At 47.3% G+C, this 125,676-nt stretch overlaps 3 protein-coding genes across 7 annotated transcripts in view; 1 reads left to right on the top strand and 2 right to left on the bottom strand.

Annotated features, from left to right (window-relative positions):
* Positions 1-5,916: 5,916 nt before the first annotated feature.
* Positions 5,917-34,245, top strand: LOC308469486 (uncharacterized protein). Of its 3 annotated transcripts, none has more exons than XM_080992009.1 (11): positions 5,917-5,962; positions 12,729-14,158; positions 16,052-16,177; positions 17,444-17,542; positions 19,953-20,066; positions 21,342-21,479; positions 23,214-23,393; positions 24,978-25,154; positions 28,560-28,739; positions 31,207-31,291; positions 33,868-34,245. In XM_080992009.1, the coding sequence occupies exons 2-11, from the start codon at positions 13,232-13,234 to the stop codon at positions 33,921-33,923; spliced, it is 2,082 nt and encodes a 693-aa protein (XP_080848135.1). In that variant the 5' UTR covers positions 5,917-5,962; positions 12,729-13,231; the 3' UTR covers positions 33,924-34,245. The 3 variants fall into 3 exon arrangements, with proteins under 3 accessions (XP_080848135.1, XP_080848136.1, XP_080848134.1); XM_080992008.1 differs by lacking the exon at positions 5,917-5,962 and adding an exon at positions 6,949-7,012; XM_080992010.1 differs by lacking the exons at positions 5,917-5,962; positions 28,560-28,739 and adding an exon at positions 6,948-7,012.
* A 3,029-nt stretch (positions 34,246-37,274) lies between these two features.
* SLC44A4 (solute carrier family 44 member 4) lies at positions 37,275-96,557 on the bottom strand. Its single transcript, XM_080991983.1, has 21 exons — positions 96,391-96,557; positions 75,267-75,315; positions 72,749-72,822; positions 71,570-71,648; positions 68,598-68,697; positions 66,483-66,611; positions 64,640-64,700; positions 62,709-62,814; positions 60,666-60,749; positions 56,987-57,099; positions 55,029-55,151; positions 54,805-54,904; positions 52,512-52,604; positions 50,797-50,899; positions 48,229-48,485; positions 45,109-45,203; positions 43,170-43,273; positions 41,397-41,470; positions 41,134-41,299; positions 40,335-40,419; positions 37,275-39,341 (listed from the first exon to the last, which is right to left on the bottom strand). The coding sequence occupies exons 1-21, from the start codon at positions 96,416-96,418 to the stop codon at positions 39,235-39,237; spliced, it is 2,130 nt and encodes a 709-aa protein (XP_080848109.1). The 5' UTR covers positions 96,419-96,557; the 3' UTR covers positions 37,275-39,234.
* A 9,230-nt stretch (positions 96,558-105,787) lies between these two features.
* The window catches only part of EHMT2 (euchromatic histone lysine methyltransferase 2), a 39,555-nt gene continuing 19,666 nt past the window's right edge, over positions 105,788-125,676 (bottom strand). For 2 of the 3 annotated variants that reach the window (XM_080991571.1, XM_080991573.1), the window contains 16 exons: positions 123,603-123,832; positions 122,773-122,961; positions 121,867-121,949; positions 119,054-119,181; positions 117,063-117,185; positions 116,589-116,690; positions 115,718-115,822; positions 113,437-113,591; positions 113,167-113,334; positions 112,421-112,565; positions 111,638-111,715; positions 109,877-109,992; positions 109,654-109,740; positions 109,341-109,419; positions 108,240-108,415; positions 105,788-107,296 (listed from right to left, as the gene is read on the bottom strand). In XM_080991571.1, the coding sequence (XP_080847697.1) occupies positions 107,116-107,296; positions 108,240-108,415; positions 109,341-109,419; positions 109,654-109,740; positions 109,877-109,992; positions 111,638-111,715; positions 112,421-112,565; positions 113,167-113,334; positions 113,437-113,591; positions 115,718-115,822; positions 116,589-116,690; positions 117,063-117,185; positions 119,054-119,181; positions 121,867-121,949; positions 122,773-122,961; positions 123,603-123,832 (2,145 nt within the window). In that variant the 3' untranslated portion in view covers positions 105,788-107,115. The remainder of the gene's footprint in view (positions 107,297-108,239; positions 108,416-109,340; positions 109,420-109,653; positions 109,741-109,876; positions 109,993-111,637; positions 111,716-112,420; positions 112,566-113,166; positions 113,335-113,436; positions 113,592-115,717; positions 115,823-116,588; positions 116,691-117,062; positions 117,186-119,053; positions 119,182-121,866; positions 121,950-122,772; positions 122,962-123,602; positions 123,833-125,676) is intronic. The other variant, XM_080991572.1, reaches the window with a different exon arrangement.

Genomic DNA, 125,676 nt, shown 5'->3' with positions numbered 1-125,676 from the left:
TTTTGTCTCGGGACATTGAATTCCTCCCATTAAGTTCCTTGAGAGGATGAGCAGAGGAGACCATTTGCAGAACAGGTGATCCTGGCATTGCATCCTCGAGAGCAAGTGAGAAGAGTGCATGAAAATGATAAAAAAGTGAGTTTCCTCCCCCACAATGTAAAGCTATTGTTTCTCATTTTCCCGTGTTCTAATAGCACATATCTGTGAATAGCACATGATCTATGAGACTTAGAGGAACTATTACAGCCCGTGTGGTTTCTTTCTTTCTAAATCTTATTTGCATCCCTGAAAAGCTTTAATATAATCTGCGTTTCTCACACTGCCTTATGTGAGGTTCCCGCCCCCCTCTTCTGTTTAGGTCCTTTGTAGCTTGTGTCTTCAAACTTACGTACAGTTTAGAGCAGGCATAGGCAAACTCCAGCCCTCCAGATGTTTGGGACTACAATTCCCATCATCCCTAGCTAACAGGACCCAGTGGTCAGGGGTGATGGGAATTGTAGTCCCAAACATCTGGAGGGCCGGAGTTTGCCTATGCCTGGTTTAGAGTGAAGACAAAAGGAAACTTTTATTTTCTTTTTTAGAGAGGTGGGGTTGCTCCCTAAGTACACTTCGCTACATTTAGTAGAGACATTTCTTTTCCCCTGCAGGGCCAGACTCGAGAGGTGTGGGGGATACAACTGTTTCAGGCTTGAACTGGAAACTCGCACGTGGGAAGCGATTGGCAGGTTTCCCATCATGTCACCAAGGTCACAACATACACCTCACACCATTTTAACAACTTTAGGCTCTCCCAAAGAATTCCGGGGACCGTAGTTTGTCAAGGGGTGCTGGGAACTGTAGCTCTGTGAGGGGTAAACTATAGTTCCCAGGATTTTTGGGGGGGAAGCCATGACGGTTAAAGGCGATAAAAAAATGTGCTTTAGATGTACAGTGTGACAGGGATGTAAGAAATGGTTTTTCGTCAACTGCTCTCTGCAGAAAGAAAACATTAGGCGATAAAGGAACCCAAAAAAATCTATGAACATTCACGTAGCATTTCTGAAGAATTAAAAAGCAGTTCAAAGTGAGAGCTGCTATTCAATTCGTTGGCATGCCCCACCCTCATTTTAGCTGTGCTTTGGGCCTTATCTCACAACTGCCCTCTGTTTTTTTTTATGTTCTGCCTTTACCTTTTTACATGTCCCGTTGAACTTTTATGAGTATAAATTCCTCGACCTGGAGTTCCCTTACTGCCCACTGGGACTGTTTACATATTTATGGTTTAAAAGAACCTTATTTATTGCTGGTAAGTTCTAAGCATGGCTTGTCTGATTGGGGGAGCGGCCAGAGTTTGTCTCCTCCCAAAAAAACCCCAACCCTGTGAGAAATTCTTCCTCTGCCTTAGGGTCAGGCACAGTTTTGTCGATGGGGTTACACATGGCCTTCTTATGTGGCCAAAGGAGGCTGGTTGCCTTCCCTGGCATCTAAAGTCTCTCTGTATTTATATGAATAAAAGCAATTTGTTCCCAAGAAGAAAATGTGCATTTCTGTGTGTTGTGTTCTGAGGAGTCATTTGAAAAGGGGAAAGAGGTGGGTGGGGGGAACATAAAAGCTGCTGTTATGAGAGAAAAAATACTGCTCCTTTTCCCTTATGGGGTACCCAAGAGCCCATATAGAGTCCTTTTGTAGGTTCCCTATTGGTAGGAGAAAATAACAGAGGCCAACCAGAAAATAATGAGAAGCAAAGCAGCTAGTAAGCCTGATCTTTATTAAAGCTGTTGCAACAGGGTGCTCCCCCACACGCAGGAGAGAGGAGGAGGACCCAGAGCCATGCGTGCAAGCCCTTATATAGACATTTTAAATTGCCTGCTCTGGAGTTCAACCACCCCCAGAAACATCATACCTACATCACAGAAAAGGTGGTCTACAACAGAAATCTGAGTGCCTTGTTTATCTCCTGTCTGGCAAGTTACCTGATTGCATTATCTGGGTTTTGGCCACTCTTTTGTTATTTTAACTACTCGATTCCTGAATCTAGGTCACAGGTCACAGGCTCACACCCTGTTCATATCTTGAATGTGCCCTTAAGACAGGATTTGTGAGGACAGGAGACAATGGGAAGGTTTCCCGCTTTGACCTTGCAGAGAAAGATTTGAGGTCAATTTGTTCAGGACCTTTTCTGTGGGGTTTCAGACATCTGGTTTATATATACAGTTATGAACATTTATATATATGACCTTAAAATTCTTATAACACTGCCTTTTTACCAAGTCGGATCGCTCCATCTAGATTAGTATTGTCTACACTGACTGGCAGCTGCAGCTCTCCAGGGGTTCAGAAAGAAACCTCCCCCCGCCCTCCGTGGAAATGCTGGGAATTGAAGGTTCGTGCAAAGCGATGGAATTTGCTTGGGCTTAAGCTATGGCCCAGGGACGCAGGTGGTGCTGTGGGTTAAACCACAGAGCCTAGGACTTGCTGATCAGAAGGTCAGCGGTTTGAATCCCCTCAACGGGGTGAGCTCCTGTTGTTCAGTCCCTGCTCCTGCCAACCTAGCAGTTCGAAAGCACATCAAAGGGCAAGTAGATAAATAGGAGCCGCTCCGGCGGGAAGGTAAACGCTGTTTCCATGCGCTGCTCTGGTTCGCCAGAAGCGGCTTAGTCATGCTGGCCACATGACCCGGAAGCTGTACGCCGGCCCCTCGGCCAGTAAAGCGAGATGAGCTCCGCAACCCCAGAAACGGTCACGACTGGACCTAATGGTCAGGGGTCCCTTTACTTTAAGCTATGGCCCACCTGTGGCCCTCCAGCGGACGCAGGGCTACAACTCCCATCATCCTTCACAGCTGTTGCCAACCCGTTGCTCTCCAAATGCTTCTTACTCTCTTAGAGTCCACCCTGGTCCACAGTGTCCCATCACCTGCACCTGAAGGGCCTGGCTGCGGATTTTGTGCAGATGTTGCTGAACTACAATTCCCATCATCCCTGGTTCTTGACCCTTCCAGCTGGGGCTGATGGGACTTGGAGTCCACCAACACTCAAAGAGTCTCCCCCCTCTCCATTGCCTGCACGTGGGGTGGGGTGGGGAGGAGGGCATGTATACCATCTCCACATACCCCCTCCCGAGGCAGAAGGATGTTTGGGCCTGGCTCTGCTTCCCGATCAATAGTAAAGGTAAAGGGACCCCTGACCGTTAGGTCCAGTCGTGGCCGACTCTGGGGTTGAGGCGCTCATCTCACTTTATTGGCCGAGGGAGCCGGCGTACAGCTTCCGGGTCATGTGGCCAGCATGACTAAGCCGCTTCTGGCGAACCAGAGCAGCTCACGGAAACGCCGTTTACTTTCCCGCCGGAGCGGTACCTATTTATCTACTTGCACTTTGACATGCTTTCAAACTGCTAGGTTGGCAGGAGCAGGGACCCAGCAACCGCCGACCTTCTGATCGGCAAGTCCTAGGCTTTGTGGTTTAACCCACAGCACCACCCACGTCCCTCCCGATCAATACCTGTGCTTTAAAGTAATTGGGAGTAAACGCCACATAGAATCATAGAGTTGGAAGGGAGGATCACCTGGAATATTCAGCTGCCCCATACGGGGATTGAACTTGCAACCTTGACATGAGCACCACGCTCTAACCCATGGGTAGGCAAACTAAGGCCTGGCGGCCGGATCTGGCTCAATAGCCTTCTCAATCCTGCCCGTGGACGGTCCGGGAATCGGCGTGTTTTTTACATGAGTAGAATGTGTGCTTTTATTTAAAATGCACCTCTGGGTTATTTGTGGGGCATAGGAATTAGTTCATCCCCCCCCATCTAGTCCGGCCCCCGACAAGGTCTGAGGGACAGTGGACCGGCCCCCTGCTGAAAAAGTTTGCTGACCCCTGCTCTAACCAACTGAGCTATCCAGGCTGGTGGGTGTCAGTAACTGCCCGGGTCCACTAGATGGTGGTCTAGGATCACCAACTGTCTTCACGTCTGTTGCACATTTTAAACTTCATTCTGGATTCCCACCTCTCCTAAAATCCCAAAAGGAAAAGAAGTGGGGTGGTTAAAAGCAACCCTTAGCTTAGGCTGGGAGTGTGGCTTCCCCTGCTTTCCTCAACCTGTTCTGGACGGCAACTCCCAATACGGCCGATCGGAGTTGTAGTCCAAAGCATCCAGAGAACAGCAGGTTGGCGAAGCTGGGCCAGTGAGCTTCGTCGCTGAGTGGAGATTTGAACCTGGCTCTCCCTGGCCATCTGGGACGCGGGTGGCGCTGTGGGAGCCTAGGACTCGCCGATCAGAAGGTCGGCGGTTCGAATCCCCGTGATGGGGTGAGCTTCCGTTGCTCGGTCCCTGCTCCTGCCAACCTAGCAGTTTGTAAAGCACGTCAAAGTGCAAGTAGATAAATAGGTACCACTCCAGCGGGAAGGTAAACAGCATTTCCGTGTGCTGCTCTGGTTCACCAGAAGCAGCTTAGTCATGTTGGCCACATGACCCAGAAGCTGTACGCCGGCTCCCTCTGCCAATAAAGCGAGATGAGCGCCGCAACCCCAGAGTCGGCCACAACTGGACCTAATGGTCAGGTGTCCCTTTACCTCCCTGGCCATAGCCCAGGACAGGGAGCCCTTTGGTCATCCTGATGTTGTTGAACTACAATTCCCATCAGCCCCAGCAAGCCTAACCCAATGGCTAGGGATGGTGGGAGTTGTAGTTCAGCAACATCCGGAGGACCAAAGATTGGGTACCTGCACGTGCTCTAACCACTCCATCATGCTGCCTATTATACAATCCACCCAGCTACAGTGCTGCCGCATTAATTGATGAAGAAAAGAAGAATTTAAATTGAGAGCAGGAAGGCAGTTCCCAAGCCACCGGCTCCAGTGCATGGATGTATTTTTTAACTGGGGAGGAAAGCAAAATGCTTTCACAGATACTGTACTTTATTGATGAATCACCTTCTGCACTTTTATAACTGCAATGAGAAAGAAAGTAATTAAACGAGGAAGCTTTCCGAGATGGTTCCCCCCCCCTTCACCTGAACAATGAGTTTGATCTAACCCCGTGACTAACTTTCCCCATTCCCTCCTCTCCCAGAGAACCCAGGCGTCCTGGCTCCCTGCCCTGCGGGAGTGGATTAGTTTTAGAAGCCAGTGGCCATTTTTTGCTTGTCACATTCCATAGTAGCAACCCATGCGTAAAAAGCAGGAAAGTCCAGCATGAACAGAATTTACACTGATCTCTAAATAGGCATGAGGGTGGTGGGTGGAGTGGAATCCGGGACTCCTGAGCTCTCTGGAGGCCAAGAGGGAAACTGGACATCTCTTCCAACATTTATTGCGCGCGGGCACCCGGCTCCCTTTGCTTTACGAATGAATGGCGCTTTCGCAGGGGACGTTGGGGCGTGAGAGAATTCAGGGCCGACGGCTTACGCGGCTGGAGCTAATGTCAACACGAGTGAAGGGTGCGACGTGGCACAAAGTCCCGGCCCCACGCCCTGGTCGATCCTGCCTCCAGGTCAAGTCACTAGTCCTCGGTGAGGATACCAAGCGGCGTCGAGGCACCGCCGCCCCCTAGTGACCGGGTATGGAAACGCGGAGTGTGTGTGTTAAACAGCACCCTTTCCCCGCTCCATGGAGAGGTTTCAGCTCTGAAGTTGTTGCTTTCGGAGCCTTCCGAAGGGAGAACCCAGGCGTCCTGCTACGGTTCCTGCTCCGCGGGGTTCCGGGAGGGGAGGGACGGAGAGAGGAAGGTAGGGTCAGGGAAAACAAGCAACCTTTCCAGCTGGGCAGCCAGACGGAGGAGTGGATTAGCCCGGGCAAATCCTTTTAGCGCGCCCCATCACATGGTCCGTTTAAGTGGCTTGTTGGCTGCAAACCTCTCCCGCAAGGCAATTAGCAGCGCGGGGGGGGGGGGGGAGAGGGAGGGGAGAGCGAGGGAGAAGATGCCCTTTAAAGGGGAAAAGGACGGGGACGAACTTTGTCCGGAGAAAAATAGCACAGAGAGCGAGGTAAGCCAAGCACAAAAAGAAAGAAAGAAAGAAAGAAAGAAAGAAAGAAAGAAAGAAAGAAAGAAAGAGGTTTTCCTATCCTCTCTCTGGGCCGATCTTTTCGCGGGACCCCCGAGTGCTCTGATTTGTAGCAACGCCCTGCGTAAAAAGGGGGAAATGGGTTACTTTTAATGGAAGTTGGAACACCGTGCATTTAAAGCGCGCGCGCTGTGCACACACAAGTATTGCGCTGTGTAGTTTGAGGGCGCTGGGAGCTGTAGCTCTGCGATGGGCAATCTACAATTCCCAGGAATATATATATATATATATTTAGGGGGTTCGGATGTGCTTTAGAAGACGCGTCCGATTTAGAACACACACTAAAGCTGGGGGGGGGGTGCGGATTTGGGAGCCAGGATTGCCCGGGTTCTTGGGAAAGTGGGGCACTTCGATTTTAGCGTCCTTTTTGCAGAGAGATGGGCTTCTGTGCTTGGTCAGGCAGACAGCAGTTGGCCGGGTGCAGCTTGCTCTCCTGGCGTGGAGATGCGACGAGGAAGGCTTCACCTGGTGGATTTCTGCCTGTTAGGGTGGGGGTGGGGGACAGATCCTGAAGCTGAGGCTCCAATTACTTTGGCCACCTCCTGAGAAGAGAAGACTCCCTGGAAAAGACCCTGATGTTGGGAAAGATGGAGGGCACAAGGAGAAGGGGACGACAGAGGACGAGATGGTTGGACAGTGTTCTCGAAGCTACCAGCATGAGTTTGACCAAACTGCGGGAGGCAGTGGAAGACAGGAGTGCCTGGCGTGCTCTGGTCCAGGGGGTCGGACACGAGGGAGAGGAGCTAGCCAGAGCTCTCAAGTTCTCCCTGCGCGTGGGGCGGGGAGGGGCTCCGGTAAGGAAGAACCGGTCCGGGATGCCTGAGTGTGGGCGTTCCTCCCTTGGAGGCGGGCTCAGGTGTCCGCCAGGTGTGCTGGCTGCCCTTTGCTCGGGGTGGAGCAGCGGCAGGTAAGGGAGAGATGATGTGTCACAGCTAATGGAGGGTGAACGGTGCAGCCAGCCTCCCCGCACAGGTAAGCACAGCAGCCTGGGGTCGAAAGGTGCGTGGTGGAGGGGAGGTGGCCCAGAGACGCCTGCAATGGCCGAGGGAGCAAATCAGTACAGAGCGAAACTGTAGAATGCGAAGTCCACGCTGGAGAAGCAATATGCCTCACCAGGACTCCTGGGTCCTCTTCTGCGGAGGAGGGAAGTTGGTGAGGAAGGCTCCCCAGGTAAGAAGGGACCTCAGCAGGACCAGATGGACTGCAGTAGCTTAGAGGAACATGCTTTTGCATGAAGAACAATCCAAGTTCAATCTACTGCATTCCCCTGGAGAACAACTGCCAGTCAGTGTAAAGGTAAAGGGACCCCTGACCATTAGGTCCAGTTGTGGCCGACTCTGGGGTTGCGGCACTCATCTTGCTTTATTGGCCGAGGGAGCTTCCGGGTCATGTGGCCAGTATGACTAAGCCACTTCTAGCGAACCAGAGCAGCGCACGGAAACGCCGTTTACCTTCCCACCGGAGTGGTACCTATTTATCTACTTGCACTTTGACGTGCTTTCAAACTGCTAGGTTGGCAGGAGCAGGGACCGAGCAACGGGAGCTCACCCCATCGTGGGGATTCGAACTGCCGACCTCCTGATCAGTAAGTCCTAGGCTCTGTGGGCTTGGGGGGGAAAGGCAAAATTCCAGCAAGGTGGTTGCTACTGGTTTCTTGGGGCAGAAATCCTGGACAAGCAAAGTGACAAGGGTCTGATACTTTTATGGGCTGCAACCTGATTAGTCAGATAGCACGTGGGTCCCTAGGCCTGCAAAACAATATTCCATGATTTAAAAAATGGACGGGTTTTTTGTTTTTAAAGGTGCCCCACAAATCCTGCTTGCTATCTCTGGTTGGCTTTGTAAGCTGAAGGGAGCTTGAGGGAAGTGATATGTCCTGTCCTTATATTCTTGCTTAGGGTAGCTGCTTCCAGGAGCAAGAAGATTGCTTCTCTTGTGTGTATGGATTTATTACTCTCCCTTCCTGCCTCTGAAAAAAATCAATCGCCATCTGTCCCTGTTTTTCCCCTGGTCCCCTTTTGGACGTCTTGATCCAGAGACTGAGGCTACATACATACCAGATGCTTAATGCACATAACTTTCCCCAGAGAAGGCTGGGAGCTGTAGTTCTGCACAGGACAAGCTACAGTTCCCAGGATTATTTGGGAGAAGCAAGATGCTTAAAAGGTACAGTGTGTGCACAGTCAGTTTAGAGCTGGATTTCCTGGCACCAGAGACGTCTGTCTTCTGCTTTCTTGATTCATAGCCACCAGCCCACCTGTCGTGCCTGGGGAAAGGGAGCTTTTCACCAGGAGACACTAGCTGATAAGAACCTAAGAAGAGCATTGCTGGATCAGGGCAAAGGAACATCTAGCCCAAACTTTTTCAGCAGGGGGCCAGTCCACTGTCCCTCAGACCTTGTGGGGGCCGGACTAATATTTTTTTTGGGGGGGGGGGAATGAACGAATTCCTATGCCCCACAAATAACCCAGAGATGCATTTTAAATAAAAGCACACACTCTACTCATGTAAAAACACCAGGCAGGCCCCACAAATACAGTGGTACCTCGGGTTAAGTACTTAATTCGTTCCAGAGGTCTGTACTTAACCTGAAATTATTCTTAACTTAAAGCACCACTTTAGCTAATGGGGCCTCCTGCTGCCGCCGCGCCGCTGAAGCATGATTTCTGTTCTCAACCTGAAGCAAAGTTCTTAACCTGAGATACTATTTCTGGGTTAGCAGAGTCTGTAACCTGAAGCGTATGTAACCTGAGGTACCACTGTAACCCAGAGATGCATTTTAAATAAATTCTACTCATGTAAAAACACACGGATTCCCGGACCGCCCATGGGCCGGATTTAGAAGGGGATTGGGCCGGATCTGGCCCCCGGGCCTTAGTTTGCCTACCCATGATCTAGTCCAACATCCTATTCTCACAGATATCTATGGGAAGCTCACAAACAAGACTCATGCTAGGCCAAAATCTAGTCCAGCAACCTATTCTCACAGTGGCCAACTGACTGCCTGTGTCGGAAGCCAGCAAGCAGGACCTGAGCGCAAGAGAACTCTCACAATCCTAGATAGCTCAGTTGGTTAGAGTGAGGTGCTGATAACGCCAGGGTTGCAGGTTCGGTCCCCGTAAGGGACAGCTGTGTATTCCTGCATTGCAGGGGGCTGGACTAAAGTATCCTCAGTGTTCCTTCCAGCTCCACAATTCTGATTCTTTGATTCCTCTCCTGTAGTTTCCAGCAACTGGTATTTAAAAGCATTATTGCCTCTGCTACTGGGGGGGAATGCAGAGAGTATTTTCCTCCCAAGAATTTGTCTAATCCCCTCCTAAAGCTGCCCAAGACAAAAGCTGTTAACAAAATAAAGTCATAAAACAATTAAATACACATACACACAAGCGCAGAACAATTACGGTAACTGAAGCAGCAGCAAGCTAAAATCAGTTTCAATAAGACCAAAAATAAAAGTTTCAGTGACTTTAATGATATAAAATGTAACCCAGCAGCAATTAAAAACGGGCTGAATAATCCAGGTTTTTAAGGCTCGTTTAAATATCGAGGCAATTCAAAACAGAAATTTATGGAAAAGTGGGATAGATATAAGATATATGTTCAAAAATACAGTAAAGGTTTGCTATCTATGCTAGCATTTGATTGACATTGGAGAGATACTGAGTTGAGAAATAAGAACAAGGGTACATATTGATATAGGGTTGGCGCCATCGCCGAATGGCGGACTCCCTCCGAGCTCCGGAGGGAGCCTGCTCGGCAGGGGCTGGGTCCTACCGCACCGGCGATGCGGGGACCCTTAAAAACCACGGCCACGAGGGCCGTGGACATGGAGACTCGGCTGGCACCGTCAGCGCCCTCCCGACTCGTGAAGGAGCCTTTTTAAAGGCTACGGATCGGGTGCCGGGGAGAAGCGTGGTGCTTTGAGTCCTCTGCTATCCCTGCCGAGCGCAGCCGCATGCCATCCGGCGGAGAGCGCTGACTTCTTCCATTGAAAATTCGGACTTTTTAACAACAACCCGTGAGTAATTTGGAAACTGGGTTTAAAAGGAGGGAAAAAAAAGAATTTCCTTTCGATTTGGACACGAGCGGGGGGGGATCCAAAAAGGAAGTCAGTCCCCCCCCCTATTGTAAACCTTCTAAGACAAGGACGGGGAAACCAAGGTCCAAAAAGATTTGTATTGCTGATAAAAACTAAGAATTCCACGATGGGAAATTATAAGAACTGTGCTGGAGGACGAATTGAGGGAGAAGAAACGTAACCCCCCCCCCCCTGGGAACCGGGGTGATTGAAGAGAGAGCCTGGTGAAAAGAGTCGGAGATTTTGACAGCTGTCAAAGTAGCTGTCAAAGTCGGAAAGCAGAGAGGATTTTATTATGAGAACTTTGCTGGCTAAATTTGTTACAATTTGCTACAACTTTTTAAAATTTGGATACAAAATGGCGAAAACATGGATAACAATCGGACTTTTGGACTAGAGAAAACAAAGTTACAACAATCCCCCTAGAGGAGTTTCGGGACATTACAAAGATGGTCGTAAGTGGAAAAATACCATTGGAATTTTATAGAACTGGTTATCTTCTGGGAAAGCTGCAAAACGGAAATAATATTTTGTCTACAGGGTGTACAGCTAAAGGAGACAATAGAATTTTCTATTGAAGAAAGGAAGGGACTGAACGCAAGTTTTTGTTCCTGAATAACAATAATCCCTGCAGACTTACTAAGCTTCTGAATTAGAACGTTTCAGCAGCGGAACAAGAGGAAACTGGACTACAATTTGGAAAGAACAATGGGGGGAGCTTTATTAAAGATCTGAAGCTAAGTGTTTTAAAAAATAATTATGAAAGGAAAAAAACAAAAAAAAAACCAGCAAGGAGTTGGGGGAAAATAGGCGATTTATGGATTGTAAGAATTCCAGGCGGATAACATGGTTTGGTGGTCAGGGGGAAATTAAACCGGGGACAGAGGGGGAGAACTAAAATCCAAAGGCTTGTCAATTTCTTTTTTTGAACTGGTTTTGTTTCATCTATTATATCTTTTATTTCTTATTTCTGATATTTCTATTATGTGGGGTGTCTTTATTATTAAAAAAAAAAGGGAAATTGTGGAATAAAAATGGGGTGGGCCCTGGGAAAGAAATTTTTGGCTTTTTATTAAGGGTATTGATGAGGAGTGTAGAAATTTTAAACTCGAACAATGGTCTAAACAAATTAAGTTTTTAATCAGAATTGAGAGCTTGTGGAGCCAACAATATGAAACAGGAATATGATAGGGGTGGGGGAAGGGGGGAGTCCCAGAAAGTGGATATATGAAAATAAGGTTCTGAATGTATTTTAACTTTTTACTTTCTGTATTTTTGAAAATTTTAATAAACATTATTTAAAAAAAAAAAAAAAAGATATAGGAATGTATTAGATAAAATGTAAAGAAATATACAATAATAAGAGTATATTCCTTTGTAAAAAAGGAATATACAACGGGATAGACAGGAAGTCCAAAGTGTTGGTACATATATGATTTTGGAATAGTTTTTTGTCCTTTTTTCCCTTTAGGTATATAAACTTTGTATATAAACTTCATATACATGCTGAAAATTATATTATAATAAGCCTTGTAATGTAATATGACAATGTTTACCGATGTAACATAAGAATGTTAATAAATAAATAAAACTCCATATATATATATATATATATATATGGCAGGACCAACCCATGAGGCTGCGTCTTCAAATAGGCATTCCCTCTGAGTAAGAGAAAAGGGGTGAATGTGTCTTTTAAAAAGCTGCTTGCCACCTGAACTTTTATGTATTAAAATAATTTATATTGAAATCTGCTGCCTGATTAATCGGGAGCAGGTTTTGAAATCTTTTTAACTGAATGAATTTACAGTACACTGCTTAACAAGCTTCACAGCCCTAATGATTTTTGCTGTTGGGTGTATCTGCTGTGGTAGCTCAGTCGGTAGAGCATGAGGCTCATAATCTCAGGGTTGTGGGTTCAAGCCCCACCTTGGGCAAATGATTCCTGCATTGCAGGGGGTTGGACTAGATGACCCTCGGGGTCCCTTCCAACTCCACAATTTTATACATCTATAATTCTATGGATCTCTTGGCTGTTGGATCATAGCTGTCCATCACGTTCCTTGGGAGTCACACTTTCAACTAAAGAGAAGCACTTTCCCAGTCTTTGAGAGGCTAGACAAGTAAGTTTTGGTTTCATACCTAGGATTTAAGTGGTGTTCATTTGGTTCACATGTGTACACCTCCCTTATGACAAAGCCTAGTTTCACAGCAAGAATAAAACAGGTTCCGCTGTCAGAATAAATGTATGGCAGTGATGATATTCTTCTTGAATTTGAACTATTTATTAACTTGCGTTGATTCCGGCCTTCAAGTTGTAATCTTTAAAGCAGTTTAAAAACCAGGACTAGAAACATGCTCTTTTTTTCCTCTCTCGGAAAAACATGAGAATACTTGGTGTGTTACTCTCTGTGTGAAAATATCGCGTTTGCGTGTTTTCACAGCTCTGGGTGGTGAGGAGAAAGAATGCACTCTCTTCCCCCACCCCCAGCCTTCCACCTTCCTGGGAAATTACAGACTGTTTTTTAGTTCATGAAGTTTCTGGTTGGTCTGGTTTTTTTTGTTTCTAATCCTGGGTGTGTATTTGTAAAATATATTCTTTGCCTGCAGGTGCTTCTGGCATGTTGCATTTGGATGAATTTGGCAAACAATGATCTTGATAAATGATACGAGCCATTGGGAGCAGGAACAGAGGAAGCCAAGCTGATCCATCAGTAGGTATTTCTGTTGTCGTCTTACTCAGAGTTGAAGCCAAGAAACTAGGACCTGGCTTTTGGATTTCCATTGGGGAGGCAGACTAGACCTTAAGAGGCCCAGATCAAGAAATCTTGAGTGCTCCAGAAACAAAAGCCCCAGGTACTATCTGGACTGAGACAGGATCGGAACACCGTAGTAAGGAAGCTACAATTAGAATTTTGGAGAGAATGAAATACAGGATTTGAGGATCCAGGAAAACCAATCCAGAAACATTCTTTGGCTTAGCCTGAGCAGGTTGCTGAATACAGAAAAGATATAGAAGTTCCAGCTCTTGCAGTGATTTACAGCTGCCAGGGACTACATGGAGGCTCAGAAGAGCGCAGGATTTCCTTCCGCTGCCCCTCGCCTCTGAACCCATGGAGAGCCTCAACAATTTCTGCCGCCTCTGCGGCGCGGTGCTTCGCGGCAACCACCGGCGATGGCTCTTCAGCCGCAGTGGGGGCGGCTCGCGCCCTGACCTACAAGTGGTGCTCTCCTACGTTCTCAGCCGGGAGCCTCCCCAGCGCGGCGATGGGCGGGGGGAGTTCTTGTGTGGGAAATGCGCCCAGGCCTTGGGCCGGGTGTACCGTTTTGACACCGTCATCGCCCGGGTGCAAGCCCTGTCCATCGACCGCCTCCAGCGCCTGCTGTCGGAGAAGGACCAGCTGGCTCGCACCCTCCGCCACATCCACGCGCAGCGGTTCCCGGAGGATGCCGGCGCCACGTTCTCCTACGTGGGCCAAGAGATCTCCGCCAGCATCGCGGATCTGCCCCACGTGCGTTACCAGCGCCTCCTGCAGGACGACATGGCCCTCTCTCAATATGAGTGCTGGGCCGGGGACGCCGACGGCAGCTGCCCGGGGACGCCCTGCCGGTCGCGGCAGTGCCGCAGCTGCCACGGGCTCCGGGTGGAGGATTCGGATTACGAGTGGGTGTGCCGGACCCCCAGGCGGCTGGGGGTGCTGTCTCCCGGCTTCCCCCTCTGCCGGGACAAGTCGCAGAGCATGCCCACAGTCCACCGCGCCGGATCCCGCGCCTCGCTCCGCTCGCAGAGCTTGGGAGACGCCGAGTCTTGCTCGATGCTGTCGTTGGACACTCTGCACACTCTGCCAGAGCCAGATGTGGCCTGGGAGGCTCTGAGGGCACTGAGGGGCATCGAGAGGAAACAGCTGCGGGTGCCGGCGGGCAGCAAGATCCCGGTGCTGGCCAGGAACAGGCATGTGTCCAGTCCTCGGAGGGAGAGCCCCTTGGGAGAGGAGGCCTTTGAAGAGATGGTGGATGAGTTCCTGCCGCTGGAGTCGAAGGTAAGAGGCAGAAAGAGAGGCAGGCAGGTGAGGTCTTCTCTGAGGATCTCTGCTTAAATCATTCCTGCTCAAGGATCCATGCAGCAAAACTGCTTTAATGGTGTAGCATATTTCTGAGCTAAGCTGTCAGGGAGCCAGGCCGCAATAAATCACACTGAGTACATGAAGTTAACTCTTTATTAGAAGAAAGAGGGCCTGCTCAGGACAGCCAGGCCTAATGAGCGCAGCAATTCGTCTTGGTAGATCTTGGCCCCATGAGGCCAAGATTAAATATTCCCGCCTTCCCACAGCTGCTTAAGTTTCCTTCTCTCCTGGGTCCTTCCCAAGCAATCTGAGACTATGCCGTCTTGCCTGTCTGTGCTCCTCTCTCTTCATACCTCTTCGGGTCCTGGGAGACTGTAGGGAGGAGACCTTGTCACAGCAGGAGCGGGGAGACCTCCTGGACTCTTCACCAGCCTGACTCATCTCTGCCTCTTGCCTCCTCTCCTGATTCCGCTTCTGCTTCCGGACTGCTCTCTGCCACAGCTTCTTCCTGCTCACTAAACCCTGTTGCCTTTTCAGCTTCCAACCCTCCTCTTCCTAGTCTGCTCCCTCTTCTTGCTCTGACCACTCATCATCATCCCACCATCTCTCCCTGGGCTCTAAGTCTTCTTCCCTCGGGGGTCCCCCAACTGGTGCCTCCCAGCATTCCTCTGCATCCAGCCAGACTATGGCATAAGCCATGGTTTGTTTAGCCCAAGTGCTGCGTGTGTGGATGTCAGACTTAACCATCGTTTGTTTGATGCCAGAAACCACAACGTGAAGCTTTGGTTGGTATTGGCGTATGAACCTCCTAAACATCCACCAGACTAAAGAAGTTGAACCAGCTGAGGGGAAAACAAAACAAACCTTGAGGAAATAAACCAGGGGTCAGCAAACTTTTCCAGCAGAGGGCCAGTCCACTGTCCCTTAGACCTTGTGATGGGGACCAGACTACAGTGGTACCTCGGGTTAAGTACTTAATTCGTTCCGGAGGTCCGTACTTAACCTGAAACTGTTCTTAACCTGAAGCACCACTTTAGCTAATGGGGCCTCCTGCTGCTGCCGCGCTGCCAGAGCACAATTTCTGTTCTCATCCTGAAGCAAAGTTCTTAACCTGAAGCAATATTTCTGGGTTAGCGGTGTCTGTAACCTGAAGCGTATGTAACCTGAAGCGTATGTAACCCGAGGTACCACTGTATATTTTTTTAAAAAATGAATTCCTATGCCCCACAAATAACCCAGAGATGCATTTTAAATAAAAGCACACATTCTACTCATCTAAAAACACCAGGCAGGCCTCACAAATAACACAGAGATGCATTTTAAATAAAAGGACACATTCTACTTATGTAAAAACACACTGACTTGCTGGCTGGATTTAGAAGGCGATTGGGCCGGATCCTGCCCCCGGGCCTTAGTTTGCCTACCCATGAAATAAACCATACTTTGTCTGCTCGTTTCTGAGATAACCCAGGAACTGTTGAAGCAAACCAGGGTGTATACTGGGTCCAAATTCCCACCCAGCCATGGCTGACCTTGGGCCAGATGCTTCCCCTCCGCCGAACATACCTTGCAGGGTTCTTCTGTGGGTAAAATGAAGACGGGAGGATCAATGCACGCTGCCTTCAGCTCCTTGGAGGAGCCTAGAAATTAAGAGGCGGTTTCTGGTGGGGAAATGCGGCGAGAGTATCCAACACAAAAGCAGCCTGTCTGCTTGATTCTGTCCCGAAACTTGCGGTTTTATTCCTCGCTTGCCCCACGGGACCCTAAGTAGGAGGCACACCGCTGGGTGAGGCCTGGCAAGCCCTCTCACCCGCATAGATCTTGCCACCCAGGAACCCTCCCGGTCTAACCCTGTTTCCTTTCCCTTAGTTCCAAGCTCAGCAAATGCTGCAACAGGATGTCCAAGGGGCGTATGAGAACCTGAAGCAGCGCCTTGAGGCTGCCGAAGAAGAACTCAGGAGCTTTCAGGAGAAGCTGGGAGAGGACGTGAAGCCGGTAGAGCCATTTTGTTTTGGGGCAGGGGAGGGAAAACTGTCCATGGCAGCCTTTGCTTCGCTCCCAAATTGCAAGCTGCGCATAGGGAGCTCTGGAGCCTTCTGTCGAGTCAGACCTTGGCATCATCTCGCTCAGGATTGTCTGCACTGGCCGGCAGCTGCTTTTGTTAGCTGTTGTTGTCCCTCTAGGACCGCCTAGAGGGGCTGGGAGCTGGGGGAAATGTTATACAGTGATTCCACTCCTTCCTCCTGTGCCATGTTAGTGGTGTTGGGGGATGAGTGTTCAGACCCCTGGGCTCTCACTTGTGGGGTGCCTCAGGGTTCTGTCCTCTCCCCCATGCTTTTCAACATCTACATGCAGCCGCTGGGAGAGATCATCAGGGGGTGTTTTACGAAGGCCCCAGTCCCTGGTGTTTCCAGGTCAGGCTGGGACATAGCTGTCAAGTGTCCCTTATTTGAAGGGACAGTCCCTTATTCCAGCGCCATGTCCCGCTGCTGTCCCTTATTGATGGATGTCCCTTAAATGTCCCTTAAATGATGTCCCTTAAATTTCAAAGGAAGCAGCTCCTTTCCCTCCCTCCCTGCCGGCCAGGAAGGAGGGAGGCTCCAACTGTGTTGCTTGGCTGTGTTGCTCACCCAATATGAAGTCTAAGAACAACTGGGGGGTGGAGCTTGCATGCCTTGTGTGTGGCTAGTTAATGCAAGCTGAGGGGGTTTTTGAATGCTGTACGCCATTTTGTTGCACGTGCTGCTGCAAACCTTGCAGTGCAAAGCCAGGCCAGGGAGCCATCTTAAGTTGAGGCTGCATAGGCCTTGTGGTGCACGTGATTCAGATTCTATTCAGTTGAACCTCTGGTTACAAAGTTGGTTGGACAGTGTTCTCAAAGCTACCAGCATACGTTTGACCAGACTGAAGGAGGACAGGAAGACTGGAGTGCCTGGAACAGGTGAGGCTGCAGGTCCCTTATTTTGGCTGCTGGTCCCTTATTTTCAAATCTGTAAGTTGACAGCTATGGGCTGGGCAAAGCTGCTGCCTGAAAAACTGGACAGCTGCTGCTGGTCAGAATTCACAGTACTGAGCTGAATAAACTCAGTGAAAAGCACTCAGTTCTGACTCAGTGAAAAGCAGGTTGCCACGTCTTGGTTTAGCACTGTCTCTTGGTGTTAGGACCTGGTCACTGTTTCCTTTTTGCTCCCTTCCCTGCCCTCTTGGGCCTACCTCAGAATTTGTTCAAAACTGTTGTTTTGTTTCATTCCCCAATATTAGGAGGCTGGGATTTCACCGGAGGTGAAGGCCGCCAGTAGCCAAGAGCGGCTGATTCAGCGGCTGGCAAGGTGTCTGCAGAGCAAGGAAAGGGCCTTACAGGTGAGGAGAGAGAGAAAAAAAACCTTGGCATCCCATGCTGTGATAGAGTGGCCCATCCGAATCTCTCAAATGGGTGAAAAGGATGAATCGGAGGTGCAGACTTCCCATGGAGGTATCCGGTCAGCCACAGTGAGAACAGGAAACTGGCTGGGCCTAATCCTGCAGGGCTCTTCTTACGCAGAATGGGGAACCTGACTGGGACTGCTGTTTTTTGTCACAACCCCTAATACCTTTTCCTGCATGGGTCTCCTCAGACCCTCTATTGGTGATAGCTTTCTCTGGGTGGCCCTGTGGTCTAAACCACTGAGCTTCTTGGGCTTGTCTATCGGAAGGTCGGCGGTTCGAATCCCTGCGACGGAGTGAGCTCCCGTTGCTCGGTCCCTGCTCCTGCCAACCTAGCAGTTTGAAAGCACACCAGTGCAAGTAGATAAATAGGTACCACTGCAGTGGGAAGGTAAACGGTGTTTCCTTGCACTCTGGCTTCCGTCACTTTGCCCCGTTGTGCCAGAAGTGATTTAGTCTTGCTGGCCACATGACCAGGAAAGCTGTCTGTGGACAAATGCCTGCTCCCTAGGCCTGAAAGCGAGATGAGCGCCACAACCCCATAGTTGCCTTTGACTGGACTTAACCGTCCAGGGGTCCTTTACCTTTTTTACTGATACCTTTCTTTGGGGGCCGCCCTCCAGAGACATTCAAAGGACAGCAGTGCAAGAACAGGGCTTTTGAGGGGATTAGTCCTGTATTTGTGGAACATTCCATTTTTATGGCAAAGACCTTTTTATTCTCTGAGGCATTTTGGCGCTGATGTGCTGTTTCAGTGGCCTACACACACACACACACACACACACACACACCAAAGTTGCTTCACCTTGTTCTTCTTGGGTTGTGGGAGAGAGGTGGGGGCTTTTTGGCATGAACTTTTGAAGTAGCAGTGAGGAACTTAAGTGGCCCTCCATTCTTCTCTAAGTGGCCCTCAGGACTCTCCTCAGACCAATGCTCCTCCCCAGCCCTGATTCGCATCTCCCTTGAGTGATTTTACCCCTTGCTGGAATGTCTCCTTGACCTTTTATAAGGACTCTTGCATGCCTAGATTGAGAATAGAGAAGGGCTGAGTCTTGGAACAGCTTCAAAGGTGGATTTCTGCCTGTTTTGAGGACCAAAGTTGCCCCGGTTCAAATTCTCCCCTGCCGTGACGCTTGCTGAGCTTGCTTGAGCCGGTGGTGTGCTCTCGGCCTAACCTACCTCACAGGGTGGTTGTGAGGATTAAAATGTGCATAATTTTGTGTGCTGCTTTGAGCTCCCTGGAATAAGGATGGGTTAAGATTTCAGAAAATATTTCCCCACCCAAAGGTAACTAAGGCATAGGCACCTCTTCCCTTCCAATACCTCAAATGGCAATGGGCAGGACATGGTGGTTTTTGTAGTAAGGTTAAAGCTTACTGGGAAATGATATATAATGAATTGAAAAAGATGTTTAAAATGACATTTGTAAAAAAACAACAACACAGAAGCCTTCCTTTTGGGAATTACAGTGGTACCTCGGGTTAAGTACTTAATTTGTTCTGGAGGTCTGTTCTTAACCTGAAACTGTTCTTAACCTGAAGCACCACTTTAGCTAATGGAGCCTCCTGCGCCACCAGAGCACAATTTCTGTTCTCATCCTGAAGCAAAGTTCTTAACCTGAGGTAATATTTCTGGGTTAGCGGAGTCTGTAACCTGAAGCGTATGTAACCTGAAGCGTATGTAACCCGAGGTACCACTGTATAGGGACACAACTACCCAGACTGTATAGAAATTTATTCATGTATGCGACTACAGCGGCAAGAATGTTACTTGCCCAAAAATGGAAAGAAGTCCAAGCAAAAGAAGAATAGATACGAAAACTTGTGGAATATGCAGAAATGGCAAAACTTACTGAAAAAATAAGAAATCAAGATAGCAAACTTTTTATAAAAGAATGGAAATGGTTTATTGAATATTTACAAACAAACTGTAAACAGATAAGAGCATCAGCAGGATTATTGTAATAACCTGCAGTTTTATAAGAGTATATATTTAAAGTAAATGAATAAATGAGCAAATTAAGTTAATTTGGATATGCAGAAAATATTAAAAATAATTTTAAGGAACCGCAGAAAGGGGGGGAAGGAAGTTAGGTTTGAAATATTAAAATGATTGTAAAATTAGAGAAATGTATGAACCTGAAAAGCATAAATAAAATATAAAGCAGCATAGAAGTTACAATGATTGCAAAGTTATTGAAATGTATGAAATTGAAGATTATAAATAAAATAATTTTTAAAAGGGAATGGGTAGGACGTAGGAAACAATTTCAGCTCCTCAGCATAAAGCTCTCTCTCTCTCTCTCTCTCTCTCTCTCTCTCTCTCTCTCTCTCTTTCTCTTCCCCAGGACTGTCTTATCCTCTTGCAGTCTCTTGGCCCTCCGGGAGTCAAGCCCTCCATGCTGGAAGCCCAGATAAAGCAAATAGCCCATCGCCTGAAGGAGAGAGACCAGGGCTTAGAGGTAACGGGAGTGCATGGAGCCAGAAATAGGACCCTGATCACTGAGCATCACGATCTACACATCCAATTTCCACTTTAACAGCCATGGAGAATCCTGGGAACGTTAGTTTTAAGGGTGCTTGGGATTGGAGGTCTGTGCAGTCAGCACCATTAACCAGCTACATCTCCCAGGACACTCTGGGGGAAAGAAGTGACTGTTAAAGTGGCATGAGAGTGTTTTAAATGCACATGCGACCCATGAAAACTTGTGCTGCAATAAATTTGTTAGGCCGCATCTCCACCATCTATTCAAAGCGCATGTAACGTACTTGGCTTCTCTCAAAGAATCTTGGGAACTGTAGTTCCCCCCTCAGAGAAACAATTCCCAGCGCCCTAAACAAACTACAGTTCATCCCAGCCTTGGTCCAGTATACCTGAAGAAGCATCACCACCCCCATTGTTCTGCCCGGACACTGAGGTCCAGCGCCGAGGGCCTTCTGGTGGTTCCCTCGCTGCGAGAAGCCAAGTTGCAGGGAACCAGGCAGAGGGCCTTCTCGGTGGTGGCACCTGGCCTGTGGAACGCCCTCCCATCAGATGTCAAAGAGAAAAACAACTACCAGTCTTTTAGAAGGCACTTGAAGGCAGCCCTGTTTAGGGAAGCTTTCAATGTTTAATAGACTATTGTATTTTAATATTCTGTTGGAAACCGCCCGGGGTGGCTGGGGAAACCCAGCCAGAAGGGTGAGGTATAAATAATAAATTGTTGTTGTTGTTTGGGGAGAAGTCATGTGCATTAAATTTCTGTTAATCTGCTTTAAACGTATGGATCAATCTGGCACGGTTTTTTGCTGCATCAGACTTTGGATCTTGGGAATCAAAACTCCCTGCTGATCTACTGCCAGTCCTCCAGGGATCTACCAATATTATTAATGAATTAATTATTGAGTTTATATGCCGCCCTATACCCGGAGATCTCTGGGCGGTTCACAGAAAAGATCACAACATATATAATCAGAATAAAAATAACAACGAAATAACACCCCCCCCCCCAGAAAAGAGCCACATTTTGAAAGAGTATAGGGCGTCAAACAGATCAGCCAAAGGCCTGGTTAAAAGGGAACGTTTTTGCCTGGCGCCTGAAGGTGTGTAATGAAGGCGCCAGGCGGACTTCCCTGGGGAGAGCATTCCACAGACGGGGAATCGATCCTGATCTGTCTTCTTCCCATCCCATATGTAAGGCAGAGTAAGGCAGCTCCTGGGGAGTCTTCATTTTGTCTCCTTCTCTTTGCCCTCACAGAAGACCTTGTCCGGTCACTTCCTGGAATTGGAGTCTGTGCACCGTGACGTGAGGCACCTTCAAGAGGCTCTGAAGGACAAAGACGCCGACCTGGCAAGACTTGGCACTGCCCTCCGTACAGGAGAGGAGACCTTGCATGTATGAACGGAGAGAGGGGTACTGTGATCGAGGGAGGAGGGCCCCAAAACTAAGGACAATATGGTGGGAAGTTATTTGTACTGCAACACAGTGGGAAAACTAATTTGAGTCCTTGCCTCTCCTGTGGGCAAGGCTGGTGATTTTAAATATACCTGTCCATGGAGGCAGAGGTTAATTCTGTATCCAGGGCAGCTGTCTACCAGCTCCATCTGGTACGCAGGCTAAGACCTTACCTGCCCGCGGACTGTCTCACCAGAGTGGTGCATGCTCTAGTTATCTCCCGCTTGGACTACTGCAATGCTCTCTATGTGGGGCTACCTTCGAAGGTGACCCGGAAACTGGAATTAATCCAGAATGTGGCAGCTAAACTGGTGACTGGGAGTGGCCGCCGGGACCACATAACACCGGTCCTGAGAGATCTGCATTGGCTCCCGGTACGTTTCCGAGCACAATTCAAACTGTTGGTGCTGACCTTTAAAGCCCTAAACAGCCTCTGCCCAGTATACCTGAAGGAGCATCTCCACCCCCATCATTCAGCCCAGACACTGAGATCCAGCACCGAGGGCCTTCTGGCGGTTCCCTCATTGCAAGAAGTGAGGTTACAGGGAACCAGACAGAGGGCCTTCTCGGTAGTGGCGCCTGCCCTGTGGAACGCCCTCCCTTCAGATGTGAAGGAAATAAGCAGCTATCTTATCTTTAAAAGACATCTGAAGGCAGCCCTGTTATGGGAAGTCTTTAATATTTAATGCTGTACTGTTTTTAACACTTGATTGGAAGCCGCCCAGAGTGGCTGGGGAGACTCAGCCAGATGGGCGGGGTATTATTATTATTATTATTAATAATAATAAGAATAATAATAATATCTATATGCATATATAGATACACACACACACACACAGACATATTTTTTAAAATTTTGGGCTATGTTTCTTTCCGAATGGAATTCTGGATAAACCCTGATAGCTTGGGACTTTTGGGTTTCAGCAAACGAACAACCAAGAACTAAGTTTCTAGTCCTCTTGGCTGCAAAGGCACATTGACCTGACATTTCAGATAAACGTAGGGTAGGCCTTTGCTTTGTGTTTTAAGAAGGATGTGGGGAGCAGCGCGGCATCATGGGAAACGCAGCCCATTTCACTAACTTGTGTTCTCACTTCGTCTCATTTGCTTTTCAAATCTTTCCATCTAGTATGTAATTTTTTTTTAGAAAATCACGTGACATTTGCAAACTTTTTTTAAAAAAATAGGCCATTGTTTGCTGGGGGTAATTAATTTGGATTCTTGCAGGGTTAGACAGACAATCCCGGATACAAAAAGTTTGCTGGGTTTTGTTAAGTTGTGGGTGAACATATCAGACGACACAGCGATTCTTCAAACAGCTCTTGTTTATTCAGAGGCCAGAACAGAACTGAACTGAAGGGCTCAGTCAGCCTGCTTATATAGAGCTCCCGTACAACGTAACTGTAACAACTTTCTAAAACTATCCAATCACTGAACGTCACTTTCAATCCTTCATTTGCATAACTATCTACAGTATCCCCCTGCTGGCCCAGGGTGAGAACTTCAGTACATAACAGGTTTAGCAGTCAGGATTCTATGGTTGCTAAGAGACAGCACCTCCGATGACACAGTTGTTTGTGCGAGGACAAAGGAGGATCCGTGAAAATAACATTGCTTTCTCCTGTTCTGGGGGTTTGTCTTGTCTACCCTTGGCAATTGCCCCTCTTCCCCCAGGCTTTGCGTGAGGTCCTGCACCAGAAGGATCGAGAGATCCAGCGGCTGGAATCTCTTTCCGCCTCGGCCCGCGGATCCTGGCAGCAGCGGGACCAAACTTTGCTCCTGGCCCTGAAGGAGAAGGAAGCCTTAATCAAAGCCCTCCAGGAAGCGCTCGCCAGCAGCACCAAGGATGTGGAGGTAGCTACTGCTAGGTTTTTAGTCCTCATGGTGTCTCCTCCTTGGCAATGCTAGAATGCCACAGGATTTTTGATATTTAACACGTGCGGCACAAATGTGCGATCTCTTTGATACCATCTTGAGCACCCAACCATCATGAACGCAATGGAACACAGGTCTGGAGGGGACCCAAGACCTTTCTCTCAATGTTCAACTCAAATTTACCCTCCCGTAATTGAGGTCCATGTGGGACGCGGGTGGCGCTGTGGGTTAAACCACAGAGCCTAGGACTTGCCGATCAGAAGGTCGGCGGTTCGAATCCCCGCGACGGGGTGAGCTCCTGTTGCTCGGTCCCTGCTCTTGCCAACCTAGCAGTTTGAAAGCACGTCAAAGTGCAAGTAGATAAATAGGTACCGCTCCGGCAGGAAGGTAAACGGCGTTTCCATGCGCTGCTCTGGTTCACCAGAAGCGGCTTAGTCATGCTGGCCACATGACCCGGAAGCTGTACGCCGGCTCCCTCGGCCAGTAAAGCGAGATGAGCGCCTCAACCCCAGAGTCGGTCATGACTGGACCTAATGGTCAGGTGTCCCTTTACCTTTAATTGAGGTCCATAATCTTTATGCCTGCAAACAGAAAACAAAAAAACATTTCCCCTCTTCTGTGTGGCAGCCCTTCCCATATCTGAGAGGTCCTCATATGGTACTTGTTTTCCATGCTATTTACTTACTTTTATTTTGATGATTAATTCTAGTTATATAATTAATATATCATTATCACTTAATTGCAAGAGTCTCTAAGTGGCGTCAGCCATCTTCATTGCATCAGGAACATTTGCAAAGGCATGGACATATAGACGATTGGGTGTGCAGGTTTATCTCTTGGGGAAAGCAGACAGAGAGATACATGGGGAGGCGCACCATTCATTTAAAGCACATGACTTCTCCCAAAGCATCCTGGCTATGGCAGCTTCCCCATCATAGAGCTACAATTCCCAGTACCCTTAACAAACCACAGTTTTCCCAGGATGCTTTGGGTGGGGGGTGTCATGTGATTAAAACACATTTTCGATGTGCTTTAATGCATGGTGTGGACCTGTCCCCTGTCACACCCTTTCCGACTCTCTCCTGCAAGACCTTACGTGTCCCCGTCGTACCTACGGGACCGCCTCTCCTGGTATGCCCCATAGAGGAACTTATGGTCTTCAAACAAAAACATCTTGGAGGTCCCAGGCCACAGAGAGGTTAGGCTGGCCTCAACTAGAGCCAGGGCTTTTTCGGCTGTGGCTCCGCTCTGGTGGAACGCTCTGTCACAAGACACTAGGGCCCTGCGGGACTTGACATCTTTCCGCAGGGCCTGCAAGACAGAGCTGTTCCACCAGGCCTTTGGCCAGGGCACAGCCTGACTCCCTCCTTTGGCAATCCTCACAGAACTCTAGCCCAGTGGTTGCCATTAATCTGATTTGAATTAATTTTATAATGAAATGATTTTAGAATGTTTTATCATTTTATTGTCGTTAGCCGCTCTGAGCCCGGCTTCGGCTGGGGAGAGCGGGATATAAATAAAACTTGATTTATTATTATTATTATTATTATTTCTCCACCCAAGGCGCTCGCCAATTCCCTCGGCAGCCCCGACTTCGCCCCAGGGCTGCTCCAGAGGATCCAGGAGAAGGAAGACTTGCTGGCCCGGTCTTTGGCTGAACAGGAGGAGATCAGAGCCCAGTGGCAGAGGCGCCTGGAAGCTGTGGAAAATGCAGCTTCTGCCACGGAACAGGAGCTGCAGGTAGGAATGAGAAGGAGCACACAGGGGCACTCTGTGGGATCTTAACTATCTCCAGAATATTTATTTTTTATTATTATTTACTTAACTTATTACTCACTTGAGGAACTTTTGTAAAACAATAAATGCAAAAGTACGTAATTCGCAACAAAAATAAATAACATACCAAGCCAGTAGAAAGCAAAACGGGGGGGGGGGGGATAATAATAATAATAATTTATTTTCTATACCCCAAGGTATGCCCCAAGGGTGGCGCTGTGGGTTAAACCACAGAGCCTAGGACTTGCCGATCAGAAGGTCGGTGGTTCGAATCCCCGCGACAGGGTGAGCTCCCCTTGTTCGGTCCCTGCTCCTGTCAACCTAGCAGTTGGAAAGCACGTCAAAGTGCAAGTAGATTGATAGGTACCGCTCTGGCGGGAAGGTAAAGGGCGTTTCCGTGCGCTGTTCTGGTTCGCCAGAAGCGGCTTAGTCATGCTGGCTACATGACCCGGAAGCTGTACGCCGGCTCCCTCGGCCAGTAAAGCGAGATGAGCGCCGCAACCCCAGAGTCGGTCACAACTGGACCTAATGGTCAACGGTCCCTTTACCTTTACCTTTACCCTACCTATCTGGCTAGGTTTCCCCAGCCACTCTGGGTGGCTCCCAGCAGAATATTAAAAACATGGTAAAACATCAAACATTAAAAACTTCTCTAAACAGGGCTGCCTTCAGGTGTCTTCTAAAAGTCAGATAGTTGTTTATTTCCTTGGCATCTAAAGGGAGGGCGTTCCACAGGCGGGCGCCACCACTGAGAAGGCCCTCTGCCTGGTTCCCTGTAACCTCACTTCCCTGTAACCTCACTGGGCCTCAGTATCCGGGCTGAACGATGGGGGAGGAGACGCTCCTTCATCTCTAAAACGCATTTGTATTTTTAAAGGAGGCCATAGATAGTAAAAATAGATAATAAACAGATAATAAAAGGCCTGGCACAAGAGAAATGCTTTGACCGGGGGGCCACTAGGGGCGCATTGGAAGATGGCTGACAATAACATCTTTCCGACCCACACGAGGTAATTAAGAGGCTGTGATGGGAGTAAACAGCCTCCCTGCCCCCCCCAAGCCTGTGGGAGGGACTGCCCTTGCCTGCTGTGCCCTACACCACCCCCGAATTTGAGGGGGTGGGGGCCCTAGGCAGAAAGCCCTTCTGTGGATCTCGGCGCTCCTGGACGCTGTCTCTGATCCGCGCCACTAGCTGCAGCAACTTCAAAAGAAACAATTAGGAGGAAGCGAATGCACATATTTCAAGGAAGAAGGGGGAGTAAAGACTGCTAACTGAAGAGATCTCTGATAAACAAGACGGGTCGGAGGAACAAGAATAAATCATGAGAAGACACACCAAGGCTCAGTATGTTCGGCAAGGACTGGATGGGGGAGGGGGAAAAACTTTCCTTTCTTTTCTCTATGTGATTAACCAAGAATCCCCCCCCCCACAAGTCACAAGTCAGAAATGTCGTTTAAATGAGTTAAGCTACGGATTTAAGACTGTGTGGAGATAATTTTCTAACCAAAGCATGTTTTAAGAAGATCGTGGAAAGTATAAGAGCTTTGGAATGACGCAGTAAAAAATACCGTCGCCATTTTGGCAAGTCCTGTCAGAAGACTTAAGCCTGGGAGGAGGAACAGAGTTGTTTTTATATTGTGGGTGAGCCTCCTCAGGGGGGCTTAAGAGCGACAGATTTGCGAGATTAATGATGGAAAGAGTGATGTTATTTATGAAAGCGATGATATATGGAAACCATCTTGATACGAGGATTGGACGAATGGAAAATTCACACAGGATTATAATTGGTGCTTACCTGCTTAAGGAGATTATCAGAAGAGATCATAAAGAAAAAAAAGAAAAATATACGAACAAGGTGAGATGTGGAAACAGCAAGATAAGACTGGATAGAATTATGAACATTATTTGGACAGATTTGTGGATATTAACGCAGCAGCAAGAAGATGATTGGAATCCCCCTTCGGAACTTGAAATATGGGTCCCCCCAACAAAAATTTAAAATTCGGCTTTGTAATTCGGAATTTATGTGATGTGATTTGATTTGATTTGATTTGATTGGTCGGTTAATAAAAATTATTTTTTTAAAAAAAGAGAAATGCTTTGACCAGGTGCCTAAAGATATCTAATGATGGTCCCTGAGGAGATCATCCACAAGCAGGGGAAAGGGCTGTTTTCGTGTTGCCACCCTCAGGCTCTGGAGAACATGGAGGAGCGAAGTCAAACTGCTGGAGAGTTACAGCGCCTGCTGTGGCTGTAGAGACTGATGAGGGAGAGACATGCTTTGTTGCAGCCGGGGCAGATGAAGGCGTCCAGTTGTGCTGCTGCAGATGCACCATGGCGTTTCTTCTCTTTGCGCTCCTCCCAGCGGTCATTCCTCCTCTGGTCACTGCAGGATGTGGATGCACAACCTGACTGTCTGTCTCCGGGCACTGTGGTCATCTGCAAGGGATTCCCAAATGGCACGGTTGATGTTGCCAGCTTTAATGTCATGTTTGCATACCTCTCTGAAACACAGCTGGTCTGCCAGTTGGCCAGGTGTTTAAATCCAGCTCCCCATAGAGCACATCCTTGGGGATTCTGCCGTACTTTTTGCATTGACTATCCCTCTCCTGCCTACTCTTTTGCACCTGACTCAGGTTCGTTAGTAGGCCTTAGGGTTGTAGCCAGGGCCTTGCAGATCCAGGCAGAGGCCCGGGCCAGGTAGATAATGTGACCCCCTTTTTTTTACCCTGGGGATAACTGAAGTCTTATAAATAAGTAAGTACAGTGGTACCTCGGGTTACATAAGCTTCAGGTTACAGACTCCGCTAACCCAGAAATAGTACCTCAGGTTAAGAACTTTGCTTCAGGATGAGAACAGAAATCGTGAGGCGGCAGCGCAGTGGCAGCAGGAGGCCCCATTAGCTAAAGTGGTGCTTCAGGTTAAGAACGGACCTCTGGAACAAATTAAGTACGTAACCAGAGGTACCACTGTATATAAATAATTTTCACAAAAGGTATGCTGACAAATAATTTTATTTCAAGGCTTGAACCGCATTTGCATATAAAGACAAAGTGGAAAATATAGATATACAATAGTGCTTTTAAAAAATACATAGGGAATCCGTCCACCACCGCCACCGCCTTTGCACCTCCGCGTCTGCCCCAGTGCATCCCCTGCGATTGTGAATATGCTGACCAAGGCCCCCCCTTGGAATCGGAGGCCCGGGCCAAGGGACCCATATGGCCACCCCCCCACCCCCCGTCTGGGCCTGCTTGTAGCAAGCCAACCAACAAAGCAGATCCCACAAGCCTGAAGTTTGTCCTACGTCAGCCAGGTGACAATAACGGAAAGGCCGGGATTCTCAATCTTCTCCATCTCATTGCAGGAGCAGCTGCGCCGGCATTTGCAGGATGCCCGAGAACGGGCGCAGGAAGCGGAGAAGCTGCGCAGGCGCCTGACGCAGGCAGAGGCAGAGCTCACCCAGGGAGCTGCAGCTCTGGAGGAGCATCGCGCAGAAGTTGCGCGGCTGCAGGGGATGGAGGCAGTGAAGGAGCAGGTCCTGGAGGTGAGCAGTTTTTGTTTAGTTTTCAAAAAAGGATTCTTGGGAGAAGAGGAGACTAGGGTGCTCCAGACTAGGGTGCTCTGGTTGCGAACGGGATCTGTTCCAGAGGCCCGTTCGCAACCTGAAAAGAATGCAACCCGCAGCGGCGCGTCTGCACGCGTGGGTTGTGATTCACTGCTTCTGCGCATGACGTCATTTTGCACGTCTGTGCATGTGCCAGCAGCGAAACCTGGACGTAACCCTTTCCAGTACTTCTGGGTTGCCGCGGGACGTAACCTGAAAGAATGTAACATGAAGCAAATGTAACATGAGGTATGACTGTATAGGAAATGTACGTGCAGCCCTCTGCCTGCTGTTCTGTATTATTACATTATTACATTATTATCTCGCTCTGCTTCTTTCTGTTGCATTTCCCCCACTAAATGGAGCTGGCAAGTGGAGCCTTCCTTCTCCGCCCCCCAACTTTAAAAATAGATCCAAATTAAATATTTCATTAGCAAGGTTTGTGAAAAGCTCTTCCCTGCAGGCTTGATCTCCCTTTGTTTACCAGCCTTTTAATTGTTATCTTTCCAGCTTCAGTGGCAGGAAGAAAAGATCAAGGCTTAAAAACAAACAAAAAAATCTGAATAAATACAACAATAAGAATCTCTTTCTTACTGCTCAGCTCATCCTAACATATACTGCCCGTCCTCAAAGCTGGCTTTCTTCTTCTGCTCTGATATCTAGCAAGCTGTTTTGCCACATGGAATTTGCTTGGTTTAATTCCTTGCTTAGTATCTAGTGGCTGACATAGGGATTACACTTTTTGACATCAGGAGGCAGGGGGCCTAAACCACTGAGCTTCTTGGGCTTGCCGATAGTAGGAAGGTTGGCGGTTCGAATCCCCACGAAGGGGTAAGCTCCTGTTGCTTGGACCCAGCTCCTGCCAACCTAGCAGTTTGAAAGCACACCAGTGCAAGTAGATAAATAGGCACCGCTGTAGCGGGAAGGTAAACGGCATTTCTGTGCACTCTGGCTTCCATCATGGTGTCCCGTTGCGCCAGAAGCGGTTTATTCATGCTGGCCACATGACCCGGAAAGCTGTCTGCGGAGAAACACTGGCTCCCTTGGCCTGAAAGCGAGATGAGCGCCCCAACCCCATAGTTGCCTTTGACTGGACTTAACCATCCAGGGGTCCTTTACCTTTACATTTTTTGATGGAGCAGGTTCAGCTACAGGGAGTGCCAGTGTGCCCATAATTATGTGTGTGTGGAATTATGGGAGCCCATAATTCCACACAGACACACCAACTCCTAGGGGCTGAGGTCCCTTTCCCCCCTCCCAATAAAATGTTTGAGGGGCGCAGCCCACCTGCCCGCCCTCCCCCCAATTCATGGGCATTGTCATTCAAATGTGCTGTGTCTTCTCATCTATTATGTGGAGCGGGGCATACTATCCCCCCCAAAATATTTTATTCAAGTTGGCACCCCTGCACACACACACACACACACACACACACAAACACACAGCCCCCTTGCAAACAAGGCAGTGAGGGAAGGTCACCTTCTTCCTCGAAAACTACACAGAGCCGAAGGAGGAAGTTGGAAGAGGTGACGCTCTTTCCCACTTCCTCTTTCCACTCTCTGTGCTTTTCAGAGCTTAGATTAATTCTTCTGGACCTGACATCTACCCAGATCCCTTGGCTCAGAGAAAAGTGTGGCTGTGGCTGTGGCTGTGGGTGTGTTCACACACACACTTTCTCTTGCCTAGAGGTGGGGGTTGCTGATCTGGAGATGGGAAAGAGACATGACCGGAGGGGGTGGCACCGATGGGCAGGGGCGTACGAAGTGGGGGGCGGAGGGGGCAGGCCGGGTGCCACTCTGGGGAGGGGTGTCAAGATGGCCCCTGCCTCCCCCCAGCTGTAGAGGGTGTCCATACGGGCTGCCGCTCTCGCGCACTGTCTGTACAGGCTGCCTCTCGCATGGCAACAGTATGGGCTGCCGCACATGCGCAGTCTGTACGGACGTTGTGCGTGTGTTACTGGGCAGTGCGTCCCTCCCTGGGTCCTGGAGAGGGTTCTCCGCCACTGCCCGTGGGATGCACTCCCCCAAACACGCCCATGACCTTGGTGATGATGCGTCTGACAGCTGCTTCTGACATCACGATCTCTTCTGACGGTTCCCTCGCTGCGAGAAGCAAAGCTACAGGGAACCAGGCAGAGGGCCTTCTCGGTGGTGGCATCCGCCCTGTGGAACACCCTCCCACCAGATGTCAAAGAGATAAACAACTACCTGACATTTAGAAGACATCTGAAGGCAGCCCTGTTCAGGGAAGTTTTTAATGTGTGACATCTTAGTGTATTTTTGGTCTTTGTTGGAAGCCGCCCAGAGTGGCTGGGGAAACCCAGCCAGATGGGCGGGGTACAAATAATAAATTATTATTATTATTATTATTATTATTATTATTATTATTATTATTTCATCCCCGGCAGGAAGCTTTGCGAGAGGCAGAGGAGAAGGACCGGGTCCTACAGAGGTTGCAGGAGCTCTGGCTGAAGAAGGTGCCAGGGAGAGAAAGTATGTGGCTGGGAGGGGTACGGAGGGTCAGGGTGGGAAGGTGCTGCTCTTTTATAGCAGAGCTCGAGGCCAGCTCAAGATGTTTGGCTGCTTGACATGCACAAGCTGATCTCCACCCCAGCTCCCCAAAAGAGAAACCAGCTGAACCTGCACTTATTTGAACACTGGCAATCGCTTTGTACGAAGTCAGACCATTGGTCTATCTAGCCTGGTATTGTCTACGCTGCCGAATTCTCTCAAAGCCGTACTTGCAGATTCCACAGATTGAAGCTGGGACTTTCTGTGTGCAACATGGCTCCTCTAGTGTAGAGCTATGGCCCTTTCCCAAAACCAGAAGAGGTAACAGAGCGGTAGAGACAGGAGGGAGGGGAAAAAGCACCCAGCTGCAGCCCCAGTGGAGCAGGTTCAAAAGAAGCGAGAGGGGGCAGGCTCCCGTTGCTCGGTCCCTGCTCCTGCCCACCTAGCAGTTCGAAAGCACATCAAAGTGCAAGTAGATAAATAGGTGTCGCTCTGGTGGAAAGGTAAACGGCGTTTCCGTGCGCTGCTCTGGTTTGCCAGAAGCGGCTTAGTCATGCTGGCCACATGACCCGGAAGTTGTCTCAGCCAGTAAAGCAAGATGAGTGCCGCAACCCCAGAGTCGTCTGTGACTAGACCTAACAGTCAGGGGTCCCTTTACCTTTACCTTAGGGCACAGGGAGGCCACATAGCGCATACACAGCAGTCTCGGAAGAGAGGCCGCTTTAAGGAGCATAGGGAAGTACCTTGCATACTTAGTTAGACCAGATGGTCCATGTATCCCAGTACTGTTTGCACTGGCTGGCAGTGAGGCACCATTTTCTCAGATGGGGGAGCCTTTCCCAGCTCTACCTGGAGATGCTGAAGATTGGGCCTGGGCTCTTTAGTGTGCAAAGCAGACTCGCTTACCACTGAGCAATCGCCCTTCCCCAAACAGCATGTTTGTCCTCAAACACTGACCTGTTGTTCTACCTGACACCTGCCGGCTACCCGATCATAAGCGTCACATGAGCTGATTGGAGTGTGCACACCCATAATACCTGGTACAGAGTGCATGGACCGGGCTGCCTCTCTGCCTGTTTACTAACTTCGCACTGATTTTCAATGTCACCTTACTATGAGTAACTTAATTTGGATCCAGACTTCATTGGTGGTTTTTAAGCAGAGGTTGGATGTCCACCTGCTTTAGCTGAGATTCCTGCAATGCGGGGGGCTGGACTAGATGACTCTTGGGGTCCCTTCTAGTGCTACGATTCTATTCACAAGTAAGTCTCATTGAGGCGTGCTCCTAGATAAGCGGGTGCAGGATCGCAGCTTTCATCGTCATCTTTTTTTTAAAGGTGCGACAGAACTCTTACCTTCAGAGACTGGTAACAGACGGTGGCGATCACACAGGGTCCCCGGACGTTTAACGGTCTATTGATCCCTCTGCCACCACTGTGCTCGCCTCCCCGCTGCCAGATAATATTCAGATAATATTCCTGTCAGTGTCTTAACTTTAGTTTCTTTAATGGCCTATACCTTCCTAATGTATGGAAGTAAGAGCTGGACCATAAAGAAGGCTGATCGCCAAAGAATGGATGCTTTTGACTTCTGGTGCTGGAGGAGACTCTTGAGAGTCCCATGGACTGCAAGAAGATCAAACCTATCCATTCTTAAGGAAATCAGCCCTGAGTGCTCACTGGAAGGACAGATCGTGAAGCTGAGGCTCCAATACTTTGGCCACCTCATGAGAAGAGAAGACTCCCTGGAAAAGACCCTGATGTTGGGAAAGATGGAGGGCACAAGGAGAAGGGGACGACAGAGAATGAGATGGTTGGACAGTGTTCTCGAAGCTACCAGCATGAGTTTGACCAAGCTGCAGGAGGCAGTGGAAGACAGGAGTGCCTGGCGTGCTCTGGTCCATGGGGTCATGAAGAGTCGGACACGACTAAACAACAACAACACCTTCCTAATACGTTCTGACTGATTATCTCAACTGTTTCACTGACTCCTCTTAACAAATTCTCTCCCTCTCTCACACCAGACTAGCCCAACCCACAGACTTATCCTCTCTGTCTCTCCTAACTCCAGACTGTCTTCTCAACAACTCCAACTCTCTAAAAACCTCTGTGCTTAAATCTTATACACCGTTAACTCTGCCCGCTGGGTTCCCATTGGTTAGTCATTTTACAATTAGTTAACCCTTTCCCTGTGAACCCAGTATGATGTCACACACATAGGAGGGCAAACGCCACACAGACTTAAAATATTTCCAGAGGTTGTGGCTGTTGCTTTGGTTGTCACTGAATTAACAGCGACCTATCAAGATGCGCCTGCTTCTCAGAACACGAGAACTTGGGTACGTCCAGTAAGTTGGGGAATTCAGGCCAAAAGACAAAAGAAAGGACTTTTTCACACGGTGCATCGATAAACTGTGTTGTTCTCTGGTCACCAACTTGGGATGGCTTTAAAAGAGGCTCTGCCAGTAATGCTTCTGAACACTAGCGGCTGGGAATTTCAGGTGGGGAAAAGGTGCTCTTGTGCAGAAAAACAGCTCTGACAGTTTTGCTTCTTTTCAGTTCCAGGCCAGACTCTCCTGCCTCCTGCCTGCTCTCTGAGCCTTGCCCCTGACTGACCTCAAGTGCTCCAGAAATTGAAGAGATGCTGGACAAAATGAAATTATACTTGATCAGCGGAAGCACTGGACAGAGTGATATAAAACTGCGGGGGCTGGGGGAGTTCCCAGTTTTTTTTTAGAAAAGGTGTATTGCACGGTGAGCTTCTGTTTCATCCCTGGGGAAGAGGATCTAATGTAGGGAACACTGATTGCATTTGCGTTTTTAATCTGGGTGTGAGGTTATTGGAAATAGTAGGGGATGCTGGAGTGCAAGCTTCATGCAACAGGAGCTGTTTCTTAGGAATGCACTGCCTGAAATAATAATACACAACTGATCTAACACAGTGTGAAGTCTTTTTGTTCTGATTCTGGCAGGGGTGAGGGCTTCTGAATACCAGTTGCAGGAACCTGCAGGAGGGGAGAGCAGAGCTAGGCTCTAATCCTGCTCGCATGCTTCCCAAAACAGGAGGCTGGTTTGTAGGCTTGTCCACATTTGAGCATTATTTACCGTATTTTTCGTTTTATAGGGCGCACATGACCATAGGGCGCACCTAGTTTTCAGAGGGGGAAATCAAGGGAAAAAATATGATCCCCCTCCCCCTCCCAGCTCTGGGAGCAGCGGACAGGCTGCTCGGAGGCTTCGCGTTGCTATCGCTGAAGCCAGGGAGCCTGCATTCGCTCCATAGGACGCACACACATTTCCCCTTCATTTTTGGAGGGGGAAAAGTGCATCCTATAGAGCGAAAAATACGGTAGCTGTTTATACACCTTCCAGCCCATTCATATTAAACTGGAGTTCTCCACACCAGCACATATTTGAATTTCTGTATGGGGAAGAGTGTTAATAATTAATATAATAAATTTATTATTAATAATAATAATTCCCCAGCCACTCTGGGCAGCTCCCAACAGAATATTAAAACCACAATAAAACACCAAACATTAAAAACTTCCCTAAACAGGGTTCAGATGTCTTCTAAAAGTCAGATAGTTGTTTATTTCCTGGTTACAGGGAACCAGACAGAGGGCCTTCTCGGTAGTGGCGCCTGCCCTGTGGAACGCCCTCCCATCAGATGTCAAGGAAATAAGCAGCTATCCTATTTTTTATTTTATTTATTTAAAGACATCTGAAGGCAGCCCTGTTTAGGGAAGTTTTTAATATTTAATGCTGTATTGTTTTTAACACTCGATTGGGAGCCGCCCAGAGTGGCTGGGGAAACGCAGCCAGATGGACGGGGTATAAATAATAAATTTATTTTTATTATTATTCCTTGACATCTGATAGAAGGGCATTCCACAGGGTGGGTGCCACTACCAAGAAGGCCCTCTGCCTGGTTCTCTGTAACCTCACTTCTCGCAGTGAGGGAACCGCCAGAAGGCCCTCAGAGCTGGACCTCAGTGTCCGGGCAGAACGTTGGGGGTGGAGATGCTCCTTCAGGTATACTGGACCAAAGCCATTTAGGGCTTTAAAGGTCAGCACCAACACTTTGATGTACTGGGAGCCAATGTAGGTCTTTAGTCTTTCCTGCTCATCCTGGTAGGCTTTCCCTTTTGCATTTGTCCCCACCTTCTAATTTGTTGATTCTATGGTTGAGGAACGGCAGGACATGCGTGCCAACTGCTATGTGAACACCTTGTTTTTCCACACACACAAAATCCCTGCTCAAGAAGTGTGCAAAAACATACTGTCAGGCAAGTGTCGATTTGCTTGTGTGGTTTCCTGGTTTTGAGCAAATCTGAAGGAATGAAAGAAGAAGAAACGTTCTCCATTCAGGAGCACACTAGAAATAGTTACACGCACAGCCGGAAAAGAACAGTGCATTTGAGCTCATGCGCATGGAAAGGAAAGCAGCAGAAAGCGACAATTGATTCACCCACCTCAGAACAGTATTGCCATGCCAAATGGCCTAGCTTCCCCCAGCGTATTGGATTATCACTGTATCAGGTAAGCCAGACTTTACAGGGGGGATTTGAAGGGCTAACGTTATGTGGACTATGCAAATTAAATGGGGAAACAAGCAGCCAACTCTGGTGCTGCCAAGCCCTCAGTGGACCACTGGCCTGATGCAACAGGTTCATCTTAGATGGGCAGGGATTTCTTCTTGCAGTAAGGGGAGTGGTAAGAGAAAGCAGCTAGAACAGATAAGGGAAATGATCTAACACCAGCAAAGGGGGCTGTTTCTGCACCTGCTGAAATTCCAGGCACACATGCATCTGATGCAGAAACTGACACCTGCCCCACAGTTTCTACGTTATATTTTCTGAGAATCCTCCGGAAAAACAATCTCTCAAAGGACCTGTTGATGGCAGTTTACCATTGCACTGTGGAGAGCGAATTAACTTATGGTCTGTCTGTGTGGTTTGGGAGCTGCACAGCCAGGGAAAAAACCATGCTGTCCAGGGTTGTAAAGACCGCAGGGTGTACTCTTCCCACCTTAGATCATATCTATGCTGCCAGGTGCCATAAGAAAGCGGCAGAGATAGCGCAGGATAGTACGCACCCGGGAAATGATCTCTTTCAGCTTCTGCCTTCTGGAAGAAGGTATAGGGTTATAAAGGCCAGGACTAGCCGCCTGAGAAACAGTTTCTATGCAAATGCATTTCTGGTTCTAAACGCAGTATAAGGGGTCTCTATAGTATAGTGTATTTTATAGTATAGTATAGTGTATTTTAAAATGGGGTTTCAGAGTTTTTAGGGTTTTTTGAATGTTTTATGTAGTTTTTCAATTTCATTGTTCTGTATGGGACAATGACAATAAAGATATCGTATATCATATCGTATACATGCATGAAAACCTCAGATTTGTTTCAGAGGCTGCATCTACAGCTATATCCCTGGCAATCACACCCCTCTTCTTGTGGCACATGCAGTTCCACAGAAACAGCAAAATCGTTGTGCTAGCTGGAGCTAGTACAACTCCCATTACCACAAGGGGGCTTTCTCCCCTCCCCAGATTGGCTTGGGGTATGTGGGAGAACCCATAGAATAGCAAGCAGGGGCAAGGGGCAGGAGGAGAAAGGAGATTATTCCACCAGGCAAGCAGAAACACTTTTGCTGATGGAACAATTGTAATAGCGCACCATTGAATTCCACCCCATGAAAATACCTTCGCAAGCAAACTCTCCAGCTGGATGTATGGAATAAATTCACTGTCAAGGATGCCCTCCAACATCCTGAAAAGGGAACTGGGCTGAAAAGCAGGGTTTTAAAAAACCCAACAACTTCAGAAGCCACCTTGCCAATTAAGCAGTATCGTAGGCCATATGCATGGAAGACAATCTTACTTGGCTACGAGTGATCGCCAAAGAAGAAGAATAATATAAGCAAATATAATCCTTCACTTACATGAATAAGAGAGACAATGCGGCTTACTTAAAATCAGATTTAATAAATTTGTATCCTTTCTATAAAATAGATTTTTTTTTGTACAGAAAGAAAAAAGTCTATATACAGTACATTTTTAGCATTTTGAATAAAAAAAACCCAACCAAACAGAATGGCTGACAGGAAGTGGATCGGAGCCAAAATAGTTTAGGAGTCAATGAATTGGCACAAAATCACTGGGAAATTAAGTGGGAAAAGGATAACGCAATTTGTCAATGAAGGCACTTAGGCAATAAAATGATTACTGTGCAAGGCAGAGCTAAGTGTGATTCAGCCCATTTGTTTCACTGGATTTGAAAGCACCACTCTTTGTTGGACGTGCGGCCAATGCCAAAACAAAAAAGAAAAAAGTCAAGATATTCTGAAAGAGAACGACATAATCAGGAATTGGCACAGTTGGGCCTGAAAAACCAAGATTTGAAAATAAGGGACCAGCAGCCTCGAAAATAAGGGATCAGCAGCCAAAGTAAGGGATTTTGCTATTGTAAAGAGTTACATACATTGGTAGGATTGACAGATCCTGTCAATCCAGCATGAGGCAGTTGCGGCGGCGCCCTTCTGCGTCCCTCCCCATCCCCTCCTCTTCCTCCTCCCTCAGGCCGCCTCCTCAGCCGCTGCCACCGCTACCACCTCCGGGCTCGTGGGCGGTGTGGGCGAGAGTCTCTCTCCCTCCCCCCCCCTCAGGCGGGGAAGGGCCGATGGAACTCCTCGCACCAGGACGACGGCGCCAGTGCGCTCTCTCTCTCGCAGCGGAGGGCTGCTTCCCTCCCGAGCCGGGCGAGCATGAAACCCCGGAAATTTAAGGGACATCATCAATAAGGGACAGCAGCGGGACACGGCGCTGGGATAAGGGAGTTTCCCGCCAAATAAGGGACGGTTGACAGCTATGCAGATGGGAGTTATATAAGCTGTTTGAAAAGTTTGCCATGGAGTAGTTGTAACCAGCTGGGGAGGAGATCAATCGTAGCTTCCAGCCACCTCACTGTCTACTTCTCCTCACTGCAAAAGCCGGGGGAACAGGCTAACACTGAGCTTACCACACCGTAGGCAGCTAAAGCTGACTGCCTCTCTGTGTGATAGGTTTTTGGAAGAGGCTCTCCCGGGTGCTTCCTGATCACCCAATTTAACCCAGAGAACGGCACACAGACCTGGAAAATGCTGTTTACTGTTTACTGAGAAGTTGCATAGCCCGCGAAAGAACAGCAGCTGAACCCTAAAGGAAAGGACACTTGTTTTGCTGTGGCCTATAAAATCCACAAGATATCTGACGGGGGAACATCGCAAATATCGGCCAAACGTCCTTTTCGCTGGCTTGGACGTGATGAGGCCCAAGCCAAAAGGAAGTGGGATGGCTTCTCATGAAGATGTCTGCAGGGTTGGAAGGCAAGATGGGCAGCAAAACACCAGCGTGGAGGGAAAAGTTGGCACTGGCACAGAATCAACGTGTGGGGAAGCACTGGCATTGCAGCAGTGGGAACGGGACGCCTGCCCAGCCTGGCACACGAGCGCTTGCACGCTGGGCAGAACACATCACGTGACATCGTGTGATGTGTGGGGCAAGTCAGCGCCCCTTGGGATGAACAGGACATCTTGACTGGATACAACCCCAAAAGGGTGGACCAGAGGGAAGGGCAACATGTTAAAATGGCTGCCTTCATTTGAAAGGTGGGCTCTAAAATAAGATGGCCAGTAAAGGAGGAGGCGGAGGAGAATGTCTTCTCAATATGGCACCGTTTAAGAAATCAATATGGCCGACATGGAGCAAGACAACGTGAGGCAAGAGTGGCAAGGCCCAAAAGGCTGAAATGTGTTCAAAATGCACTGGAAAGGAAAGCGAGGGAAGGGATATGTTAAAGTGCTCTTGAGACAGGCCTGGGGCCTAAAAGCCAGGAAGCGATATACTGTAGCAAGAGATGATGTGGACCAGTAACACCAAATTTTCTTCTACTTGGCCTTGCCATTCTTGTTCTTCTTGTTGAGGATATTCATGAGAGACTTGGACATGTAATACGGCTTGCTCTGGGAGCCGTCATTCCGCTCCAGGTCTTCCACTGCGGGGGAAAAGGAAAGTATTGCCTCAGGTCTCATCAGATTAGCAAATGAATGATTAATCTGCGGAGAGGGGAGCCCCTCCAGACATTGCTGAACTACAACTCCCATTATACCTGGCCATGGGTCATGCTGGCTGGGGCTTATGGGAGCAGGAGTCCAGCGACACCTAGAATCATAGAATCATAGAATCATAGAGTTGGAAGAGACCACAAGGGCCATCGAGTCCAACCCCCTGCCAAGCAGGAAACACCATCAGAGCACTCCTGACATATGGTTGTCAAGCCTCTGCTTAAAGACCTCCAAAGAAGGAGACTCCACCACACTCCTTGGCAGCAAATTCCACTGTCAAACAGCTCTTACTGTCAGGAAGTTCTTCCTAATGTTTAGGTGGAATCTTCTTTCTTGTAGTTTGGATCCATTGCTCCGTGTCCGCTTCTCTGGAGCAGCAGAAAACAACCTTTCTCCCACCTCTAGGTGACATCCTTTTATATATTTGAACATGGCTATCATATCACCCCTTAACCTCCTCTTCTCCAGGCTAAACATGCCCAGCTCCCTTAGCCGTTCCTCATAAGGCATCGTTTCCAGGCCTTTGACCATTTTAGTTGCCCTCCTCTGGACACGTTCCAGTTTGTCAGTGTCCTTCTTGAACTGTGGTGCCCAGAACTGGACACAGTACTCCAGGTGAGGTCTGACCAGAGCAGAATACAGTGGCACTATTACTTCCCTTGATCTAGATGCTATACTCCTATTGATGCAGCCCAGAATTGCATTGGCTTTTTTAGCTGCCGCGTCACACTGTTGGCTCATGTCAAGTTTGTGGTCAACCAAGACTCCTAGATCCTTTTCACATGTACTGCTCTCAAGCCAGGTGTCGCCCATCTTGTATTTGTGCCTCTCATTTTTTTTGCCCAAGTGCAATACTTTACATTTCTCCCTGCAGAGCCCCAGGTGTGTAGTAGAGTATAATTAGGGCAAAAAGAATTACTCACAGAAACAGAGGAACAACGTGTCGACACACATATTGTAGACGCTGAAGAAACCTTGGGCTATGAAGTAGGCGCCTACCACAACAGTCTGAATCAGAGAGTGAGAGAAGGGGAACAAACATGGCATGAAGTGAGAGGGGCAAGACTTCCAGCATTGGAATCAGAACTTTTGGATCACAACTCCCATCAGCCTCATCCAAGATGGCCACGGTGGATGTGGACGATGGGAGTTGTAGTCTAAATCTGCTTGAGGACGCTGGGTTGCCAAAGGCTAGTTCACAATATTCTCACCCACAATATTTTTAAAGCTCCCAGTTTGTAGGGGACAACTCATATTCTTTCTTTAATGGTTTCTGCTGTTATTTTGTGAAGCGACACAAGAAGCTACTAAGTTGACTAACTTGTAGCCCTTCAGAATTGGCTGAGCTACAACTCCCATTACCTTTGGCCACTGGCCATGCTGGATGTCAGCAACCTCCAGAAGGCCACAGGTTAGCCTCTCCTCAGGCCATTTGTCCAACAAAGCATATACAAAGCATTTCCTGAGCTAAGGATCCTCCTTGAGACAACCAAGATTCGTCACCCCCAGAAATTCCTTGCAGTTTTCTGTCAGCAACTTTGGTGTGTGTTTTTTTGGAGGGGGTCTGTACTACGTTTTAGATAAACTAACACAAATCTGTGCATCTTACCCGCCATATTGGATTGGAATGGTGCAGAATTGCCTTAAAATGGGCCGGGGAAAAGAGAGAGAGATTGGGAGAGAAAAGGCGACAGCCCAAGAAATAGGCACAGTTACACATACCAGGATGGGCAGCCAATAGTAGTTGAGGACGGGAGATTTGAACTCGGGTTTATCGATGGGAATTCGCCCAGTGAAGAAGAAGAACGACAGAATGCCAACTCCGCCAACTACCAAGAGCTTCCCAAAAAACAGCAGCAGGTCCGTGACTTTATCCAGGACTACAACTCTGCAGGGGTAGAAAGGGGAGGTTCGAACCAGGAATGTCCATCTTCATCCCTGCCTCTCCTCGGCCCCCTGCTGATCCCACCCTCTCGCCCCATTACCTGGCGGCATTGCGCATCAGTAGCATGAAGGCATTTTTGGCCGACACACAGAAATTCTTTCCATAAATGGCAATCTGAGGAGGGGAAGGGTTTGAAAGAGACAAAGGAAATAAGCTCAGTCTTTTGCAAGGATGGAGGACTATGACCTTCCCCTCCCTCAACAACACCACACACCCCGCCCCCAATTTTTTATTGGGATTAAGATGGCCATATAGAACCACACACCCCTGCCTAGAATTTTATGGGGTTCCACAATCCACACTCCGCCACTGATTCCCAACCAGTTATTATTTTGCTAGAGGAAAGAGCCTGGGGGTTGTAACACCACTGTTCAGGGAGCAGAAACTCTCATAAACATCGCAACATCTCCCTGGTGTACTGTATGTTTCTTTTTTAAAAATATATATTTTTATTAATTTTTACGTAAAATTTCCAAACAACATACAACATATTTTCTTATCTTATTCAGTGTTTTGGACTTCCATCAACCACACCTGAAGATTTTTCAATCTTTATCACTTAATCTGCATTTCATTAATTTCACTATTACTTTTAATAATCCTTCACTAATAATTCTCTTCATACTTTTCTCTGCAATATTTCACATAGTCCGATGTACTGTATGTTTCAGTGGGTATTAATTGTAAGTCGCTTTGGGAGCTGATCTTGCCTGAGAAGTGGCTTGGAAATAAATAATCAGTGTTAACCATAGAGGCTTTGAAAACCCAACCGCACTTTCCAAACCATGGTTTCCAAGGTGACCTGGTTTGTTTTAACCACAGTGCCGCCATTGTTGTGCGGATGCCTGATTATTGTCTTCCAAAGCAACTACTCTATTCTGAACTTAAAAATAGAAAGCGTAATGCTGGTGGTCAACAAAAGAGGCTTAAAGACTCTCTCAAGGCAAAGTAAAATGTAGCATGAAAACTATCACTGGCAATGCCCATCAACTTTGGGGGCCCTGTCCCCCTCAAATATTTTATTGGAGCTAGCCGACCTGACTGATAGAGGAGGAGTACCAGGAGGAATGGATGAAATTTAAAGACTATTTAGTTAAATATGTTAAGATAACTTAATTGGAAAAACTTGCAAATACCAGATAGGTTTAAATATGTGATGTTAGAGAATAATATGTTTAAAGTCAAAATGAAAACAAAGAAGGATGTTAAGTGATTAAGTTAATTTTATGAGAAAATTGGTATTGGAAAACTGTTATAATGATATACACTGAAATTCAGCCAGGGGGATTTGAGGAAGTCACTTAACAATGTTACTAAGATTGGGTCAAGTATAGTTAAGATGTTTGTTTGTTTGTTTGTTTGTATGCTTGCTTAATTTTTTTTGGAAAACTAATAAAAAATTGGGGGGGGGATTTATTGGGGGGACCGAAGAACCCTCGGCCCTGATGAATTGGCTCCTATGCAAGCCGTAGTTTTGAGGGGGTCACTGTTTGCCATGTTTGTGCAGGGGTCCTGCAAACACAGAAGAAGATCTCTGCTAGGTGAGGCCAAAGGCCTATCTTACCCAGAATCCTGTTCTCACAGTGGTCAGCTGGCCACAAGCAGGACCTGAGTGGTGTGGGAGCAGGTGTAGCAGGGCTTTGAGCCCCAGTTTCCCACCCCCAGACGCATCACAGTGGCTCTCAAGCCTCCTCCAGGATACACATTCACTTCCCTCGCCTCCTATTCCCTCGCGGGCATCCCCATCTGTTTCCCTCCCAACCGCCACCATTAAGACCCCTGATCTCCTAGGTGGCCCATCTGCAAGGCTTACCATGATGTAGGCGTTTCTGTTGAGGAACTTGATGAACTTCTCCAGACACCAAAAGCAACACTTCATGCAGCAAAGGAGGCACTTGGCAAGCTTGTTACCAGAACCTACAAACACCACAGGAGAATTGGGTAGCCGGGGCTTGAAAAGGACACGCTCCCCTTGGCTCTTCCCAGTTTAGTGGGGTAGGAGAGCTGAAAATAACATCAATGTATTCGACATCTGGCAACCAGTGTGCCCCTTTGGTTTCAGATAGTACATAGGTAGGTAAAAGGTAAAGGGACCCCTGACCATTAGGTCCAGTCATGACTGACTCTGGGGTTGCGGAGCTCATCTTGCTTTAATGGCCGAGGAAGCCGGCGTTTGTCTGCAGACAGCTTCCGGGTCATGTGGCCAGCATGACTAAGCCGCTTCTGGCGAACCAGAGCAGCGCACGGAAACGCCGTTTACCTTCCCGCCGGAGCGGTACCTATTTATCTACTTGCACATGACGTGCTTTCGAACTGCTAGGTTGACAGGAGCAGGGACAGAGCAACGGGAGCTCACCCTGTCACGGGGTTTCGAACCGTCGACCTTCTGATCAACAAGTCCTAGGCTCTATGGTTTAACCCACAGTGCCACCCGCGTCCAGTACATAGGTAGGAGAGTCTAAAGAGCCCGGGACTCAAATTTTCACGGCCCTCTAGCATCTACGGTGTCTCATTTGCCAGAAGTCATGAATTTAGCATTAACTCTGGAAGTGCATACAGTGGTACCTCGGGTTAAGAACTTAATTCGTTCCAGAGGTCCGTTCTTAACCTGAAAATGTTCTTAACCTGAGGTACCACTTTAGCTAATGGGGCCTCCCGCTGCCACCATGCGATTTCTGTTCTCATCCTGAAGCAAAGTTCTTAACCCGAGGTACTATTTCTGGGTTAGCCGAGTCTGTAACCTGAAGCGTCTGTAACCCGAGGTACCACTGTACTCTCAACCTAACTAAACCTCCTAAGTTGAATATTACTGTATTTGAAATTTGCTCTTTTTTTCCATTCTTTTACTTCTGCATTAAAATTACAGTTACACCTTAAGGATGCCTCATAAAGGGGGGGGAATGAATGTTTCGTTTTTAATTATTTATTATTATTTTGTGGTCATGGTTTTTTTTGTGGGGGGTCATACTGATGTATATTTTGTTCTAGGAGGTTTTGCTGGGTCAAAATCGAGTACAGTGGTACCTCGGGTTACAGACGCTTCAGGTTACAGGCGCTTCAGGTTACAGACTTCGCTAACCCAGAAATAGTACCTCGGGTTAAGAACTTTACCTCAGGATGAGAACAGAAATTGTGCAGTGCCAGCAGGAGGCCCCATTGGCTAAAGTGGTACCTCAGGTTAAGAACAGTTTCAGGTTAAGAACAGACCTCCAGAACAAATTAAGTTCTTAACCCGAGGTACCATTGTATACAATTCCAGAGTTAATGCTAGATACATGACTTCTGGCAAATGAGCCGTCCTAGCCACTAGAGGGCCGTGAAAATGTGTCCCAGGCTTTTTATATCCGTCTATTCTCGTACTATCTGAAACCCAAAGGGGCACATTGGTTGCCGGAAGTGGTTCCCCCACCCCCGCTCTCCTACCCCACTACTTAACAAAGCAGCGACTGTAATTTGAATTATGTGAAGAGTCTGAAAATCTTCAAAGATTCCTGCATTGCAGGGGGGTTGGACTAGATGACCGTTGGGGTCCCTTCCAACTCTACAATTCAAGAATTCTATGAAGCTGCCACACACTGCCTAATGCTAGGGCCAGCAACATAACAGACCAGCTCTGAAACCCTTTCAGATTGTGAAAGACTTTAGTGCTAGTCTACTTCCAGAGAAAATGGGCAACCCGACTCTGGTTATTCTGACCATTACTGGTATTTATTCCTGCCCTGCCCTTCTTGCCTGGTTTACTCATCACTTGCCTTTTAACTTGTGGTCCATATATTCCAGCACGATGCGGATCAGTTGGACGATAGTGAGGATGAGGGAACCAAAAGCAAGAGATCCTATATGGTATCTGCGGAGAGAGAGGAGAGGTCCTGTAAGGGGGAGCTGCCTTTCGAAACATTCTGGATCAAGACAAGGAACCCCAGACTTTGACACCATTCCTAATTAAGGCTGAGGCTGCTGCTCTTATCCAAGGTTTACGTTTTCATGTACAGCGGTACCTTGGTTCTCAAACGCCTTGGTACTCAAACAACTTGGAACCCAAACACTGCAAACCCAGAAGTAAGTACTCTGGCTTGCAAACTTATTTCAGAAGCTGAATGTGCTCCGTTTTGAGTGCCACGCTTCCATTTTGAGTGTTACGATGAGATTTGTCTGCTTTTGATATTTATTTTGCATTTTTGTTTTTGCAGCTCTTTTTGTTTTGTTTTGGTGGCTGTGTGGAACCCAGTTCAGCTACTGATTGATTGATTGATTGTGTGACTGCAGTACATTGTTTATTGCTTTCATTTTATGGATCGATGGTCTCCTTAGATAGTAAAATTCATGTTAAATGGCTGTTTTAGGGGTTGTTTTTAAAAGTCTGGAACGGATTAATCCATTTTGCATTACTTTCTATGGGAAAGCATGCAGGGCAGAGCCAGAGGGAAAAGAGGGAGGAGCAATGAATATAAATGTTCCCTTTGCCTGGTAGGCTAGTTTCAACACTCACTCAATCCTCTCTATGCAGGCAAGCTTTATATAGAGTTCAAGGACACATTCCAAACCAGGAAAAAGCACTCAAGGAAGCTGTGGAGCAGCAGGGCCAGTTAGGGCATCATCATCATCATCATCATCATCATCATCATCATCATCATAATTTTATTTATATCCCGCCCTCCCCAGCCGAAGCCGGGCTCAGGGTGGCTAACACCAATAAAATAGTACAACATTCTAAAATCATTTCATTATAAAATTAATTCAACTCAAATTGATGGCAACCATTGGGCTAGAGTTCTGTGAGGATTGCCAAAGGAGGGAGTCAGGCTGTGCCCTGGCCAAAGGCCTGGTGGAACAGCTCTGTCTTGCAGGCCCTGCGGAAAGATGTCAAGTCCCGCAGGGCCCTAGTCTCTTGTGACAGAGCGTTCCACCAGATTGGGGCCACAGCCGAAAAAGCCTTGGCTCTGGTTGAGGCCAGCCTCAACTATGGCTTGGAGCAAGTCCCATAGCCCAGGCAGATAGGCCTGGAGGGCCTGAGAGGTTCTCCACCCCAGTTTGAAGGGTGAGAGGTCAAGTGTCTGCACTGTGTAGCAGCAGATCCTGAGAATGCCAGACAAGGTATCTCCCAGCCATTCCTTGAGATATTGGGGAAGCCACCCAGAGCAGCTAGGGCATTGCAGTCAGATGGGCCGAGATGGCAAAATTGCCTGGAAAACTCAGAAACCAAGAGGATAAAAGCTTTATAAAAGAACGGGGGAAATTTAGAAGTTATTTAGGAGACCACTGTAAGCAGATGGAAACAATTAGCAGGATTTTGTAGTTTAACGATTACCATGGATAATAAGGTTTGATATAAAAATTGGAGTATGAAAGAATATGCAGTATTAAATGTTTATAATGGGACTTCATGGAGGGGATGGGTGGAAGTCCTGGGATTTGGAGGAATCTCTGTGTATGGGTATACTTTTTTGATTCTCCGTTTATAACTTTGTATTTGTAAAACTAATAAAAATTATTTCCAAAAAATATTATTATTATTATTATTCCTGTGAACTGCCCTGAGACCTGCAGGTATAGGGCCATATACAAATTTAATTAATAATAGTAATAATAAACAAACAAACAAATACAATTTCTAACAACCACCCCTATGTAAATGAGCAATGGCCGGGTGGTTCCTTCGCCCTCCAGTTGGCAGGCAACACTACAGCCATGTGTGAGCCTACCAATAGTAGAAGTCCATAGCTCAATGGTACAGCTTCTGCTTCGTAGGCAGAAGGTCTCAGGTTCAATCCCCAGCATCTCCCAGTAGGGCCGGGAGAGACTTCTTCCCAGAAACCCTGGAGAGCTGCTGCCACTTGGTGTAATAATAATAATAATTTTATTATTTATACCCCGCCCATCTGGCTGGGCTTCCCCAGCCACTCTGGGCGGCTTCCCAAAAAATATTAAAATACTTTAATACATCAAACATTAAAAGCTTCCCTAAACATGGCTGCCTTCAGATGTCTTCTAAAAGTCTGATAGTTGTTGTTCTCTTTGACATCTGGTTTGAGGGCGTTCCACAGGGCGGACACCACCACCGAGAAGGCCCTCTGCCTGGTTCCCTGTAATTTGGCTTCTCGCAGTGAGGGAACCGCCAGAAGGCCCTCGGCGCCGGACCTCAGTGTCCGGGTAGAACGATGGGGGTGGAGACGCTCCTTCAGGTATACTGGACAGAGGCCGTTTAGGGCTTTAAAGGTCAGCACCCACACTTTGAATTGTGCTCGGAAACGTACTGGGAGCCAATGTAGGTCTTTCAAGACCGGTGTTATATGGTCTCGGCGGCCGCTCCCAGTCACCAGTCTGGCTGCCGCATTCTGGATTAATTGCAGTTTCCGGGTCACCTTCAAAGGTAGCCCCACGTAGACCGCATTGCAGTAGTCCAAGCGGGAGATAACCAGGGCATGCACCGCTCAGGCGAGACAGTCCGCAGGCAGATAGGGTCTCAGTCTGCGTACCAGGTGGAGCTGGTAAACAGCTGCCCGGGACACGGATTTGACCTGTGCCTCCATGGACAGCTGTGAGTCCAAAATGACTCCCAGGCTGCGCACCTGGTCCTTCAGGGGCACAGTTACCCCATTCAGGACCAGGGAATCCTCCACAACTGCCCGCCTCCTGTCTCTCAAAAACAGTACTTCTGTCTTGTCAGGATTCAATCTCAATCTGTTAGCCGCCATCCAGACATCACTGAGCTAGATGCACTCAACGCTTTGACTCTGTTGAAGGCAGCTTCCTATGTTCCAGTTCCCAAAGGAGATGCTGGCACAATGCAGGCCAGCGGCAGGGCGAGGAGCAGATCCTCTGCTTCCCTGCCCGCCGCCGGACGCATGGGAATTCCCACACAAGATGCGCACCGTAACGTCCGGACGAAGGCGTTGCACACAGCACAGGCCGGGATATCCTGGGGCTTCTTGAAGGCCCAGTAGTAAGAGGCAAAGGCCCCCGCCAGCACACACTGCCCCAGGGCAATGACGAAGTTAATGCACCAGAGGAGGCCCACAAAGTTGTAGATCTGAAGGTTGAAGAGGTTGCGCTGGAAGAGCCCTTGGTCGTTGTATTTGAAGAAGATGCAATCCACCAGGCAGGGCCAGTAGGTGGAGGCGTTGAATGTCTGGAGGAAGAAAGCAGGGAACGGTGCTCTTAATACCAGGGCATGGAAATGGCTGGTTGCGAAAAGGAGAGCCAAGCAGAGCCCCACAAGTTGCTCCACAGCCAAACAGCAGTGGCGTAGCGTGGGGGGTGCAGGGGGGGCCGGCCGCACCGGGCGCAACATCTGGGGGGGCGCACTCGCACTCGCAGCTCTCTGCCCCTACCTGGCTCACTCACTCTCTCTCACTGCAGTGCTGGCTGTGCGAATCCGATCCGAGCCGCTCGGTCGCCGCCCACTGTGGAGGGGGTGGGTGCCAGGCGTGCGGTGCGGAGAGAGAGCGAGGGACTATCTGGGGGAGGGACAGTGCAGCGGCCGCCCAGCGCAGCGCTGAGCGCGGGAGAGAACCACACCAGACCAGACCAGGCAGCAGCAAGAAGAAGCTGGCAGCGGCGGCAGGTTAGGGGTTAGGGGGCGCAAATTACTTGCCTTGCCCCGGGTTAGGGGGCGCAAATTACTTGCCTTGCCCCGGGTGCTGACAACCCACACTACGCCGCTGCCAAACAGGATCCATTTTGAACCCTGGCAGAAATATAAAATCCAGGGTCGTACAGGAGATGGACTTGGAGCAGGGAGACCTGGGCTGAGATCTCTGAGGAGAACTTCCAGCCAGTCCTTTTCTGACTCACCTCGCTTTAATAACTTACCTCACACTTCCTTACCTCTCTTCGTCTCTCTCCCCCTAACTTATTTCACTATTCTCTACTGAACTTACCTCACAGTCTATTGTACGAATAAGATACCACCACAAAATTAATAGGAAGTACAGAACTGCCACCCCCAGCATTGAAGATACACTTTTAAATACAGTGCTGTGGAGCACGATTTGATTTATTTACTCGGGCTTTTGGAGGAACTTGAGATATCAGTGTGCACAGTACAATCCACATGTGTATATGTTGCACGATTTCAACTTTATGCAGCTGAAGGCTAGCCAGTTGAAACTGCACATGTTTATGAGGGCTCCGGGATGCTCTCCTGAAATCTCACAGGCTTCCAGAGCTACCATGTTGAGAGGGCCTTACCCCCTTCCCCACCTCGCAGCAAAGTAGAGCACAATCCAGCGGATCTGGCACAAAAAGAGCTTTTAAGCCCTCTCAGGGGTTCGATTCTGGGATGCTCAAGCAAGATCTTGCAGGGCTGTCCGAGTTCCCAAAAGATCTTATGTGAGGATCTCTAAGTATCTAGCACCAGTGTGGTTTGCCCCTCCAAGCAAGACAAAGAACTTAGAAGAAGATATTTTTGTACCATGTCATTTGGGTTCTGGGTTCCATTTTCCGTTGCCTATGAAGCCAAAATGACCACAACTGTCCTCATTAAAACCCTAAGTGGGGATGAGACACCAAAGCAGCCCAGAATTGGAGGGCTAGTCAGGGGCAGGGATGGATATATCTGCTAAATTTGATCCTCTCAGTATCTCAGTTTTCCAATCTTACATTCACATTCTGTAGCAGTTCATGGGTTTAAATTTTTTTCTTTAAAAACGCTCATGAAAATTCGTTTGCATTTTAATGCAAATTTCTCCTAATAAGCCCATTTTTGTATTCAGTTTTGAATAATGAAATTTTGCAAGCAATTTTCCCTAACCTAATGAACTTTTTTGCATATTACTTTCCATAATACTATTTTGGCCCAAATATAAGCTGCACCTGCAAATAAGCCACACCTTTAAAATTCAAGGGGGGGGGGAGAGAGAAAAGACAATACCCAAATATAAGTTGCTCCCTTAAAATTGGGTTACAGGCTGAAAACCACTGCGGTTGGTAGAATTGTAACTCCGAGCCAATTTAAGCCTTTCATCTTGCAAAAATGACCGTACAATCGCCAAAATCACAAATTGCTATTCAGTTGTTACAATTCCACAGGCACTCAAGCTCGCAAATCAGCAATAAAACATTTTCTTGTTCCAATTTACAGTATGTCTGTTTCAGCAACAATATCGTAAATGTCAGTTTTTGTAAGGTCACGAATATAAGCCGCACTTTAATTTTTCATGGTCAGAATTTGGAAAAAAAGTGAGGCTTATATTCGGGACAATACGGTAACTTCATTTTTATGAAACCTTCCCCTAAAATATGTATTTTTGTAAGCATTGGTTGGTTGACAAAATTCAGAAAAGTGCAAATTTCCAAGGATAGATGTGTTTCGCTCCACATATTGTTTCAGAAAGTAGAAATGACTTTAAATGTGTACCAAATCAAACTGATCCCCCATCCCCTCTAGTCAGAGAGGTAGATCTGGGAACCAAGATCCTTCAGCTACGTTTGTGACTCACCATTGGGCTGCAGCTCTCGTTCCCAGAGATCCCTATGCAGTCTGGGGAACTATCATTTTTGGGAGCGATGCGATAGAGGGGCGCTCCAGAGGTGGCGAGATATCTGAAGGTGGGGAGTAGTCAAGGGAAGAAGATATACAAAGAAAATGGAATAATGGGGGCTTCCCGAAGCCCCAGCAGCACCCTCACTTTTTGCCATCTTCAGTGCGGAAATGTTTAAGACCTTGGTGTTATGTACTGAAGTTCTCACCCTGGGCCAGCAGGGGGATACTTTAGATATTTAGATATACTTCACTCAGGTCCACATATGCAAATAAGGAATTGAAAGTGACGTTCAGTGATTGGATAGTTACAGAAAGTTGTTACTGTTGCTTTGTAGTTGAGCTTTATATAAGCAGGTTGCCTGAACCATTCAGTTCAGTTCTGTTCTGGGCCTGTGAATAAACAAGAGCTGTTTGACAAATCGCTGTGTTGTCTGATACGTTCACCCACAACTTAACACTTGTGGTACATAGAACACAGAAATTTCCCTACTGGGAACAAAAACCTGAAGAGATGGAAGCAGTGAAGAGCTGAACTTGAATACTCACGGACATTTCTAAAGCTTGCCAAGAATTTTGTGATTCAAAATTGGAAGCTGACGTTCTTACCTGAGGATAGGAGGGTTTCAGGATGTTGTTGCCTTGGTTTTACTAGGTGTTAGGATATAAAATCTCTGAAGCTGTCACCAGGAACTGCTATGTTCCGCCATTATACACTAGGTATCAAACGCCAAGTAGTACAGTGGTACCTCGGGTTACATACGCTTCAGGTTACAGACTCCGCTAACCCAGAAATTGTACCTCAGGTTAAGAACTTTGCTTCAGGATGAGAACAGAAATTGCAGCGGGAGGCCCCATTAGCTAAAGTGGTGCTTCAGGTTAAGAACAGTTTCAGGTTAAGAACAGACCTCTGGAACGAATTAAGTACTTAACTCCGAGGTACCACTGTATTACATATCTGCTATGACTTCCTGTCAAACACCAGCCAAGTATTGAAATACAAAGTTATTCTCTTCATTCATGTACTCATCCTATGGCTGTGTACACGCTATAGCTTTTAAGCACACTCAAAGCACGTTCTTTCCCTCAAAGGATTCTGGGCCCTGTAGTTTACCCCTCACAGAGTTACAGCTCCCAGCAGCCCTTAACAAACTACAGCGGCCAGAATTCTTTGAGGGGAGTAAACGTGCTTCGAATGTGATTCAAAAGGCATTGTGTGTAGGCAGCTTATTTCTAGCTTCCCTTCCTCCCAATAATGGCATAAGCCTGGTAGCAATTCAACAGGAACCACAAGGGTAAAACCATTAAAAACAAAATGTCGCAGTGCACTGCTTCTATTTAGGGTTCAAGCCTCACCATTTCATTATCTTTGCCCCAATAGCCAGTCAACTTTCCATGGCTGTAGAACATACTCAGTCGCTGTCCCCACCAACCAACATCCCACTTTTTAGGGCACAGCCCCCAAAGATGTGTGTTTAGGAGTGCCATGGAAGATTGCGGGCCCCTCCAAAAAGTGCTTTTCCCAGGGTGAAATCGCATTGCAAAATCGGGCAAGATCACAGCAACCAAAATGGAAGTTGTTCTCTCACAATTAAAAACAAAACAAGATGTCCGGGTTTCCCCCGGGACACTTGCAAGATATGAAGTAACAAGTCTTCACTTAATAAAGGATACAGAGCAGTAACACCCCAGTAGGCCACACATATCACCAGCAAGACGAAGGTCACCAACGGGTAGAAAAGAGAACTCATCATGTACCCAATGGCTCTGCAGGAGAGAACAAGAGAGACCCCTGTAAACCCAAGCTTTTCAGCTTCAATCAAACTCGTCTGTAGTACAGTTCTCCAGAGACACTTCAAACCAGTTAGAACCCATAATATAGCCTTTGCACCATCTCTGCTTGTACGATTTTGCAATGTTTCCCCTCTACTGTTCCCCATTTTCTTTTTAGGAGCCCAAGCAAATGCGGGCCTTTAATTAGATAGTAGCATGCAGTAGAATTAGATAAAGCCTCTTTGGCAGACAGTTCAAGAAATGACCACATTAAATGGGCTTCAATGCATTTTAAGGTAAAGGTAAAGGGACCCCTGACCATTAGGTCCAGTCATGACCAACTCTGGGGTTGCGGGGCTCATCTCGCTTTATTGGCCAAGGGAGCCGGCATACAGCTTCCGGGTCATGTGGCCAGCATGACTAAGCCACTTCTGGCGAAGCAGAGCAGCGCACAGAAATGCCATTTACCTTCCCGCCGGAGTGGTACCTATTTATCTACTTGCACTTTGACATGCTTTCGAACTGCTAGGTTGGCAGGAGCAGGGACCGAGCAATGGGAGCTCACCCCATCGTGGGGATTCAAGCCACCAACCTTCTGATCGGCAAGTCATAGGCTCTGTGGTTTAACCCACAATGCCACCCGCGTCCCTTCAATGCACTTTAGCACTATGCAATTATCTCCAGTGCACTTCAAAGATTTTTAATAAACCCCAGATAGACCCTGGCTGTCGAGGAGCTTTTCGTGAATGACGTGCAAAGGGAAAAACAAGCAGAGCTAACATAAGCTTCCTTCAGGAAGACTACAACTCCCATCATTCCTAGCTAGTAGGACAAGGGATGATGGGAAATGAAGTCCCCAGACAGCTGGAGACTCAAGTTTGGGAAACCCTGCCCTAGGTTAAGTCTTTTTGGGGGGCGAAGGCAACACTCCTCATTTATTTTTCTGACACAAGATTCAGGGGATGGGAGGGAAGTCAATTTGGTTTTTTTGTTTTGTTGTTTTTTATTTTTGTTATTTTCGGAAAATTAATAAAATATTATTAAAAGAGAGAGAGAGAACTAAGCTGTTTGAAAACCAAGGTATGAATGTATAGAGAATTGGGCTGGGGCAGTCTGGGCAGGGGAAACTTCTCGAGGTTAAAAGGCAGTTCAGTGGAGGTAGTGAAGCACAGGGAGGAAAGAAGAGGAAACCCACTTTGTGGCTACAGTGAAATTAAGAGGAAGGACTGGACTCCAGCAAAACTATACCAGAAGAAAATAACAAGTGCAGACAACTGCTGGAGACATGGGAGTAAAAATGCAAACTTAGTATATATGATGATTAACTGCCCGATGATAAGATCACTTTGGTGCGAGGTGAGGATATTTATAGCAAGAGTAATAAAAAGAAATTGTTGTTTAGGGGAATTGAATTTAATTCTAAATTTTATTCCGGAAACGTGGGAGATTTCAAGGGGTCAAACAAATTGGATGTTCCATGCTATATTAGAAACAAAAAAACTTGTTTTGATGAATTGGAGGAGCCGCAAAAAGATTCCATTGAGCACATGGATTGATAATATGGACAATTAACTACATATGAACGAATTACATGTCGACACAAAATAAGAATGGATAAATATGAAGAAATCTGGAACGAATATTTAAGCGATAAGGCGGATAGTGGCAGGAAGCAGGGGGAGGAAAGAGGTGGGAAAATATTGTTAAAAAAGGTGTATTCATAGGTATGTCAGTGTATTCAAATCTGAATGGTTAAATTGTGTTATTACTGTTATTATAGTTTTTGTTGTATGTGTCTTTCGCGGTTGTTGTTTGTATCAAAAAAAATGATTAATTTTTTTTTATCAAAAAAGAGGAAGGGGCTGGGTTAGTTGCTTGCTTTCCCTCTCTCAGTGGAGGCAGAAGTGGGGGGAGCAACAACACCTATTTTCCCCGTGCCCAGAAAACTAGTTCCTCTCGTGCGCCTCTTTCTCCATATCCTCCGTCCAAAAAAAGAGGCACTATCAGAGCTCAAGGACACATTCCAGCCAGGCAAAAACTCTCAAGGAAGGTGTGAGGCAGGGCTGGCGAGAGGTGTGGCCGAGGGAGAGGGGCGTGTGGCTTGGGAAGAGGGTCCCAAGGGCCGGATAGAGGTCTGCATTTGGCCCCCGGGACTGAGGCTCCGCACGCACTGGCCTTACAGAGACTCCCTTACCTGCTGGCTTCCTTGATGAGAGCGATGGCGATCAGGATCTGCTTGCGCAGGAACAAGAGGGTGAGGAGCATGATGCCTTCCACCACACAGAGGATGATCACTGGAGGTGAGAGAAGGAGATTCGCACCTGGGCCACTCTCGTAACCAAGCTTTGGGAACTTTGGGTTTTTTAGACCATCTTCCAACACCCGTTTTCCTGCCCGCTCCCCTCCGCCCAGACTTACAGGCGGCCAGCCACGTCTCCTTGACGCTGCGGTAGGCGCCTACGTCGGTGGTGAAGCCAATGTTCTTGATGGTGGCTCCTTTCTGGTCGAGCTCACGGTACTCCATATAGCAGTGGTAGATCCCTGGAAAGCAAAAGAGGCAGAGATCGATAGAGTGTTAGTTTCTGTTCTTATCACTGAGCAGCTGCTTGGAGTCACAGGACTCTGTTTACATTCCAGAGACCTTTCAGTCTCATGGGAAAGGAGACGGGATGTGACGTTAGTGGTTTCCTGTTTCCTTTGTTCCTTTGTTCAGTTGCTCACTGCTTTCATAGAGAGAGGATGTCTTTTCTGACTGCGTAGCTTAGAAATAAACTCTTTACAATGTAGCCCAAACCTCTCGTCTCTTCCCTGTGCTGGGAACCCTGCTGGATAGAATGTGCTTGAGGCCTTATCAAAGGCTCAGGTCATTAAACACGTTGGAGGCGATTTCAAAGGCTCGGCTCGGAGGAAGATGAGGCCTTATCGGCTTGGCCGAGTGGAGTTCTGACATTTTTATCCCTTGGATCCCGAATGCCTTGCGAGTCGAACGTTTCGGCAAACCCAGAAATGAGTGTTCCGGTTTGCAAACATTATTTGGAACCCGAACATCCAATGGGGCTTCCACAGCTTCTGATTGGCTGCAGGAGCTTCCAATCAGAAGCCACGCTTTGGTTTCCAAACGTATTGGAAACCGAACGGACTTCCGGAACGGATTCCATTCAACTTCCGAGGTACGACTGTATATGGGAGAGATGAGGTTTTTGTCGTTGCTCAAACCGAGGGCTTTAATTCGCCCTGGGGATTTGGACTTCCCACCTTCCAGGAAAAAGATTTCTCTCAGGTAAAAGGTCTGGGCTTCTGGATGCTCCCCAACTCATCCCTTGCCCTCCCTTTGTGTGGAGGAGATTGGAAACAGACAAATTCATGTGGGATAAAGAAAGAGCCACACAACACACATGACAGGAAGGCTGGCAACATCAACCCTGCCATGTGTGAATAATAATTATAATAACAATAATTTTATTATTTATACCCCGCCCATCTGGCTAGGTTGCCCCAGCCTCTCTGAATGGCTGCTAACACATATAAAAACATAATAAAGCATATCATTATGTTATAATGTAATAAATAAAACAAAACAAAATATTATAATAATAATAAGAGCCAGTGTGGTGTAGTGGTTAAGAGCGGTAGTCTCGTAATCTGGGGAACCGGGTTCGCGTCTCCGCTCCTCCACATGCAGCTGCTGGGTGACCTTGGGCTAGTCACACTTCTTTGAAGTCTCTCAACCCCACTCACCTCACAGAGTGTTTGTTGTGGGGGAGGAAGGGAAAGGAGAATGTTAGCCGCTTTGAGACTCCTTAAAGGGAGTGAAAGGCGGGATATCAAATCCAAACCCCAACCCCTAATAATAATAATAATAATAATAATAAATTAAATTAAATTAAATCCCATGCAGATGACTGCAGGGCCTGGTGATAGAGAGTCAGGTGGCCAGAGGAGGAATGACCCCCAGGAGGAGAGCAGAGAGAAGAAACACCCTGGTGCATCTGCAACAGCACAATCGGATGCCTTCATCTGCCCCAGCTACAATAAAACATGTCTCTCCCATATCGGTCTCTACAGCCACAGCAGTCTCTGCAATCTTCCAACGGTTTGACTTCACTTCCAAAGGCGCACTCCTCCATGGTCTCCCGAGACAGACGGATGTCAACAACACCACGCACTGTAAGCACATTCAGTGCACGTTTAAATTGTGTGGCGTCCCCCAAAGAATCCTGGGAGCTGTAGTTTGTTAAGGACGCTTGGGAACTATTGCTCTGTGAGGGGAAAACTGCACCTCCCAGGATTCCTTGCGGAAAGTCAGGGAGATGTAGGCCTGTGGCCTTCTTCGCTTTGGCTCCTCCACTTCGGCCCTTCCCCACAACGTTACTCACCGTAGGCTGCGGCGACCAGCACCCCTACAATGATGATCCACACCAGAACCCCAGCGATGCAACGTAGCAGCAGCAAGAATACCAGGCTGAGGACCAAGGCAATCAGCAGCCCTCTGGAGGGAAGGAAGACAAGGTAAGAGAGAGCACAGAGGTGATCTCCCCGCGTCTGCTGAAAAATGCACTCACCCAGCCAACCCCAAATCATCTTCTTTTTTGTGGGAAAAGTTTTTATTGTTAAAGTAATTCAGCATTAATACACACATATTGCGAATATACAAGCATACAAACATACATTTCATACAATCCTTAAATATATACAAACATACCTACATTCAGTCCCACAGATAATTCCTTTTCCCATCACCACCCACCACCCCTTACCCCACCTTTGTGTTAGACTTCCAATCTACTCAATTGCAATTTCTTTCCACTTCTATTACTTTCTTTCACACACTTTTAACCTAATTTCATGCTTCTTTTTCTATTACACATTGTTATCCATCTTATTTAGTATTTCAGTATTTAAAACAGAACTTGTTTATTCTAATAGGAGTTCTGGTTTTTCAATATGGTTTTGCAAGTATCCTTTAAACACAATTGGAAGGATCTCAAAAGAGAAGATAGACAGGGATTGGAAGGTGTTTAAAGCCAACCCCAAATCTAACCACCAACTTCCAGTGGTAGCTGGGTAGCGGTCAGTCAGCCACACACCCTCCTCCGAATACTCCATCCTGGCCTGCCTCCCGCTCAGTTTCCAGCATTCCACGCCGTGCCATTCCACATGGCCAGCACCACTGTGCACAGTCAATCATCGCCGGGTTTTTTAAGGGGAGGCGGGCTTTCCCTGAAGGCCTTTTGTATTCCTGCCAACCTTTGGGTTCCCCTAAGCTTGCTAATAGTTTCGCCTGCGTAAGTCATGGCGCTTGCAGCCTGGGCATTGGCAACAGAGGGGAACGACATGTCTTGCCACTTGCACCAGACACTGCCCCGCATTACCAGAGACAGGACATCAAAAAGTTTTCCTGCTCCCGAATTGGAAACAAGAAGAACTGCCGACGAAAGATGAGCGGCAGACGAAATTAATGGACCATGCAGAATTAGACAAAATGACAGGAAGGATTCGAAACCTGTGGCATCAGAGATTCTCAGAGGACTGGAGTAAATATGTGAACTATTTGAAAAGCAATTGCAATCAACAGATTACGCTAGTAGGACTACAAGAAGTTTTGTAAGGTGGACTGTGTGAAATATTGCAGAGAGAAGCATGAAGAGAATTATTAGTGAAAAGGACTATTAAAAGTAATAGTGAAATGAATGAAATGTAGATTAAGTGATAAAGACTGAAAAATCTTCTGACGTGGTTAATGGAAGTCCAAAGCATTGTATAAGATAAGAAAATACGTTGTATGTTTTTTGGAAACTTTACGTAAAAATTAATAAAAATATATTTAAAAAACAAAAACAAAATGTTTTCCTGCTCCCAGTCCAGCAAGAATGAAAATTAGCATCAGGTACAAGATCCATCCCCCTACCCCCTAAAAAAAATAGAGTACTGAAAGTGTTGAAGACTTTAAAAAAAACCAAACGCAATTCTGCAGGTTTTCCTTGAGAGATGAACTGATTCAATGGAGCGGTATTAGTCAACAGTATTTCAATGGAACTGCATTTTATGTGTTCTGTTGCAATCTGTTTGTTTGTTTCATTAAAACATTTTTATACTGCTGTTCGTAGAAGATACCAGAGCAGTTTACAACAATTATGGGTAAAACCACACAATAAAAGCCATGCAAAAATGTTAACATCAGAAATCGGCTAATTATTGTGGACGTGTGTCTTCTTAATTGCCTGCAAAAGCCTGATGGAATAGAAACGGTTCCAGCAGGTGTTTAAAAGCTGAAACAGAAGGCTCCTTCTGTTCCAGCTGTTTTCCTCTTGTATTCGGTTATGTTAAATGTTTAGTGATCTATAAAACTTTCAAATAAGTAAAGTGACACCACCAATCCCTGGAGGGAAGGCAGAACCAGATACATTTCCCATGACGGAAGTATGTGATTGGACTCAAGCCTTGGCCCCCAGAATAAAATATTTGAGGGGGCTGTTCCCCCCCCCCAAAGTTTTTTTTTAAAATAATTTTTATTGAATTATTTTATGTTACAAAAAACAATACAGCCATACTACCACTAAATATAATTAAGGAATAAAAATTACATACATCAATATTTAGTTTGTTATTTGTTATTTACCGTCTTATTTCCTCCCAAACATTGCATACAAAAACACACATATGTGCAGACACCCACACACCCACACACAAAATGATACTAATGAAAGTAAATATTTTTTCCCTTTTATCTTCCAAAATCTTTTCTTCAACTTTGACTTCCTGTCAAGTCCCTTTGCATATCTTTTATCTTACATTTGAATGTACACAAAACACAATTCCCATGGTGTGTGTGTGCACTGCGTCCTGTGATCAATTACATGGGGCGGATCTTACCTGGGCGCCCACAATATTTTATTCAAGTTGGTACCCCTGTTCAACTGAGATTTCAACACTGCCTGAAGCTTTACGGTGCATCTATAAGGCCTAGAAACTTGATTAGTTTTTAAACAAAATTCCAGAACACTAGAATGCTGGTTTCTGAGCCAAAAGCCACATTGCACACTTGCACAGCGAAGTAAAAAGTATACAACATTTGGCTCCGACTATAACCATAAACCATTGTTCTTCAACAGTGGGTTGCCCAGCCATTGTAGGACTACAGCTCCCATCATCCTTGACCCTCAGCTAAGCTGGCTGGGGATGATGGGAGTTGGAGTCCAATAACACCTGGGGACTCCCAGTTGAAGATCGTTGCCATAAAATGGAAGAGTAATGAAATCCCCTCTATACAAGACTGGATCCAAAAGCTGGCAGAATATGCCGAATTAGACGGTCTATCGGAAAAAATAAAGAACAAATCAAAACAGGAATTTGTTTCAAAATGGGAGGTTTTCAAAGAATATTTGAAAAATAAATATAGCAGTTTGAATTCTGTTGCAGCATTTGAGGAACTTCAGTAATAGTTGCAAGGTAGATATAAGAAATTAGATATATTAAGAAAAAGTTTAATTATGATAAAAGTGTGTATTGGCAATAAGTAATATGAAATCGAAATATGGAATACAGTGGTACCTCGGGTTACATACGCTTCAGGTTACATACGCTTCAGGTTACAGACTCCGCTAACCCAGAAATATTGCTTCAGGTTAAGAACTTTGCTTCAGGATAAGAACAGGAATCGTGCTCTGGCGGCGCGGCAGCAGCAGGAGGCTTCATTACCTAAAGTGGTGCTTCAGGTTAAGAACAGTTTCAGGTTAAGAACGGACCTCCGGAACGAATTAAGTACTTAACCCGAGGTACCACTGTAGACGGGAGGTTGGGTCTTTAGTGTTAAGACCAATATATGTTTTATTGTTTGTTAAGAAAATTATGTGTCTATGGTTATTCCTGTGTGTAATTTGGTATTTGTGTTTTTTCTTGCCGTATCAATAAAAAATATTTAAAAGAAGAAGAAGATCGTTGCCATATACACCTTCAGCCTCCAGAGCCACCCTCAGGCTGTATGCAGTAATGCACAAATCATGGCTGGCCTCTCCTCCACAAAGCTACTCCCTCTCAACTTGTTCAGCCACTCACATCAAGATCCAGTACCACGACCGCGTGAAATCCTCAAAGATCTTCAGTCCAAGGTTCTTAGCACCCAGAGCCTGCAACAGCTGTCTGAAGACAAGAGACCAAAAAGGTAGCTATGAGAAAGAGGGGGACCTAGGAGGACTAATGCCAAAACTAGAAAAGGAGCCAGAAAACAAACTTTGAGGGCAAAGGCGGTCTTGGCACTAAGGGGGTGAAAGGGGGACTGTCTAGGGCAGGCATGGCCAAACTTGGCCCTCCAGCTGTTTTGGGACTACAATTCCCATCATCCCTGAGCACTGGTCCTGTTAAGCTAGGGATGATGGGAATTGTAGTTCCCAAACAGCTGGATGGCCAAGTTTGGCCATGCCTGGTCTAGGGCATTTGTAAATTAGGAAGCAGCCTTATGCCAGTGCTATATCTTTCCGAGCACACTTCAAAGTGTTGTTGCTGACTTTTAAAGCCCTAAACGGTCTTGGTCCAGTATACCTGAAGGAGGGTCTCCACCACCAACATTCAGCCTGGACACTGAGGTCCAGCTCTGAGGGCCTTCTGGCGGTGCCCTCACTGCGAGAAGTGAGGTTACAGGGAACCAGGCAAAGGGCCTTCTCGGTGGTGGCGCCCACCCTGTGGAACTCCCTCCCACCAGATGTCAAGGAAATAAACAACAATCTGACTTTAGATTGCAGCCCTGTTTAGGGAAGTTTTTAATGTTTGATCTTTTACCGTGTTTTCAGGAGCTCAGCCTACACTCAAGCAGGGCCCTGGTAGAGACACATGCCCGACTGGCATGTTCTCTCCCTCCTGGTCAATCGTTTGGGAGCTTCAAAAGCTTTCTTCTGCCCAAACATCACAGCGACCCATGCCAACCGGCACCGGCACACTTAGGGATCCGCAGAGTTTGAGCACCTTGCATGACAGACCTCAGCAACTCAGCATTTTGGCTAATCTACTTTATTTACATATAAACACACACGGAGCACTGCAACATGGCTCCCTCTCTCTCTAGCATCAGAAAGCTAAGAGAAAAGAACAAAGGACAATAGTCCCACTTCACGGAACACAGTAACACAAACATCCTGTCTCCGTCACTTCCCACTCTGTGGAGTCAAAACACACACCGTCATGTGATAGACAAAAATCCCATGACTTCAATCACAGAGCAGGAATTCTAACAGAGGCCACCATCTTGGATGGCTTCCAAAGAGGACTGGACAAATTCGTGGAAGATTTAGCTAGCCATGGCTACTAGGCATGATGGCTAGGCTCTGTGTTCATCCAACCCACTGCTGTCAGCTCTGACTGGCAGAGGCTTCCCTGGGTCACAGGCCGAGAGAGGTATTCCACATTCTCCCGCTGCCTCATCCTATTTTTAACTTGAAATGGCAGTGATTGAAGGACGTTCTGTGGCATGTGCCACAGAGCCCCTTCAAAATCACTGCACCCAATTTATTTATTTTTTAAATAATTTTTATTAATAATTTCAATATAACAAATTATCATAACATATCATCTTCATCATTCCCCCCCCCCAATTTTTCCCCTCCCCCTTCCCCCAAAAAGAACCCCCCTCCCTCCCCCAAGACTTTGCTCAGTTCCTCTCTCTGATTTTTCAGCCTATATTGTTCTCTGCATATTGTAAAATTGTAAAGATCCTTAAATTGTCTATCTATTATATTAACAGTCAATAAATTTGTGTATGTTTATTCAAAAGCTGCCAAGCAGTCCAGTTCATTTTGTTGTTTTTTTAAGTAGTTTGTAAAAAGTTCCCATTCTTCTTTAAAGTCACAGTTGTCCTTGTCTCGCAGCTTGTATGTCAATTTTGCCAGTTCTGCATAATCCATCAATTTCTCTTGCCATTGTTCTTTCGTAGGGGTTTCCTCATTCTTCCATCCTTGTGCTATTAAGACTCTTGCCACCGTTGTCGCATACATAAATATTTTTTTTATTTTCCTTGGCAGGTCTTTTCCTACAATCCCTAACAAAAATCCCGATACCCAACTTAACCAGGAATTCACTGAAGTTCGCCCAGGGAGTCAAAGGACTTACTCTGTGCCATTCTTGATAGTGTCCAGAGTTTTATTTTTATCCATCCCGCCCACATTGAAGGATTCAGCCTGAGAGATGTTAAAAGTGGGGAAGCAACGGCTCAGTACTGTAAAAAGAAATAGACGTAGATTAGGGTCAATTCTTGAAGACGTGGGACATCGGCAGAGCAGGCCTAGCGCTGCTGTCCTCACACCGGCAAGACCCCAGGCCTTGGGGCCAATTACACACCGTATTGGAGGGCGCTGTTCATTTTGATGCCATGCCTAAAACTCTGCTCCATTCTGAGCACTGGACGAGGGCAACACTGGCCTCTGCCCCTCTTTCCTTCCTTCCCTCCTCTGATGCCCTCTCATGTTTCTGCCTCCCAAAGGCTTGCACAGCTATTTATTGCAGCAGCCCTGGCTACAAGCTCCCCAGGGGAATGGTGCCTCTGGGGCTGGCCAGGGGGCGCTGGTTGCCAGGAGCTGAGGCGGCCTTGCAGTAAGCAAGCAAGCAGGCAAGGGAATGGACAGAGCAGAGTTATGATGTCTCTGGGGGTGGTCTTGGACTCCAAGGCGGGCATTTTAAAATGTCTACATAAGGGCGGGCACACCTTGGTTCTGGGTCCTCCTCCTGTGTGTAAACGGGGCACCCTGTTACAACAGTTCAATAAAGATCAGGCTTACTAGCTGCTTTGCTTCTCAATATTCTCTGGTTGGCCTCTGTTATTTTCTCCTACCGATAGGGAACCCACTTAAGGACTCCATACAGGTTCTTGGATACCCCATAAGGGAAAGGGCAGATTTTGTTTACAACAAGCGTTAATAAAGATCAGGCTTACTAGCTGCTTTGCTTCTCAATATTCTCTGGTTGGCCTCCGTTATTTTCTCCGACTGATGGAGAACCTACAAAGGACTCTATAATGGTCCTTGTGTCCCCCATAAGGGAATAAGGGCAGATTTTCGTTTATTACATTGTGCTTGCTTTGTGCAAGGCCTGCCTGGGAGCTGAGTGCCGGTGCTGAAGGGGAGGCCTTTCCACCATGCAGGAGTGGCAGTGCCAATGACTGCCTCCCAAGGTAAAGCGCTGGCTTCATGTTCACCTTTGGCTAGTCTCCGTTGGGCCACTAAAACTGGGGGCATCCTCTTCCCAGGCCCCTGTGGGGCAGTGTGAGGAGGCACCTCTCTTTAGAGCAGGGGGGCAGATCAGAGACCAGGGGAGGTTGAAAAATCAGTACAGAACACAAATTATGTGCCGAATCCAAATGTTATAAAATATAATCATGAACAGGGGTCAAGGCATTGTTTAACGCATGGGTAGGCAAACTAAGGCCCGGGGGCCGGATCCAGCCCAATCGCCTTCTCAATCGCACTGAGTTATTACCTCACACTCTATTTTGTCTTTTTTAAAAAAATAAATCCTCATAGCAACCCTGCAAGGTAGGAAAGTTAGCTTGAGAGGGAGTGACTGGTCCAACGTCCCTTAAGTGAACCTGGACCTTAGTCAGTCCACTTCTAACCATGATAAAAACACCACACTGGCTCTCTGGTACGAATTCTTGGCTGAATAAATTATAAAACCACAGTAGCAAATTGAAGCACACATGAAATTCACATACACAGACCATGCATACATATTTCAAACATGCACTGCAATATTTTCATTAAATCAAGAAGTCCTCGCTCCCAAAACTCCTCCTCGGAACATTAACAGCTGCTTTATACAGAGTTAGACCACTGGTTCATTTGGCCCCAGAGTACAGAGATGGTCGAAGCCCCACTGAAAGTTGTACAGTAGGGATTTTTTTGCTAGGCATTGCTTTTCCTTTTGGCAGTGCTGAAGCAACGAAAGACCCAGCAGAATTCTCTCCTGTGCCGCTCATCAAGGTAGATGAAACGTCAGTCAAAGGACTGGGGGCTTGTGAGCAGACTGAACCCAGATTGTGTGCTCACCTGGCTCGGACGGGACAGTGAATTCTGGACAAAGTTGCAGGTTGAGAATTTCTGACACACTCTGTGAATTAAACAGGAAGTTAAAACTTGCTTTCTGGTGCAGTTTCATTCATTCAAGATATCCCCACCACCACCATCTAAAAATCTTTCAGCCAACGTGGCTCTTCTCAGCAATTTAGTGCAAATTTCTCCAAATTAACCCATTTATTCAATGCAACATTGACACTTTGGGCAAGCAACTTCCCTTACTATGATGTGATCTTGCGTGGTATTCTCACCAATACCTTCATTTTTATACACCCTTTATCCATCATTTTTGTAAATGTTGTTTGGCTGGAGGACTGCTTCGCAAAATTCAAGCGGGTGCAATTTTTGAAGGCTATAGCCGTGTTCAGTTCGTGTATTGTTTTGGAAAGTGAGAATGCGACAGATCCGGCTTTAAATTTGTGCTGAATCAAATATCTCCTCCATCCCTATCCAGAAGGAGAGCAGGAAACCAAGACAAATACTCCCAACAAGAGACAGTGGTGGCCGCTAATTTGGATGGCTTTAAAAGGGGACTATAAAGCTCTCCAGGGATGCGGGTGGCGCTGTGGGTTAAACCACAGAGCCTAGGACTTGCCGATCAGAAGGTCGGTGGTTCGAATCCCCGCGATGGGGTGAGCTCCCGTTGCTCGGTCCCTGCTCCTGCCAACCTAGCAGTTCGAAAGCATGTCAACGTGCAAATAGATAAATAGGTACCGCTCTGGCGGGAAGGTAAACGGCGTTTCCGTGCACTGCTCTGGTTTGCCAGAAGCGGCTTAGTCATGCTGGCCACATGACCCGGAAGCTATACTTCGGCTCCCTCGGCCAATAAAGCGAGATGAGCGCCGCAAGCCCAGAGTCGGCCACGACTGGACCTAATGGTCAGGGGTCCCTTTACCTTTACCTAAGGCTCTCCATGGCTACTAGCCACAACATCTATTTTCCACCTCTGGTGTGAGAGGCTGTATACCTCTGAATATGCTTGTGAAACATGGACCACTTACAAACGCCATTTCCAACTCCCCGAAAGATTCCATCAAAGGTGTCTCCGAAAAAATGTACACATCACCTGAGAAGTCAGGCGAACTAATGCCAGTGTATTGGAAGAAGCAAAGATCACCAGTGTCGAAGTGATGATTCTTCAACATCCACTTCGTTGGACTGGTCATATTGTGCGGATGCCTAATTATTGTCTTCCAGAGTAACTACTCTATTCCAAACTTAAAAATGGAAACAGCATAATGCTGGTGGTCAACAAAAGAGGTTTAAAGACTCTCTAGGCAAATCTTTAAAAATGTAGTATCAACACTGACAACTGGGAAACACTGGCCTGCAAGCACTCCAGTTGGAGAACAGCCTTTACCAAAGGTGTCATGGGCTTTGAAGACGCTCGAACTCAGGACGCAAGGGAGAAACGTGCTAAGAGGAAGGCATGCTTGGCAAATCCACACCATGATCAACTCCCGCCCGGAAACCAATGTCCCCACTGTGGAAGGACGTGTGGATCCAGAATTGGCCTCCACAGTTACTTACGGACTCATTGTTAAAACCGTGTTTATGGAAGACAATCTTACTCGTCTACGAGTGATCGCCAAAGAAGAAGAAGACCTCTGAATATACTTTTGCTGGGAACTGCAAGGAGGAGAGGAGAGGACTGTTGTGTTCAGGTTCTGCTTGTAGGCATCAAGGCATCTGACTGGCTCCTGCGAGAACAGGCCTGATGTAGCCAAGATGTCTTCTCATGGCCTGTACGCTTGCGGAGTGGAGAAATGGGTGGGGGTGAAGAACCAACCTGCCGTAACAAAAGGTGGCAACTTACCAGGCTGGTCGTCGTGAGGTTAATCGCTGGCTGGCACAGGGTCTGGTTCCATATGTCCTCGGGTTTATCCTTTTGGATAATCTGCGGAGGCACCGCCCAGAACTTGGAAGGGCAGGACGGGACACAGATCTGGAGAGAGGGAAAGGAAGGCAAGCGCACGGAACAAACGCTGGAGGGGTTTGCAAAGATTATCGATTGCTTTGATCTGACAGAATTTCCAACTGTCGCGTCTGGAGTCTGGGAGAAGTCAAGGCCCCCAACTTCTCACTTTCTTGGTTTTGCCTTCTCTGGCAGTTAGGGTTGCCAACTTTTTACAATGGCCCTACTCCTGTGCCATAATCTTTCTTTCTTTCTTATTTATTTATTTATTTATTTATTTGCTTATTTACTTATTAATGTTGCAATACATATATGAAATCTTTACATAATGATACATATACATTATATTCGTAAATTCACATTTTCACATTTCATTATGTACTCACATTTATCCATTTCTTATTTTTTGCCCTGTGTCTTCCCTCCACCTGTGCGTGACTTCCTTGTTATTATTTTATAATTTTATTATTGATTTTTCCTCAGGTCTTTATTGTCGTTCTGAATCCTTTTGGACACTTCTTCTTGTTTATTTGTCTTGATTTTTTAATTCCTGAACTGTTTTGTCTAGCTCCTTACTTTTTATTGTCAGGTCTTTTACCTGACCTTGAAGATCTATTATTATTATTTTAAAATTTTGTTCAATCTTATTGTTCATTGAATCCAGTTTATCATTTATATTTTTGTCCATGTTAACTATCAAATCTTTCAGATCTGCATTGGGATCAATTTCTGCTGTTGAGTGACTCCTACCTTGGGACCTGGCAGTAACAGTTATTTTAGATTGTATTTTCTTCTCAGCCATCTTGACCTTCCATTTCTTTTTCTTTTGTATGCAGGTTAATATGCTTTGGCCCAGGTTTGGTTGGTGATGTCTTTAAATAAGACCAGAGCCTCCAAGTTGGGATCCGTCAGATTATGAATCCTAAGTTCTTATTGCTCTTATTTCATTCCTTTCCTCCCCCACTTTCGTTATGGATATTCAACAAGATTTATTATTCCCACTACAGTCATACCTCATGTTACGTTTGCTTCATGTTACGTTTTTTCAGGTTGCGTCCTGTGGCGACCCGGAAGTACTGGAAAGGGTTACTTCCGGGTTTTGCCACTCAGGCATGTGCAGACGCGCAAAATGACGTCACACGCATGTGCAGAAGCAGACGCGCCGCTACGGGTTGCATTCTTTTCAGGTTGCGAACGGGCCTCTGGAATGGATCCCATTCGCAACCAGAGGTACCACTGTATTTAACCATACAAGACCAGTCTTGAAAGACCTACACTGGCTCCCAGTACGTTTCCGAGCACAATTCAAAGTGTTGGTGCTGACCTTCAAAGCCCTAAACTGCCTCAGTCCAGTATACCTGAAGAAGCGTCTCCACCTCCATCGTTCTGCCCGGACACTGAGGTCCAGTGCCGAGGGCCTTCTGGCAGTTCCCTCGCTGCGAGAAGCCAAGTTACAGGGAACCAGGCAGAGGGCCTTCTCGGTAGTGGCACCCACCCACCAGATGTCCAAGAGAACAACAACTACCAAACTTTTAGAAGACATCTGAAGGCAGCCCTGTTTAGGGAAGCTTTTAATGTTTAATAGGTTATTGTATTTTAGTGTTTTGTTGGAAGCAGCCCAGAGTGGCTGGGGAGACCCAGCCAGATGGGCGGGGTATAAATAATAAAATTTATAAATATTATTATTAATAGTAATAACAACAGAAGAGATAGAAGAGTTGGCTTCAAATATAAAGGATGAGCACATCAACACATTTTTCGTGCCATAATCTTCATCAGCATAGAACACAAGGGAAGGGTTGTGGCTCAGTGGGAGAGAGTGCATTCCATGTGCAGTAGCCCCGGGTTCAATCCCTCGGTGGTGCCTGGAAAGAAGGCTGATGTAATGCAATTTGAAAATCGGCAGTGGGCAGATAAAGTTGAAGGGAACAGAAACAAAATGGACATGAGGAAGTGCTTCCTGCTACAGCCAGCTCCATCTCAGGAACCCCTCCTGAGCCCGCCCACTCTTCTTACCTGCGGTGTAGGGCACTGCAATCCACTCATGGCAGCTGATATGACGTTGAAGCTTGTGACACATTTCATAATGTTTAGGTAAAAAAGGAAAGGTTTGCCCCTGCAAAACACACAGAGAGTGAGTGAAACAAACCCAGATTAAATAATTAAGAGGGTAGGGAGGAGAGGGGAGGCCGTATCTTTCTTTCTTTCTTTCTTTCTTATTTATTTATTTATTTATTTATTTACATTTTATTAACATATAAAACACATACATATACATTTACACAATACACATACACAACACACCACCTTATTTTCATAACATAAAACATACCTACTTTACTCTATATAATACCTGCCTATACTGTACATATCAACATACCTACCCCACACAGACACCCACCAAGTGACTTGACTTCCAGCCATTCTTGTTACACTACTACTATTTTTTTTTTCCGACTAGCTTAAACACATTTCATTATTTCTTTAATCTCTTGACTTTGCTCTCCTTTCACTCTAATCATTTTCTGGACTCACTCAATATCTGTCAGAAATTCTACTTTCCCCCCATAAATTTTGATGTATTCCTTAAAGATAGCCCACTCCTTATTCACTTTTTGTACCATATCTCCTCTTATCCTCCCTGTTAGTTCAGCAATATGGAAGTATTCCATATGGGGAGGCCGTATCTTAGGCAGGGGCAGAGTCAACAATTCAGGGGCCAAGGGCTGAGAGAAGCTTTCTTCCCAGGGCAAATGGCAGGGAGGGGCAACGTCCACTGGGCCTGGGGCATGGACAAAAATGGGGTTAAATGCACCCTAGAGTGGTTTAACAATCATAGAACTGTAGAGTTGGAAAGGGAACACGAGGGTCATCTAGCCCAACCCCCTGAAATGCAGGAATCTTTTGGCCAACGTGTGTCTCGAACCCACAACCTTGAGATGAAGAGTCTCGTGCTCTACCAACTGAGATATCCAAGTGCCAATAGTTCTTCCCAGGGAGCTCTAAGAACCGCAACTCTGTGAGGGGAACAACTCTCAGCACCTTTGACAGACTACAGTTTACAGGATTCTCTAAGGCAGCCTTTCTCAGCCTGTGGGTCCCCGGATGTTGTTGAACTACAACTCCCATCACCCCTAGCTAGCAAGGCCAGAGCTCAGGGATGATGGGAGTTGTAGTCCAACAACATCTGGGGACCCACAGGTTGAGAGCCGCTGCTCTAGGGGGAGCCATGATTGTTTAAACTAGTATCACGGTGCTTTTAACATATAGTGCTGATGCGGCCAATGCTGAAAATTAGATCATGTACAACTGCCCTGATACCATCAACGTGCACAAATCATCACGAGTCAGGGATGGAAGGAAATATCTGTTTTGAATCTTGAATTTTCCCATTCTATCTCAAATTCCTTACTTAAAAGAGTAGAGTCATCGCCTTGCCAACAAAGGTCCGTATAGTTAAAGCCATGGTTTTCCCAGTAGTGATGTATGGAAGTGAGAGCTGGACCATAAAGAAGGCTGATTGGCGAAGAATGGATGCTTTTGAATTCTGGTGCTGGAGGAGACTCTTGAGAGTCCCATGGACTGCAAGAAGATCAAACCTCTCCATTGTGAAGGGAATCAGCCCTGAGTGCTCATTGGAAGGACAGATCGTGAAGCTGAGGCTCCAGTACTTTGGCCACCTCATGAGAAGAAAAGACTCCCTGGAAAAGACCCTGATGTTGGGAAAGATTGTGGGCACAAGGAGAAGGGGATGACAGAGGACGAGATGGGTGGACAGTGTTCTCGAAGCTACCAGCATGAGTTTGACCAAACTGCGGGAGGCAGTGGAAGACAGGAGTGCCTGGCGTGCTCTGGTCCAGGGGGTCACGAAGAGTCGGACACGACTAAACGACTAAACAACAACAACAAATCTCAAATTCCATTCTCCATACTTCTGCAGCGATGTGCAAATTTCTTTCTTTTTTTTAAAAAAAAGTGTGAATTTTAGTGTGAATTTCTCCTAACAAACACATTTTTGACTAGCAAGAGATTTCCCCTAATATAATGCATTTCTGTATGGTATTTAAGTGACACATCATTATGCATCGGTTGCATGGCAAAGTCTGGATAAGGGAGAATTCTCAAGGATGGCTTTGCTTCCGGGTTCTCATACTGTTTTGGAAAGTGAACGTTTCATAGACCCCCCATCGCGAATGCACAGTAAAAAGGATTACGGGGGGGGGAGGTGTTGGGAAACTGTGTACGTGCAGCTACTCACACAGAGTCAATTAAGATTTGGCAGACAGCCAGAAAGCAATCTGAAGGAGTAAGTCTGCCTGGTGATAACAGAGTCATGGAGACTGCTCCCTGATTGGTCAAGCTCTCTCAAGGGAGTGATAATTAATGGCCTACTAACTGGAATGTGTAGAGTTCTGTGTGTCAGTGTAGGAGTTGTGAGTCGTATCCGAGAGAGCTAGCATAAGATCCGTGTTCTGTTCCTGTAAATAGTCCACTGTATATAATAAACACCCAACTAAAAGTTCCTGGTTCCTGCTTCGTCTATCCTGTCTGCAGCCAAGTCACCAAATGCTTCCATGGATTCTGCGTTTACTCTGCTAGGTCTGGCTAAGGTCCTGCAACTAGTCAGAAAGTTGCGAAACACCAAATAGGTTTTACCAATAGGAGGTGGGTGCAAGGTATGTAAAGAAAGAGACTGGGGAAAGGACACAGCAAATGCGTAAAATGAAGAAGAAAAAGGTGAAGCAGCGGCTTCGTTGGAAGACTTGACTGTCGACAAAAGGGGAAACACAAATATTAGAAGGAAGCAAAAACTAAAAACAAGAAGTTAAGTCGATGAGGAAAAGGAGGAGCAAGAAAATGGCTCTGCCAGGCTAAGGTACGTTTCTGGCCATGGATTCCAGTCTTGTGCACTTACTAAACACGCTCCCTGTGACAATGCACCCTTTGCCATTGGTTCCCCCTTCTTTCCCGTGGGTCTCTATACCTACCGGTTTTCGCCAATTCCGCAATATGCTCCAGTTGAATTCCTGGGATAAATAGCCTGCCGGGGATCACCGTACAGCCAGGCTAGGATTGAGAGGAAACAAAGGATAATGGGAGTGAGGAAAGGCGCTCGCATTTTTACAGAGGCACTGTGAGGTGGTGTTGGTTAGGGGTGGACTCAAAGGTGGGACAATGACCAGTGCTATTTTTATAGAAAAAGAGGTGTTGGAACTCACCATGAACACCTCCCTTGTTCTCTTATAATGGCAGCTGAGAGGTGCCGGAACTTAGTTCCGGTGATTTCCAGCTGGAAAAAAAGCCTTGGGACATCCTATTCCATACCCTCCAACATTTTTCCGATGAAAATAGGGACATTCTAAGGAAAAGTGGGACATTCAGAAACCAGGACAGCTTCTGTAAATCCAGGACTGTCCCTGGAAAATAGGGACACTTGGAGGGTCTGTGTCAAGGATCAATACAGTATATTCTTTCAGGTCTCAGGGCATTAGTAAAATACACAGCAAGTTTCTATCTCATAACACTGCAGTTTTTTGTTTTTATGCTGAAGACTCTTACGATTACAGTGTCTGTAAATGGTAAAACGCGGCTTAGCACAAAGGGCAGCACTTTGCAACTTATTTACTTCCGCTGGCACTGAACAGAGATTGTGCCCAAAATCAAGCCTGCAAACGAAAACAACCTGAGTGTTTGATTAATTTCTGCAAGACGGTTTATGACTCTTAGGTTATGTATGTGAGGCAATCGTAACAATAATTCACAAAGAAAACAGTTGAAAAGAAATAAATTAAAAAGCTGATATCAGGGTGAAGGAAGTCAAAACTTTATTTATATTTACGTGGTGTAAATGTTTAAGTTTCGTTGGTTGTAACTTTTACTGTCATTATCTAATTTTTAATTTCTTTTTATTGCTGTATATTGTTTTTGTTTTGTTTTTCTGTTTTGTTGATGTTGATCTGATGTATCAATAAAATCTATTTTTAAAAAAATTTAAAAAATAGAAGAAAGAAAGAAAACAACCTGAGTGAATTTGGTTCGCATGTCATGTACTGAAGCTGGCAGAGCTTCCAGACAAACTGCGTCTGCCTGGCAAAACAATAGCTCCCAACTTGATCCCACCTTCCTTGCCCTGATCTCCAAGCCCTTTTGCTTTTAGCACTGCTTACCCAGAATCCCCACCACGATGTAGCCAGCGATGAAAACCGTGAAGATAAAACAGCAGATAATGTCAGTACAGCTCCTGGAACAGAAGGACGGCAGGAAGACAGATCATGGACACGTGTGAATAAATAGCAGAAATGGGGATGGAGGAGTCTGCTCGGAAGAAGAAGAAGAAGAGTTTGGATTTGATATCCCGCCTTTCACTCCCTTTAAGGAGTCTCAAAGCGGCTAACATTCTCCTTTCCCTTCCTCCCCCACAACAAACACTCTGTGAGGTGAGTGGGGCTGAGAAACTTCAGAGAAGTGTCACTAGCCCAAGGTCACCCAGCAGCTGCATGTGGAGGAGCGAAGACGCGAACCCGGTTCCCCAGATTATGAGACTACCACTCTTAACCACTACACCACACTGGCTCTCGGACCCCAAAAACACTCACTCTAGGCTCAGCCTTCAGCAACCTGGCACCCTCCAGATGTTCTGGACTACAACTCCTATCAGCCCCAGCCAACTTGATGGGAGTTGTAGTCTAGGATATCTGGAGAACGCCTGGGTGATGAAGGAAGCTGCCTGAAATAAACAGCTTAAATTCTTCTGAAGGCCCAACCCTGGAAGAAACAATTAAAACGAGGGGAGAATTACTCTAAACAAGAGAGCCAGTGTGGTGTAGTGGTTAAGAGCAGTGGACTCGTAATCTGGGGAACCGGGTTCGATTCCCCGCTCCTCCACATGCAGCTGCTGGGTGACCTTGGGTCAGTCACACTTCTCTGAAGTCTCTCTGCCCCACTCACCTCACAGAGTGTTTGTTGTGGGGGAGGAAGGGAAAGGAGAATGTTAGCCGCTTTGAGACTCTTTCGGGTAGTGATAAAGCGGGATATCAAATCCAAACTCTTCTTCTCTTCTAAACAGGCCGGATAAGTGTTGTGTGGTGAAGTTTTCCATAGGGTTTGGGAAGGAGGGGAATATTTAAGGGACTAGTCTAGTCCCCCTATTCCACTGACCACACATCACTGGGCCAGAGGGCAAATTTTCTTCACATAACTGAGTCATCACTAGGGATATTGGAGAATATAGGAGAAAGGAAGCCAAAATCGCCAATGTTCCCGTGAATCAGTCCAGGGAATGCGATCAGCACTTGCTCTCCTTTATTTTATCTTCATTTATTTATTGCATTTATATCTTACCTTTCCCTCCAAGGAGCTCAGTGTGGCATACAGTCATACCTTGGTTCTTGAACGGAATCTGTTCCGGAAGTCCGTTCAACTTCCGAAAACCAAGGCGCTCAAGACGTTCAAAAACCAAGGCGTGGCTTCCGATTGGCTGCAGGAGCTTCGGACGTTCAACTTCCCAAAAACATTTGCAAACCAGAACACTCATTACCGGGTTTGCGGCATTCGGGAGCCAAAACTTTCAAGTCGCAAGGCGTTCGACAACCAAGGTATGACTGTATACAGTTCTTGTCTTCCATACAGTGGTATCTCTGGTTACGAACTTAATTCGTTCTGGAGGTCCGTTCTTAACCTGAAACTGTTCTTAACTTGAGGTACCACTTTAGCTAATGGGGCCTCCTGCTGCCGCCACGCGATTTCTGCTCTCATCCTGAAGCAAAGTTCTTAACCCGAGGTACTACTTCCAGGTTAGCGGAGTCTGTAACTCAAAGTGTTTGTAACCTGAGGTCTTTGTAATCCGAGGTACCACTGTATTTAACCCCACAGGGTTTGAATCCCCACACAGTGATGAAGCTCACTGGGTGACCTTGGGCCAGTCAGAACCTCTCAGCATAACCTACCTCACAGGTTTAGTTACAGGTAGGTAGCCGTGTTAGTCTGCCGTAGTCGAAACAAAATAAAAAAAATCCTTCCAGTAGCACCTAAGAGACCAACTAAGTTTGTCATTGGTATGAGCTTTCGTGTGCATGCACACTTCAACTTCAGTGTGTGTGCACACGAAAGCTCATACCAACAACAAACTTAGTTGGTCTCTAAGGTGCTACTGGAAGGAATTTTTTTATTTTGTTTCAACCAACTCACAGGGTTGTTGTGAGAAAAAAATGAGGAAGGGGAGAACCATGAACGAGCCCCTTGGAGGAAAAGGCGGGATATAAACACAATCAAATAAACAGATGGGAGATTTTTCAGTTTTATTCACACTTTCCCCTAATTTATGTGTTTTTTTATAAGCATTGATTAGAAAACAGCATCATAACATTCGGGTAAGGGAGAACTGTGCAAAATGGCTGCGTTTCAGTTCCTGTATTGTTTCAGAAAGGGTCAGTTGGATAGACCTAGCTGCAAATGTAGTAATAATAATAATAATAATAATAATAATAATAATCCCACATTCCTAGTCAGGGGTGATGGTAGCTGTCATCCGGCAACATCTGAAGGGCTACAGGTTCCCTGCAGTTGGAGCCTATGCCTGCCCATTCTCCTCTTAGGCCTCCTTGCCTCCCAGCCGCTTTCAACGGCACCACACAAGTACTCTAGACTGCAGCCAATTCACCTGCCCATGCGCAAAGCGTTTCTTACCTATTTTTGATGGGGCCGTGGAAAGTCGGGTCATGTTTCAACTTGTCCCCTGGTGAGAGAGAGATGGGGGTGGGTGGGTAAATCGAGGACAGGAGGAAATATCGACTATGTCCCAGCAAGAAATGTGGAGGCTATGGAATCATAGAATTGTAGAGCTGGATGGATGGGACTCCCAGGGTTCATCCAGTCCACCCCCCTGCAATGCAGGAATATTTTTGCCCAACGTGGGACTCGAACCCACATCCCTGAGATCCAGAGCCTCATGCTCTACCAACGGAGCCATCCATGGGTTTATACAGTGGTGCCTCGCAAGACGAAAAGAATCCGTTCCGCGAGTCTCTTCGTCTTGCGGTTTTTTCATCTTGCGAAGCAAGCCCATTAGCGGTTTAGCGGATTAGCGCTATTAGCTGCTTAGCGGGCTTAGCGGATCAGCTGATAAGCGGCTTAGCGGTTTAGCGGATCAGCTGATAAGCGGCTTAGCGATCAGCTGTTAAGCGGCTTAGCGGCTTAGCGGATCAGCTGATAAGCGGTTTAGTGGCTTGGGGAAAAGGTGGGGAAAAGGAAAAAAACCCCGCAGGAACTCGCAAGACATTTTCGTCTTGCGAAGCAAGCCCATAGGAAATTCGTTTTGCGAAGCACCTCCAAAACGGAAAACCCTTTCGTCTAGCGGGTTTTCCGTCTTGCGAGGCATTCGTCTTGCGGGGCACCACTGTATAGGTTTTACTGTTCGGACCCAGAGCCACGGCAAAGCCTTTGGAGCAACTTTCTTTCCCCTCACCATGTCAGTTATAGAAAAGTATTTAATTTTACAATTAACATTTGTAAAACAGCCTGAAGCATTTTTGTTAGGGATTGTAGGGAAAGACCTGCCAAGGAAACTGAAAAAACATCTTTATGTATGCGACAACGGCGGCAAGAGTCTTAATAGCACAAGGATGGGAGAACAAGGAAATTCCGACCAAAGAACTGCGGCAAGAGAAATTGATGGACTATATGGAATTGGCAAAATTGACACACAAACTACGTGATAAGGACAACTGTGACTTTAAAGAAGAATGGGAACCTTTTACAAAGTACTTAAAGAAACAACAAAATGAACTGGAATCCTTGGCAGGTTTTGAATAAACATACACAAACTTTTTATTGGTAACATATAGATAGATAAATTAAGGATCTTTACAATTTTATAATATGCAGAGAATAATATGTGCTGAAAAACCAGAGAGAGGAGCTGAGGGAAGTCCGGGGAGGGTAGGGTGGGTTTTTCTTTTGGGGAGGAGGGGGGAGAGGAAAAAAATGGGGGGGGATGAGGATGATGTATTTTGGATAAACTGTTACCATATTTTTCGCTCTATAGGACGTACCCGACCATAGGACGCACCATGTTTTAGAGGGGGAGAACAAGGAAAAAAAATCTCCCCCTCTCTGCTCAACGCCCCTTCAGCAAAGCGGCAGGAGAAACGGAGCCCCTTCCATTTCTCCTCCCGCTTCGCTGAAGGGGCGCTGCGCAGCTCTCCCTGTCTGCTGAAGCCAGGAGTGTCTTGCTCTCCCGGCTTCTGCAAAAGGAACCCGAAGCCTTTGGAGCGCAGCACGAGTTCCCGCTGCGCTCCAAAGGCTACGCGTTGCTTTCGCTGAAGCCTGGAGAGCGAGAGGGGTCGGTGCGCACCGACCCCTCTTGCTCTCCAGGCTTCAGCGAAAGCAACGCGTAGCCTCCGGAGCGCGGAGGGAGCGCTCCCTCTGCGCTTCGGAGGCTTCGCGTTGCTATCGCTGAAGCCAAGGAGCCTGCATTCGCTCCATAGGACGCACACACATTTCCCCTTAATTTTTGGAGGGGGAAAAGTGCGTCCTATAGAGCGAAAAATACGGTATGTTGAAATTCTTAATAAAAATATATTTAAAAAAGAAAGAAAAGTATTTCTCAAAAGGTATGAATCCCAATCAGCTGTGCTTTATTCACTGAAAGCTTGACCTTCCCCAAAGATCCCTCCCAGGGGCTGGAGGCAGCATAACAGCACAGAAGGCAGCCCTAGAGCAGCTTGCAATTCTACAACAAGAGCAGAACTTTAGCAGGCAGCCTGATTTCATGTAAACTGGAAAACTGCCTCCCTCCTTCGAGGAGAAACTAGCCAAGTTGCCACAACCAGCTGCTTCCAGAAGGTGGATTTTTTTATTCAAGCCAAGGAGCTGCCACTGCCTGGCTGCCGCCCTGCCATAAGCCTCCTGGGCTAGCGGCCGGCCTGTTACGCGGTGCAATAGGATGCAACAAAGACTGGTTGGTAAGCAACCACAGCCTTCCCTGAATGTCCAGAGTCCCTTGTTGGTTGTAAAACCCAGGCAACTCGAGAAGCGTCTTCTCCAAATTATATGCTTGCCTTATTTCCCCCAGTGTCAAATTGCCATGCAAATATGGCCCGGTGGAAGGATTGCTTCCTTCTGCCTCACTGGGAACGTGATCTTTTTATTCATGGGTAGGCAAACTAAGGCCCGGGGCCTAGATCCGGCCCAATTGCCTTCTAAATACGGCCTGCGGACGGTCCAGGAATCAGCATGTTTTTACATGAGTAGAATGTGTCCTTTTATTTAAAATGCACCTCTGGGTTATTTGTGGGGCATAGGAATTCGTTTATTATTTTTTTCAAAATGTAGTCTGGCCCCCCACAAGGTCTGAGGGGCAGTGAACCAGCCCACTGCTGAAAAAGTTTGCTGACCCCTTTTATTAATGCCTCTGGCCTTAGGGGAGGAGCATCTCCCATCCTTGCATGTTCATCCGGCTGCTAGACAAAACTGGCACTTCCCTGAGCCGATACTTCTTGTTATGTACTGAAGTTCTCACCCTGGGCCAGCAGGGGGATACTATAGATAGTTTTCACTCAGTTCCACATATGCAAATAAGGGATTGAAAGTGACGTTCAGTGATTAGATAGTTACAGAAAGTGGTTACAGTTGTGTTGTACTGGAGCTCTATATAAGAAGGCTGGCTGAACCCTTCAGTTCAGTTCTGTTCTGGCCTGTGAATAAACAAGAGCTGTTTGAAGAATCGCTGTGTCGTCTGATATGTTCACCCACAACTTAACACTTCTGGTCTGTTTTCCTTTTTGTAATCCTCAAATCCAGGGCTCGCCAACATGGTGTCCTCTAGACCAGGCGTGTCCAACTCCCAAGAGACTGCGATCTACTGCCAGTATAAAAAAAAACTGGCAGTGATCTACCCATTGTCATTGGAGTGAAGAAGAGTGTGCGTGGGTGGGGTGGGTGGATTCCCCAGAGTTGTTGAGCTTTTTTGGGGAAGGATTGCACAGAGTTTTCTTAGCTTTCCCCCCATTTCCCCCTATTTCTGCACATGATAAGGATCCTGCAATCTACCAAGATTAGCCGGGGACCTACCGGTAGATCGCAATCTACTAGTTGGACATCCCTGCTCTAGATTATGTTGGGACTGTCCACTCCCGACAGCTGCAGCCAAGATCGCCAGGACCCTGAGGAGTTGTCGTCCATTGTCATCAAAAATGCGCCCTGTTGGCTACCTGTGCTCTCATTTCTTTAAGACATCCTTTCGGTCCGTAAGACAGGTCTTCCCTAAGCATCTTTTGTCATCGGCCGAGTCTTTGTGTAGGAATCTAGTGCTGGTGTATTTATTTATTTTTATTTCTTATTTTTTTTAAAAATGTATTCTGTGTTGTCATTTCATATTTTTGTGTTGTGAACTGCCCTGGGATCTTTGGATGAAGGTTGGTGTACGAATGTATAAATAAATAATAGCAATAAAATCCACCTCCCTCCCCAAGCATTCAGAAATCCCTCAGTTTCTGTAAGGCAGGGGTCAGCAAACTTTTCCAGCAGGGGGCTGGTCCACTGTCCCTCAGACCTTGTGGGGGGCCGGACTATATTTTTTGTGGGGGAAATGATGCAAGGGCACCACAAGCCCTGGTGGCTACTTACCTGTGTCTTGCGAGCGGCAGGGGCTGGCAGCAGCGAAGGGACAATGAGCGGTGCATGAAAGGGCTCCGGAGAGGGGCTGCTTAAAATGGCGGCCGCTCAAGCGCTGCTGCTGCTGGCACCAACAAAGCCCAGCCCCCTTCCTCCTCTAGGCAGGGCGGGGAGAAGCCAGGAGGAGGGAGGGAGGAGGCGCCACCGCCGCCAAGGGAGGGAGAGGGAAAGAACGTGCACACTGGTGATCCACACGGTGATTCCCGGACCGTCCATGGGCCAGATCCAGAAGGCAATTGGGCCTGATCCGGCCCGCGGGCCTTAGTTTGCCTACCCATGCTGTAAGGCTTCTGGGCACAGAGAATCTCACAATGGATTGTTGTTGTTTAGTCGTTTAGTCGTGTCCGACTCTTCGTGACCCCATGGACAGAGCACGCCAGGCACTCCTGTCTTCCACTGCCTCCCGCAGTTTGGTCAAACTCATGCTGGTAGCTTCGAGAACACTGTCCAACCATCTCGTCCTCTGTCGTCCCCTTCTCCTTGTGCCCTCCATCTTTCCCAACATCAGGGTCTTTTCCAGGGAGTCTACTCTTCTCATGAGGTGGCCAAAGTATTGGAGCCTCAGCTTCATGGATACCCACCCCTAATCTGCAGGGAAGTATTTTCACAGCCAAGGCAAACCTCACTGGGAATGATCCAGTTGCCTGTAGGAAACTCAAGCAGGACCCTAGCACAAGAGCACTCTACCTGCCTGAGGTTTCCAGCAAGTGGTGTTCACAGACGTTACTGCCTCGGACTGTGGAGGCAGAGAAAAGCCTTCATGGCTATTATTCATTGACAGCTATATCCTCTGAGAAAGACCCAGGGCCTGGAATTGTCCGGTCTCCTAAGTAGATGGAGCAGAATTTGGAGCATGCCCGTCACTTGGATGAGTTCAATGGCAGCGCTGATAGTGAAGCTATTAGACTCAATTACCAAGAGATAAGCAAGGGAGAGCTGTAAAACTCAAACCAGGAAATAGCCACTGTAACCCGAGCTACGGAGGGAATCAGGTGCAAGAAAAGACCACAGCAGCCGCCGATGCGGAATACAAAAACATCACTGAAAACAAGCTTCTTCCCCGGAATGACATCAACCTTCAGGTATTGGCTGAGCACTTGGGTTCATTTGCATATAGCACACACATCTGGGCATTATCATTTTGGCGCTGTGCCAAACTTGGAAGCTGATACCCACATGCAAACGTTCAATGCATCTTACCATCCACGAATCACCTGCAAGGACTGCCGCCAGTGGTGTCCCCTTAACCCAGGGGTCAGCAAACTTTTTCAGCAGAGGGCCGGTCCACTGTCCCTCAGACCTTGTTAGGGGCCAGACTATATTTTGAAAAAATAATAATGAACGAATTCCTATGCCCCACAAATAACCCAGAGATTTGTTGTTGTTTAGTTGTTTAGTTGTGTCCGACTTTTCGTGACCCCATGGACCAGAGCACGCTAGGCACTCCTGTCTTCCACTGCCTCCCACAGTTTGGTCAAACTCATGTTGGTAGCTTCGAGAACACTGTCCCACCATCTCATCCTCTGTCGTCCCCTTCTCCTTGTGCCCTCCATCTTTCCCAACATCAGGGTCTTTTCCAGGGAGTCTTCTCTTCTCATGAGATGGCCCAAAGTATTGGAGCCTCAGCTTCAGGATCTGTCCTTCCAGTGAGCACTCAGGGCTGATTTCCTTCAGAATGGAGAGGTTTGATCTTCTTGCAGTCCATGGGACTCTCAAGAGTCTCCTCCAGCACCAAAATTCAAAAGCATCAATTCTTCGGCAGTCAGCCTTCTTTATGGTCCGGCTCTCACTTCCATACATCACTACTGGGAAAACCATAGCTTTAACTATACGGACCTTTGTTGGCAAGGTAATGTCTCTAACCCAGAGATGCATTTTAAATAAAAGGGCACATTCTACTCATGTAAAATCACGCTGATTTCCGGACTGTCGGCGGGCCGGATTGAGAAGGCGATTGGGCCGGATCCGGCCCCTGGGCCTTAGTTTGCCTACCCACGCCTTAACCTCTCTGCAGCATAGGAAAAGGACGACTCCCTGGGGTGGGCTCTCAATAGGTGAGGAGTCATATTCATTTATTTTAACTGGTTTGCTAATACACTTTTCAGGGCGCAAAACCCTCCCCAAGACGGATCGCAACACGTAAAAACATCACTGATAAATACAAGAAGCTCCAACATCAAAACCATCGGCTAAGGAAACGTGGGAAGCTGCCTTATACCGAGTCAGACCATTGCTCAGTATTGCCTACACTGGCTGGCAGCAGCTCTCCAGGGTTTCAGGCACTGAGGTTTTCTCCAGCCATAGCTGGAGGCGCCAGGGATCAAAACAGGGGCCTTCCCACATACAACAATAAAATAAAATAAATAAATGCCGTGGGAAGCCTTCCATGAGATTCTCAGTTCAGCCTTCTCGGTTATATGCCTGGTATGAGGTTCTCCTATGAAGAGCTACACGGCTACAACTTTGGATGAAGGGACATTTCTAGGCAGCCTTTGGGTAGGTCCCCATTAGTAATAAATAAATAATAATAGTAATAATAATTCATTAGTTATACCTCGCCCATCTGGCCAGGCCTCCCCAGTCACTCTGGGCAACTCCCAACTTAATAAAAACACGATAAAAACTTCGCTAAACAGGGCTGCCTGCAGATGTCTTCTAAAAGTCAGATACAGTGGTGCCCCGCAAGACGAATGCCTCGCAAGACGGAAAACCCGCTAGACGAAAGGGTTTTCCGTTTTGGAGGTGCTTCGCAAAACGAATTTCCTATGTGCTTGCTTCGCAAGACGAAAATGTCTTGCGAGTTCCTGCGGGTTTTTTTTCCTTTTCCCCCCCTTTTTCCCAAGCCGCTAAACCACTTATCAGCTGATCGGCTAAGCCGCTTAACAGCTGATCGCTAAGCCGCTTATCAGCTGATCGTTAAGCCGCTTAACAGCTGATCGCTAAGCCGCTTATCAGCTGATCCGCTAAGCCCGCTAAGCCGCTAATACTGTAGCGCTAATCCGCTAAACCACTAATGGGCTTGCTTCGCAAGACGAAAAAACCCGCAAGACGAAGAGACTCGCGGAACGGATTCTTTTCGTCTTGCGAGGCACCACTGTAGTTATTTCCTTGACATCTGATGGGAGGGCGTTCCACAGGCCAGGTGCCACTACCGAGAAGGCCCTGTGCCTGGTTCCCTGTAGCTTTGCTTCTCGCAATGAGGGAACTGCCAGAAGGCCCTCGGCGCTGGACCTCAGCGTCGGGCTGAACGATGGGAGTGGAGACGCTCCTTCAGGTATACTGGGCCGAGGCCGTTTAGGGCTTTAAAGGTCAGCACCAATGTTTTGAATTGTGCTCGGAAATGTACTGGGAGCCAATGTAGGTCTTTCAGGACCAGTGTTTTATTAGGGCAGTGGTGTCCAAAAAATTTTCAAAGAGGGCCGGATTTGATGAAGTGAAGGGACGTGAGGTCTGACCAAAGGGCCAACCACAATTTTTGAGCTTTTTTTAGGATTGAAATTGTTCAGGGGTTTTTAGAATTTTACCCCAGGAAATAAACTGCCACAGGTGCCAGATTAAACCGACTGGCGGGCCAGATTAGGCCCCTGAAACGGACTTTGGACATGCCTGTATTAGGGCTTGCTCTGCATCCAGGTCGCTCCCACTGCTAGGTTTTGAAGCAGAGCACACACACACACACACACACACACACACACTAGCCGCAATCTGTAGTAATCCTTTGCAAAGAGGCAAAGGACTCCTTCCCTCATGGTAAACACAGAAGCGGGGAGGTTCTCTTCCCAGAAAGCGCATAAGGGAAACAGTTGCCTCCACCCAGGAAGCATAGAAGGAAATCCCACAAATCTCTCACAAGGAGATTTGAACACTTTGAAGCCAAAATCCGGGACGCCGTCTTCCCAGAGGCCATGTTTTGTTTTGTTTTAAATCACAAGATAAACAAAGAGTCAATTCCAACTTGCACGGTGTGGTTTACTGCCAGCTTCCTTCTAACCCCCCCCCCCATGCTGACTTTAAAGGCAGCCCCACATGTGGCATGTTGTAGTAGTCAATACAGACAGGATCGGATTGTAAGCCCCACCGATTCAAGCCCTCCCCCTTCCCCCCCCCAGACTTGACCACAGGATGCAATCCCTTACCCCTTGACCTGCGATTGCCCTGCGCAACTCCAGCACACTGCATTTACCATACAGAGGAAGAATAAATCATAGTAATTACAATGTGGCAAGAGGAATGCTATGGGCGGTCATTAGTTTGCTGTTGACTGCAAATGCATAAAATGAATGGGTACAGCAGGGCAATGAGCGTTCCAGGCTTTCCCTAGAGAGGAAGGCTTTCCCTCTGCAGGCTGCTCAGCATGGGAAACACTCAGATTTCTAGTCCGACAAGTTTGTCGTCAGAGACGTGGCCTGCTCTACAATTCAAGGGCCAATACCTGGTCACAGGTGCATAGATGAAGCCCGGTTCAGCTATGGACTCAACGCTAGGTTTGTACATTGTAAAGTTCCTCAACTGCTTGGATGACTTAAGAAAAGGAGTGTCCAGATTCGTGAAGGACTGAACGCATTCATTCAAGAAAAGCGGGGACATATACAGTGGTACCTCAGGTTACATACGCTTCAGGTTACAGACTCCGCTAACCCAGAAATAGTGCTTCAGGTTAAGAACTTTGCTTCAGGATGAGAACAGAAATTGTGCTCCGGCGGTGCGGCGGCAGCAGGAGGCCCCATTACGCTAAAGTGGTGCTTCAGGTTAAGGACAGTTTCAGGTTAAGAACAGACCTCAGGAATGAATTAAGTACTTAACCTGAGGTACCACTGTAATAAAATGGCGGAAGAAAGCGCAACAGCAGGGATCATTCAGTGCACAGCTAAGGGTTAATTCTGCTAGTGTTCAAGTCATGTAACCAAGAGAGCATAAATATACAAACTAAATAAAGTCTGCTCAGCCATCTGGGGAGACAGGCTGCTATGTTCAGGTCCTGGTTCTGGGCTTCGCTTTGGGGCACCTAGTTGGCCACTGTGAGAACAGGATCCTGGCCTAGGTGGGCCCTCAGACTGAACTAGCAGGCTTCTTTTTCATGTGAGGAACCTCAATCTTCCTCCCAGATGATGCCCCGTCTTTCCAAGTCACACTCCTCATATCCTCAAGTACTTTTGCCTGGCTGGAATGTGTCCTCGGACTCCAGGAACACCTCTTGCTCGTCTGGATGGAGCAGGCAGAGGGGTGTGTATGTTTAGAAACTAGCCTATAACACAAATGTAAAATTGTTTACATGCGGTTCTGTGCCCACTTTTTCCTCTGGCATTTTGGTACACGTTAATTGGCCGGAGAACCGCGTTGCGGAATTTGGAGATGCGTGAATTGTAAAAAGTGGCTGTATGTCAGTCCACGTATTATTTTGGACAATGCGAACTGCATAGGTTCACCTTTAAGTACACACTGAGTCAAATTTGTCCCTGCTGAGCTTTACTGACAACCAAGCTACCTCACTCTGCCTAGGGGTAGTGCCAGCCAGAGTCAGTACAGTCATAGCTTGGTTCTCAAACGCCTTGTGACTCAAATGTTTTGGCTCCCAAATGCTGGTTTTCAAACGTTTTTCGGAAGCTGAACGTCTGAGGCGGCTTTCGATTGAGTTCAGGAAGCTCCTGTGGCCAACTGGAAGCCGTGCCTTGGTTTTCGAACACTTTCGGAAGTCGAAAACCTTGGTTTGCTGTCAGGCCCGTTGTCCAAACCTGCTTTGAGAATCCCTTTGAAAAACATCTTTTGGTTCTGAATAGCCTCAGCTTGGTCTAGTCACCATTTGAATTTTCCATAATACAGTGGTACCTCAGGTCAAGTACTTAAATTCGTTCCAGAGGTCCGCACTTAACCTGAAACTGTTCTTAACCTGAAGCACCACTTTAGCTAATGGGGCCTCCTGCTGCTGCTGTGCGGCTGGAGCATGATTTCTGTTTTCATCCTGAAGCAAAGTTCTTAATCTGAAGCAATATTTCTGGGTTAGTGGAGTCTGTAACCTGAAGTGTATGTAACCCGAGGTACCACAGTACAGGTAGGGATGCCATAGTCTGAAGAGCAAAAAAAGAGGACACATTCGCCAACTTCTACTTTTAACTATGGATCGCTATGACTACTCTCCTTTTACATGCCCATGAAAAACAGGATGTGTCCTGGAAAAAGGGGACATGGGGCAACCCTAAATCACCTCCAGGGCACAGATGATAAATCAAGATGGCGGCTACACTCAGCTCCCTGCTGCTGGGGCCCTCTGCTTTGAGGGCACCTGACCTTCAAACCTACATCTGTCCCTGAACTGTTTTAAATGGCTGCCTTGAGGGATGCCCAAGTGTTTTATGGTTTGGGAGTGCATCCCTAAGGTCTGAAGGCCATTCACAGTAATGAAGCCTCACCCTGAACATTCCTGGAGAGAAAGAGATCAAGAAACATCCTTTGATTTCAGGCCAGAATTGCTCTGGGCTTGTCCTCAGGACGTTGGTGGCGTGAGGAGCAGCATACATTCAGGTGGTTAGGGTCTGCATAATCCGGTTTATGACAAGAGATACAGCTTTCAGGAAAGCCTCTCTCAAGCCATAAAGCCATCAACTTTAATGGAACCATATAACCCAACAGTGAGTGTAAAAGTCAATTGGGACACGTTTTTAGATCTCTGCGCAATTGGCAGTCCATCGCCAATAATAATAATAATAATAATTTATTATTTATACCCCGCCCATCTGGCTGGGCCTCCCCAGCCACTCTGGGCAGCTTCCATAGAAACAAAAAATACAGTAAAATATCACAGGTTAAAAACTTCCCTGAACAGGGCTGCCTCAAGATGTCTTCTGAATGTCAGGTAGTTGTTTATCGCTTTGACATATGCTGGAAGGGCGTTCCACAGGGTGGGCGCCACTACCGAGAAGGCCCTCTGCCTGGTTCCCTGTAGCTTTGCTTCTCGCAATGAGGGAACTGCCAGAAGGCCCTCGGCACTGGACCTCAGCGTCCGGGCAGAATGATGGGGGTGGAGACGCTCCTTCAGGTATACTGGACCGAGGCCGTTTAGGGCTTTAAAGGTCAGCACCAACACTTTGAATTGTGCTCGGAAACGTACTGGGAGCCAATGTAGGTCTTTCAAGACCGGTGTTATATGGTCTCGGCAGCCACTCCCAGTCACCAGTCTAGCTGCCGCATTCTGGATTAGTTGTAGTTTCCGAGTCGCCTTCAAAGGTAACCCCACATAGAGCGCATTGCAGTAGTCCAAGCGGGAGATAACCAGAGCATGCACCACTCTGGCAAGACAGTGCACAGGCAGATAGGGTCTCAGCCTACGTACCAGGTGGAGCTGGTAAACAGCTGCCCTGGACACAGATTTGACCTGTGCCTCCATGGACAGCTGTGAGTCCAAAATGACTCCCAGGCTGCGCACCTGGTCCTTCAGGGGCACAGTTACCCCATTCAGGACCAGGGGGTCCTCCACACCCACCCGCCTCCTGTCCCCCCAAAAACAGTACTTCTGTCTTGTCAGGATTCAACCTCAATCTGTTAGCCGCCATCCATCCTCCAACCGCCTCCAGACACTCACAAGGGGTTCTGCTTCCTAGACATTTAACGAAAGCAACAAGAAAAAGACACAATTTCCTTTCAACTCACACCTGCATCCGCCAAACACGTTTCGCTTAAGAGTAGACCTACTTAAATTAATGTACCCAAGTTGGTCATATCCATTAATACAGTGGTGACTGGTAAGTGAAAAGGCAGCAGAGCCAACAGGAGACCCTCCAAGTGTCTCTATTTTCCAGTTTCAAGTTTGATCCCGGAACATCCCGCTTTTCCTTAAAGGTAAAGGGACCCCTGGCCATTCGGTCCAGTCGTCGCCGACTCTGGGGTTGCAGCGCTCATCTCGCTTTATTGGCTGAGGGAGCCGGCGTACAGTTTCCGGGTCATGTGGCCAGCAGGACTGAGCTGCTTCTGGCAAACCAGAGCAGCGCACGGAAATGCCGTTTACCTTCCCGCCAGAGTGGTACCTATTTATCAACTTGCACTTTGACGTGCTTTCGAACTGCTAGGCTGGCAGGAGCAGGGACCGAGCAATGGACGCTCACCCCATCGCGGGGATTCGAACCACCAACCTTCTGATTGGCAAGTCCTAGGCTCTGTGGTTTAACCCACAGCGTCCCCCTCTTTTCCTTAGGACATCCCTATTGTCATGAGAGAAATGTTTGAGGGTGTGGGGTTATGCAACCCCGGAGTCAAGGAGATAAGTAACTACACAACCTTTGGAAGACAACTGAAGGCTGTACAGGGAAGTGTTTTTTATGTTTAATGTTTTTATTATGTTTTTATATATGTTGGAAGCTGCCCAGAATGACTGGAGCAACCCAGTCAGATGAACGGGGTAGAAATAATAAAATTATTATTGTTATAAGAATTTTGAGGTCTCACATATAGAATATTCATAAATGCACACATATCAAAATATATGAACCATGTGTCTGAAATAGTATGGGAGAGCAATCCTGAAGCCATTTTGACTCTCCCAACAACCTCAAATATTCCTCTGCAGTAAGGGAAGCAAATGGGGAAAGTCTTCCCATTGTCATTTTGGTGGCAAATCCTGTCGTAAGGGCGTGTATTTGTGTATGAATAGGGTGAGCCTGTGACCAGGATTCAGGACCTAAAGTATTAACTATCACAAAAGAATGGCCAGACTGCCCAGGTAATGCAACCAGTGACTATTATCAGGTATCCTGGCAAACAGGATTTCAGCTGTAGACTGCCTGTATGTATGATTTTTTTTGGAGGGGGGTCTTGGGCCACAGGGTGGGCAATTTCAAAAGCCTATATAGGGGCTTGCGCACCATTGTTCAGGGTTCTCCTCTCTCCTGCATGGGGTGAGTGGGGACCCTGTTGCAACAGTTCCTTTAATAAAGATCAGGCTTACTAGCTGCTTTGCTTCTCAATCTATTCTGGTTGTCCTATGTTATTTCTCATACCAATAGGGAACCCACTTAAGGACTCTACAGTGGAACTTAATTCGTTCCGGAGGTCCATTCTTAACCTGAAACTGTTCTTAACCTGAGGTACCACGTTAGCTAATGGGGCCTCCTGTGGCCGCCGCACAATTTCTGCTCTCATCCTGAGGTAAAGTTCTTAACCTGAGGTACTACTTCCGGGTTAGCGGAGTCTGTAACCTGAAGCGTTTGTAACCTGAGGTACCACTGTATATGTGCTCTGGAATACTCCATAAGGGAAATGGAGCAGTTTTTCTTATAACATTGTTATTATGGAATACAACGTCCCTATTGTCATTGGATAAATGTTGGAGAGTATGCAACAGTGGCTGGACCCAGAGCGATTGCCAGGCCAGAGCCAACTCCTTATTTCGCCTCCACTGTCCCCTTGAACACTCGGCTTTTCCCCTTGCAGAACTCAGCAGGGAGGACAATGGAAGGATAGAAAAGCATTAAATAAACAAGTGTGAGGACACCTTTAAAAAAGCCTTGGGTTTCCTCATACCAAACCACTGTGGCCATGCATCTGACTGGCTATGTTTCCCCATAAGAACCACAAAAGCAATGATCCAATTCCTTCCTGCTTGCTTCTGCCTTTATTTAAGTACAGCATTTGCTTAGGGTGTCTCCAAAGTTTCAGGTATTTTGCAGGAGCTAGCCAAGCGCACACAGGAGGTTTAAGTTAGTGCGTTTAAAGCACTCTATCCCCCTAGTGAAACAAATCCAAAAAAAGTGCAAAAAGTAGACTTTTTGCAGTTTGGAACATGGCAGGGAAATCCACTGTGAAGCGTGGAACAGGTGAATGAGTAACAAAGAGATGCATGAATGCTCATTGCCATATAACCGCCCTGCGAACAAACTGGAACAAACGCTCAACAAAGGCTGTGCATCATCGAGGCACCGCGTAAGCTTTGTGCAAGCCCATCAGGATGAATGCTAAATAACTGAATTGTCAGGAGGAGGACACTCCCTGTTCATTGATGGCGATGTGGCAGGTGCAAATCGCCATGTTACCCCGGAGTGTTTTGCGTCTGGGTTGCAAGAAAGGTGAAAACACTCTATTTTTAATGGGCAATATTTTATTATGATGCATTCTGTTCCCAGAGGTGCACAGATTCACAGCTATAAAACTTAACTCTAAATAACATGGGGCACAATAAAGAGGAAGGGACCTCTGAGCCCGTGCAGAGTCTCTACCTCATCCCACTGAGAGATCACAGCTGGTCATCACATTTCAGGTTTTCAGAATGTTGTGGGGGGAGAGAGGGAGAAATGTCTCCCAATATAAGTACTCAGGTGTCACCTGGTGAAGTTGTTTGTCAGTAGATTTGAGGAGGACATAAAATAAGGGTGGTTTTTTCCACACAGTGCACAAATTCCTATGGAACTCACTGCCACAAGCTGTGGCAATGACTACTGCCTTTTGGCAACTTAACCCCTATCAATAAAGCTCCAGAGTGAAGCTGGAGAAACTACCATCTACAGAAACACTGGAATTCCCTGCCTTTTGACATCTGGCATATATTATTATTTTATTATCATTTTTATTCACTGTTTTTTAAAAATTTAATTTGTATACTGTCCTTCATCCGAAGATCTCAGTGTGGCTCGCAACAGCAAAATTCGACATGAGAATCCAAAATACATAATAAATCAAAAACAAACCATGTTTACACGTTTTAATGTCTTTTTTGTTCATTGCTGGTTTTAATTGCTCTTCAAATGTTTTTAAACTGCTTGTTTTCAACTGCTTTTTGTTGATAACGCCAATATTTCTGGTAAACTAACCGGAAGTATTTGTTACGTTCCAGCATGTATATACATGTAGTTAAATAAAACAAAAATCAAAGCTAGCTTATCTCCTGCTTCCATTTAAAGAGAGTTTTGTTCCCTGAAGAAGGAAACTGCCCTTTCCATAACAACCTTGACTGACTTTATCGTTTGCCTGCGAAAGGCTGCTGCACTTCCTTGTCTCAGTCTGGACTGAGGTGAGCAAATATCCGCCTTATTCACCTTTTAGATCTTGTTCAGCTACACACCCTCCTGGATAAACACTCCAGCCTTTTGTCTTAGGACCACTACCTGCCCCAACACCCCCCAACACAAGATCCAGGATACCACCCCCCCAAGAGTCATTTAGTCCAACCCCATCTTTTACCCAGCACAGAACTCGAACCCACAACCCTGAGATTAAGAGTCTCATGCTCTGCTGAATGAAAGTTTTAAAGACCTCTAAAATTACTTTACGGCAGGGGTCAGCAACCTTTTTCAGCCGTGGGCTGGTCCACCGTCCCTCAGACCATGTGGTGGGCCAGACTATATTTTGGAGAAAAAAATAATAATGAACGAATTCCTATGCCCCACAAATAACCCAGAGATGCATTTTAAATAAAAGCACACATTCTACTCATGTAAAAACAATAGGCAGGCCCCACAAATAACCCAGAGAAGCATTTTAAATAAAAGGACACATTTTACTCATGTAAAAAGCTGCTTCCCGGATCGTCCGCGGGCCGGATTGAGAAGGCAAATGGGCCGGATCCGGTCCCCGGGCCTTAGTTTGCCTACCCCTGCTTTACAGGATGAGTAAAACACTTTGCGGGACACGGGTGGCGCTGTGGGTTAAACCTCAGCGCCTAGGACTTGCCAATCGTATGGTCGGCGGTTCAAATCCCCGCGACGGGGTGCGCTCCCGTTGCTCGGTCCCAGCGCCTGCCAACCTAGCAGTTCAAAAGCACCCTCGGGTGCAAGTAGATAAATAGGGATCGCTTACTAGCGGGAAGGTAAACGGCGTTTCCATGTGCGGCTCTGGCTCACCAGAGTAGCTTCGTCACGCTGGCCACGTGACCCGGAAGTGTCTGCGGACAGCGCTGGCTCCCGGCCTCTAGAGTGAGATGAGCGCACAACCCTAGAGTCCGGCAAGACTGGCCCGTACAGGCAGGGGTACCTTTACCTTTACCTTAAAACACTTTGCAGGAAAAGTGCAAGATAACCATTGCTGGGATGTAACCCTCACCCTAACCTCCACCACAAACCTACCAGGATGGATTGCTCAGCAAACAGGTCTTTTGGAAGTTCCCCAAAATTCCTCCAGACTCGCAGCCTTTCTCAACCCGTGGGTCCCCAGATGTTGTTGAACTACAACTCCCATCACCCCTAGCTAGCAAGGCCAGAGCTCAGGGATGATGGGAGTTGTAGTCCAACAACATCTGAGGACCCACAAGTTGAGAACCGCTGCTCCAGAGGAAAGAAAGGGAAGGCCCATAAGGAGGGATGCTAGCATTCTGCCCTATGCCTCCCCCCCCCCCCCCACGACTCTTGGCCTTTCCCCTGAACTCTGATCCCAAGACCAAAAGTTGGAAAGCTATATAAATGATTCTTTCAAAATGACTCTCCTGTTTATTGTTTGCTTGCTTACATTCAGAGTGAGCTGTCCACTCTCTCACTTCCTGGTTTCCTCCTTCCAAGTGACAACGGAAAGACCTACATTTCTCCACCAAAATATTAGTGTTTGCCAAGGGGGTGTTTGCCAAAATGCGCCCAAAAACATTATTCATACGAATGGCTATGCTGCCCTCACTCTATAAATTCCAAGAATGGTTTCTAGGAAGGGAAAGCTATGATAGAGGCATTTGTGGAATCCAGGATCAGGAAGGAGCCTGAAGTGGATAACTTCAACTCGCAATATTGTGTAAGTGTTTTACAGCCAGTAACCACGCAACTGGTGTTAAACGTTTAACTATTATGCCTTGAAGCAACTTATGACGTAGACTGTTGATTTTCTGGAGTAGCTGTTTATTTGCTAACTTTATATACGCAGCCTGACACTCTACTCTCTTTCCATTAACAGAAAGCAACTCAGCAAGAGATACCAAAATAATTAACATTATTGTAATTGAGTACAGCAGGCTGGACTCAGTCCGTCATCATGCTGTTAGCAAGACAGAGAGGATAACTGAGTCTTGGGTATGAACCTTCCCAAAAAGAAATGATATCAAGATGAAGAAGGCACGATGTTGGGAACTTAATATTGCAAAAAAATAAAAAATGGATACAGTCATATCTCTTGTTATGTCCGCTTCAGGCTGCGTGTTTTCAGGTTGTGTCCCGTGGCGACCCAGAAGTACTGGAAAGGGTTACTTCCAGGTTTCGTCGCTCACGCATTCGCAGACGCGCAAAATGACATTATACACATGCGCAGAAGCGGCGAATCGCGATCCGTATGTGCGCAGACACGCAGGCGTGGGTTGCGTTCCTTTCATGTTGTGAACAGGACTCCAGAACGGATCCTGTTCGCAACCAGAGGTACCACTGTATTTCAGATATCACAGACAGGTGGAGCCACTGTGGTTTGTTGGTTAGAGTGCTGAACTAGGACCGGGGAGACTGGGGTTCAAATCAGTCATTAAGTTCACTGGGCAACTGTGGGCCACTCAGCAACTCTCAGCCTTAACCACTTTGCAGGGTCATTGTGAAAACAGAATAGGGAGGTGGGAATCACCTCCAGACCCTAAGATGAAAGGCAGGATATAAAAATAACGATAAATTACAGGTTGCCAAGTGGTTTTGTGGTTTTTTTAATGGATTTCTCCCAAGAATGGCAAGCCTGGGGAAAACACATCCGGCCTTTCGATGACAATAATGTCATGCGGTCAGCTGTGGAAAACTTGCGAGCAGGAGGAGACCCAAAGGTTTCAGAAGTGGGATGATTTCCAGCAAAGCACCCTGTTGCAACAAGACAAACAAAAGGACTTGTGGCACCTTAAAGGTCAGCCAGTTTTGTCATGGCATCAGCTTTCATGTCCACCTGGGCGCAGGAAGCACAGTCCTCAATGTTGTAAATGGCCACGGCTCTAACTGAAATTGTTACTATGGGCCGATCAGCACTACACATTCAAAGCAGTATCAAACCACTTTAAACTGTCACACCTCTCCACAAAAGAATCCAGGAAGCTATAGTTAAGTGTGCCAAGAGACCCCTACTGCTCTCCCAGAGTTTCCTGGGAAGAGGGATTTGGCTGTTAAACCACTTGGGGGAAACGGCAGTTTTGTGAGGGGTCTCCGAACAACTCTCAGCAGCTTGAATAAGCGGCAGTTCGCAGGATTCTTCAGGGGAAGTCCCAAAGAAGCCTGTTTTAAAAGTGGGGTGATACAGCTTCAAATGTTTGACGAAGACGGAGCCTTTCATTTCCCTCTGACCTCACAGCTTACAACTGTTTGCAAACATGTGCCTATACACCTACCAATGACGGTTTAAACTCAAGACATCTGATGAACCAAACTCTATCCCACAAAACCTATGCCCTAATGGCATTTGTTCATATCTAAGGTGCCATAAGACTCAAAGTGGAAAGGCAGACCTGCCATGTTTGCAAGAGCTGCAATTGATTGTTGAATTCATAATTCTAAATTTTACTATATGTACGTAAGGAGAGTCCCTGATGAATCTGGCAAAAGGCCCATCTATTCCAGCATCCTATCATTTCTTTCCTTTTAATTATCACGTTAGGCTTTCTTTTCTTTTTTTCTACCCCTCTACAAAAGTGCAGTACAGTGGTACAGTGGTACAGAGAGCCAGTGTGGTGTAGTGGTTGAGAGTGGTGGACTCGTAATCTGGGGAACCGGGTTTGATTCCCTGCTCCTCCACATGCAGCTGCTGGGTGACCTTGGGCCAGTCACACTTCTTTGAAGTCTCTCAGCCCCACTCACCTCACAGAGTGTTTGTTGTGGGGGAGGAAGGGAAAGGAGAATGTTAGCCGCTTTGAGACTCCTTAAAGGGAGTGAAAGGCGGGATATCAAATCCAAACTCTTCTTCTTCTTCTTCTTCTTCTTCTTCTTCTTCTTCTTCTTCTACCTCAGGTTAAGTACTTAATTCGTTCCGGAGGTCCGTTCTTAACCTGAAACTGTTCTTAACCTGAAGCACCACTTTAGCTAATGAGGCCTCCCGCTGCTGCCGCGCCGCCAGAGCCCAATTTCTGTTCTTATCCTGAAGCAAAGTTCTTAACCTGAAGCACTATTTCTGGGTTAGCGGAGTGTGTAACCTGAAGTGTATGTAACCTGAGGTACCACTGTATATAATAAGCAAAAAGGGCTTCCTGGTGGTGCTAGCCATACTTCTCTCTTGCAGACAGCAGAGGGTGCATTTCCCTTCTTAAAGGTAAAGGGACCCCAGACCATTAGGTCCAGTCGCGGACGACTCTGGGGTTGCAGCGCTCATCTCGCTTTATTGGCCGAGGGAGCCGGCGTACAGCTTCCGGGTCATGTGGCCAGCATGACTAAGCCGCTTCTGGCGAACCAGAGCAGCGCATGGAAACACCGTTTACCTTCCCGCTGGAGCGGTACCTATCTATCTACTTGCACTTTGACGTGCTTTCGAACTGCTAGGTTGGCAGGAGCAGGGAACGAGCAATGGGAGCTCACCCCGTTGCAGGGATTCAAACCGCCGACCTTCCGATTGGCAAGTCTTAGGCTCCCTTGCAAGGTTGTTGTAAGCGTCACAAGAGAACCACCTAGACGGCATTCTGCTGAGTGTTCTAAAGCGCTATAAAAATGCTACTTATTTTTTTAGCTGCTTTGTTCTTGGGAGCCGGACTCCTGGTCAACCTAAGCTGAGAGCTGTCTGTTCTGGCTGGGGGGAGTCGCTCTCTGGGGTTTCGAATCCCGGCTATTTGTTTTTTTCAGCTGAAGATATCAGGGACTGAACCAGAGACCCTCTTGCAGGAAAAGCATTCCCTCTACCAATGCGCCTTCACAACACCGCTAAAGGCTACATTCATGTTTCCTAAGCTTTGGTCTCCAGCTGTTTTGGGACTACAGTTCCCACCATCCCTGACCACTGGGTCCTGCTAGCTGGGGATGATGGGAGTTGTAGTCCAAAAACAGCTGTAGACCCAAGTTTAGCAAAACTTTTTTTCCATCATGTAACCCAGGGTTTCTCAGAGTTTTTAAATCCATTTTCTTTTTCCACACACCCACCCAGTCCAGTTTAGAAGCAGAACCAAGTTTAAATGTCCCCTAAGCCTGAGGATGTTTATCTGAACTGAGTATATTACCCCTCGCCTGTGCTAACACGCCCCACAATCAGTCCCCTCCCCTTTTGTCAAACGCTTGATTTTAAGCTCCTCGGGGCAGGGAACTTCTCACGCGCCACTGACGGCACTATACAAATAAAATATATCAACCATGCATGCAAAAAACGAGATCCGATACTCCGTCTCCAAACATGCAAACACACATTTCTGGACCCTGGAAGCGGCTTGAGCTGAATCCGACCCAAACAGCCCGTAACAAGGAAGTGGGTTTTCCATTTACTCCTCCGGATCAATTAAATGCATAAAATAAAACATCCACGTGAGCCCAGCTTGTCTCAGTTAACTCCCCACCAAAAACAAAAGGGCACGTGTCATTTGCTGATTTGTGTTCAAGTTTCTGAAACCCACCCAAAACTGTTTCCTACTTTCTCCCCCTTGCCCATCCCAAGTGGCCCAACACATCCGGCGCCAAAGCCTCTCCCAAAATGCTGTGTTCCTATTTCAAAGCCACCAAACTCACCATCCTCCGAAACTATTTCCTGATCTAAGACAAATACGTCCCCTCCACCCCCCAGATCTCAGAGATGGTGGATGAGGGGCATTTGCGTAGCCAGAGGGGCAGGGGCATGGCAGCTGCCTCCCCCCCCCCACTCTTAATCAAGTAAATAAATAAAAAATACTTAGGGTAGAAACTGTAGGGAAAAAAATTTCTGAGCACTTGGGGTCGAAAGAAAGTAATTTCAAACAACTGTCGTGGGGACTTTTCATTCCGACTAAGCCAGGCAGAGAGAGGATGACGACAGGTGGGTGTCCCGCCCCTCCCTTAAGATAAATCCTGGCTCTGCCCAGGTGAAAAAAGAACAGAGAATTTGGCTTTGGGTGCCCCCCTCCCACAACACACTCCACTTTCAATCCCAACTTCCCATCCTCACCTGCCCCCCCCCATCCTGCACCCCAGACACTCCACGCGCGCTCACACAAAGCCGATTTCTCCAGATTTAAAAAAGGGGGGGTTTCCCCCGTTTTGCCACCCACCATCACAACACCCCGAGTCCTGAAGCTTGGGGACCACCGCCCCCCCCCCACACACAATGGACTCACCATAGGGGCTGACGGCTTGGCTCCCCATGGCCCAGGGTCGCCACCTGATCCCAGGACTGTGCAAGGACGGCGGCGAATGCTTCGAAAGGGAGATTCTGATCTGGAACCTGTTGCTTAGCAGTTGCCTGCCAGCCTCCCTCCTCCCGCTTTGACATCACCGCCGCCCTGCCTGGCGCTTGAGAGACACACCTGCTGGCTGCGCTCACCTGCCTCTCAGCCTGGCCACGCCCCCTGCCCGCGCGGCCACGCCCACGCCACGCCCCCTCCCGCCGGCCGCGCGGCGCCTTGACCCGGCCGGAGGCTGGGCGCCATCTCCTCCACCCTCCTCCTCCTCTCCTCCTCTCTCGTTTCTCTTCGGGACCCACCCTGATTTTCAGCCTCATTCTACGTGCTCCAAAGTTTTCCCGAAGAGAAGGGGGAAAAAACTCGGAACCTCAACATTGGGGATCGGCCCCCCCTCTCCCCACCAAAAAAAAACGGGGACAAGGTTTGGCAGCAGTTTTGCAGAGAAAAAACCCGTGTTTTGCAGCAGCCCCCAAACTAATTGATACTCAAACGGGGAGGTATCACCCCAAAAACCAAACAATTTTTTTTTAGTAAGAACACAATAGGATATCAAACACTAAAAAGTCCCCTGAAAAATATTTTTGCAGCATTTTGCAGAGAATATCTCATGTTTTGCGGTGCCCCACAAACAGTGGTACCTCGGGTTAAGAACTTAATTCGTTCCGGAGGTCTGTTCTTAACCTGAAGCACTACTTTAGCTAATGGGGCCTCCCGCTGCCGCCACGCGATTTCTGTTCTCATCCTGAAGCAAAGTTCTTAACCTGAAGCACTATTTCTGGGTTAGTGGAGTCTGTAACCTGAAGCGTCTGTAACCCGAGGTACCACTGTAATAGAAACTCAAACCGATTTGGGGGTTTGTCACTCAATGAAGCTGGATAAAAGCTTCCTTGTCTCCAAGCGAAAGAACATCCACAATAACCTTGATCGCCTGGGATTAGGGGTATACTGAGCTGAGGTGGGTCAGATCCAGAGCCGAAAAGTCAGGTGGCCACTCTCCCTCCTCCAAGGGATGCCTTTCTTAATTTCCAAAATATGGAACATATGAAAATATGAAAATTGGGACGCGGGTGGCGCTGTGGGTTAAACCACGAGCCTAGGACTTCCTGATCAGAAGGTCAGCGGTTTGAATCCCTGCCACAGGGTGAGCTCCCGTTGTTCGGTCCCAGCTCCTGCCAACCTAGCAGTTCGAAAGCACGTCAAAGTGCAAGTAGATAAATAGGTACCGCTCCAGCGGGAAGGGAAACGGCGTCTCCGTGCGCTGCTCTGGTTTGCCAGAAGCTGGCCACATGACCTGGAAACTGTACTCCGGCTCCCTTGGCCAATAAAGCAAGATGAGCGCCGCAACCCCAGAGTCGGCCACGACTGGACCTAATGGTCAGGGGTCCCTTTACCTTTTATGGAACAGGGTCTACTAAGACAGCACATAGGTGCAGCCAGGATTTTGGTTAGGGGGGCCAGGCTTTTGTGGGGAGGGGAATCTAAGATTTGTATTGATTTGTATTGATTTTTACTGATGGCTTCCTTGTCCATGTGCAGAAGCCATTAATATTTCCTGCACCACCAACGTGCTTAGTGTCCTATTTATTAAAAGTATTTCTATCCCACCTTCTTCTAAAGTCCAAAGGCAGCTCACAATCAGGATGAAAAAGAGGAATTAAGGAGAACAAAGACGACCCAAAATATCCAGAAGGTTTGGAATTTGACCGTACCAAGTTGCATAAGCAACGCGAGACAGGTCCCTGCTCCCAAGGAACTTACAGTCTCAATCTGATAGGGAAAAGCAAGCGAAATGTTATAGAAGAAACGGAGGAGGAGGAGGAGCTTGCCCCCCCCCTCCACAATGTGCACCTCCACATTTATCTGTATGGCAAAGTTAGCTTTCAAAAGCCACTGGAGCCCTGTCAGAAAGAAAAGGCGAAGGGAGAAGTTTGCCAGCTGCAGATTCTCTTCCCCTTACTTAACAACAGCGAGAAAATCCGGTAACCCTGTTTCCCCTTATGTGCCACTGTAGAGACACTGGGGGTTACAACATTTCCGTATGTTAGTTGCATCCTCAACAAAAACCTTGTGAAGTACGGTAAGTTAGCCCAACAATTTTGCAACCCTCAACTTGTGTCAGTGTTTGTATCCTGGTCTCTCTCTCCCACAGGTACAAAATCCCATGGACTGCAAGAAGATCAAACCTATCCATTCTGAAGGAAATCAGCCCTGAGTGCTCACTGGAAGGACAGATCCTGAAGCTGAGGCTCCAATACTTTGGCCACCTCATGAAGAAGAAGAAGAAGAGTTTGGATTTGATATCCCGCCTTTCACTCCCTTTAAGGAGTCTCAAAGCGGCTAGCATTCTCCTTTCCCTTCCTCCCCCACAACGAACACTCTGTGAGGTGAGTGGGGCTGAGGGACTTCAAAGAAGTGTGACTGGCCCAAGGTCACCCAGCAGCTGCATGTGGAGGAGCGGAGACGCGAACCCGGTTCCCCAGATCACGAGACTACCGCTCTTAACCACTACACCACACTGGCTCCCTGGAAAAGACCCTGATGTTGGGAAAGATGGAGGGCACAAGGAGACGGAGATGGCAGAGGACGAGATGGTTGGACAGTGTTCTCAAAGCTACCAGCATGAGTTTGACTAAACTGCGGGAGGCAGTGGAAGACAGGAGTGCCTGGCGTGCTCTGGTCCATGGGGTCACAAAGAGTTGGACATGACTAAACAACTAAACAACAACAACAACAACAATAATATGGGCACTGTCAATCTGACCTCAAATGGGAGTTCCAAAAATTGGGCCCATCCACACACAACACCTGATGGATACAAGCCCTAATAGTGATTCCCCCGAAGGGCCACATAGCTCAGTCAGTAGAGCACGAGACTTTTAATCGTGGGGTCGTGGGTTCAAGCCCAATGTTGGGCGAAAGATTCCCGCCTGCGTTGCAGGGGGTTGGACTAAATGACCCATGTGGTCCCTTCTATGAAGGCTTCCGTGATCAGGCAGGGATTAAAGGAATCGCTAAGTATCCCCGACCCCAGTTGTTAAAAGGCCATGCAAATCAACACAAGGACTTTGAACCTGGCCTGGTAGCATATGGGCAGTTGGTGCAAACTTTGGAGCATAACCTGAATTATGTGCAGACAACAGTCTGTCCGCATCAACAGTCTAGCTGTTTTGCACCCGTTGAAGCCTCTGGACAAGGCCCAAGAGTAGCCGCAGGTAGTTGTTGTTGTTGTTTAGTCATTTAGTTGTGTCCGACTCTTCATGACCCCCTGGACCAGAGCACGTCAGGCACTTCTGTCTTCCACTGCCTCCCGCAGTTTAGTCAAACTCATACTGGTAGCTTCGAGAACACTATCCAACCATCTCGTCCTCTGTCGTCCCCTTCTCCTTGTGCCCTCCATCTTTCCCAACATCAGGGTCTTTTCCAGGGAGTCTTCTCTTCTCATGAGGTGGCCAAAGTATTGGAGCCTCACCTTCAGGATCTGTCCTTCCAGTGAGCACTCAGGGCTGATTTCCTTAAGAATGGATAGGTTTGATCTTATTGCAGTCCATGGGACTCTCAAGAGTCTCCTCCAGCACCATAATTCAAAAACATCAATTCTTCAGCGATCAGCCTTCTTGATGGTCCAGCTCTCACTTCCATACATCACTACTTGGAAAACCATAGCTTTAACTATACGGACCTTTGTTGGCAAGGTGATGTCTCTGCTTTTTAAGATGCTGTCTAGGTTTGTCATTGCTTTTCTCCCAAGAAGCAGGTTGTACACACTGTTATAAGGGTGTCTCTTGAGTAAAAGGCACGCTGAGCTTCCAGGGACAAAAGATGGATCCAGGAACACCCCCAAACTCCATTCTTATCCCAAAGAGGCAACATGGCCACTCGTGCCAGATACAGAAGATTTATTAAATCAGCTTTAATCTGTGTACAAGCTCTCATCAGCCAGGGGCAGCAAGGTAAGCAGCGGAAACCAACTTATTATTCAGGTGAACTCTTCCCTCACAACATACCGGATTCAGGCTCCACCCAAAGCCAAATTAACTGATGTTAATTGAGAGAATGCAACTAACACCCAGGTTGTTTTTGATTCTTTAAACACAAGGGTGGGTGGGTGTTGGCCTAAGCAGCCAAGGGAGGGAGATGGAGAAACGAGGGGGATTAACTCTTTCCCTGCCACAGACAACAAAACTGCCTGAAACCACTATTTGTTTTTGTAATCACAACCCCATTCTTTGAGGAACTTCCTCCACAAAGTAGTTTACCATCACCAATAAAAACCAGCTCCAGCTCCTACGTCAAGGTAAGTTCCTGTTGTCACCTAAAAGTACATGGAGCTTAGCATTACGTCAAGCCCATAATAGCCAACTCTTGACACGGGCTGTAATCGGTGCTGTTTTTTTCCTGGAAAAAGAGGTGCCGGAACTCACCATGAACACCTCCCTTGTTCTCCTCCAAAATGCTGAAAAAACTCTGGGCTGAATATTTTGGCCTCGTCATATTTTATACATTCATAACTAAGTGTAGGGTTGCAGTCAAAAGATTTATAGCGAATTAATTTGCTTTTGAAATGTTTTGATTGTTTTATCAAATCTTAACTGGGATTTCATTGCAGCAATATATATGGGATTTTCATATTTAAAAATGCTAGTCTTTACTGAATCATTACTAGAATTTTTAAACTAAAATTGAAAAGGAACAAAAAAAAGAATGGCAAAGGCGCCCACCTGAGAGGTGCCGGAAACTCAGTTCTGGCTGAAAAAAAAGCCCTGGTCGTAATCCTGTAACTCACTTAACCTCAGGGAATACAAGAGGACTTACCTCTGAGAAGATGCAAAACAGGAGGATGCTGGAGATAATTCAAAACAATCTGACCAGGAGATGCATCAAAACGGCCAACTGTGGAGGACCATGGGGGGGGGCAAGGCTGGGGTAGCAAATCGCCCAGAGATATAACGGCCAGCCTCCTCCAGCTCACAGTTCAAGGAAGGGATGTAGTGAAGGGACGAGGAGCCCACCCACTGAAGCCAGAAAGCCGGGGGGGGGAGGAGGTCCAAGCCATTACCTCTAGGGAGGTGGAGAAACTTGTCCTCTCCTTGGGACCTTAGCAAGCCCCTAGGCACCATGTGATTCCTAGGCACTAGGAACAACTGATTGGTTCAAAATTGGGAAAGGAGTACGACAAGGCTGTATATTGTCTCCCTGCTTATTTAACCTATATGCAGAATTCATCATGCGAAAGGCTGGGCTGGATGAATCCCAAACCGGAATTAAGATTGCCGGAAGAAATATCAACAACCTCAGATATGCAGATGACACAACCTTGATGGCAGAAAGTGAGGAGGAATTAAAGAACCTTTTAATGAGGGTGAAAGAGGAGAGCGCAAAATATGGTCTGAAGCTCAACATCAAAAAAACGAAGATCATGGCCAAAGGGCCCATCACCTCCTGGCAAATAGAAGGGGAAGAAATGGAGGCAGTGAGAGATTTTACTTTCTTGGGCTCCATGATCACTGCAGATGGTGACAGCAGTCTCGAAATTAAGAGACGCCTGCTTCTGGGGAGAAAAGCAATGACAAACCTAAACAGCATCTTAAAAAGCAGAGACATCACCTTGCCGACAAAGGTCCGTATAGTTAAAGCTTTGGTTTTCCCAGTAGTGATGCATGGAAGTGAGAGCTGGACCATAAAGAAGGCTGATCGCCGAAGAATTGATGCTTTTGAATTATGGTGCTGGAGGAGACTCTTGAGAGTCCCATGGACTGCAAGAAGATCAAACCTCTCCATTCTTAAGGAAATCAGCCCTGAGTGCACACTGGAAGAACAGATCCTGAAGCTGAGACTCCAATACATTGGCCACCTCATGAGAAGAGAAGACTCCCTGGAAAAGACCCTGATGTTGGGAAAGATGGAGGGCACAAGGAGAAGGGGACGACAGAGGACGAGATGGCTGGACAGTGTTCTCGAAGCTACCAGTATGAGTTTGACCAAACTGCGGGAGGCAGTGGAAGACAGAAGTGCCTGGCGTGCTCTGGTCCAGGGGGTCACGAAGAGTCGGACATGACTAAACGACTAAACAACAACAGGCACCATGTAGGAAGGGCTGGGCTAGCCTTTGTTCTGCAACCCGAGATGGCTGTCCAAGTAGACTGTACTGAGCTAAATGGACCGGTGGCGTGACTCTGAAGTCTAGCTTCTACAGTGCTTTTTCATATTGTCTTCTTATGTTGTGAACCGTCCAGAGATCTACAGGGGATAGGGCAGCACGCAAATTTAATAAATAATACCAATACATTCTTATGAAGGGAATATGGAGTCAGCAACCTGTGAAAATGACTCGCAGCCACAGGTTCTACATATCAGAACACTAAATACCTGTGAGATCACGTACACATACACATACGTGGACCTGCTTCCCTGCTAATTTCCTTTCTTCCTCTGAGAGGCAGGTCTGGATTTTATTCTGTGAAGAGTCTACCTCTTTTATAACCTTTGCTATGTTTCTGTATCATTTGGAATATAGTGCTGTCATGCAATGGGTTGCTGGTTATATTGCTTTCGGCCTGCAATGGCATTGGAATGTATATTGTATCTGTCATTCATTGATACCTTTTAATGATTTACAGTTTGTTTCAGGATGATGACTTTGAAACGCCATAACGTACATATAATCAAATTATTTGCTAATCAAATTATTTGCTATGTTGTGTTACAATTTTAAATTATTTTGTGTTTGATTGCTAGTGTAATGATGTGCAGATTTTCATTTCTGCTGTGTTGTGAAATGCTTTGAGCATATTTACATGCAAATGTGGGACGCAAATTCAAATAAATAAATCCAGCCAACATTTAGGGCTTATATGAATCTGGCTTCCCAGGCTGACACCGTACCTCGCCAGAGTGGTGCATGCTCTAGTTATCTCTCACTTGGACTACTGCAATACGCTCTACGTGGGGCTACCTTTGAAGGTGACCCGGAAACTACAACTAATCCAGAATGCGGCAGCTAGACTGGTGACTGGGAGTGGTCGCCGGGACCACATAACACTGGTCCTGAGAGATCTTCATTGGCTCCCACTACGTTTCCGAGCACAATTCAAAGTGTTGGTGCTGACCTTTAAAGCCCTAAATGGCCTCGGTCCTGTATACCTGAAGGAGCGTCTCCACCTTCATCGTTCAGCCCAAACACTGAGATCCAGCGCCAAGGGCCTTCTGGTGGTTCTCTCATTGCGAGAAGTGAGGTTACAGGGAACCAGACAGAGGGCCTTCTCAGTAGTGGCGCCTGCCCTGTGGAACACCCTCCCATCAGATGTCAAGGAAATAAGCAGCTATCTTATTTTTAAAAGACATCTGAAGGCAGCCCTGTTTAGGGAAGTTTTTAATATTTAATGTTGTATTGTTTTTAACACTCGATTGGGAGCCGCCCTGAGTGGCTGGGGAAACTAAGCCAGATGGGCAGGGTATAAATAATAAATTATTATTATTATTATTATTCACTGTGATGTACGTCAGCCATTGTATCTATAAATGGAGACACCGGCAAAGGCCTCTTTATTCTCTCCCCCTACCCAAAACCATAGACATGCAGAGCAAGAATAGCTTTAGCAAAGGCTTCCCTTTTAATTTTGCCCCTCACTTCTTTCCTGCCATTTAGCTCTGCCTTGGCTAGTGCCAGGAACAGCTGAGATGCTTCGTGTGAGAGCCAGTTCTTCCTTTCAAAGCCTCTCTTGCTCTTCCCGTTGTGGGATGGGGCTTTGAAAAGTCCTTTGCCCATCTCTAGCTTCCTGCAGGAGGGAGTCAGTGGACAGGGCCAATGCTTGCTGCCCCCTTTTCAAATGAAACTCGGGCCCTGTTAAAACTGGGTTGCAGGCACTCCACCTTGGCAGGCCAAAAAATGACGTCCTCTTCCGTCAACACAAGAGACCTAATGGATGAGGCTGCAAAGGCCTATCTAGACCAACAGCCCTCTCCCCAACTCCTAGCAACTAATATTCAGAGGTAAACTGCTTTGAACAGTGGAGGGAGAACATAGCATTTGTGACTAGTAGCCACTGACCGCCTGATCTGCCACGAATTTGTCTAACCCCACTTGTAAAGCCATTCAGGCTAACGGACATTGCTACAGTCCATTCCATTATGTGCCGTGGGGGGGGGGGGGGGGAAAGTAGTTTCTTTTATCTGCTTTGAACCTTCCAAACTTCTGCTTCATTGAAAGGCCCTGAGTTCTGGAATTGTAATAAAAAATTTAAGGTCTTATATATATTATATATATGTTGATAAATGTACCAACCAAGCACATACATAGATATGTGAACCACATGTCTGGAGCAGCACAGGAAGACCGAACTGAAACCATTTTGACTTCCAAACTGACCAAATGTTTTCTCTGCAAGGAGGGAGGGGGTGAGGGAACCTTCCTATTGTCTCAGGAATTGGGAAATCACCATCTCAAAGGAAGGGCCAGACTACCAGGAAAGGCAATCAGATAAGGCATTATCAGATAACCTGGCAGACAGGAAAAACAACAACATTCAAATTTCTGTTGTAGACCGCCTTTTCTGTAATGTAGGTATGATGTTTGTGGGGGGTGGTCTTGGGTTACACCCCTTCTGTGATGTATGGAGAGGTGGTCTTGAGCTCCAGGGCAGGGAATTTTAAATGTCTATACAGTGGTACCTCGGGTTAAGTACTTAATTCGTTCCGGAGGTCCGTACTTAACCTGAAACTGTTCTTAACCTGAAGCACCACTTTAGCTAATGGGGCCTCCTGCTGCTGCCGCGCCGCCGAAGCCCGATTTCTGTTCTTATCCTGAAGCAAAGTTCTTAACCTGAAGCACTATTTCTGGCTTAGTGGAGTATGTAACCTGAAGCACATGTAACTTGAAGCATATGTAACCCGAGGTACCACTGTATAAGGGCAGGCACACCTTTGTTCTGGGTCCTCCTCCTTTCTCCTGCGTGTGAGGGGAGCACCCTGTTGCAACAGTTCAATAAAGATCAGGCTTACTAGTTGCTTTGCTTCTCAATATTCTCTGGTTGGCCTCTACAAAGGACTCTATAAGGGCTCTTGTGTCCCCATAAGGGAATAAAGGCAGGTTTTGTTTATTACAGAATCCTCTAAGGGACTTTGAGGGATGGGTGGGGATCTTGCTGCGCTTCTGGGATTCTCAGAAGACGTCTGCAAGGTCGTGTAACTACACAGACAAGGCCCTGTCTCCCCCCCCCCAAAAAAAAATCCAGAGAGGTACAAAAGACCTGCAAACTAGCATTCAGATGCCTCTTACCCACACAGTCCCCAGCCAGGAATGAGGCAAGAAGGGGGAAAAACACACCATTGCGGCTTTGTTTTAAGTTTGTATCAAAAAATTGCCAGATGCCAACGTTTATTGGTTTTTATGGCCCCAGAAAATTACAGTTTAAAAAACAAAATTGTGAAAACCCATAGAAAAGAGAGAAGATAGAGAGGGAGAAAGAGAGAAAGATAAGGCTGGCCCCTCCAAACTGAATCAATACTTCTGCTGTTCCAGAGGTTGAAAGGAGATACAGCTATGGGACCGTCACGGGCCTCACCGAGCTTGGAAAAACCTTGGCTCCAGTTCGAAACTGAAACTTGTGTCACACGCACACAACACACGCACAAAAGGTAAACATTAACTTGGCCCCCCAAACAAGAAAAAGGCCACTAAAAAACATCCCCCCCCCCTTCAGCTGACAAGGCGCATCAGACAGGAAGCAGGATAGCAACACGCACATACACCATCCCACCAGGAGGAGGCAGCGTTATCTCTGAACGCAACCCTCAGGCTCCTCACTGCTTGATGTCGGCTTGTCCTCCATCAACAACCACACTGCAAGATGGGGGTCTGATCCCCCAGAGTCTTTCCTCGCAAACAGGAGCCTGTTTGGCGGGCCCGTCCGTGAGCCAGCGTCAGGCGGTTATTTGCAGCGTGTGGTTGTTGAAGGAAGAAGACCACTGGCCCCAGGCGCGGGGCTCAAAGTGTGACCCCGCTCTGGTGCCTGCGCACAAGCAACGAGAGCACCCTGGCCCGGCACGAGAGGAAAGTCATGTGTTCAAAGGTTTCCCCGGTTGGCAACGAAGGATGCAAAAGTGTGGGTGGCTCGGGAGTTATACTGGCCTGGCTATGTGCGTCAGGCCCAAGGCCTCCAGGTGCGCACGTGACCTTTGACCTCTGAATGCCAAAGATGGGGAAGCTGCAGCCTCCCAGGCGTCGCTGGACCCCCAGGCCCCACAGCGAAAGAGATGCAGTGCAGCCATCTCTGGAAGGCCACCAGCGCTCCACCCACTGCCCTGTCCAAGGCGCTGGGGACCTTTCGGCCCTCCAGATGTGGCCGGACTACAACTCCCATCATCCCTTGCCATTGGCCATGCTGGCTGGGGCTGATGGGGCTGTAGTCCAATTGTGTCTGGAAAGGTTCCGCACCAAGCACAGAGGCCCTTCTGGCTTTCCCCTCCCTGGAACAGGAAATAGTTTTTCTGTCCTCTCTTCTCCTTCGCCAGCCGGACTGTTTCTTTCCAGGCAAACTCTTCCTCTTCGTGGAGGGGGGTTGGGGGGCGCTTCCGTCTCGCTCGCCGTAGGAGAGCAGGCCGTAGCCTGCTGGAGAAGGAGGGGAGGGGTCCCGACGCCGGGGTCTGGCAGCTGGGCCCGGCTCAGGCCTGCGTGGCAGGGAGGTTGCTGCTGTCAGGCAGGCCATCTTGGTGTGCCTCCAGGCGGGCCAGGCGGCTTTGCTCCAGGGCGATGGCCTCGGCCGAATGCTTGCACTTCTCCGAGCCGCACTGGCATGTGAAGTATTTGCTCTTGATGTCCCAGAAGCGGTCGCCATAGTCAAACCTGGAGGGCAGAGAAGGGGAAGAGGGAAAGGAGGAAGAAAAAGAGAAGAAGAAGAAGAAGAAGAAGAAGAAGACGACGACTTTGGATTTGATATCCCGCTTTATCACTACTCTAAAAGGTAAAGGTAAAGGGACCCCTGACCAATAGGTCCAGTCGTGGACGACTCTGGGGTTGCAGCGCTCATCTCGCTTTATTGGCCAAGAGAGCCAGCGTACAGCTTCCGGGTCATGTGGCCAGCATGAGTAAGCCGCCTCTGGCGAACCAGAGCAGCGCACGGAAACACCGTTTACCTTCCCGCTGGAGCAGTACCTATTTATCTACTTGCACTTTTGACGTGCTTTCGAACTGCTAGGTTGGCAGGAGCAGGGACCGAGCGACAAGAGCTCACCCTGTTGCAGGGATTTGAACCGCCGACCTTCTGATCGGCAAGGCCTAGGCTCTGTGGTTTAACCCACAGTGCCACCCACGTCCCTTACAGGTGCCTGTAGAGGCCAGCAATAACCTCCAAAGGCACATGCATACCCATGGGTACCATGCTGAAAGTGGGGTGTGTGTGTCTGCGTACCTGCATACTTTTGACACACCTGCCATTGGTAGACAGCCCTTGGAAGAGGTGGTCAACCCTCAGTCAGGCCTTTGTGCTGAAACAGCGTTAGCATGACTGATGGAGAGGGGAGGCGCTGTTTTTCATCAAGGGAAAGACAGCCAGAACCGAACCCCCACCGAGGTCTGCATGAACTGTTAACTCTTGACAACCTGTGCCTGAGCTGGTGTTTTCCTCTTCCCTCCTCTTCCTATTTCCTCACGTGTCGTATCTTTTTTTTTTTTTAAGATTGTGAATCTGAGGGAAGGACTGTCTTGGTGCTGATTTTTTTGCAAGCCTTTTTTGGCTAAAGGGTGGAGGGGGGAAATGGCTCAGTCAAGATCTCTTATCTCCACTGACCCTAGCTCTTCGCCAGTCTGAATGTCCCGGCTGCTGAAGAAGGCAATGCGGGGGAAACGCAGGTCCTGGTGAAGCATGAAGACCCGCACGGGGATGATGTTGGGGTCGCACAGGTGGTTGATGAAGCGGCTGACGTTCCCGTAGTAACGTGCGTCGATGCAGTAAACCTCACCGTCCTGCAAGGTGTAGAGGGAGGGAGAGAGGGAGGGGAGATCAGACATAGGAGGAACCTGGGCAGTTTCCAGGGCTTTATGTCCACCCAAGACCAAAGAGACCTTGGACATCCATGAGAAAGGGTGGGTGAGGAGTTCCTCCATCAATGAATTATAACCCCCAGATTCCTAGATTTTCTTTTTAAGAAAAAAAAAATGAAGTTTCTAGCATTTGTAGAAGCTGAGATCCAGGGCAAAATGTGCAGGCGCTTGTCTTCTCATTTTGGGGGTGAGAAACTAGCCTGCTCCCCCACTCCAGTGTTTTATGCCACCACTTCCCTGGAAATTTCCTGCTGATGACCCTGAAACAGCTAATAATAATAATAATAATAATAATAATAAATTATTATTATTATTATTATTATTATTATTATTATTATTATTATTATTACCCCCGCAGCTCCCCACAGAATATTAAAACCACGATAAAACATCAAACATTAAAAGCTTCCCTAAACAGGGCTGCTTTCAGATGTCTTCTAAAAGTCAGGTAGTTGCTTACTTCCTTGCCACTACTGAGAAGGCCCTCTGCCTGGTTCCCTGTGACCTCACGTCTCGCAGGGAGGGAACCCAGGTTGTAAGACCTAGAACTTTCAATTCCTAAACGTTGACCAATTTAACTCAGGTTCACCCTGATCTGCTTCCCTGAGCTGGGGCCCTTCCTTTTTAAGAGAGGATCCCTCTCTTCAGACACCCAACTCCCACCCAGGCAAACCTATATAGCTTCAAACAATGATGCTTTAAGCGCATTATGCAAATGTGACACTAGATGGCGATGGTGAGCTTGACAAATTCACTATATTTTTTCAAAACCTTTTTTAAAAAAAAGAATTTCCACAGTGTTTTTTGTGTGTGTCTGGATTCCACCCAGGAGTCTGGATAGCCTCACCTTATTGTCCAGATCAAACAGGTACGAGTCGTCTTCCCTGACATCAGCTTCTGCATCAGAAATCAGTTCCCCCACATACCTTCAGGCAGGAAAACGTGGGAGATGTGAGAGAGGGGCTTGCTGGGCAGCTGCTCCTTGAAGCAGGCAAAGTCTAGTACTGAAACCCCAAAGTTTGGAGAGGAGGGCCTCTCTGCCTCCCTCCTTCCCACCCACCCACCCACCCACCCACCCACCACAACGCCTCTCCAGATGTAGCTGCAGCCTCGGGGATGGGGGAAAGGGAAAGGCAAGCTTTCCTCCAGCACGAACTCACTCGCATATAAAGGTTCCTTGGGGAATCGTCTGCAATGCCCGGACACCCCACCCCATCTTGGCCGTGCGGTAGAGCTGCAGGCGGACCCTGAGGTGAAGGAAGAACAGAAGGACACTGGTTTCCAGCAGGCTAGAGACACATGTGGAGGCTTGTGGTGGGGCCTGAGTCCCCTTCCATGGTTTTGGAGGTTCTGAACGCAGCAGCAACAACAAAAAGAACTCACTTGATGCCGCTCTGAACCACACGGTTCTTGCAGTTTCTCCAGCAGGTGCAGGCCTGGTTGCATTCGAAGATCAGGGGCGGCTCGATCTTGTTGAACTCTTGCAGCAAACGGCCGTCCTGCCGGGGGGGGGGGAGAACAGGAAGGGGAGGGTAAGGAAGTTATCCGGGCAGAGGAAGAAGGGTTTGGATTTGATATCCTGCTTTATCACTACCCGAAGGAGTCTCAAAGCGGCTCACATTCTCCTTCCCTTCCTCTCCCACAACAAACACTCTGTGAGGTGAGTGGGGCTGAGAGACTTCAAAGAAGTGTGACTGGCCCAAGGTCACCCAGCAGCTGCATGTGGAGGAGCGGAGACGCGAACCCGGTTCCCCAGATTACTAATCTACCGCTCTTAACCACTACACCACCCTAGCTGCTGTTTCCCAATTGCCTTTCGAATCTATAGCCAGAGATTAAAACAGGGCCTGCCTGAGATGTTGAGATTTCCCTGTCAGCATGTGTGGACAAAATCCCTCCAGGGATTTTGACTGCAAAATGGAAATTCTGCCCGTAGGACAGTGGTCTGCTATCTTCAGGGAACTGTTTCCTGTTGACGTGTCTGCAGAGGAGCTCTGTAAGTACACCTTAAAATCCGTTTGCCCTGCAAAGGGTTCTCTGATGTTCTCCAGGGCCTGGTCATTTCACAGTGGCCAGGCACTGAGCAGATGGAGTTGACGCCAGGGACCCCCTGGCGCACATCTGGCCCAATCTTGCCCACCCACTCCTGGCTCTGCCTACCAAAATCACCAGCACCCAGTTGACTTTTCCCGTGGGTCGACAGCCCTGCAAAGTTTTGGGCCAGAACTTTCTCTCACACTGCTGGCCAACGTTTGACACAGGTGGGCAGGAGAAACCTACCTGTCACTCACCCGACACCATGACAAAGTCAGGTAGACAATCCTGCCCACCTGCCAAAGGTGATCCATGGGAGGGAAGAGGTGGGCTTTGCTAGTGTGTTCCCCAAGCTCCAAGTACCCAGGAGGGAAGAGTTTAATTTTACTCAATGTATATACATCACTGAGGGACGCGGGTGGCGCTGTGGGTTAAACCACAGAGCCTAGGACTTGCCGATCAGAAGGTCGGTGGTTTGAATCCCCGCAACGGGGTGAGCTCCCTTTGCTCAGTCCCTGCTCCTGCCAACCTAGCAGTTCAAAAGCACACCAGTGCAAGTAGATAAATAGGTACCGCCCCACCGGGAAGGTAAACGGCGTTTCCGTGCGCTGCTCTGGTTCGCCAGAAGCGGCTTAGTCATGCTTGCAACATGACCCGGAAGCTGTACTCGGCCAATAAAGCGAGATGAGCACCGCAACCCCAGAGTCGGTCATGACTGGACTTAATGGTCAGGGGTCCCTTTACCTTTATATACATCACTTCCTGCTATATAAATATATAAGGGATTCACAACCAAGGTAAACAAATATGATACACACACAAAAACATTGTGAAGAACAGTTTTAACCATGCCACATCATAATATTGGTGCTGTTCAAATGAACAAGAAATCAAAAACCCTTTTAGCTGCTGCTAAAAGGCCTCTTTGGGGAGAAAATTCTGCAAATAAAGCTAAGCACCAAAGCCACAACAAAACAAAGACCATACCCCACTCTGACAAAAAAAGGGGGTGCCAGTTTATATACTCCACTTAGTAGTTTTCCTGACATTTCAAGGTTTCCACCTTTCCAGGTCAGCTAACAAGCCACTTATACTCCCTCAGTCACTCACCTTGTCATACCAGCAGCGGATGCTGAGCTGCCCGCATAAGCAGTTGCTGGAGGAACAGTCATCCTGGCAGGTGCAATGCTGGGAATGTGAAAAGACAAGGTGTGAGATGGATGCCACAAAGGGGAGGGAGAAGGAGAGGTACCAGCCCCCACCTGGGGCAAAGCCAGTGTGGTGTAGTGGTTAAGAGTGGTAGTCTCGTAATCTGGGGAACCGGGTTCGCTTCCCCGCTCCTCCACATGCAGCTGCTGGGTGACCTTGGGCTAGTCACACTTTTTTGAAGTCTCTTAGCCCCACTCACCTCACAGAATGTTTGTTGTGGGAGAGGAAGGGAAAGGAGACTGTTAGCCGCTTTGAGACTCCTTAGGGTAGTGATAAAGCGGGATATCAAATCCAAACTCTACCTGCAGCCCACAGGCAGGCCAACCCAGGTGCCCTCCCTTGCCAACTTGGGGAGGGAAAGGAGGAGGGTGGAGCAGGCACTACAAGAGGGGTTTTGCCAATGTGGCGCCCTTGAGATCTTCCCCTGGGCCCCTGCAAAGCCTCCCCTGTCCCCTACTCCTCCAGCACTGCCCCCTTAAACACAAGGTACTGGGGACAGTTAACACCTGCCCCCTTAAGAAATCAGATGTCCAATTCCAGATTAGCACAGCGATAGCCTTTTCCTGCTCCTTGCTAAAAGTGTTTCGTTCTTTAAAACTGTCCCTTTTCGTCTCAGAAATTGTTTTTATTTTTGGAAGGAGGGCAGTCGCTACGAAGCCCAGGTTGCCCAGCCAATGAAAGTACCTGCAAATGGGTGATGTTGCGGTCGATGTTCATGGTGGAAGTCTCGCAGTTTTCCGAGATGTATTTGTAATCCTCTGGGCAGGGCTCGTCGTCCACGGAGTTGACACAGGGAATGGGGACGTTCTCGTAGCCACGGGCCACGTCCCTGGAAAGAGAGAGAGAGAGAGCTTTAAAGGTATGTCGTGTGCGCAGCCAAAGTGATGTCTTTTTGAGTACAGTGGTACCTCAGGTTACATACGTTTCAGGTTACAGACTCCACTAACCCAGAAACAGTGCTTCAGGTTAAGAACTTTGCTTCAGGATGAGAACAGAAATCGTGCTCTGGCGACGTGGTGGCAGCAGGAGGCTAAAGTGTTGCTTCAAGTTGTGCGTTTTCAGGTTGCGTCCCGCGGTGACCCGGAAGTAACGGAAAAGGTTACTTCCAGGTTTCGCCGCTCGCGCATGCGCAGACACGCAAAATGACGTCACGCGCGTGCGCAGAAGCGGTGAATCGCAACTCGTGCATGCGCAGACGTGGGTTGCATTTTCAGGTTGCGAACAGCCTCCGGAACGGATCCCGTTCGCAACCAGAGGTACTTTATATTATTATCATTATCATTATTATTATTACTGCTGGTGAGACAGAATAGATGCAATTCTCTGCTAGGTCCACACAGAAACAGCCATACAAGCACCACCTCGTCCATCAGGGAGGAGTTGGAGGCAGACCCCCCCTTCCCTCATCCAGACACGACCTCAAACCGCACCTGCTGATGATGCGCTCGGTGCGCACGGAGCGGTTCATAATCCCTTGGCGGATCTTGCGGTTCAGCTGCAAGGCAAACCACACCTCCGAGTTCTCCAAGGTCAGGTCCAAGGGCGTGTCCCCTTCTTTGTTCCGCACTTCAGTGTCGGCCCCCCGGGACAGGAAGAGGCTGCTCGGGGGGAGGAAGCGAGGATTAGAGCCGAAGGTGTCGTGGCGCCCAGCCTGCCTCCAACCCCACTGCAATGCAGAAGAGAACCCTGGCCGGTCTTACAGGACACACTCGTGGTAGCTCTCCCGCGCGGCTATGTGCAGAGGCGTGTCTCCGTGGAAATTGACCGCGTGGAGGTCGCACTGGGCGTTCAGCAGGACTTCCGCAATCTCCGCACTCCCCGTGAAGGAGGCCCAGTGCAGGCAAATGTTCTCTTCCTGGTTGGGAGAAGAGGGAGGAGTTACAGGAGGATATGATTCTGTCTGGGGGGGGGTACTATTATTGCAAGGGAGGAAAAGCAGCATAAAGGAACAGAGCAAAGAGAACACTAGGAGAGACTGTTGATTGTAGCTCTACACGTTCAGCAGGCGTGCTGAGAGAATGAAGATTCCTTCTGCTGCTTTTTCAAGCTATAGTTACTTGATAAGAACAGGGCTTCTCTAAATTTTAAGAACGTGCATGCTTGCCTAACTTAAAAGTAGATTAGTTGGGAGTCGTTCTTGAGTGAATATTCTGAATAATTTATTTTATGTAACTGACAGAATTAAAATCAGAAGTCCTTTTTATTTTTCTTCTATTTTTTGGTGTTCCTTTGGCATTTTCTTTTCTCTCTGGTTTTGTTTTTATTTAGACTGGTTTCTTTTATCTACTTTTGTTATGAAAAAGCTTTAATATAATCTTATTTTAAAAACAAACAAAGTTGCACACGTTTCACGTCGCTCTAGTGTTCATCTCTGAAACGCATGGAGCTGCAATAAAGTCTTACACCAGTGAGCTCCGGAGCCCAATTCTCCTCTTTGCTCTGTTTTACAAACAGCTACTAAGTCACGATGGATATGCATTTCTTCCATGCAGATTTATGCAAGTTGAACTGATTATCCCACTCGTTAGTAAGCAACAGGCTTCAGGGTCAGAACCATGTGCAGCAGAAGGGGGTGACAGAACGCTGAGGTGACTGGATGGACTGTACCACTCAAGGCTTCAAGTGGGATGGGGGTCACATTTATGGAACGCTCACCCACATTAAAAACAATAGAAAACCAGCACATTAACATGGTAGGATAGGACATTTCCAGTGTTTTCTATTGGCAGAGAGTTGTGTGCTTTTTAAAAATGTGAATGCACATTTTCTTTAAAAAAATATTATTATTATTATTATTTATTAAATTTGTGATAAATTTGATAAGTGAAGGTCCTGTGTGAGTGTCTGGAGGCGGTTGAAGGATGAATGGCGGCTAACAGATTGAGGTTGAATCCTGACAAGACAGAAGTACTGTTTTTGGGGGACAGGAGACAGGTGTGGCGGACTCCCTGGTCCTGAATGGGGTAACTGTGCCCCTGAAGGACCAGGTGCGCAGCCTGGGAGTCATTCTGGAGGCACAGGTCAATTCTGTGTCCAGGGCAGCTGTTTACCAGCTCCACCTGGTACTCAGGCTGAGACCCTGCCTGCCTGCAGACTGTCTTGCCAGACTGGTGCATGCTCTGGCTATCTCTCGCTTGGACTACTGCAATGCCCTCTATGTGGAGCTACCTTTGAAGGTGACCCAGAAACTACAACTAATCCAGAATGCGGCAGCTAGACTGGTGACTGGGAGTGGCCGCCGAAACCATATAACATCGGTCTTGAAAGAACTACACTGGCTCCCAGTACGTTTCCAAGCACAATTCAAAGTGTTGGTGCTGACCTTTAAAGCCCTAAATGGCCTCGGTCCAGTATACCTGAAGGAGCGTCTCCACCCCCATCATTCTACCCGGACACTGAGGTCCAGCACCGAGGGCCTTCTGGCGGTTCCTTTGCTGCGAGAAGCCAAGTTACAGGGAACCAGGCAGAGGGCCTTCTTGGTAGTGGCACCCATCCTGTGGAACGCCCTCCCACCAGATGTTAAAGAGAAAAACAACTACCAAACTTTTATAAGACATCTGAAGGCAGCCCTGTTTAGGGAAGCTTTTAATGTTTAATAGGTTATTGTATTTTAGAGTTTTGATGGAAGCCGCCCAGAGTGGCTGGGGAAACCCAGCCAGATGGGCGGGGTATAAATAATAAGTTATTATTATTATTACTGCCCTTCATCCAAAGATATTAGAGTGGTTCACAGCATAAAAATGAAAAATTAAAAACACAAAACACACAATACAATCACAAATAAAAACAAAACAACCCCATAACCCCTCTCCCCACCTGCAGGCCAAAGTGGTACAGTCCATTTGGCCCCCTTGTTTCTGAGCACGTGCAGACGCAACCTCTAGTTAATCTAGAGCAAGCCCCACCCACTTTTCTTTTGCCCCAGCTTTGCAGGCCTGAGCTCATCCTGCATGGGAGCCAGGGGACCAAAAACTCACATACATTGTCAGTCAACGTGACGTCGGCTCCACGGGTGAGAAGCATGCGGATCACCTCAATGTGCTTATGCTCAGCAGCCCAGATAATGGGGGTCCAACCGCCGCTATCCTAAACAAGGGAAAAGAGAGAGAGAGAGGAGGCTTGTGTGATGGCAACAGAAGGCCTGTGGCTCAAAAGGCGGTTGTGTGCTATTGGGAGAATTGCAGTGCCTGCCAATTAGCTGCTGGGGCAAGTTCAAGGTCAAGGTGTCAGAGTGGGCATCTTGCAGATACCGTTCTATCAAGAGGACTTTCCCTTCACCTGCTGAGAATTGGACCTCCAGTGCAAGAACAAACCAAATCTCTCCCAATTAAAGAATTATAATGTCTATTATGACATGAGGCATTGCTTTAGACACTTACAGAACACCTTTATTCAGTGAGGGAGGCTACCCAAACATGATTTAGTTACCGATATTCATTTTGTTTGTTTTTAATTTTAATATATGTTCGTTCACAACAATGATGGTTTTAGGCACATTTGTCTCTTAAACTAGTTTGTGGATTTTATCCATGCTTTAGTTACAATTTCATTTCTGTACCGCATGAAGAGCTCTTTGACCAAGCAGTTTACAAACCACCTAAATAATTCATTTTAAGCATTGCTGTATTTCAGTGTGTTTTCACAAAAAATGGTTGTAGAACTGCTGTTCTCAATAAATCTGTTTTAAATATTTTTGCTCCCTCATACACAGCTTTGACTATTTACACGCAGATATGTGTGAGTGTGTATGTGCCACAAAAGAATAAACATGCACAGACCAAGATGTGGAGGGGAGGAGGGGGAAGAATGCAAGTCCGCCCCAATTCCCACTTGCAACGAGCCCCTTTCTCACCTGGGCGTTGACGTCCACCTGCCCTGTGGAGAGCAGCAAGCTGACCATCTCCACATTTCCATTCTTGGCAGCGTGATGGAGACATGTAGAGCCATCATCCTCCTGCAGTGGCACCACCGGGATGATAAAAACCAGCAGAAATTTATTTATTGCGGTTTATTTATTCCTTCCTCCTGAAGGAGTCCGAGGTAGCAAACACATTGATTCAGTGGTACCAGTGGCACCGATCCCTCTCGCTCTCCTGGCTTCAGCGAAAGCAATGTGAAGCCATGGAACCTGCATTCGCTCCATAAGACGCACACACACTTCCCCTTACTTTTTAGGAGGGGAAAAGTGCGTCTTATAGAGCGAAAAATACGGTAAATGGCATCTCTGCCCCTACAATGAAACCCTCTCACAAACAGCCCAAATATTCCTCTAAGAGGGGTGCCTTCCCCACTCTCATCAAACACAGATAATAATTCTCCTTTTGACCTTAGTGTAAACGCAGCCGCCCCTTTTGATCAGGTAACGAGCTAACTCCACGTGGTTGTTTGCGACAGCCTCCATCAGCGGGGTCCGGCGTAACTTGTCCACTGTGTTTATATTGGCACCAGCCTGCGGGGGAAGAAGAAAAGTTAAACAGGGCTTGTATATTCCCCACTGTGCAAGCCCAAACCTAGCTCACATGTCACACTGAACAGTTTAAGGTAAAGGGACCCCTGACCATTAGGTCCAGTCGTGGCCGACTCTGGGGTTGCAGTGCTCATCTCGCTTTATTGGCCGAGGGAGCCGGCGTACAACTTCCGGGTCATGTGGCCAGCATGACTAAGCAGCTTCTGGTGAACCAGAGCAGGGCACGGAAACACCGTTTACCTTCCCGCCGGGGTGGTACCTATTTATCTACTTGCACTTTGTCATGCATTCGAACTGCTAGGTTGGCAGGAGCAGGGACCGAGCAATGGGAGCTCACCCTGTCACAGGGATTCAATCTGCCGACCTTCTGATCGGCAAGCCCTAGGCTCTGTGGTTTAACCCAAAGCGCCACCCACATCCCTTCTAAACAGTTTAGCCAAACACTAAATTGACTAAGTCAACTAGGATAGGATAGGCCTAGTTTGTAGGAAAGGCTTAGTTTAGTCAACCAACAAAAATAGGCCTAATTCGTATGTCATTGAGGAAGGATGGGCAGAGATATATTAGAAACTAGGGGAAGTTTGAGTGGCTGAAGGTGGCCGAGTTGGTGAAGGGAAGGGAAGGCTAAAGGCAAGAATATAAGAAAAAGGATTGGGAAGATAAGATGGGGCAAAACTGCAGACAGTTATACAGATCGAACGGATGGAATATTCTTGCCAATGACAGCTGGCCATGGAGTTTTGTTTGTTGTTACTTTTTGCTGTCATGATGTTTATTTCAGGGTGGGTAAAATTAATTGATTTTAAATAAATAAAATCGATTTTTATTTATTTATTTAAATTGGATTTTTTTTTTTTTAATTTAAATCAGATTTTTCAAATAAAATGCTTTTGGAGGAAGAACCTTTCTAAAGCTAGTTTTCTATTTAAGATACATTATAGTCCAAACGCTATTCATCAGGAAATAAGGATTTGTTTTTCATGTGTGCTAAAACAAGTCTACGGTGGTTGTTTTTTTAAAAAAATTGTTTAACCACATCAGTTAACAAAAACGGATACATATACTATAATGTTATTGTTTTAGTTAAATAAATTGTTTAAATTGCTATTAAGGAAATGATTATTTTTCTCCTTCCAGCAGAAAAATTGTCCAGATATAAACAGTTAACTTATTAAACCTCACAATAATTTCATAATTATCGGTCTGTGTATATCTAACAGTACAGTGGTACCTCAGGTTACATACACTTCAGGTTACATACGCTTCAGGTTACAGACTCCACTAACCCAGAAATATTACCTCGGGTTAAGAACTTTGCTTCAGTATAAGAACAGAAATTGTGCTCTGGTGGCGCGGCGGCAGCAGGAGGCCCCATTAGCTAAAGTGGTGCTTCAGGTTAAGAACAGTTTCAGGTTAAGAACGGACCTCCGGAACAAATTAAGTACTTAACCCGAGGTACCACTGTATAACCAAATCAGTAATTTTTTATATAACTGTAAAAACTACTCTGAAAATTTATTATTTCAAAAATGAAACCTTCATCGGGTTGTAAATATTAATATTATACCAGCAGGAATGAGTCTTTCTGTATATATATTTTTTACAAATCAAGTCTTACTGACTAGTGATTTAAACTGTGAAACTGTGATTTAAACCAATTTGATTTAAATCAAATCCACCCTGGTTTAATTTTCTTTCTTTCTTTCCTGTTCCAATTGCAAATTGTGGGGATTCAGGACAAGGCGTTCAGCTTGTATTCAGGAGAGGATAGAAAGGTAGGAGAGGCCTAAATGCACAAACAGAGACACATCACACACACACACACACACACACACACACACACGTCGCACCTGCAGAAGGACATGGCAGATTTCCAGGAATCCCTTCTGTGCCGCGGCATGCAGCGGGAATCGTTTGCTCTGCTGCTCGCTGTGGAAATTGGGGTCCAAGCTGTCCACTGGAAAGGAAGGGCAGACGTCTGGGAGCCGAGAGAGATAAAGCAACTCGCTAAACAGGACGCCTCAGGGCTACTTCCCAAGCGCATGCAGAAGCGGCTGGAAAAAGCAAGTCACTAACCTCCCTAACACGGATTTCAGGCGTTGGGCATGAAGAGGCATTTTTTAAAAAAATAATATTTATTACTTTTCAAAAAAATTTAAACACTAAAAAAAATAATACAATACAATCCATTAAACTAACAAAACAAAAACAATAAAATAAATCAAACAATTTCATTATCCCATCTTTCATTCACTTATTTCCACGCCCTCCTCACACCTCCCTTTTTGTATTCCACTTCTATTAATTATTTCAGCAATTCCTTTCCATCTTCCTCTGTTTTCTATTCTATAATTATCTTAACTCATTCTAACCTTATTTTTTCCTTTAATACTCTATTAATGTACAGTGGTGCCCCGCAAGACGAATGCCTCGCAAGACGGAAAACTCGCTAGACGAAAGGGTTTTCCGTTTTTTGAGCTGCTTCGCAAGACGAATTTCCCTATGGGCTTGCTTCGCAAGACGAAAACGTCTTGCAAGTTTGTTTCCTTTTTCTTAACACCGTTAATACAGTTGCGACTTGACTTCGAGGAGCAACTCATAGAACGCAGTGTACATAGTAGCCTTTTTTGAGGTTTTTAAAGACTTTGGTGATTTTTGAAGCTTTTCCAAAACTTCTTTTGCAGCCATTTGGTAAGTTAAGCTTTTAAAACTTTTTTTGGGGGGGTTTGGATTTTGGGTTGGGGTGTTTGGAATTCAAGGACTTGGTGTTGGGGAGGGGTTTGCAAGAATCTGGAAGCTTGTGGTTTTTTTCCTGCATTTTTATGATTTTTTGTGACCATCAGGGCACTCTGCTGTTTTTTAAAAAAAATTCTGGATTTGAATTTCTGTGTGCTGGGTGGCTGGGGGAACAGTTGGGGAGGGGTTTGCAAGAATCTGGAAGCTTGTGTTTTTCCCCCTGCATTTTTATGATTTTCTGTGACCATTGGGCAACTCTGCTGTTTTTTTAAAAAAATTCTGGGTTTGAATTTTGAAATGCTCTTTACAGTATGTGTGACTTTAAAGAGCACTTAATAAACTCTTGTTGTACCAAATTTGGCTTTGTTTGGACTTTTTTTGACCATAGGAACGCATTAATTGATTTTCAATGCATTCCTATGGGAAACCGTGCTTCGCAAGACGAAAAATTCGCTAGACGAAAAAATTTGCGGAACGAATTAATTTCGTCTTGCGAGGCACCACTGTATTTATACTTAATTCCTTATAACATTTCTACTAAAGCCATGTAACTTCATTCCAACATTTTTCTAACATTCATTGATTTTATAGTATTTTTGTAAATAATCTTTAAATTTTTTCCAATCTTCTTCCACCGACTCTTCTGGGCATGAAGAGGCATTGAAAGACTGGGAAAGAAACCTGTATATTCACTGCTCTCTTCACAAGGCCCTCATTGAAGCCATCAGGGGTCTGTGCGCATTCCGTTTGAGAGATCACAAAACCCCAAGGGAACAGAGGAGGCTGCTTTATACAGAGTCAGACCATTGGGTTCACTGCCCACTAAGCTGCGGCCCTTCCCCAGGCAAGAGGGGCTTTGCATGCACTCATGGGTCTCCGATGCTTGTGCCCTAGCCGTCTTCATATGCTGCCTACTGAAATTGACGGGTGCTGAGACACAGTTTGCAAAAACACATACAGTGGTACCTCGGGTTACACACGCTTCAGGTTACGCGTTTTCGGGTTGTGCACCGCACCGAACCCGGAAGTACCGGAACGGGTTTCGGCGCTGACGCATGCGCAGAAGCACCACATCATGCTTTGCGCATAATAATAATAATTTATTATTTGTACCCGCCCATCTGGCTGGGCTTCCCCAGCCACTCTGGGCGGCTTCCAACCAAATATTAAAATACAGTAATATATCAAACATTACAAGCTTCCCTAAACAGGGCTGCCTTCAGATGCAGACGCGCCGGATCGCGACCTGTGCATGAACAGACGCGGCACTGTGGGTTGCGAACGTGCCTCCCGCACGGATCACATTCGCAACCCGAGGTTCCACTGTAGAAATGTTTTAAAGCACGCAGCCCACAAGAGCATTCCCAAACCACCTCTTAGCCATATTATGACAATACTCTGTTAATTAATTAATTTTTATTTAATTTGTATATTGCCCTATACCCACAGGTCTCAGGGCGGTTACAACATAAAACCACAATATAAAAACACATAATAAAAACAAAAAACCCCAACACATTTTAAAAGGGCATTGGATATCAATCCGCCAAAGGCCTGGTTTAGGAGGAATGTTTTTGCCTGGCGCCTAAAGGTGTATAATGAAGGCACCAGGTGAGCCTCGCTGGGGAGAGCATTCCACAGACGGGGAGCCACTGCAGAAAAGGCCCCGTTCTCGTGTTGCCACCCTCCAGACCTTTTGTGGGGGGAGGTACAAGAAGAAGGGGCCTCAGATGATCTCAGCGTCCAGGTAGGTTCATATGGAAAGAGGTGGTCCTGGGGGTACTGAAGTCCTGAGCCGTTAAAGGCTTTAGAGGTCAAAACCAGGACTTTTTTTATTTTTAAAGTATGCTTGTTTTTGCCACTGGCCTCCCCATCTGAATGTCTACAACACAGAGGATTAGAGACAAGGATGCTCAGACGAACTTACGCAACATCAGGACCACTTTCTGGAGCTCCCCTTGCTTGACCGAGAGATAGAGCTGGCGGGGGTGAAAACGCAGCTTCTTGCGCCTGAGAGAGATCACAAAGGAGCCAGTGTGTTATGGCGGTTAGAGGGTCGGACTACGGCCTGGGAGACCACAGTTTGAACCCCTACTTGGCCAGGAAGCTCACTGGGTGACGTTGGGCCAGTGACTCGTTCTCAGCTTAACCTACTTTGCAGGGTTGTTGCAGGGATTAAATGACCCGGTGGAGAACCATGCAAGCCCCCTTGAGCTCCATGGAGAAAAAGGTGGGATATAAATGCAACCGATATATGCCAAAATAAATAAGAGGAAGCTTTCTCTCTGGCCGATGCCTTTGCCCCACAGGCAAATATTTAAAATTGCCCCTAATCTGCTTTACTGTAAAACCCCACGATACTGCTTGAAGTTAATAAATATTCACCAACACAATCAAAACAGTAGTAAAGGTAAAGGACCCCTGGACAGTTAAGTCCAGTTAAAGGCAACTATGGGGTTGTGGCGCTCATCTAGCTTCAGGCCGAGGGATCTGGCCTTTGTCCACAGACAGCTTTCCGGGTCATGTGGCCACCATGACTAAACCGCTTCTGGCGCAATGGGACACCATTACGGAAACCAGAAGGCACGGATACGCTGTTTACCTTTCCACTGCAGTGGTACCTATTTATCTACTTGCGCTGGCGTGCTTTCAAACTGCTAGGTTGGCAGGAGCTGGGACAGAGCAACGGGAGCTCACCCCATCGCGGGGATTTGAACTGCCAACCTTCTGATTGGCAATCCCAAGAGGCTCAGTGGTTTAGATCACAGCACCACCCGGGTCCCAATAATAGCCAGTCTAGCTTCCACGAAAACAGAGAGAGCGCTTCACTTACCGCTCCGATTCCTGTACCACCAAGGCCCGCTCCAACTGTTCCCGGCCAGCCCCTGGAGGCAGGCCCTGAGCGGACAGCACAGCCCCGTTTGGTAGGGTCAGCCGTGGCCCCGCACTGTCAATCCCTGGGACGAGACCCGCCATATCGTCCTGCGGGGGCTCTACACTTGAGCCCCCCCGCATCCGAGCACTGAGGAAAGGAGATTACACAGACCTGTGAAATAATCTTGTATACACTATACATTTAAAGTGCAATGACACCCCTGTAACAGACACAGTTCCCCCTACCCCCCCAAAATCTTGGGAACTGTAGTTTTCTACTGGTGCTATTAGGAGAACCCTCACAGAGCTCCAATTCCCAGCGTGATTTAACAATCCCTCTTCCCTAGGAACTCCATGCTACAATTATGCATTTATTTCTCATCTCCTCTGAGAGCGATGAGAAATACAGTCATACCTCGGGTTGAATGCGCTTCGGGTTGCGCTCCGTGGCAACCCGGAAGGAATAGAGCTCATTACTTCCGGATTTCGCCGCTTACGCATGCACAGACGCTCAAAATGACGTCACGCGCATGCGCAGAAGCGACGAAAAGCGACACGCGCATGTGCAGACGTGCCGTCGCTAGTTACGTTTGCTTCTAGATGCGAATGGGGCTCCGGAACAGATCCCGTTCGTATCCAGATGTACCACTGTAAATGCATAAATGTTTCATACAATGTTTTATTTTAGGCGTAATGTCTAAAAACATAAGTCACCAAGGAAAGGCCCGCACTATTCCTTTTCTGAGGAGTCAGCGGTCCTGGTTCCTAGCTGGCCAGCATTGGTCTCACCTGGGCTGGGTAGTGTCAGCCCGGCCTGTGCTCTCAGAGGCTCCCTGGCCGTGAGAAGGTGGAATGGGGACAGGAGTGGAGGTGTCCGCCTTGGCTATCGTGATCTCCTGGGCCTCGGAAGCATCTTCCCCACAGTGCGGACAGAAGATCATGCCGTTCAGCTGTGACACGCAGGCCTTGTGGAAGCGATGGGCCACGCGGAAGTCAGGGTGGCACTCCAAAAAGGTGCCCTGGGGCAGGAAAACAGGCCGTAAAGTATAGGAAAGGGGCAAGGGAAATATAATAATAATAATAATAATAATAATAATAATAATAATATAATAATAATAATAATAATAAAAAAAAACATTAAAACGCAGCCTCATTTCAGTGGAACTCAATCAAAAACTTTGGGGGGGGGGACAAAAACGTCAAATCTTCACCAAGGCCAACTATCCAGACTGGTCCTACGTGGGCCAGAAAAAAGCCAGGGAAGTCCCCAAAGAGGAGTTCCAACACAGAAGGAGAAAGGAAAAAAGAAAGAGGGGGAGGGGATCAAGTTGATTCCAAGCCAAAGGCCAGGCAGAACAACTCTTGTCTTATAGGTCCTGCGGGGCCCTGGTCTCATGAGACAGAGTGTTTCACCAGGCCGGAGCCACTGCTGAGAAGGCCCTGGCTGTGGTTGAGGCTAATCTAACTTCCTTAGGGCCCGGGACCACTAGGGTGTTGCTATTTATGGACCTTAAGGTCCTCTGTGGGGCATATTGGGAGAGGCGGTCCCGTAGGGACGAGGGTCCTCAGGAAACTCCTGAGCTCGATGGCTGAGCTTCCAGAAGTGTCCCAGAGCCCTCTACAGACAAAGGCGGCAAACAAGGATGGGAAGCAAAGGACCTTGGCAACTGTCAAGCAGTAAGAAACCTCTCTGGGTTGACGGGGCCTAGTGTAAATATGGGAAGCCTGGCCCTTCCTGCTGCAGTTCAGACCTGCGCCTCAACGACAGGCCTCAAGGGACCTTGGCCTGCCCCTGGTCTGGCTCCAAGTATTAAACTGCAGAACTCTCTGCCCCAAGATGCCGAGATGGGCACTGGCTTGGACGGCTTAAAAAGAGGATTAGATAAATTCATGGGAAGATAAGGCTGTATCAGTGACTAGCTATGGTAGTTCTACCTCCACTGTCAAAGGCAGCATGCCTCTGAATATTATTATTGATTAAATTTGTATATCGCCCTATACCCATCGATCTCAGGGCGGTTCACAACATGAATACCTGTTGGTGGGACTCGCAAGTTGGGCACCTGCTTATAGGCTTCCCAGAGGCATCTGGTTGGCCGCTATGAAATCAGGATGCTGGCTTTGGCCTCATCCAGCTTCAGGGCTTTTCCTATGTTCTCATCTACACCTTTATTCCCTCAGCCCTAAAAAACAACAACTGCCAGCAACATTTATATTCCACGTTTCTTTCATCATGGGATTCTCAAAGGATCATCCATCTGGGCACAGATCAGACCCAGACCTGTTTAGCTTTGAGATCTGCAGGTCTCGGTGGTACGCAAATTTAATTATTATTAATAATAATAATAATACATGTGGTGGCTTCATCTGCTTTGAGACCATACTACAGTGGTACCTCAGGTTACATATGCTTAAGGTTACAGACTCTGTTAAGCCATAAATAGTGCTTCAGGTTAAGCACTTTGCTTCAGGATGAGAACAGAAATCGTGTGGCGGCAGCAGGAGGCCCCATTAACTAAAGTGGTGCTTCAGGTTAAGAACAGTTTCAGGTTAAGTACAGACCTCCGGAATGAATTAAGTACTTAACCTGAGGTACCACTGTACAGTGGTGCCTCGCAAGACGAAAAGAATCCGTTCCGCGAGTCTCTTCGTCTTGCGGTTTTTTCGTCTTGCGAAGCAAGCCCATTAGCGGTTTAGCGGATTAGCGCTATTAGTGGCTTAGCGGATCAGCTGATAAGCGGCTTAGTGGCTTAACGGATCAGCTGTTAAGCGGCTTAGCGGATCAGCTGATAAGCGGCTTAGCGGCTTGGGGGAAAGGGGGGGGGAGGAAAAAAACCCCGCAGGAACTCGCAAGACATTTTCG

Source organism: Podarcis pityusensis, assembly GCF_964106645.2.
Source record: "Podarcis pityusensis genome assembly, chromosome: 2".
Lineage (NCBI taxonomy): Eukaryota > Metazoa > Chordata > Lepidosauria > Squamata > Lacertidae > Podarcis > Podarcis pityusensis.
This window is presented reverse-complemented; position numbering and strand designations above follow the sequence as displayed.

Bases quoted from the DNA above. Each gene is read 5' to 3' on its own strand.
- SLC44A4 (XM_080991983.1), bottom strand. From the start codon at position 96,418: ATGGGGAGCCAAGCCGTCAGCCCCTATG. The intron at 48,486-50,796 runs GTGAGTCACAAA...TTCTTCCTCCAG, and splicing joins ACGAGAGCTGCAGCCCAATG to ACATTCAACGCCTCCACCTA. The intron at 41,300-41,396 runs GTAATGGGGCGA...CTACCCCTGCAG, and splicing joins CTGATGCGCAATGCCGCCAG to AGTTGTAGTCCTGGATAAAG.
- LOC308469486 (XM_080992009.1), top strand. From the start codon at position 13,232: ATGGAGAGCCTCAACAATTTCTGCCGCCTCTGCGGCGCGGTGCTTCGC. The intron at 16,178-17,443 runs GTAGAGCCATTT...CCCCAATATTAG, and splicing joins TGGGAGAGGACGTGAAGCCG to GAGGCTGGGATTTCACCGGA. The intron at 28,740-31,206 runs GTGAGCAGTTTT...CATCCCCGGCAG, and splicing joins TGAAGGAGCAGGTCCTGGAG to GAAGCTTTGCGAGAGGCAGA.